At 40.0% G+C, this 143,844-nt stretch overlaps 9 protein-coding genes and 1 long non-coding RNA gene across 15 annotated transcripts in view; 7 read left to right on the top strand and 3 right to left on the bottom strand.

Moving 5' to 3' along the window:
* The window catches only part of LOC132986831 (uncharacterized), a 6,007-nt gene extending 3,137 nt beyond the window's left edge, over positions 1 to 2,870 (top strand). For both annotated transcript variants that reach the window (XM_061053483.1, XM_061053484.1), the window contains exons 4-5: positions 2,068 to 2,158; positions 2,247 to 2,870. In XM_061053483.1, the coding sequence (XP_060909466.1) occupies positions 2,068 to 2,158; positions 2,247 to 2,300 (145 nt within the window). In that variant the 3' untranslated portion in view covers positions 2,301 to 2,870. The remainder of the gene's footprint in view (positions 1 to 2,067; positions 2,159 to 2,246) is intronic.
* A 336-nt stretch (positions 2,871 to 3,206) lies between these two features.
* si:ch211-214p13.3 (nectin-4) lies at positions 3,207 to 17,941 on the top strand. The gene is made up of 8 exons (XM_061053468.1): positions 3,207 to 3,355; positions 6,476 to 6,814; positions 7,559 to 7,861; positions 9,894 to 9,987; positions 13,785 to 13,939; positions 16,201 to 16,297; positions 16,423 to 16,534; positions 16,715 to 17,941. Exons 1-8 carry the CDS (start codon positions 3,232 to 3,234, stop codon positions 16,724 to 16,726), a joined length of 1,236 nt encoding a protein of 411 aa, XP_060909451.1. The 5' UTR covers positions 3,207 to 3,231; the 3' UTR covers positions 16,727 to 17,941.
* A 7,156-nt stretch (positions 17,942 to 25,097) lies between these two features.
* On the top strand, positions 25,098 to 47,977 carry LOC132986824 (nectin-4-like). The gene is made up of 8 exons (XM_061053474.1): positions 25,098 to 26,552; positions 38,225 to 38,566; positions 38,671 to 38,973; positions 41,006 to 41,099; positions 44,897 to 45,051; positions 47,301 to 47,397; positions 47,523 to 47,634; positions 47,815 to 47,977. Exons 1-8 carry the CDS (start codon positions 26,507 to 26,509, stop codon positions 47,824 to 47,826), a joined length of 1,161 nt encoding a protein of 386 aa, XP_060909457.1. The 5' UTR covers positions 25,098 to 26,506; the 3' UTR covers positions 47,827 to 47,977.
* A 3,280-nt stretch (positions 47,978 to 51,257) lies between these two features.
* LOC132986830 (nectin-1-like) lies at positions 51,258 to 56,230 on the top strand. The gene is made up of 3 exons (XM_061053481.1): positions 51,258 to 51,846; positions 55,430 to 55,771; positions 55,876 to 56,230. Exons 1-3 carry the CDS (start codon positions 51,801 to 51,803, stop codon positions 56,136 to 56,138), a joined length of 651 nt encoding a protein of 216 aa, XP_060909464.1. The 5' UTR covers positions 51,258 to 51,800; the 3' UTR covers positions 56,139 to 56,230.
* Positions 56,231 to 56,274: 44 nt separating this feature from the next.
* On the top strand, positions 56,275 to 72,305 carry LOC132986822 (nectin-4-like). Of its 3 annotated transcripts, XM_061053470.1 has the most exons (8): positions 56,275 to 57,638; positions 58,112 to 58,450; positions 59,195 to 59,497; positions 61,947 to 62,040; positions 65,716 to 65,870; positions 68,115 to 68,211; positions 68,340 to 68,396; positions 70,500 to 72,305. In XM_061053470.1, exons 1-8 carry the CDS (start codon positions 57,593 to 57,595, stop codon positions 70,561 to 70,563), a joined length of 1,155 nt encoding a protein of 384 aa, XP_060909453.1. In that variant the 5' UTR covers positions 56,275 to 57,592; the 3' UTR covers positions 70,564 to 72,305. The 3 variants fall into 3 exon arrangements, with proteins under 3 accessions (XP_060909453.1, XP_060909452.1, XP_060909455.1); XM_061053469.1 differs by lacking the exon at positions 70,500 to 72,305 and having other exon boundaries at positions 68,340 to 68,562; XM_061053472.1 differs by lacking the exons at positions 58,112 to 58,450; positions 70,500 to 72,305 and having other exon boundaries at positions 68,340 to 68,562.
* A 1,291-nt stretch (positions 72,306 to 73,596) lies between these two features.
* Positions 73,597 to 89,056, bottom strand: LOC132986833 (gap junction alpha-8 protein-like). The gene is given in 9 exon segments (XM_061053486.1): positions 73,597 to 73,866; positions 73,998 to 74,028; positions 74,147 to 74,273; positions 76,194 to 76,502; positions 77,392 to 77,516; positions 79,401 to 79,442; positions 84,235 to 84,237; positions 87,089 to 88,350; positions 88,926 to 89,056. Coding segments are annotated over 8 exon segments (1,950 nt in total). The 5' UTR covers positions 88,336 to 88,350; positions 88,926 to 89,056; the 3' UTR covers positions 73,597 to 73,800.
* LOC132986834 (uncharacterized) lies at positions 74,389 to 75,239 on the bottom strand. Its single transcript, XR_009675552.1, has 2 exons — positions 75,140 to 75,239; positions 74,389 to 74,572 (listed from the first exon to the last, which is right to left on the bottom strand). It is a non-coding gene; the product is annotated as an uncharacterized LOC132986834 (long non-coding RNA).
* Positions 89,057 to 108,185: 19,129 nt separating the features above from the next.
* Positions 108,186 to 119,805, top strand: gja5a (gap junction protein, alpha 5a). Its single transcript, XM_061053475.1, has 2 exons — positions 108,186 to 108,491; positions 116,978 to 119,805. The coding sequence occupies exon 2, from the start codon at positions 117,078 to 117,080 to the stop codon at positions 118,218 to 118,220; it is 1,143 nt and encodes a 380-aa protein (XP_060909458.1). The 5' UTR covers positions 108,186 to 108,491; positions 116,978 to 117,077; the 3' UTR covers positions 118,221 to 119,805.
* A 2,818-nt stretch (positions 119,806 to 122,623) lies between these two features.
* On the top strand, positions 122,624 to 131,561 carry acp6 (acid phosphatase 6, lysophosphatidic). 2 transcript variants are annotated; one of them, XM_061053463.1, is made up of 12 exons: positions 122,624 to 122,773; positions 123,209 to 123,291; positions 125,505 to 125,732; positions 125,827 to 125,955; positions 127,762 to 127,892; positions 128,008 to 128,087; positions 128,163 to 128,253; positions 128,407 to 128,539; positions 129,387 to 129,487; positions 130,052 to 130,144; positions 130,231 to 130,396; positions 130,482 to 131,561. In XM_061053463.1, exons 3-12 carry the CDS (start codon positions 125,514 to 125,516, stop codon positions 130,614 to 130,616), a joined length of 1,278 nt encoding a protein of 425 aa, XP_060909446.1. In that variant the 5' UTR covers positions 122,624 to 122,773; positions 123,209 to 123,291; positions 125,505 to 125,513; the 3' UTR covers positions 130,617 to 131,561. The 2 variants fall into 2 exon arrangements, with proteins under 2 accessions (XP_060909446.1, XP_060909445.1); XM_061053462.1 differs by having other exon boundaries at positions 123,209 to 123,288; positions 125,507 to 125,732.
* A 645-nt stretch (positions 131,562 to 132,206) lies between these two features.
* Positions 132,207 to 143,844, bottom strand: part of bcl9 (BCL9 transcription coactivator) — a 36,675-nt gene continuing 25,037 nt past the window's right edge. For both annotated transcript variants that reach the window (XM_061053455.1, XM_061053456.1), the window contains exons 4-10: positions 142,898 to 143,211; positions 140,800 to 140,907; positions 140,462 to 140,648; positions 137,919 to 138,015; positions 135,635 to 137,831; positions 134,891 to 135,163; positions 132,207 to 134,589 (exon numbers count right to left, since the gene is read on the bottom strand). In XM_061053455.1, coding sequence (XP_060909438.1) covers positions 133,550 to 134,589; positions 134,891 to 135,163; positions 135,635 to 137,831; positions 137,919 to 138,015; positions 140,462 to 140,648; positions 140,800 to 140,907; positions 142,898 to 143,211 — 4,216 coding nt within the window. In that variant the 3' untranslated portion in view covers positions 132,207 to 133,549. The remainder of the gene's footprint in view (positions 134,590 to 134,890; positions 135,164 to 135,634; positions 137,832 to 137,918; positions 138,016 to 140,461; positions 140,649 to 140,799; positions 140,908 to 142,897; positions 143,212 to 143,844) is intronic.

Below are 143,844 nucleotides of genomic sequence, written 5' to 3' on the forward strand. Positions count from 1 at the left end.
ACTCATATTCTGAAAGTTAAAAATAATTTCTGTTAATGCATTTGAATTTTCAAATTAGCTTTATCATTTGAATTCTGATCACTAATCGCTTCCATAGTAGGCAGGTGAATTCAATTTAATTAATTAGTGACAGAGTGCAAACAACAACCAATCAAGGGAGAGAGGAGAGAGTGAGAAACCAGGAAGTGTACTAAAGGAGGTGCAGTAGGAAAAGAGAGGAAGTGAAAGGAAACAGGGTGCGTTGGAGTTGTCCCTCCTATCTCCTTTCACTATCCACTTCACCTTAACCCCGGGGAAAACGTCATGAGGTCAAGGAAAGGTGTTAGGAGAATTCATAAAGGATTTAGGGAAAGGCGATCTCGTTGCTCTGACAATCCGACCACATTTTCCACTAGGTGACGTCATTCAATGCGACGGGCCGGCGGAGGTTAATGACGTGGTTCTGCAGTGTTGAAACTACAATGTTCTGAAAATGGACTACAAAAAACGCATCTAAAAAACTTTCCCGTGTGCCTTCTTACCGGTGAAATAATCCTGATTACCACAAGGTTGGGATTGAAATAAAATAAATATGGACTACCAGACTACAAGTAACAAAAGTGAAACCATCAGCTTCTTGTCCACTCATAAATCAACATCAACATAAATATGAAATTAATTGTTACATTTATGCAAGACAAGAATGTACAACTGAAGAAATGCACAAAACATTCTGGATTAAATGAAATATGTTGAATAAAACATCATCTGGCTCAAAATGTCTCTGATCCCTTTTCACCTGAAAGACAGGGTGGTGTTTGTTTATGGTGATTATAATCTGATTATATGGCTTTGCATAATATCTCAAGAACCTTAATCAAGGCAAGGGTTTCAGCATCTGTGACTGAAGGAAAGTTTAATGTTATTTATGATTTTGCTGCCAAAACACTCAAAGTGGATAAATAACGAATGCAAACTGACCACAGGCTGCAATAAAAGTTCAACTCACTTTGATCGTTTTACAACATCAGCATAACGTTCATAGTTCACCTACGGGTTAAAGATTGTTGAAAGTTGTTCAAGACATATTACTGTAATGGTAACTTACATGATCTCCCTTTTCTGTCATCGTTAATGTTCGTCAACGGTCGGATGTTGCGATGATGTCCGGATGATGTCGGACTTGTTGGAGGTTATAAAGGAAGCACTGACCCACCTTTCCTTAACTTTTAGAGAATTCGAACGACTCGAAGGAGATAGGAGGGACAATTCGAACGCACCCAAATAGTGATCTTTACTACAGTGTCACTTCATTTCAGCTACAGTGATCACTCTGAGTCCCCCCCCCCCCCCCCCCCCCCCCCCCCCCCTCTTGCCATTTTGTAAATCTTAGTTTAAAACATGCAAGTTCTTGCAGATAAAAAGCAGTTTTACTTTATGCGGAGATCAAGTCGTCATACATACTCACAGCTGGGATTGGATTCCTTCTATGTGGCATCCCTCCAGCTGTTTATCTACAATATAACTTATTATTATATGTTATAACTTGACTGTGTGACAATTTTTACCAAATAAACAAGCTTCAGTTCATCTTGGCTCACAATGACCATCTCACACCTGCACCATGTGTTGCTATAGTCTGAGCTCGTTGCAATTCTTTAGACATTTCTGTTTTATTTTGCTTCTTTTTTTATATATATGTACACGTCATGCAATTAACACAACAGGATATTTGAATGTGTCAACTTGAGGGTTCTTAAGTTGATGTTTTTCTGGGTATTTGCTAAAATCTCATTTTCTCTAAAGGGCTATCAATGCATCAAAAAAAAAAAAAGCAGATCAATCAATGATAAATATAATTTACCCTATACCCATTCTGTTTTACATAATAGCCTAGATGTTTCTTACATTTGGCAGATAATCTCTCTTTTACATTTGCTCAAGAAGTGTTTGAAATGTAGTTCTTGTATTTTCACATTGTTACATTTATGAGGTAGTTCAGTAAAGATTCTAAGACTTTCCTAACAATGTATTGAAAACTGTTGAATTGTGCCATGGAGTAATATTATTGGTTATAAATCCCTACAGGGAAAGCAAGAGCTGGGCCTCAAACCAGGATTTAACCTGCAGCAGAACCCTGATCTATGCCGTGGTTCAAGTCCCGTTTGGAGGAGGAGCGGTCAGAAGAACTTTACTCAAACTAGTGTGCTCTAAAATCTCTCAAACATTTTGTCCTGTGAGTTTATTTCCACATTTTTCCGCTGCAGGTGCCTCTGAATCTGCCCCAAAGCTGCGTGGAATACAAGATGATGAACACTTGAAGGGACTCGACTTCAATATTTTGCATTGAGTTCAGATTAAAACTGAGTAAAAACCAGAGAGCTGCTCGAATGGAATAATGACAGAACACATTTTTATGATATGCATATATATATATAATTTATATTTAAAAAAAAAACATTTCAGCAGGAAAATTGATGCCTTCAGTTTTCACCTCTTAAAGGGAACACATTTGCAACCCTACTTCTTTGAAATCAGAGCATTTTTTTGGTATGCCTTTGTCTTTTATTAGAGGGCCCTGTAGCAGGAATGTAATTTCTAAATCCCGTCATATCATTTTATTATCTAATTAGATTTTTTTTTTACATCGCTGTACTCTATTTTTTCAGAATTATGAACTCTTTTTAAATGTTTTCTTCTATTTTATTGTGGTTCTTGTGGCTAACACTTTTGCACCAATACACCAAGACAAATTCCTTGTATGTGTAAATATACTTGGAAATAAAAAACAGATTCTGATTCTATTGCCCTTTAAATTTGATAAAAAGAACTTTTGATCGACTTGTTTTTTAAATGTATGTATTGGTATGACAATAATAATAATAATAATAGCTAGGCAAATTGTTTTTGAAACCCAAATATTTATTAAGTTTTAAAAATGAAATGCTTTTATAAATTATTATTATTTTATTATTAATAATTAATTATATTGGAGCAAAAAGTTGTATTTCATGATGAAACACCAAGTCAGCAGACATTATGGAGCAATGGAAACTTGGCTTTCAAGGAGAAAAAAAAGAAAAGATAATTGCTGTTGCACACCTGACCACAAGAGGGACTACGTGAAATAATTCATGGAACCTGGATTTTTCCTATCCCCCCTGGAAGCAGCAAAATCCCTTTTTGTCGCGTGCTCCACTTGTATTGTCTCGCGGAGCAGACGAAAGACGCTGGTGTAAAGAAGCTGCGCACATGGATGGATGGATATTATTTGAATCATCTCGACGTAAACTATGGATAGGCCTGTGTTTGGGTTTCAGGAGCACCACTATGCTTTTACTGGTGTTAACGTTGATGGTTACCACAGTTACAAACGGTATGTTGGCTCAGTCCCTTTGAAAAAATAGCCTCCATGTCACAGTGTTACCGTGTTCTAGGCTATTTAAGGTTAAAACATTAGAAAAATAACAGAAATGTATACAGAACAATTCAAAAGTATTAACAGCCTCGAAAGAGTTGACTAAAATATTTTCTTTAAAAATAAATCTTGGCAGACATTTCTATTATACGTTAACATCCTTCACCCTTTCAGACAGCACTTTATACATTACGACACAAATATTTCCTTCATATTAACCCTCAAAATGTTTTTATCTGTAATATTGATGGGCAGCGCTACAATTTAAAGGCGGGTATCTATCTTGGGGGGGATTGAAAATGCAGACCTAAATAAACTATAGGCCAACCAAAAGGTTTGTGGGGCAGGGACGTGACGGTCATTTTTTTTGTATGTCCATAAGGTTAAGTTTGATTTAAAAGGCTTAACATTTAAAAATAAATGTACAAATGACTTGCATTCATTCTTTCTTTTTTTTTGTTGTTGCAAGGGCCTAGTCTAACATTTCGGTATTTACTTAATTTTGACAGAATATTTGGGGTATGTAGGCCTATGCAAACATGTCAATACGGTGTAACTGTAAAAACTTTGTAGCCTCAAAAAAAACTAACTCAAAGACACTTTACAATAGTTAAAAACAGAAAAAACAGCACAGTAAGGACAGACTAACAGACATTGAAACATTACTCACAAATCATAAAGACAACAACAATAAAGGTAAACAACAGAAAACAGGAAATACATCACAATCATACGTTAAAAGCTTGTTTGAAGAGGTGAGTTTTGATCAGTGATTTGAAAGTAGGAGGGCCGAAAAGGATGCTATTGCAATAGTCGAGTCTGGATGTGATGAATGCATGGATTAGGGTTTCAGCAGCAGAAAATGAGAGTAGGGGGCTATGTTTTTGAGGTGAAAGAAGGTTCTTGTGAGCTGGGTGACGTGGTGATCAAAGGAGAGCTGGCTGTCAAAGATGACTCCAAGATTGCGGATATGAGGGGAGGGGGAGAGAGTGGAGTTGTCTATTGTGAAGGAGAAGTTGTGAATGGAATTGGTGAGGGATTTAGGGATGATTATTATGTCCGATTTTGCATAGTTTGAGAGAGAGGAAGTTGGTGTGCATCCATGTTTATCAAAGCTTATCCTTATTAGGTCACAAGTATCTTGTATTTATTCCAAATACCGAAGAAATTAATCAACCCTGAAGATTTTAGTCAGATGTTTTTTGTTTTTTTTTACTGAAGACATGATTTCATTAGGGATGCACTGATCCGATCCTTGTATTGGATATCAGTCCCACCCTGACTCAAATAGCTAGATCGGGTATCAGTGAGTATTGTCCGATCTATGAGGATGATCCACAAGACCGATCTATTCACTTAATTTCTATGCTATTCTGTGTTTATGGCAAACATGCATGTGTGCTACATTACTGTCATCAGTCGCAGGCCGTGCATTTTGCTAGGCAACATGGCATGGACAAGGCAAACAACAGGCTCAACAGTTTGGACAGTATTTCACGCTTGTTAGGTCAATAACTTCTACAATTTCAAGCAATATCTGCAGAGATCATGTTGAAAGGAAGACAGAAAGGTAGAGGGAAGAGGGAGAGCAGTTACTTCACAGTGATGGTTTTTTTTTTCTGAATTCGTTCTGCAGCTCGATGAGTTCTCACTGATCAGATGCTGAGTGATGCTATTGCAAGTGGTACACAGATTGTGGGGCAGAGGGCGATACCAATTAAAGTTTGTATTTATTTAAAGTTGTTTTACAAAGATGGGAGAACCTGATGCTCCAACTGATTCCCATTCTCATCCTCATTAATAATTTAACACTGGTATTGGATCGGGATCAGTATGGACAGGTACCCATAGCCCAGCTATCGGACCTGTATCATTTTTTCCTTAACTAAAGACATGAGTTCTCTCTGATGATTTGTCAGATGCTTTTTCTTCTTGACTGAAATCACAATAGAATTTTTATTAATAACAGGTCAGATGACCTTGTTGACCGTCATTCTTGATTTTTAGTGTCAATTTCTTCAAGAAACAATGGCCTGGCTTTTGACTGTAGAAGCAGCATGGTCAGTTGGTGTAACGGCTTTACGTCAACTGGTGTAACCGGTATTTCTCATATAATATAATAATATACAGGTAAATTCATGTGGAATAAATATAGTCCTCTATCGCATGTTTTTTTTAAAACTATTTTTACATCATTTGTCAAAAGTTATTTAGAAAACAGAGGTGTTTTCAGCTTTGTGTCCTGCTCTGTATTGCAAAAGCGCATCAAATTTAAATTGAGGGATGATCCCAATAAAATCTATTGTCATGTGATATTTTCAAATTAAAGTCCTTATATGTGATTTTTCACACTTAAATGTAGAAATCAAGTATATCCTCTGAAAATAACTCTGTGAGTCATGACTGTCTACAATGGGTGACAACACCCGAGTCCCACTGTCTGTGATGTTTTCAGAGTTTTCAGAGTCCTATCTTCAGTTTGTTTACATCGCCGGGACGGCCGGCTGACTCCTCCCCTCACGTATAAAAGTTGTTTAATTGAGGGACTAGAGAAAAGAAGAATAACATACTGTACTCACTGCTTAACTGTGTTTCTAGATCACGCTCATTTCAGGTAAATTTACATGCAGTGTGAAGATACGAGCATAATAAAGATCGCTAGCATTAGCATGCTAACACAACAATGCAGCGCGAGTTGTTTTGGTTTCATGCTGGTGCTCAAGGGCGACATCTGCTGGATCAAAAAATCACATAAAAGCCTTTAAGTAATTACTTTATATGTATATTCAATATTCAATAAATGTCAATATTGACATTTTCAGGTTCATTCAGTCTTATCTTTTGTAAAAAAATGGCAAATATCATTTCAAATTACATGATACAAATGTTACATTTTAACAAACCTGATGCATGCTTGTTTTAAAAGATATTTGAATTTGTCATTGACCAATTCTTATTTGTCACTGGACCTCGCACCTTGTACGCTACTTTTCCTCATATGGACACACAGTAAATGCATGTTTTGGCATTTTAGAATTTGTAGCTTTCCAGTGAACGTTATCTTGTGCATCTTTACAGCTCTGGAGGTCATTGGAGGAAGAACGACAACGGTGCAGGGAGGAGCAGCTGTCCTCCCCTGTAAACTCATTGATACCACAGAGACCCTCACACAGATTTCATGGCAGAGATTGACCAGAGGAAAACCTCGGACGGACAATTTCTATACAATCTCGTCCGGCGGACCGAACTATATCAATGGCCATGATTATCGGTTTGAGTATATTGGGAGTTTTACAGACAAAAATGGTACTCTCCTGTTATCGAATGTCACACTGATGGATGAAGGCACCTACACATGTATGTTCACTTTGTTCCCCAGCGGGATCCACGAGACAGCGATACCTCTTAAAGTTCATGGTATGATACATTCAAAATGCTACTCATGTTGTGTTTGTATGTGTGAGTTATGAACATCTTAAAGGGATACTTCACCATGAAACATGAATCTGTATTGACATCGGGTCATATATGTAGAAATGTGAAATACATTTTGAAGTTGGTGCCTTCTTGGCCGAGAAAAGACAGAAAGTGTCTTTTTGGCTTATGTGGATGAAAGACACCAAATCCCAGAATGCACAGCACCACAGGCCACTCCCACTAAGGTCCTCTAGTTCAGAATCAGAAATACTTTATTAATCCCAGAGGGAAATTCTATTGTTACAGTTTCTCCAAAATATACAATATAGCAGGAGAAATATAGTAATAAAAACATTTACAGACATATTTACTTCATAAGACCGTTTCCTCAACTGATTCAGAGATTTCTTCCAGAATTGATCTTGTAAATTCCTGTCAGAAAACAGACTCTATGTCTGTGTCCATAGACAAACAGTGAGAGCACCGACACTACCAGTCCGCCCCAGCTCGAGCCGGCCCCGGCTCCTCGTCCTCACCTCAAAAATTGTCATTTTGCGTCACTGGAAGCTCCTTTTCAGACTCAGAAATACAAAGATTTCACATCTCAGGGGAAAATGAGGGCGGGATGCACGACCATTCAAAAATACTACCAGGTTTCTAATGATACAAAGATTAATGTAAATGGGTGAAGTATCCCTTTAAGAGTCTGTGTTTTAACTTTGTTGTTGACTGTCGCTCTCTTAGTGCCTCCGGTCACAAGCCTGAAGGATGCTCATCCTGCTTTGGGTAACGACGAGGTGCCTCTTATTACCTGCACGGCTGCTGGTTCCAAACCTCCTGCAGAGGTGAGGTGGCTCACTGGTACTCTGGGAGAGAAAGTGAGGCCGTCAACCAACTCCAACCTTCATGCTAATGGTACGACTACCACAGTCAGCTGGCTGTTTGGAGCGCCTACCAGAGAACTCGACGATCGTTCAGTCCAGTGTGTCATCACCAGTCCTGCTCTAGAGAGAGAAGAAACCCTGACCTCCACCATACATATCCACTGTGGGTATACAAACACTGTCCTACATCAGTTGTTTTATCTGTGGTTAATGAACTGTGTTTTTCAGACCATTTTTGAAGCTTCTGTGAGTGAATGGACACTGGTCATGTTTTATTCCTCCTCATCATCCTCTTCTTTTTTTGGTTCTCATCGTTGTATAAGACAAGCCTTCACCACTGACCAATGGCTTAGCTAACTTTTTGTTTTTGTTTTTCAAATAGCCTGACATGTGATGCTCATAAGATTCACTTCTTTAAATTTTGCAGGATGGTCTTTTATTGAGCTGGTCTTTTTTATTCTATAAAGAGAGATTTTTACTAAAAAAAAAAGGGAACATGCCATGTTAATATTCCTGCTTCTTTAGGATTATTTTAAAAGTTGTGGATTTCATTTTCCAGTGGGATTGTGACATTTACTCTGCCACTATTCCCTCTCCCTCTGTTCATTGTTGTTTCTCTAATGGGCCTTGAAAAAAGCACATTCATCACAATCAAGTAAAAGTGCATGGCCATGCCAGAAAGGCAGTGTATCAGAAGCATGATTGGGCTAGTTAGCTCTAAAGCCAGCCAGCTGTACAGTAGCACAATCTTTTAGTATTGCAGCAGCAGATCATGTTGCTTCAACATTGGACCCCTGCCTTTTATTCCCTGCGGTTGAGCAAGACGCTATTTTTTCTTTTTTTTCCATAAAGTTGTTTCTTTGGTTTTGCACAACTGCAGGGTTGATTTTATTTTTTTTCACAAAAGAGAATCTTTGATGTGGATATATTTCATATCATTCACTAAATCTCTCTCTGCCCCTGCTAAATTTCAATGATATGAAAATAATTCAATTGCAGCACTTTTCTTCTTCCTTTCATGAATGGGACCCTTTTTTGTTTTTTTTTACTTTTTTTGCTCAGGATTTTGATTTGAGTTATTTTACACAACTAACATGCACTTCCTTTGTTTAAATTGTGCACCTTCACTTTTTACAATACATTGTCTGTAAGCGAACTTCAACAAGTCTGTGAAATGTGCAGGCAGGCCATCCCATATTTTCACTCAGACACGCCTCTGATAACGGTGTATATGTTTTTCCACATACTCACATCAATCAGCTGAAATAATAAAAGTTGATTTGCTTTAACTTGCTCTTAACTGGGAAACGATGACATCAGGGCACATTTGAGGAACACATAAACATAAACAAATACGTTTTTTGGGAGTTGTATCCTGATCATTTTGGGTCTTTTAGCCGCTCTTTTTAAAGTGTCTTGGTGCTATACAAATAAAGATTGATTTTACTAAATTAAACTCATATGTATTGAGTTTATATTAAATCATGGGAGTCCTCTCCTGGTCTTTGGAAACAGTAATAAAGGTTGCAGATACATTAGGAGGGTCACCCACTTACCCACTTGTTGTTGCTTTTGGCTATTAACTGCATCACGGGAGCCTGAATCAGCTGACCTAAGACATCATTTCATAACCAAAGCATATAAGTCACAGACAGCCAGTCTCATATCATGTGAACGTATCATCAGGCCTGTTTCTTAATCCATTGGCCAGATTGAGGGGATTTATTTTCACAGTGGGCTTCTCTCCAGAAATGTTTAGAAATCAAGTACGATGAAATTTATTTTTAATTTATTTTGATGAAATCTGTCATATCATGCAGGAACAGTTACGTCTCTTGTTTCTGATGGAATTCCCCCAGAAGCCCTCATGTGACACATACTGAAATGCTCCACCTAACTAATAACAAAAAGTCACAGCATTATCTGCAGGTTCTGGTTACACTTTCATTTATCTGTTTTCAGGCTTTATTTAACATTCCAGTGGGAATGTTGGACCTTAAGTTCTCATAGTCCTGACAAACAACAGCCTCTATCTGAACAACAGCATTTTTTTTACTTACTGCTGATAAAGAGTGTGGTGTCCTGCTCTCACAAGTTTTAATTATGGAGGCCATTCTGAGTTTAAATGTGTATATATAATTGACTTTTTAGAGAGAATAATAACACACCTCATTCTGTCTTCCTGTTTGTCGCAGCTCCTCCTCTGGAAGTGAAGATCACTGAAAGGCCGGCACACTCCTTTGAATGTCTCACAGAGGCCTATCCAGCTGCAAGCTTTACTTGGACAAGGTACAGACGTTTAAATAATCAGATTCCAGAGCAAAACATTTTTAAAATAACATTATTATTTCTGTTTTTTAACCTTGGAAGCATTTCAGACGCTTACAGAATTTGTTTAACAGTGAATCACTCGTGCTCAGTACCCAAATCAATTGGAGTGGTTTGTATTGTTTCTTTGTGGAGCATAAATAAGACTGTAGTGGCTATTTGTCCAAAAAACAAAAAAAATCTAAATAAACTAATATCAAACATAATCAAATGACCACTGATGCACCATGGGAATGTGATGTACGCAGGTAAAAGAAATCCAATGTCCATGCAAGAGATCTGCAGTTTATTTGGTTCAAAAGAAAACAAACAAAAGAACAAAGATAATCATGTCTCCTGCTGCCTCTCATAGGCCCACCCAGGTGCATGCTGGTCCTTTACCTGCCTCTTACTTAAATAACCTCTAGTGCCCACAGTGTTACCCAAATACCTAACAAAAATGCTAATGCAAAACTAAATTTACTAAACAAACAACTAGCAAAAAGAAAATATTACCCAAAATCTATTAACGTGTAGAATAATTAAATAAACAACAACACCCAAATATTAATAAACTAAATACCAAAACTAATTCTAACAACAATTAAGTAGCTCCAACAAAGACCAAAAATGTGTTTTAATGGAGTTGAAAGTAAATTTGAAGAAAAAAGAAAACGTATTAATTGATAATCAACACTGAGAATTAGAGGCAGCAAACTAAGTGTCTACTTAACCAACACTGTAACAACACAGAGAACTGTAGAGAAAAATAAGATAGAACTTTATCAGAACCAGATAGAGACAGGGACTCAAAAGCAGACTCACACGTGGCTGAGTTCAGGAACAGGCAGAGTTTAATTACAGTCCAGGTCAGTACACAGGAAGGCAAATCTTCAAGGCAAACAAATCCAAAGGGAGCAGGCAAAAGGCAAAACGGTAAGACAGGCACGGTCAAAAATCACTATAAGTCTACAAGGAAAAATCTTGGAACAAGGTGACACACAGGAACACACTACAAACTGGCAACATGAGGGGGGAAACACGGGGATGTATACACACAGACAATCAGGGCAGGAAAACATGAGGAGCAGGATCTGAAAGACAGAGGCAAGGGTAAGTACAAAATAAAACAGGAACAGACAAAAATACTAAATAAATGAGTAAAAAACAAAACATGACACTAGGTAACTTTATGGATCCTGTCAAACTTAAGAATTCATATAATTCCATAAAATGAATTAGCCTGGAACCAATCAGTTGATTTTGCAGGTCTGAAGTTGTTTAAAGGTCCCATATTCTTCTTTTTCTGGTTTTATATGCTCTTTAGTGTGTTTTCATGTCCTGTGCATGTTTAGGCACATCTCCTACGTCCTCCTGTTAGCTGTAGCATTAGCCGCATGTAACGCTTGGTTCTAGCCCCCCTCGATAAAAATTTGTCAGTGCGGCGCTCATGTTGAAATTTCCGAGAAGCGTGCTGAGCAACTGACCAATAACGACAGAGCGGATCTGCAGACCAATCAGAGCAGACTTGGCCCACGTGGGGTCTAACAGTGGGGGCACAGCAGAGCGTAGCTGACGGACTCAGAGCGTAGAGGGAGCAAGGAGGAGCAGTACATGAAAACAGACACTTTTTTTAGAACTTTATCTATTGTGAACATACAAAAGTAGGAACATAGATTAAATATATACGAACCCCAAAAAGGACATAATATGACCTCTTTAAGAGATTTATGCAGAAAAAAATATCAATCTGTTCTATTTTTATAGCAGTTTTTTGGAAGTGGACATTTTTGTCCTTAGTGACTTAAGAGGGTCGTGAATTAATCTGATGCCTGAGGGTTAAGGGAGCTATCATCAAGTTCATATGACACTTTCATGATTCAGAAGGTTCTTCATCAGTAACAGCCATTGTTTGCTCTTAATGAAAAGTCTCATCAGTGTCCGTATGGAAGGGATCAAATGCATCTACTGGAGCATGTAAAGCGTTTGTTGAGTTTGCATAGTGGTGAGCTCCCAGCCAACTGTAACCAGGCACCATGTCTCCTAGCAACCAAAGGTCATTGGTCCTCCTTCATAAGGTTTTAATGACACAGTGCAGATGTTGCAAACAAAAAAAGATGCACACGTTAAATATGATGCGAAGCAACGACTGCAACCACGCCTTTACTGTTGAACATTAAGAACGCTCCAATGATCCCTTAAACTGTGTCAAAGTCTATTCATGCTGTTTATTTCAGTGTAAAAAACAGACCAAGACTGTTAAAGCCCACTGACAGCAGAGGAGCAAGGTGTTTCTATATATAACTGAGGACATGATGATGGGATTGTTTGATGTATGGTTTGTTGAGGGAACTGTCAATAGTAATAGTGAAAAGTGATTGCTCCAATAATAATTAAATAAAATGTCTAATTTAAGAAATGTCAAAGGAAAAGTTCCTTGTAATTTAAAGAAGTGTTATAGTCATAATGATGCAGAAAGAAATGTGAATTTATTGGTATCTAAAGCTCAGTCTAAAAGGCACATACTGTGCAAAATACACTCACCCAAATTAGTCCATCTTCTCTTTCTTCTGCCTGCTCCACTTTCAGAAAACGTGTGCTCAAACAGGCCGTTTGGAGATTTTCCCTTTGTGACATCACAGAAGGAAATAACTCTTCCAAATGGGTGGGTGACACTCCCACAGTCCGCCTTCTCAGCCTAAGTAGTTGGGCATGGTGCAAGAATCGGGCGGCAGTAGCTCAGTCTGTAGGGACTTGGGCTTCCTGACCACTACCGAGGTGCCCTTGAGCAAGGCACCGAACCCCAAAACTGCTCTGGAGCACTCGCTGTGAGACCTCTCTATTAATGCATGTCCACAGGATCCTGTTTGTGCATGTGTGTGTAGCATGTTCATTAAACAGAGTGTAAAAACTGAATTTCCCCTCGCGGGATTAATAAAGGATAAATTATAAATTAAGAAGGCCCAAGCTCTTCTAGAGGGACGGGTGGAAAAACACCGCTCATTTACATATTTAAAGGTACAGACACAGAAACAACCTGTTCTGAGCAGGGCTGAACTAGAGGGGTTTATAAAATACAGGATCAGAGTAAACTAAACTAAACTGAAAACAACAACTTTGGGATATTGTTCAGATTAAACAGACGATATCTTTGGTTATCAGGTGAGACAGACTAAGAAACCCCCCCACCCAACAAGACGGGAATACAATGTGCAATAATTAACTAACCGCTGCTAACTGTTCAATATTACTTGTGCAATAACTTTGTAATTCACTGCTTTATAATTGTTTATTTCTTTACTCAGTCACTGCACAATAACAACTCTATATACTCTTTCACTGCACTATAACTTCACTTATCTGCACTATATCTCTATATATATATATTTGTTTAACTAATCAGTCACTGCACAATAATAACTGTATATATTCTTTCAGTCACCACAACTGTCTATTTATTTATTATTATTATTATTATTATTCATTCACTGAACTGCAATTGGCCACTCTGGCCACTTTTCACAAACATATTTGTCTTCATATAACCACAAATATATTTTTGTTTTTGTAAACACTGCTGTATAGGATTTCTGCTAACAAAGTTTAGTTGTGTCCTTGTATACAATGATAATAAAGATTCTATCTTTCTATATTTTTAGAAAGGATTACAGAATTTGTATTTGATTTCATGTCTTTGTAAAACTTTCGACAGATGGTGACCCTTTTTTGTTTTTGGGGCTGGAAGTCTTTGTTAAGCTCAGCATTGTTCTAACTTTCAGATCTGAGCAGTCGTGGCCTCAGTCCGGGGTCCGAGTTGACGGTTCAACGCTGCAGTTTCTGAGCATCACCTCCGAGCTGAACGGCCTCTACCAGTGCGAGGCGTCGAACCTTTACGGGAGTAAACGTGCTTACCTCCGTGTGCATTTCACCTCAGGTGAGATCCCTTTTGACTCGCCTCCAGTTATTTAAGCAGCCAAATGAGTTTATTATAGCACGTTGTTCCCATGGAATCCTTAAGGACATGGTGAGAGTTGAAATGTTGGATATACTTGATTAGGATTCCTCTGAGACTCCTCCATGCTGAGAATATTGAGATTTTTAAACGCAGTCTTAAAACTCATTTATTCAGTCTGGCTTTTATATAGTGCTTTATATTAATTCAAATCTTAACATTATTGTTTTGTCTTTTTTTTATCCTACTACAATTTTAAATATTCCTCTCCTATGTATTAATTTTAATATCTTGCTTTTATGTATATTTTTTTAATTCTTATGGGTGTGCATTCTCTCAATTATTTTATAAACTACTTTTTTGTCAATACCTTTTCTGCACTCTTGTAAAGCACTTTGAACTGCAATTTAATTTGTCTGAAAGGTGCTATATAAATAAAGTTTGATTGATGTGTGTAGATATTTCAGCTGTGTCCAACTGTAAGAAGACGGTCCAGGACCAGCTCAGGCTACCCACATGGCACAGGAATGCCTTTAAAGTTGCTTTAGCCTCCCTCTCTGAGCCTCCCTCTCTGCACTTTCAGAAACAAACCACAAAAGTTTCAAGTTCTCAGACTCTAAAACTGCAGCTACTTAAAACCTAAAGCAGGACCAGTCTTTTGAAATATTGTATATCCTCGTCATAGTCATTTTTATTTTTTTAGTTTCAGGACTGGCCAGAAAAGAGAGGATAAAAAACATTTAGCAGGGTTTTAGTTGCATTGCATTATTTTTTTAACCCGAAAATGCTTTAAACACCGACAGTGAACACCAGCTCATGTTTGCAAAACAATTGACCTATTATGGTCTGTCGACCACAGCTGTTCTCTCTCAGTTTTGCAGCAGCTGTGTGATTCAAAATATAACTGTTACTGTAGATCTGTTGTCTTTTAGGGCATCTGTACTGAAGATACTGTCGAACCTGAAACCAACAGGGATCGTTATCATTTAAAAATACTTTGTTAAAGTATCAGAGTGATAAAAACGCTGACATCCTTAGCCACAATAAAGATAACTTGTTATGTTTAGTATGTTATTCACAGAATTCTATTTAATCGTTAACCATTAGCAGCTGATTAAATGCCTGGCTGGATGGCAGCTGTCAGCAAATTGTTAACTTAACTGAGCTGTGTAGTTTGTTTGTTTTTCCGCCTGAAGCTCCCAGTGTTACCTGATCTGTCTGGATCTGATCTTACTGCTGAAGGAAAAGGAGCTGAGACGTTTAATAAGCTTCAAAGTGTGATTCACTGCAGGCCAGTTGTACTAATTCAGATTCAAACAACTTTATTAATCCCAGAAGGGCAATTCAGTTTTACAGCCTACTGAGTCTTGTAAAGAAAAAACAAAGACGATAAACAAAATGAGAAGCCAGAGCTAGCAAATCTAGAAATTCCAGATATGTATCTAATAAACAGATACATTCTACAATTCACTTAGCAGACGCTTTTATCCAAAGCGACGTACATCAGAGAGTAAGAACAACACAAGCAAGGATCTAGAAAAAAGGGAACAATGTCAGTAAGAGCAAACGATCAGCTTTGAGTCTGATTGGACACACAGGTGCTGACAGGAAGTGACCAGAGGCAAAGCACAACATTGAGGGCAGTTCTTGAGAGCTCTAATCAGTATAGAAACCAACTTATAAGTCGTCGTTATCAAACAGAAACCATCGTCATTACCATCATCATCATCAATAATATGGAGACCATCATCATTAAGTTAGTAGGTATTCATGAAAGAGCTGGGTCTTTAGCTTTTTCTTAAAGGTGCACAGGGACTCTGCAGATCACATGGAGTTTGGAAGTTCATTCCACCACCGGGGGGCGACAGAGGAGAAGAGTCTAGTCAGCGTCTTAGGACCCTGTTGTGAAGGTTGGATCAGACGCCTTTCATTGGCAGAGCGTAGTGGGGGGGGGGGGGGGGGGGTGTAGACCTGGATCAGAGAGTTAAAGTAAGGAGGAGACGTTTGTTTGTCGCTGTTTTGTAAGCGAGCAGCAGAGTTTTAAATTTGATGCGAGCAGTAACTGGGAACCAGTGTAAGGAGATGAACAGCTCTTTTACATAAATGAATGGACCTCACAGGTCACCTAAGGGTGCAGTAACAGTCCATTCAGTATTGGGCTGCATTGGATTAAACAAACTGGTCGTGCAAATCTGTACTTCCTGTTACTTCTTCATGTTCTCCTCTGTCCTGTCTCTCTACAGGATCCAGCGCTGCCAGTTGGACCCTCTTTGTTCTTCTGCTCGTCCTCGTTGTTGCTGCTGTCTTCTGTTGCTTTTATAAACGTATGGAAATTGCAAGGTACAACATATGAAAGTATCTCAAACACTACAGTGAACTATTCAATTTTACTATTAAATATAAAAGCTTATACGGTTACATACTGTGACTACTAACTTTTAGTTTTTTTTTTTATTACCTTGTAGATTTATACTACGGGAAGAAGGCGGCACACGAGGCAAGATGCAAAAGGTTCCAACGACTTCCAGCTCACCTGACGGCCATGACAGAGTAGAAGAAGAGGGAGGGGAAACAGAGGTAAGATATTTGTTACATGGTATGTATTCCAACGTAGTGACTTAACAACCTAAGAACTCCCAATGGGTTTTCTTTTTCAAGTTATTCCAAGATTTATATAAAAAAAAAAAAAATACTATTTGCAGACTGAGTGGAAATAAATCAAGTTTTAATGAAATGTTTTTGCCTTCTCTTCCTCAGGGACCACTTTGAAATCAGCAACAAAAGAGGATCACAGCTGGACTGCAGGTGATTTGCAGACTTCCAACACTTTTCATTCCTGACGCAGCCGGCTAGTGAAAATAGGCAGCATTCCTGGTGCTTTACATTTTGTTGATGTCATTGGGTTTTAAAAATACCCAATTTCTCAATTCAGATACATTTATTATTATTTACTTACTTACTTATTATAGTATTTAAAGTTATTGTTGTCAAATATTACAACTTAACAGCTAGTAGCATTATCAAAAAAAATAATGTCAAAAATAAACCTGAAGGTTAAGAGCTTTTCTGAAGAGTCACCAAAATATGAAAGTCAGCTACAATGTTGATGTAGAACTAACAAGGCAAAATTGGAAAAAAGAAAGGAAACCGTTTAACTGTCACCAGAAATGCAAAGCAGTTTTTAAACATGGAGGACTGTGGCTTTAACCGTCAGCCTGCCTTAACTGCCATCAGGTACTCTGTTTTCCCACCAACAGTATAAACTGCTGGTCACAGCAAATGAGTATGAAGCATGTGTACATGCACACAGAACAGAACAGGTTTTGTTTTTGTGTCTTTTTGCCAATCTAAGTAGTGCCTATAAACGAGGTGATCCTTACAGGAAAAGTTGAAGCACTAACAAGCCTTACCCAGCATTTTGTAGTCAGGCTATCAGTCTGCTGCTGTGACTTTTCATAGAGTTAAACAACTGAAATACAAATTCAAGCAGCTAAATGATGTTGTTTACAGGTCATTAGCACTTCAGTTACAAAGCTGCTAAGAGGAGCTTTCATTTTGTGTTCAATTTGACTACTATCCCCTGGTGGCTAAAATGGGAACAGATTTGTGTGAGATGTTTTTTATCTTTCCATGGCTATTTAAGATTGTAACTGTGATAACAAAATGCAGTTATTCATTATGTTATGTTATGTTATGTTATCATCAATGTATGCAATTGCTTAGGAAGGTCAACCAGAATTTGATGTTACATGTTATGGTATAGGACTCTGAAAACTCTGAAAACATCACAGACAGTGGGACTCGGGTGTTACACCCACTGTAGACAGTCATGACTCACAGAGTTATTTTCAGAGGATATACTTGATTTATATATTTAAGTGAAGAATGTTTTTTTAGTAACATGGTGCTAAACAGTAGAGTGTTCTTTTAGACTGATAGCTGCAGTGTGTTTTTTTTTACTAAAGTCCTGTAAAGCCTTGCTTATCTGTATTTTTATAGTCTGTACTACTAGTCATCAGTAAAATGTTTTTTGATGATGTTTCCCTTCATGCACTAAGCCTTATTTATCTTACTTTGTTCTGCTGTGCATTTCATTGTTATTCTTTTTGGAAAGTTAAACCTAGCTAACCACTTAGCTTTAAGTAAAGATTATTTTCTTTGTTACATATAGTAGATTAATTGAGTGAGCAGTGGAGAATTATGTAAAAAAAAAAAATATATCTATACATATATATCTATACATATATATCTATATATATGTAGCAGCCCTCGACCAAGACAACATATGAGGAAGCGTGGAGTTCGACTGATGCGATTTATTTATTTCTTTTCGAGCACCGTGAAACTCGCTCCGCTTGCCAAGGGTGCAAACTTTCATCTTTGGACACAGCGATCTCCATAAACCTTTGAACCTTCATGCGTAACTCTGCTCAAGCCCCCCTGCCTGCTCGCCGTGAGTGACGAGCCGAGTGTGACGCGTGCGCTAAAACGTGTAATTCATGTTCCGGGGTGGAGCAACAACGAACAACCCAAATAGGCTCCTTTGGCCACTTACAATATATATATAGAGAGAGAGAAAATATAAAATAAAGTCCAAAGTAATAATCTTAAATAAAAGCAATGCAAACAAGGACTTGGATTTTGTTTTTGCTGCACACCAGAAATAACCATGATTGAGGTCAGGGTGTGTATTTCCACTTTAGTGCACGGTTTCACACGTCTTTCTATCACTTCTCGTTTTACATTCCTCTTGTCCTTTACATTTCCGGGCAGTGCTTTGAATTAATGAGCCCTGGGTTTGCTACGGCTCTCGAAGCAATTTTCATAGATATCATCTGTTTGCTCATGCTGAAAAACAAACAAACAAATAGAACAAAGAATCAGATATTTGCATACTGCAGCTCAGTCGGATGTCAGTGTGTCCACAAAGCCTTCTGAATCTACAGACTGTATAAAAAGATCACAAACATGTTTTATATTTACCATGTCTGCAGGGAGAGAGTGAACGCAAGTGCTGTGAAAGACAGAGACATGGTGTTAATACTTTTGTGGCATTAGCATTAGCATGGTATTAGCATTAAAGATGTATATGAGCATATAGTCACATGTTCAAAAGGACAGAGGCGACTTACTCTGAACCCTTTCTGCAGACTTTCAGCATAATGATCAACCCTATTATAAAGATCAGGCCACACACACAAGGCACAGTGGCAGCCAAAGCGATCGCAAGCTTATTCCAGTGTTTAACTTCCACAGGGTCTGTGGAGAAAAGAAGCGTTTAATAATCACTTTAAGTCTAACATGGATAAATTGTTCTTTAACTCATGTTTGACTTTTGTGTATAAAATCTAAGCAGCATTAAATGCAAAAAAAATGTTTTAAGTAAAGCTCAAAGTTATGCATTAATGAGGGCATTGCAACTTTGAGTGCTGGGTGGGCGCGGGCTAACTCGTCAACATTAGCTAATTTGCTTTAGTTTTATTAACGACCGGCTTATTTTATTTTGAAATGTTATGAGAATCAGTGTCTGTGCTCACTGTATAGTAGAACAACTACGGCATAGTTGTTCTTGCCAAATATTACAACTTAACAGCTAGTAGCATTATCAAAAAAAATAATGTCAAAAATAAACCTGAAGGTCAAGAGCTTTTCTGAAGAGTCACCAAAATATGAAAGTCAGCTACAATGTTGATGTAGAACTAACAAGGCAAAATTGTAACAAGTAAAAAAGGAAGGAAACCGTTTAACTGTCACCAGAAATGCAAAGCGGTTTTTAAACATGGAGGACTGTGGCTTTAACCGTCAGCCTGCCTTATCTGCCACCAGGAAGGTACTCTGTTTTCCCACCAACAGTATTAACTGCTGGTCACAGCAAATGAGTATGAAGCATGTGTACATGCACACAGAACAGAACAGGTTTTGAAAGGAAAGTAGGAAAGAAGATTTTGAGATTTGTTTTGTTTTTGTGTCTTTTTGCCAATCTAAGTAGTGCCTATAAACGAGGTGATCCTTACAGGAAAAGTTGAAGCACTAACAAGCCTTACCCAGCATTTTGTAGTCAGGCTATCAGTCTGCTGCTGTGACTTTCCATAGAGTTAAACAACTGAAATACACATTCAAGCAGCTAAATGATGTTGTTTACAGGTCATTAGCATCTTTTGAACATCACACATCACTAGCAGGATCCCGTTTTGTCATCGGATTACATTCAAAAATAAGTTTGAGATAAGTCATAGATATTTTATTTGTGTGAGCTTTATTATCGGACTAAGGTTTGAATCACATTGTGAACTGATATTTTATGTGAAACAAAAACTCATATTTTCTATTCAACTTCAGAGCAAATGTTTTGCTTTATTAAGCCATGAAGACACAGGCTACAGGGATCTTGGCTTCTTTCTTGTGTGCATTTAATATGCCTACTGAGTAGCAATTAAACCCTTTGTTTTTATAAAGAATTATATCGTAAATGTTAGGCTGGTTATTATAGCGATACTCACATCAAACAGTGATATTAAGTCATTCACTTGTTTTTAATCAACAACCCAAAAAAGGGACTGAAAGATGACTAGGATACTGTAAATTCCGAGTCCTCGTAAACGCATCCAATGAAAGTGTTTTCGTCTCCACCGTCTGTTTCGTCTCGGAGCAGAGGAAAGATGCCGGTGTAAAGAAGCTGCGCACATGGATGGATGGATATGAATAATTTGGACGTAAACTATGGATAGGCCTGTGTTTGGGTTTCAGGAGCACCACTATGCTTTTACTGGTGTTAACGTTGATGGTTCCCACAGTCACAAACGGTATGTTGGCTCAGTCCTTCTGAAAAAATAGCCTCCATATTTTCTAGGCCATTTCATGGTAAGTAGATAAATTATTAGGCCACTAACAGAAATGTATACAGAACTGAATTATTAAAAACCTCGAAAGAGTTGACTGTGTGTTAAACCTTTTCTTTAAAAAGAGATCTTGGAAAACATATTTCCGGTAGGTTACGTTATTTACGTTCAGCATCATCCTTCAACCTTTCAGACGGCAAATTATACATTCAGATACAAGACTAGCCTATAAAACAAAGACTTGTATCTGAAACCGGGGTGAAGATAGTTTCATATTTAACATTCGCCTGTTTTCACGTCGATTACCTTCAATAGCTCTGAGTCAAAGCATCGATTTCTCAGTTTGGGGATATGTTGGAGAGCAGATTAAGACAGACGTTTCACAGTTTTGATAAACTTCTAATAACCAAAGATGAGTGATGTGTGATGTAGTGATGCAAAATGACGTTTTTTGCATCACAAGACCGGCCTGTCGGCAGCAACCGTCTCGCGGCTATATTGCTGGACGCCGCCGGCCGAGAGCAGCCGAGACATAAGGCCTGCCTGTCGGCGGCGGTGAGGACGAGGAGCTGGGGCCGGCTCAGGCTGGGGTGGACTGGTAGTGTCGGTGCTCTCACTGTTTGTCTATGGACACAGACATAGAGTCTGTTTTCTGACAGGAATTTACAAGATCAATTCTGGAAGAAATCTCTGAATCAGTTGAGGAAACGGTCTTATGAAGTAAATATGTCTGTAAATGTTTTTATTTATATATTTCTACTGCTATACTGTATATTTTGGAGAAACTGTAACGATAGAATTTCCCTCTGGGATTAATAAAGTATTTCTGATTCTGAACTAGAGGACCTTAGTGGGAGTGGCCTGTGGTGCTGTGCATTCTGGGATTTGGTGTCTTTCATCCACATAAGCCAAAAAGACACTTTCTGTCTTTTCTCGGCCAAGAAGGCACCAACTTCAAAATGTATTTCACATTTCTACATATATGACCCGATGTCAATACAGAGTCATGTTTCAACGGGTGAAGTATCCCTTTAACAACTAAGTGGCTAAATTTGAGCCTTAAATGACATAGATACAGCTTTTTACCACATCTCATATCTCATCTTGAGATTGCATGCACATGCCTCCTCAACAAGTTGCCAGGTTTTCATTGTACCTCTATCGTTGTGTACACTTCGTCTGAGTGAGCCTAATTCAGACTCTTCACAATCAGAATCTGGTGCAGTCACCAAACTTTTGTGTTGGGTCGAAAAGTACAGAGTTAATGTTTGTTTTTTTCTACAATATGTAGCAATGCATTATCTCTGGAGCATTATCTCTATACTTAAAAATAAATTAAATAAAACATATTTTCTTAATACTTATTTCTGCATTATTTATTTAAAGTTAATGATTGATAATATTGTAATTCTCTGAAAAATATACTTTTACTTTTTGTATTGGTTCAATTGACAAACTTATAACCAATAATGCATCTAAGGAAAAAAGTAATGCAACTAAACATTGGTAAAGCTCTGAGAACTACTGGATGAAAGTAGATACAAGATTGAAAAGATAAGGGTTTTTTTGAAAGTGGGTTAAGGTGGTTTGAAACATTTAAGGTCTTTATTTAAGGAGAAACCAACAGCTGTGAAAGTTGTGAGAGGATGTTTGGGACACATGAGAGGTGATTTGATGTCAATAAAATAAAAAATGAGAAAGCTATTGAGATTATAACCTTGAAATGTGCTTATTTAAGGCAATATGTCATTGATAATGATGATTTACAGAGTTATTTTTATTTTGTATTCATTGGTGTGAAATGTTAAGGGCTGTCACCTATAATAGCAGTGGATTGAGATGTCTATGTTGAAAAACAAAGAAGTTACTGAATATTGAAATGAACCGTATTGCACTTTTCCGACGGCCCCCAACTCCGCCTACAGTCATATGTTCGACAGATATTCAGTTCTTTGCGCTCCTAGCTGCATCGTCATCTTTGGTTATTTGAAGTTTATCAAAACTGTGAAACGTCTGTCTTAATCTGCTCTCCAACATATCCCAAACTGTGAGAAATCGATGCTTTGACTCAGAGCTATTGAAGGTAATCGACGTGAAAACAGGCGAATGTCAAATATGAAACTATCTTCACCTGGTCGATCGCTCTGTGACAGAAGAGAAGTCTGTTAACAGATTCTTCACATTCATTCACTAACGTATTAACAACGTTTCAACTGTCACATCATAAATATGTTGGTGAAAATGTCTCCAAACGAAGGAACACTACACCAAATCCTCTAACTGAAAAATAAATGTCAAAATAAAAAGTTCTCTATCTCGATATAACACCTCGTCTCGCCCCACTCATCATTATTTACACTCACAAATACAAAAGGTTTTAATATCATCCAGGTGACTTTACATGTGTTATTCTAAATCAGCTGATAACTCAAAGTTTATGTAAACGTCTGTAACCGCTCCATTACAGCTATGAACACTGATAGAAACTATTACAAATAAATATTCTTTAAAAATAAAGATCCCTCTCAGGTGTGGTAGAACTGAGCCTGCAAGAAATCAGCAGAAAGAGAAAACCCTCCGGACCACGGCACGAGAGTGAACAAAAAGGAGTAAACCAAAAACTGTTGAGTTGCTAAGTCACACAGTTTATTACTTGCAGCAAGGAGAGAAGTTCAACGATGCATACAGGATACACAAAGTAAGTTCTCTGCCCGCTCTTGGGGCGTACAATCTTTATATTCTTGAACGTACAGTGCGTTCTAAGTTCACAGAGTAGGAACAGAGAAAAGGATGTAGTTTTATCTATGCCAGCACCTTGTGGCCTGTGGTACCAATATGTGGAACTTGTCCTTGAGTGACTGAAGAAGTATTCCTTATAGAGGAGCTGTTGTTGAATCTGTGTGTGTAAGATAAGAAAATCTGAGGTGAGGTGAGTATCGGGTAATGTTCGTGTGCTGCAGTGGTCATATAAGGTCATGTTGCATGTATATGTGAGGCTATGTCTAATGCATTGGATCAGTTAATAAGCAAACATAAAAGTATAAAGAATATAAGATTCCACACAGGTAACACGGTTAATAATGACTCATCAGGTGTTTAAAGTCAGTTTCCTCTGATGTCTCGTTTGAGCAGTTTGACAGAAGAGACTGAACAGACACTCACATACATGGTTAATTTTATACCGTTATGTCGATCTCTGTTCAGAAATGTCATATTTTAAATGTTTACATCACTGCTCATCAGATTTAGGCTCATACTTTCTGTTTTAAAGTACGGTTTTCATTTTTTAAGACTTTAAATCGGTAAAGACCCCAACTAGTCCATTAACCGCCATTCATTCAGATGGAATGATTTCACCCAGAAAGGGGCGGGGCCGGCATCGTTTGGGCAAAGTACCCGGATGGGTTGCTCTCATGAGTAAGGTTTTTAGGCTACGTTGTAATTTTCTCATATGGACACAAAGGGAATGCAAGTTTTTTTTTCGTTTTTTTTTCTTTAAGTAGACCTATTTGTATTCCAGTGAACGTTATCTTGTGCATCTTTACAGCTCTGGAGGTTATTGGAGGAAGAACGACAACGGTGCAGGGAGGAGCAGCTGTCCTCCCCTGTAAACTCATTGATACCACAGAGACCCTCACACAGATTTCATGGCAGAGAGTGACCAGAGGAAAACCTTGGACGGAAAATTTCTATACAATCTCGTCTCATTATGGACCGAACTATATCAATGGCCGTGATGATCGGTTTAGGTTCATTGGGAGTTTAACAGACAAAGAGGGTACTCTCCAGTTATCGAATGTCAAACTGATGGATGAAGGCACCTACACATGTATGTTCACTTTGTTCCCCAGCGGGATCCACGAGACAGCGATACCTCTTAAAGTTCATGGTATGATACATTCAAAATGCTACTCATGTTGTGTTTGTATGTGTGAGTTATAAACATCTTAAGAGTCTGTGTTTTAACTTTGTTGTTGACTGTCGCTCTCTTAGTGCCTCCGGTCACAAGCCTGAAGGATGCTCATCCTGCTTTGGGTAACGACGAGGTGCCTCTTATTACCTGCACGGCTGCTGGTTCCAAACCTCCTGCAGAGGTGAGGTGGCTCACTGGTACTCTGGGAGAGAAAGTGAGGCCGTCAACCAACTCCAGCCTTCATGCTAATGGTACGACTACCACAGTCAGCTGGCTGTTTGGAGCGCATAAAGAGAACTCAACGATCGTTCAGTCCAGTGTGTCATCACCAGTCCTGCTCTAGAGAGAGAAGAAACCCTGACCTCCACCATACATATCCACTCTGTAGCAGGCTGTGCACAATACTACCAGGCCGACACAGCCGCTTTCATTTTGTTTATGTGGGTTTTCTTTATTTCCTGTTCTTATTTGAACTAGATCATTGAGCTGAAACAAACCCTCCCTTAAAGCCTCAGGACCCTTGGAACACAAGGATAATATAAGACATGACATAATAAAACAGAACAATAAATCTAAAACTCTGAAATACACAAAATACAAAACTAATCAACTCCAGATCATGAACACTTGCAAACATTGTTAATGATTTTACACCGACTAATTTGTCATTATTAAAAACAAGTTACTGTATAGACATTTGAAAAAAAAAATGTGTGTTGTCCCAAATAAGTGCTTTATAATGAAATCAACTGGTTGGGACGGCCTCACTACGGGAATACTAAAACATGTAGCCTAACTGTATAGTTTAATACAAAAACAACAGATACAGATGCAAATAGCCCAGAGAGAATATAATGCAGTAAGAGGTCACTAAAATACTTACTAAAGGAAATGTAGCTCTTTGGATAGTGAACATCTCTTCTATGTAACAACAGCACTTTCAAAGTCAGTCACAAGAGCTCTAAAAGACCTTTGTTTTATTCACAGTATTTGTAGATCATGTAGAAAAGTTTTTCTGTGAATGTATTGAATGTATGGTTCTTCCTGGGATTTTAGCAGCTTCTGCACTCTGAATTGTTTTTTATTATTAAGTGCAATAAAAATCATTTGTATTGATCTAAATGTAATTCATATGTATGAACTGATCACTGAAAAAAGCTACATCAAATGTTTAGTAACAGTAATTGAATATATTGATTACTTCATTGGTATAGCTCTAAGAAACAACATCATGGTATGGGATTACATTCAAAAATAAGTTTGAGATAAGTCATAGATATTTTATTTGTGTGAGCTTTATTATCGGACTAAGGTTTGAATCACATTGTGAACTGATATTTTATGTGAAACAAAAACTCATATTTTCTATTCAATTTAAGAGCAAATGTTTTGCTTTATTAAGCCATGAAGACACAGGCTACAGGGATCTTGGCTTCTTTCTTGTGTGCATTTAATATGCCTACTGAGTAGCAATTAAACCCTTTGTTTTTATAAAGAATTATATCGTAAATGTTAGGCTGGTTATTATAGCGATACTCACATCAAACAGTGATATTAAGTCATTCACTTGTTTTTAATCAACAACCCAAAAAAGGGACTGAAAGATGACTAGGATACTGTAAATTCCGAGTCCTCGTAAACGCATCCAATGAAAGTGTTTTCGTCTCCACCGTCTGTTTCGTCTCGGAGCAGAGGAAAGATGCCGGTGTAAAGAAGCTGCGCACATGGATGGATGGATATGAATAATTTGGACGTAAACTATGGATAGGCCTGTGTTTGGGTTTCAGGAGCACCACTATGCTTTTACTGGTGTTAACGTTGATGGTTCCCACAGTCACAAACGGTATGTTGGCTCAGTCCTTCTGAAAAAATAGCCTCCATATTTTCTAGGCCATTTCATGGTAAGTAGATAAATTATTAGGCCACTAACAGAAATGTATACAGAACTGAATTATTAAAAACCTCGAAAGAGTTGACTGTGTGTTAAACCTTTTCTTTAAAAAGAGATCTTGGAAAACATATTTCCGGTAGGGTACGTTATTTACGTTCAGCATCATCCTTCAACCTTTCAGACGGCAAATTATACATTCAGATACAAGACTAGCCTATAAAACAAAGACTTGTATCTGAAACCGGGGTGAAGATAGTTTCATATTTAACATTCGCCTGTTTTCACGTCGATTACCTTCAATAGCTCTGAGTCAAAGCATCGATTTCTCAGTTTGGGGATATGTTGGAGAGCAGATTAAGACAGACGTTTCACAGTTTTGATAAACTTCTAATAACCAAAAATGACGATGCAGCTGGGAGCGCAAAGAACTGAATGTCTGTCCAACGCGCTGGTGACTGTAGGCGGAGTTAGGGACCGTCGGAAAAGTGCAATATGGTTCGTTTCAATATTCAATAACTTATTTGTTTTTCAACATAGACATCTCAATCCACTGCTATTATAGAAGGTGACAGCCCTTAACATTTCACACCAATGAATACAAAATAAAAATTAAAAATAACTCTGTAAATCATCATTATCAATGACATATTGCCTTAAATAAGCACATTTCAAGGTTATAATCTCAATAGCTTTCTCATTGTTTATTTTATTGACATCAAATCACCTCTCGTGTCCCAAACATCCTCTCACAACTTTCACAGCTCTTAGTTTGTGAAGAAGACTATTAACAAATGCCTTAATACCATTATCAAGGGCCTGTCGCTTTAAATGTGCAATTTTCAATGTTGGAATGGAAAATTAAAATGCACCATCAATATTCAATTAATGTGTACTGGTTCCCTGTTGATACACACCCCTTGAAGAAATGTTGTGTCTGTCTGTGTGACCTAGATGATTGTACCCCAGGCTATGAGACTATGAGTGCTCTGTTGGATTGAGATCTTGTGACTGACAGTAACAGTATGTGGTTTATGGATTCATACTTAAAGGGATACTTCACCCATTAGCATTAATCTTTGTATCATTAGAAACCTGGTAGTATTTTTGAATGGTTGTGCATCCCGCCCTCATTTTTCCTTGAGATGGGAAATCTTTGTATTTCTAAGTCTGAAAAGGAGCTTCCAGTGATGCAAAATGACGTTTTTTGCATCACAAGACCGGCCTGTCGGCAGCAACCGTCTCGCGGCTATATTGCTGGACGCCGCCGGCCGAGAGCAGCCGAGACATAAGGCCTGCCTGTCGGCGGCGGTGAGGACGAGGAGCTGGGGCCGGCTCAGGCTGGGGTGGACTGGTAGTGTCGGTGCTCTCACTGTTTGTCTATGGACACAGACATAGAGTCTGTTTTCTGACAGGAATTTACAAGATCAATTCTGGAAGAAATCTCTGAATCAGTTGAGGAAACGGTCTTATGAAGTAAATATGTCTGTAAATGTTTTTATTTATATATTTCTACTGCTATACTGTATATTTTGGAGAAACTGTAACGATAGAATTTCCCTCTGGGATTAATAAAGTATTTCTGATTCTGAACTAGAGGACCTTAGTGGGAGTGGCCTGTGGTGCTGTGCATTCTGGGATTTGGTGTCTTTCATCCACATAAGCCAAAAAGACACTTTCTGTCTTTTCTCGGCCAAGAAGGCACCAACTTCAAAATGTATTTCACATTTCTACATATATGACCCGATGTCAATACAGAGTCATGTTTCAACGGGTGAAGTATCCCTTTAACAACTAAGTGGCTAAATTTGAGCCTTAAATGACATAGATACAGCTTTTTACCACATCTCATATCTCATCTTGAGATTGCATGCACATGCCTCCTCAACAAGTTGCCAGGTTTTCATTGTACCTCTATCGTTGTGTACACTTCGTCTGAGTGAGCCTAATTCAGACTCTTCACAATCAGAATCTGGTGCAGTCACCAAACTTTTGTGTTGGGTCGAAAAGTACAGAGCTAATGTTTGTTTTTTTCTACAATATGTAGCAATGCATTATCTCTGGAGCATTATCTCTATACTTAAAAATAAATTAAATAAAACATATTTTCTTAATACTTATTTCTGCATTATTTATTTAAAGTTAATGATTGATAATATTGTAATTCTCTGAAAAATATACTTTTACTTTTTGTATTGGTTCAATTGACAAACTTATAACCAATAATGCATCTAAGGAAAAAAGTAATGCAACTAAACATTGGTAAAGCTCTGAGAACTACTGGATGAAAGTAGATACAAGATTGAAAAGATAAGGGTTTTTTTGAAAGTGGGTTAAGGTGGTTTGAAACATTTAAGGTCTTTATTTAAGGAGAAACCAACAGCTGTGAAAGTTGTGAGAGGATGTTTGGGACACATGAGAGGTGATTTGATGTCAATAAAATAAAAAATGAGAAAGCTATTGAGATTATAACCTTGAAATGTGCTTATTTAAGGCAATATGTCATTGATAATGATGATTTACAGAGTTATTTTTATTTTGTATTCATTGGTGTGAAATGTTAAGGGCTGTCACCTATAATAGCAGTGGATTGAGATGTCTATGTTGAAAAACAAAGAAGTTACTGAATATTGAAATGAACCATATTGCACTTTTCCGACGGCCCCCAACTCCGCCTACAGTCATATGTTCGACAGATATTCAGTTCTTTGCGCTCCTAGCTGCATCGTCATCTTTGGTTATTTGAAGTTTATCAAAACTGTGAAACGTCTGTCTTAATCTGCTCTCCAACATACCCCAAACTGTGAGAAATCGATGCTTTGACTCAGAGCTATTGAAGGTAATCGACGTGAAAACAGGCGAATGTCAAATATGAAACTATCTTCACCTGGTCGATCGCTCTGTGACAGAAGAGAAGTCTGTTAACAGATTCTTCACATTCATTCACTAACGTATTAACAACGTTTCAACTGTCACATCATAAATATGTTGGTGAAAATGTCTCCAAACGAAGGAACACTACACCAAATCCTCTAACTGAAAAATAAATGTCAAAATAAAAAGTTCTCTATCTCGATATAACACCTCGTCTCGCCCCACTCATCATTATTTACACTCACAAATACAAAAGGTTTTAATATCATCCAGGTGACTTTACATGTGTTATTCTAAATCAGCTGATAACTCAAAGTTTATGTAAACGTCTGTAACCGCTCCATTACAGCTATGAACACTGTTAGAAACTATTACAAATAAATATTCTTTAAAAATAAAGATCCCTCTCAGGTGTGGTAGAACTGAGCCTGCAAGAAATCAGCAGAAAGAGAAAACCCTCCGGACCACGGCACGAGAGTGAACAAAAAGGAGTAAACCAAAAACTGTTGAGTTGCTAAGTCACACAGTTTATTACTTGCAGCAAGGAGAGAAGTTCAACGATGCATACAGGATACACAAAGTAAGTTCTCTGCCCGCTCTTGGGGCGTACAATCTTTATATTCTTGAACATACAGTGCGTTCTAAGTTCACAGAGTAGGAACAGAGAAAAGGATGTAGTTTTATCTATGCCAGCACCTTGTGGCCTGTGGTACCAATATGTGGAACTTGTCCTTGAGTGACTGAAGAAGTATTCCTTATAGAGGAGCTGTTGTTGAATCTGTGTGTGTAAGATAAGAAAATCTGAGGTGAGGTGAGTATCAGGTAATGTTCGTGTGCTGCAGTGGTCATATAAGGTCATGTTGCATGTATATGTGAGGCTATGTCTAATGCATTGGATCAGTTAATAAGCAAACATAAAAGTATAAAGAATATAAGATTCCACATTCCCCCCTTTTGTTCTTTAGAACAAACTACAATAAAACAAAATAAAACATAAAACATCCTTCACACATCACTCATCAAAGGGGAAGAAGCTGGTATCGGGGTAGCCTTCATTTTCATCATCAGTGCCATCACCTTTAATCGCTAGCAGCGGGAAATTTTGCACAGCATCTTCAGGATGTGGGGGTGAAATAGCACGGTCAATCAAGCGAGTCATAAGAGCTCTAATACATGGGATACAGCAACAACCACAGAGAATGAGAATCGCAGCCATGACTGAGTTTTCAGCCATTTCTTCACTGAGGGAGTGGTTACAGATTTAGTTTTAGCTTCTTTCAGCTGATACCATAACCAAGGTGCTAGCACAATGCTAGCAAAAATTAGGAGGACGCATGTCGTGCCTCGGAGGCCACACAGGCCTTTATGATTTCTAAAAGGATGCCATGGTCTGGGCCTGTCTCTCTTCTGACCGCGTGGCTGCCTCTCAGTCAATGGCAGGAGGGTTGGAGTTGGAGCCATGTTGCCTGCTGTAGGAGCAGAGCACGTCGTACACTCCTGTCGACTAATTCCTCAACGCTCTAATGCTGTCTTGTCAGCCGTTGCAGCAGGTGGTGTTACCTTCTTACAGTGGGATGCGTGGATCCAGGTGGGTCGACCTTCGACCTTTACTGCGGTGTTTGTGACGAGTAGAACCTGACAAGGTTTGGTCCACCGGGGCTGCAGTGCAGTCTTCCTTTGGTGGATCTTTATAGCCACGTAGTCACCTGGTTGCAGTGAATGTCCTGGCTCGTTCAGGGGTTGTGGTTGTCCTTCACGAACCTGTTTGTGAATGGATGAGAAGACATAGTGCAACGCTTTGCAATAGTTTAGTACACTATCATGTCTCAGGGCCATTTCTTGAGGCACTATCATAGTGCCCAGAGATCCTGGGGTGCTCATGGCACGTCCTGTAATCACCTCATATGGAGATAAATGATTACGTCTGCTAGTAGTAGCTCTGATACTCATCAGAGCCAGAGGAAGAGCCTCCGGCCAGCTAAGTTGTGTCTGTGCACATATTTTAGCTAGTTTAAGTTTCAGAGTCTGGTTCAACCTTTCAACTTTCCCTGCACTTTGTGGGTGGTAAGGTGTGTGCAGGTGGTGTTTGATTCCTAGTGCTGTAACAACATCTTGCACTATTTGTCCAGTAAAGTGAGTCCCTCTGTCACTATTAATGGATACTGGGATGCCAAACCTTGGAATGAACTCTTTGAGTAAGGCTTTTGATACTGCTGTTGTGTCTGCTTTTGCAGTAGGAAAAGCTTCGGGCCATCCTGAGAATGTGTCCACCATGACCAGGACGTATTGAAACCGTCCGTGTTTTGGCATTTGGATAAAATCAATCTGTAAATTTGAAAATGGTCCTGGTGGAGCAGGATGAGCACCTTGTTTCACTTTTGTTGTCTTTCCAACGTTGTGTTGTTGGCAAATGGCACATCTTTGTACAAAATCAGCACATGCCTGGGATACATTATTTGCATACCATACACGTCTAATTATGGCTTCCATCCCCCCTTTGTTCACGTGAGCCACACCGTGAACAGTCTGTAAGAGGTAGGGGAGGAGCGACTGAGGGCAACACGGGCGCCCATCGACAGAGTAATATACATTATTTATATATAAGAACACAGTTTGTCTGCCAGTGAGATCGTTCCAAGGGTTCGGCAGCTAACTGTAAGGCAGCTACGTCATGGACGGAGGGATCTGGGCTGGGAGAAACCAGTGTTGAGGTCGCCAACACAGGAGCAAGGGCTCCTGACACAGCAGCGGCTTTTGCTGCAGTATCAGCTCTTGCGTTACCGAGGCTCACAGGGTCTTTGGAAGATGTATGGGCGTCACATTTGAGAATAGCAACTGTAGAAGGAAGAAGGAGAGCTTTTAGGAGAGCCTCTACTAGGGAAGCATTTTTAATAGGGGTGCCTGCAGATGTTAAGAAATCGCGATGTCTCCAGATTCCACCAAAATCAAGGCAGACACCTAGAGCATACCGAGAGTCAGTGTAGATGTTAACAGATTTATTCTTTGCATAGGTACATGCCTGAGTGAGAGCCACTAGCTCCGCCTGTTGAGCAGAGAAGTGGTCTGGAAGTTTACCTGAAAGAAGGGTGTCAGTGGGAGAAACTACAGCCCAACCTGAATCAAGGGTGCCCTGCAGGTTTCTTGAAGAGCTGCCGTCAGTGAACAGGGTAAGGTCAGGGTTAGACAAAGGGGTGTCAAAAAGATCTTCACGAATGGTGTAGGTCATTGTTACCGTCGCCTGGCAGTCATGGGGCTCACCGTCAGCAGCAGTAGGAAGGAGAGAAGAGGGATCGAGAGTTGGAGATCTGTGAATAGTAAGATTGGGCATAGACAGCAGCAACAATTCATAATGACTCTGTCTGGCTGCGGAAAGGTGTTGTGTGCTGGCTCTGGTAAGCAGAGCACTCACTGCATGAGGAACATAAAGTTCACATTGAGAGTCCAGCACCAGATCAGACACGGTTCTTACCATGAAAGCAGCAGCCGCCACAGCTCGGAGACACGGGGGCAAACCCAGCTCAGTGTTGTCAAGGCGAGTGGAATAGTAACCTACTGGGCGTTTGTTAGAGCCATGTTGTTGAGTGAGAACACCAGAGGCAAACCCATTGCGTTCGTGAACGTACAACTGGAAAGGTTTGCTGTAATCAGGGAGACCCAGCGCCGGGGCCTGTGAAAGTGCTTGTTTTAAGTCAGTGAACGCTGTCTCTGCATCCTCCGTCCATTGGAGGTGCTCAGGAGCTGCCTGCAGGAGCATGTCTTGAAGGGGCCTGGCTCGAGGGGCAAAATCCATGATCCATGGTCTGGAGTACCCGAGGATGCCTAGGAACGACTTCAGCTGCTTCTTGGTGTGGGGTTTTGGAATGTTCAAAACAGCAGAAACACGTTTACTACTGATATGGCGGGTGTTACCTTTGAGAACATGGCCCAGGTAGGTCACTTCTTGTAGCACCAGCTGGGCTTTCGTGGCGCTGGCCTTGTGTCCCTTCTCAGCCAATGACAACAAGAGAGCTCTTGTGTCCGTTTCGCATGCCTCTTTGGTGGGGCTGGCTACCAACAGGTCGTCCACGTACTGGATCAAGGCACTGCCTCCAGGGAGTTGAACGTCAGCTAGATCTGTAAGAAGGGCTCGGGCAAAAAGAGTGGGGCTGTGAATAAAACCTTGTGGGAGGCGAGTCCACGTGTACTGATGCCCACCGTAGGTGAAAGCAAACAGGTACTGGGACTCTGGGGAGACAGGGATGCTGAAAAAAGCAGAACAGAGGTCAACAACAGAGTACCACTGAGTAGAGGGAGGAATAGAGGTTAGGATGGTGGTGGGGCTGGGTACTACAGGAGTCATGGGAGCCACATAGTCATTGATCAGGCGGAGATCTTGAACAAACCGCCAATCAGGGGAGTTAGGTTTCTTAACAGGTAAAATAGGGGTGTTACAGGGGCTCTGACACGGCACCAAAATTCCTTGGTTTAAAAGGGTAGTGATGACAGGCTTAATGCCTTCCAGAGAGGCCTGTGAGAGGGGGTACTGTTGTTTTCTGGGAGCAGGACCTAGTTTTACAGGAATTGACACAGGAGGGTGAGACAACATTAGGCCACACTCATTAGAGTACTGAGACCACAATGTGTCTGGGACTCCCGCTGTGGCAGGGGACTGAGGAGGAACAGAAACTGAGAACAGAGAAAGAGGGTGAGACATGTCAGTGGTCTTAAAAGGTGAAATGGTGCATACAGGATCTTCGTCATCAGCTAACCATGAGTCATCTACTGTCACTGTCCATGCCACGCCCTCATAGTGGGAGTACACCATTCCTTGGTACAAATGTGAGATGGTTGGAGTCAGAGTCTGTAAGGTCTTTGCTATGGGACCTAAGTCTTTAGGCTCGTAACCTTCACAGGTGTAGAGAGTCAGGTGTGGGGCGGAGTCAGGTTGCTGGAACAAGCTGGAGGCTACTGGGCCCAATTGATGTGTCAATAGGGCACCCCCCTGCTTACACAGCAAAATGGTGCACGCAAACGCACTACAGGCCTGTCCTAAAAAGGGAGAAAAGTGATGGAAATACTCAAGGTCTCATCCTGTAGGGTCAACGTGCAAAGTCCAGTGCATGCGGTATGGAGGGATACAAGCTGAGGAAACATCAGGGAGGTCTGGGCTGTCTGAGAGAAACTCCTGCAATAGATCAAAGGTAAAAGGCACCATGCTTCCTATAATAATATCTGACTGAAAGTCATTATACATTAGGCTGTAGAAAAGTCCAGGCTGGCTAACTGTCAAGGACATCTGGGAAGTTGGAGGGAGCTGTAATTCAACAAAATTAGCATGGCATACCAAAGTGGCTTTTAACTTACCTAATAAATCTCTTCCCATTAAACTTACTGGTGAGTTGTCGCCCATAAGTAGAAAAGAGTGCTCCAGAGTTTGGCCCTGAAAGGACACTGCAGCAGGTTTTGAGACATAATTTTGTTGCGTAATTCCAGCCACTCCTATGGTACTTAGGGTTTCTGTGGTGGGTACAACCTTAGCAGCAGCTGCATCAGAGGGAGTTAGGGTAGAAACAGTAGCCCCAGTGTCAACTAGCATCTCAGTTGAGGTCCTGTTTATTTCCATCACTGCCTTCGGATCTGGAGAAACAGAAAGAGGAACTAATAAAAGGGAAATTGGTGTTTGTGTAAGTGTGGGTGGCTTACTTCCCTGTGAGCCTAGGTGTGGAGCCTCGCTGGCCTATTGTGGGTGCAGGAATGGTCCACCAGGGGGACCTATTTGCTGCCTATTCATGCCTCTGCCACCGCCCCCTCCTCTAGGAGGAGTCCAGTTACTTCTGTAGGCGGGTTTGTTTAAACCTGGGGTTCCTCCTTTCTCTTGTGCAGTCCTGACAGTTTGCCCCAATCTGGGTTAGTTTTAAACACATCCTGTAACTCCTTTATTATCTCTTCCAACATCACTTTGCCTTTTTCTACTGCCTGGTCTTTTGCGTCTGGATCCAGAGCCTCGTGGAGAGCTTTCCACCGGTCTTCTAGTTTAGGCCAACGAGCCATACAAAAACAGAACCAGTCAGTCTGACAGGGCTGGAAACATCCAGACAGTCTTTTTAAGTATGTTATAGTCTGGGTCACGTCTTTTTCAGGATTTGGGGTGTCGTCGGTCAGTTGTTTTAGTTCCATTTTAGTCCATGGGCGGTACGCAGTTAAAGGCTCTCCATTGCTATTTGTCCCTGGGAATATTCTTAAAGGAGCTTCTAGCAAGCTTGTACCTCCCTGTCCTGATCCGTTAGCTCCTTTCTGATCCTGCTTCTTTTTCTCTTGCTCTTTTTTAATAATTTTTTTTTTTTTGCTGTTTAACTCTTTCAGACTTTCTGGGCTGGTCTTCCTCTGATTCGCCTGAACTGCCCTCACTACTATCTGTTTTCATTTGGAGTTCATCTCCCCCTCCTTCTGCTTGCTCACGCTGCTGCTGCTGTGCAGCTGCAGCCTGTCTGCTTCTGCCTCCTCTGAGTGCGGGTGCTCGTTGTGTAAACAAAAACAGCTCATCATCAGAGCTATAGTCAGGGGGAGAGTCTCCCTCTGTTAACAGGCTGGGGTATATTTTAACAGCTGTGTCCTTTTTACCGAATGGGTTATTTGGAGATCAAGCTGAAACTTTGGCTTTATTTTTCTTTAGGGGTTTGCTCGGCTCTCCTGGTTGATTAACTGAATGTAACATTAATCTAAGCTTCTCATTAGCTTTCCCTTCCTGCTGTGCCTTTTCTGACATTTCAGCCGCTGTTTTCAGCGCTGTTTTCTCCCTACTTACTGCTGCTTTTTTTTTTTTTTTTCAACATGTCCCTTCACGAGCCCCCAATGGAGGTCTTCACTCTTTTTCGGTCCTATTTTGCTTTTACCATCTTTTCTTTTCTTTTTTTTTTTTTTTTTTTTAACCATTTTTCTTTCAACATTTTATCCACTATTGCGCATTTCTTTGGGTCGCAAGTGCCCAGTACAGGCCATTTTTTTTTTGTTTCCTTGTTCCAACGTTTGAATATTTTGAACCAATTTATGTCAGGGTACCCTGTTTTCATTTGCATTAAGATTGATCTGTCTGGTGTATTACTTTCGCCATTAGGCTTTAGTTTACTTGTTGATTTTCCCATTGTCCTTTTTATTTATCTATTTTATTTTAACACATTTAGTATTTTCTTTAGCATTCAACACATGTACATTATTTAGCATACCTTTTTTACTTTTACCTTTATTTTGCACTTCTGTGCTTAATTTTCTGTCTTCACTGTACTCCCTCAGACGTCTCTGAGGTTTCCCATGAAACCCAGAATCCTAATTAATTTCTGTCTTCACTGTACTCCCTCAGACGCCTCTGAGGTTTCCCATGAAACCCAGAAATTTTAGTTCAATAAATTCGTTCCCACTATTTTACTCGAAAATTTAGGTACTAGATTTTATAACTTTTCTTTTTTTTTACCTTTATCTAAACTACTTTTACATTTCTTTTAATACTCCGTCACAGTCGTTCAATGGTCAGAGAGAATCTCGCACAGTTCTGGTTCTTTTACCCAAACATAAATTCAACAGGGATTCCGTTACCGTACCAGAAGTCTCCTTCTCACAACTCTATCCTCTCCACCCCTAAACTGTCAAACTTTAGAAAAGGTGTTTGACTTACCTATTCCTCAGTTGATTTGGGTGGAGAAGTTGTTTTGGAGGAAACTACCCGGCCGATGTCAGGAATCCCATCCTCGTCGCCATGTAATTGTGGTAGAACTGAGCCTGCAAGAAATCAGCAGAAAGAGAAAACCCTCCGGACCACGGCACGAGAGTGAACAAAAAGGAGTAAACCAAAAACTGTTGAGTTGCTAAGTCACACAGTTTATTACTTGCAGCAAGGAGAGAAGTTCAACGATGCATACAGGATACACAAAGTAAGTTCTCTGCCCGCTCTTGGGGCGTACAATCTTTATATTCTTGAACGTACAGTGCGTTCTAAGTTCACAGAGTAGGAACAGAGAAAAGGATGTAGTTTTATCTATGCCAGCACCTTGTGGCCTGTGGTACCAATATGTGGAACTTGTCCTTGAGTGACTGAAGAAGTATTCCTTATAGAGGAGCTGTTGTTGAATCTGTGTGTGTAAGATAAGAAAATCTGAGGTGAGGTGAGTATCGGGTAATGTTCGTGTGCTGCAGTGGTCATATAAGGTCATGTTGCATGTATATGTGAGGCTATGTCTAATGCATTGGATCAGTTAATAAGCAAACATAAAAGTATAAAGAATATAAGATTCCACACAGGTAACACGGTTAATAATGACTCATCAGGTGTTTAAAGTCAGTTTCCTCTGATGTCTCGTTTGAGCAGTTTGACAGAAGAGACTGAACAGACACTCACATACATGGTTAATTTTATACCGTTATGTCGATCTCTGTTCAGAAATGTCATATTTTAAATGTTTACATCACTGCTCATCAGATTTAGGCTCATACTTTCTGTTTTAAAGTACGGTTTTCATTTTTTAAGACTTTAAATCGGTAAAGACCCCAACTAGTCCATTAACCGCCATTCATTCAGATGGAATGATTTCACCCAGAAAGGGGCGGGGCCGGCATCGTTTGGGCAAAGTACCCGGATGGGTTGCTCTCATGAGTAAGGTTTTTAGGCTACGTTGTAATTTTCTCATATGGACACAAAGGGAATGCAAGTTTTTTTTTCGTTTTTTTTTCTTTAAGTAGACCTATTTGTATTCCAGTGAACGTTATCTTGTGCATCTTTACAGCTCTGGAGGTTATTGGAGGAAGAACGACAACGGTGCAGGGAGGAGCAGCTGTCCTCCCCTGTAAACTCATTGATACCACAGAGACCCTCACACAGATTTCATGGCAGAGAGTGACCAGAGGAAAACCTTGGACGGAAAATTTCTATACAATCTCGTCTCATTATGGACCGAACTATATCAATGGCCGTGATGATCGGTTTAGGTTCATTGGGAGTTTAACAGACAAAGAGGGTACTCTCCAGTTATCGAATGTCAAACTGATGGATGAAGGCACCTACACATGTATGTTCACTTTGTTCCCCAGCGGGATCCACGAGACAGCGATACCTCTTAAAGTTCATGGTATGATACATTCAAAATGCTACTCATGTTGTGTTTGTATGTGTGAGTTATAAACATCTTAAGAGTCTGTGTTTTAACTTTGTTGTTGACTGTCGCTCTCTTAGTGCCTCCGGTCACAAGCCTGAAGGATGCTCATCCTGCTTTGGGTAACGACGAGGTGCCTCTTATTACCTGCACGGCTGCTGGTTCCAAACCTCCTGCAGAGGTGAGGTGGCTCACTGGTACTCTGGGAGAGAAAGTGAGGCCGTCAACCAACTCCAGCCTTCATGCTAATGGTACGACTACCACAGTCAGCTGGCTGTTTGGAGCGCCTACCAGAGAACTCGACGATCGTTCAGTCCAGTGTGTCATCACCAGTCCTGCTCTAGAGAGAGAAGAAACCCTGACCTCCACCATACATATCCACTGTGGGTATACAAACACTGTCCTACATCAGTTGTTTTATCTGTGGTTAATGAACTGTGTTTTTCAGACCATTTTTGAAGCTTCTGTGAGTGAATGGACACTGGTCATGTTTTATTCCTCCTCATCATCCTCTTCTTTTTTTGGTTCTCATCGTTGTATAAGACAAGCCTTCACCACTGACCAATGGCTTAGCTAACTTTTTGTTTTTGTTTTTCAAATAGCCTGACATGTGATGCTCATAAGATTCACTTCTTTAAATTTTGCAGGATGGTCTTTTATTGAGCTGGTCTTTTTTATTCTATAAAGAGAGATTTTTACTAAAAAAAAAAGGGAACATGCCATGTTAATATTCCTGCTTCTTTAGGATTATTTTAAAAGTTGTGGATTTCATTTTCCAGTGGGATTGTGACATTTACTCTGCCACTATTCCCTCTCCCTCTGTTCATTGTTGTTTCTCTAATGGGCCTTGAAAAAAGCACATTCATCACAATCAAGTAAAAGTGCATGGCCATGCCAGAAAGGCAGTGTATCAGAAGCATGATTAGGCTAGTTAGCTCTAAAGCCAGCCAGCTGTACAGTAGCACAATCTTTTAGTATTGCAGCAGCAGATCATGTTGCTTCAACATTGGACCCCTGCCTTTTATTCCCTGCGGTTGAGCAAGACGCTATTTTTTCTTTTTTTTCCATAAAGTTGTTTCTTTGGTTTTGCACAACTGCAGGGTTGATTTTATTTTTTTTCACAAAAGTGAATCTTTGATGTGGATATATTTCATATCATTCACTAAATCTCTCTCTGCCCCTGCTAAATTTCAATGATATGAAAATAATTCAATTGCAGCACTTTTCTTCTTCCTTTCATGAATGGGACCCTTTTTTGTTTTTTTTTACTTTTTTTGCTCAGGATTTTGATTTGAGTTATTTTACACAACTAACATGCACTTCCTTTGTTTAAATTGTGCACCTTCACTTTTTACAATACATTGTCTGTAAGCGAACTTCAACAAGTCTGTGAAATGTGCAGGCAGGCCATCCCATATTTTCACTCAGACACGCCTCTGATAACGGTGTATATGTTTTTCCACATACTCACATCAATCAGCTGCAATAATAAAAGTTGATTTGCTTTAACTTGCTCTTAACTGGGAAACGATGACATCAGGGCACATTTGAGGAACACATAAACATAAACAAATACGTTTTTTGGGAGTTGTATCCTGATCATTTTGGGTCTTTTAGCCGCTCTTTTTAAAGTGTCTTGGTGCTATACAAATAAAGATTGATTTTACTAAATTAAACTCATATGTATTGAGTTTATATTAAATCATGGGAGTCCTCTCCTGGTCTTTGGAAACAGTAATAAAGGTTGCAGATACATTAGGAGGGTCACCCACTTACCCACTTGTTGTTGCTTTTGGCTATTAACTGCATCACGGGAGCCTGAATCAGCTGACCTAAGACATCATTTCATAACCAAAGCATATAAGTCACAGACAGCCAGTCTCATATCATGTGAACGTATCATCAGGCCTGTTTCTTAATCCATTGGCCAGATTGAGGGGATTTATTTTCACAGTGGGCTTCTCTCCAGAAATGTTTAGAAATCAAGTACGATGAAATTTATTTTTAATTTATTTTGATGAAATCTGTCATATCATGCAGGAACAGTTACGTCTCTTGTTTCTGATGGAATTCCCCCAGAAGCCCTCATGTGACACATACTGAAATGCTCCACCTAACTAATAACAAAAAGTCACAGCATTATCTGCAGGTTCTGGTTACACTTTCATTTATCTGTTTTCAGGCTTTATTTAACATTCCAGTGGGAATGTTGGACCTTAAGTTCTCATAGTCCTGACAAACAACAGCCTCTATCTGAACAACAGCATTTTTTTTACTTACTGCTGATAAAGAGTGTGGTGTCCTGCTCTCACAAGTTTTAATTATGGAGGCCATTCTGAGTTTAAATGTGTATATATAATTGACTTTTTAGAGAGAATAATAACACACCTCATTCTGTCTTCCTGTTTGTCGCAGCTCCTCCTCTGGAAGTGAATATTACTGAAAGGTCGGCACACTCCTTTGAATGTCTCACAGAGGCATATCCAGCTGCGAGCTTTACTTGGACAAGGTACAGACGTTTAAATAATCAGATTCCAGAGCAAAACATTTTTAAAATAACATTATTATTTCTGTTTTTTAACCTTGGAAGCATTTCAGACGCTTACAGAATTTGTTTAACAGTGAATCACTCGTGCTCAGTACCCAAATCAATTGGAGTGGTTTGTATTGTTTCTTTGTGGAGCATAAATAAGACTGTAGTGGCTATTTGTCCAAAAAACAAAAAAAATCTAAATAAACTAATATCAAACATAATCAAATGACCACTGATGCACCATGGGAATGTGATGTACGCAGGTAAAAGAAATCCAATGTCCATGCAAGAGATCTGCAGTTTATTTGGTTCAAAAGAAAACAAACAAAAGAACAAAGATAATCATGTCTCCTGCTGCCTCTCATAGGCCCACCCAGGTGCATGCTGGTCCTTTACCTGCCTCTTACTTAAATAACCTCTAGTGCCCACAGTGTTACCCAAATACCTAACAAAAATGCTAATGCAAAACTAAATTTACTAAACAAACAACTAGCAAAAAGAAAATATTACCCAAAATCTATTAACGTGTAGAATAATTAAATAAACAACAACACCCAAATATTAATAAACTAAATACCAAAACTAATTCTAACAACAATTAAGTAGCTCCAACAAAGACCAAAAATGTGTTTTAATGGAGTTGAAAGTAAATTTGAAGAAAAAAGAAAACGTATTAATTGATAATCAACACTGAGAATTAGAGGCAGCAAACTAAGTGTCTACTTAACCAACACTGTAACAACACAGAGAACTGTAGAGAAAAATAAGATAGAACTTTATCAGAACCAGATAGAGACAGGGACTCAAAAGCAGACTCACACGTGGCTGAGTTCAGGAACAGGCAGAGTTTAATTACAGTCCAGGTCAGTACACAGGAAGGCAAATCTTCAAGGCAAACAAATCCAAAGGGAGCAGGCAAAAGGCAAAACGGTAAGACAGGCACGGTCAAAAATCACTATAAGTCTACAAGGAAAAATCTTGGAACAAGGTGACACACAGGAACACACTACAAACTGGCAACATGAGGGGGGAAACACGGGGATGTATACACACAGACAATCAGGGCAGGAAAACATGAGGAGCAGGATCTGAAAGACAGAGGCAAGGGTAAGTACAAAATAAAACAGGAACAGACAAAAATACTAAATAAATGAGTAAAAAACAAAACATGACACTAGGTAACTTTATGGATCCTGTCAAACTTAAGAATTCATATAATTCCATAAAATGAATTAGCCTGGAACCAATCAGTTGATTTTGCAGGTCTGAAGTTGTTTAAAGGTCCCATATTCTTCTTTTTCTGGTTTTATATGCTCTTTAGTGTGTTTTCATGTCCTGTGCATGTTTAGGCACATCTCCTACGTCCTCCTGTTAGCTGTAGCATTAGCCGCATGTAACGCTTGGTTCTAGCCCCCCTCGATAAAAATTTGTCAGTGCGGCGCTCATGTTGAAATTTCCGAGAAGCGTGCTGAGCAACTGACCAATAACGACAGAGCGGATCTGCAGACCAATCAGAGCAGACTTGGCCCACGTGGGGTCTAACAGTGGGGGCACAGCAGAGCGTAGCTGACGGACTCAGAGCGTAGAGGGAGCAAGGAGGAGCAGTACATGAAAACAGACACTTTTTTTAGAACTTTATCTATTGTGAACATACAAAAGTAGGAACATAGATTAAATATATACGAACCCCAAAAAGGACATAATATGACCTCTTTAAGAGATTTATGCAGAAAAAAATATCAATCTGTTCTATTTTTATAGCAGTTTTTTGGAAGTGGACATTTTTGTCCTTAGTGACTTAAGAGGGTCGTGAATTAATCTGATGCCTGAGGGTTAAGGGAGCTATCATCAAGTTCATATGACACTTTCATGATTCAGAAGGTTCTTCATCAGTAACAGCCATTGTTTGCTCTTAATGAAAAGTCTCATCAGTGTCCGTATGGAAGGGATCAAATGCATCTACTGGAGCATGTAAAGCGTTTGTTGAGTTTGCATAGTGGTGAGCTCCCAGCCAACTGTAACCAGGCACCATGTCTCCTAGCAACCAAAGGTCATTGGTCCTCCTTCATAAGGTTTTAATGACACAGTGCAGATGTTGCAAACAAAAAAAGATGCACACGTTAAATATGATGCGAAGCAACGACTGCAACCACGCCTTTACTGTTGAACATTAAGAACGCTCCAATGATCCCTTAAACTGTGTCAAAGTCTATTCATGCTGTTTATTTCAGTGTAAAAAACAGACCAAGACTGTTAAAGCCCACTGACAGCAGAGGAGCAAGGTGTTTCTATATATAACTGAGGACATGATGATGGGATTGTTTGATGTATGGTTTGTTGAGGGAACTGTCAATAGTAATAGTGAAAAGTGATTGCTCCAATAATAATTAAATAAAATGTCTAATTTAAGAAATGTCAAAGGAAAAGTTCCTTGTAATTTAAAGAAGTGTTATAGTCATAATGATGCAGAAAGAAATGTGAATTTATTGGTATCTAAAGCTCAGTCTAAAAGGCACATACTGTGCAAAATACACTCACCCAAATTAGTCCATCTTCTCTTTCTTCTGCCTGCTCCACTTTCAGAAAACGTGTGCTCAAACAGGCCGTTTGGAGATTTTCCCTTTGTGACATCACAGAAGGAAATAACTCTTCCAAATGGGTGGGTGACACTCCCACAGTCCGCCTTCTCAGCCTAAGTAGTTGGGCATGGTGCAAGAATCGGGCGGCAGTAGCTCAGTCTGTAGGGACTTGGGCTTCCTGACCACTGCCGAGGTGCCCTTGAGCAAGGCACCGAACCCCAAAACTGCTCTGGAGCACTCGCTGTGAGACCTCTCTATTAATGCATGTCCACAGGATCCTGTTTGTGCATGTGTGTGTAGCATGTTCATTAAACAGAGTGTAAAAACTGAATTTCCCCTCGCGGGATTAATAAAGGATAAATTATAAATTAAGAAGGCCCAAGCTCTTCTAGAGGGACGGGTGGAAAAACACCGCTCATTTACATATTTAAAGGTACAGACACAGAAACAACCTGTTCTGAGCAGGGCTGAACTAGAGGGGTTTATAAAATACAGGATCAGAGTAAACTAAACTAAACTGAAAACAACAACTTTGGGATATTGTTCAGATTAAACAGACGATATCTTTGGTTATCAGGTGAGACAGACTAAGAAACCCCCCCACCCAACAAGACGGGAATACAATGTGCAATAATTAACTAACCGCTGCTAACTGTTCAATATTACTTGTGCAATAACTTTGTAATTCACTGCTTTATAATTGTTTATTTCTTTACTCAGTCACTGCACAATAACAACTCTATATACTCTTTCACTGCACTATAACTTCACTTATCTGCACTATATCTCTATATATATATATTTGTTTAACTAATCAGTCACTGCACAATAATAACTGTATATATTCTTTCAGTCACCACAACTGTCTATTTATTTATTATTATTATTATTATTATTCATTCACTGAACTGCAATTGGCCACTCTGGCCACTTTTCACAAACATATTTGTCTTCATATAACCACAAATATATTTTTGTTTTTGTAAACACTGCTGTATAGGATTTCTGCTAACAAAGTTTAGTTGTGTCCTTGTATACAATGATAATAAAGATTCTATCTTTCTATATTTTTAGAAAGGATTACAGAATTTGTATTTGATTTCATGTCTTTGTAAAACTTTCGACAGATGGTGACCCTTTTTTGTTTTTGGGGCTGGAAGTCTTTGTTAAGCTCAGCATTGTTCTAACTTTCAGATCTGAGCAGTCGTGGCCTCAGTCCGGGGTCCGAGTTGACGGTTCAACGCTGCAGTTTCTGAGCATCACCTCCGAGCTGAACGGCCTCTACCAGTGCGAGGCGTCGAACCTTTACGGGAGTAAACGTGCTTACCTCCGTGTGCATTTCACCTCAGGTGAGATCCCTTTTGACTCGCCTCCAGTTATTTAAGCAGCCAAATGAGTTTATTATAGCACGTTGTTCCCATGGAATCCTTAAGGACATGGTGAGAGTTGAAATGTTGGATATACTTGATTAGGATTCCTCTGAGACTCCTCCATGCTGAGAATATTGAGATTTTTAAACGCAGTCTTAAAACTCATTTATTCAGTCTGGCTTTTATATAGTGCTTTATATTAATTCAAATCTTAACATTATTGTTTTGTCTTTTTTTTATCCTACTACAATTTTAAATATTCCTCTCCTATGTATTAATTTTAATATCTTGCTTTTATGTATATTTTTTTAATTCTTATGGGTGTGCATTCTCTCAATTATTTTATAAACTACTTTTTTGTCAATACCTTTTCTGCACTCTTGTAAAGCACTTTGAACTGCAATTTAATTTGTCTGAAAGGTGCTATATAAATAAAGTTTGATTGATGTGTGTAGATATTTCAGCTGTGTCCAACTGTAAGAAGACGGTCCAGGACCAGCTCAGGCTACCCACATGGCACAGGAATGCCTTTAAAGTTGCTTTAGCCTCCCTCTCTGAGCCTCCCTCTCTGCACTTTCAGAAACAAACCACAAAAGTTTCAAGTTCTCAGACTCTAAAACTGCAGCTACTTAAAACCTAAAGCAGGACCAGTCTTTTGAAATATTGTATATCCTCGTCATAGTCATTTTTATTTTTTTAGTTTCAGGACTGGCCAGAAAAGAGAGGATAAAAAACATTTAGCAGGGTTTTAGTTGCATTGCATTATTTTTTTAACCCGAAAATGCTTTAAACACCGACAGTGAACACCAGCTCATGTTTGCAAAACAATTGACCTATTATGGTCTGTCGACCACAGCTGTTCTCTCTCAGTTTTGCAGCAGCTGTGTGATTCAAAATATAACTGTTACTGTAGATCTGTTGTCTTTTAGGGCATCTGTACTGAAGATACTGTCGAACCTGAAACCAACAGGGATCGTTATCATTTAAAAATACTTTGTTAAAGTATCAGAGTGATAAAAACGCTGACATCCTTAGCCACAATAAAGATAACTTGTTATGTTTAGTATGTTATTCACAGAATTCTATTTAATCGTTAACCATTAGCAGCTGATTAAATGCCTGGCTGGATGGCAGCTGTCAGCAAATTGTTAACTTAACTGAGCTGTGTAGTTTGTTTGTTTTTCCGCCTGAAGCTCCCAGTGTTACCTGATCTGTCTGGATCTGATCTTACTGCTGAAGGAAAAGGAGCTGAGACGTTTAATAAGCTTCAAAGTGTGATTCACTGCAGGCCAGTTGTACTAATTCAGATTCAAACAACTTTATTAATCCCAGAAGGGCAATTCAGTTTTACAGCCTACTGAGTCTTGTAAAGAAAAAACAAAGACGATAAACAAAATGAGAAGCCAGAGCTAGCAAATCTAGAAATTCCAGATATGTATCTAATAAACAGATACATTCTACAATTCAGTTAGCAGACGCTTTTATCCAAAGCGACGTACATCAGAGAGTAAGAACAACACAAGCAAGGATCTAGAAAAAAGGGAACAATGTCAGTAAGAGCAAACGATCAGCTTTAAGTCTGATTGGACACACAGGTGCTGACAGGAAGTGACCAGAGGCAAAGCACAACATTGAGGGCAGTTCTTGAGAGCTCTAATCAGTATAGAAACCAACTTATAAGTCGTCGTTATCAAACAGAAACCATCGTCATTACCATCATCATCATCAATAATATGGAGACCATCATCATTAAGTTAGTAGGTATTCATGAAAGAGCTGGGTCTTTAGCTTTTTCTTAAAGGTGCAGAGGGACTCTGCAGATCCAATGGAGTTTGGAAGTTCATTCCACCACCGGGGGGCGACAGAGGAGAAGAGTCTAGTCAGCGTCTTAGGACCCTGTTGTGAAGGTTGGATCAGACGCCTTTCATTGGCAGAGCGTAGTGGGGGGGTGTAGACCTGGATCAGAGAGTTAAAGTAAGGAGGAGACGTTTGTTTGTCGCTGTTTTGTAAGCGAGCAGCAGAGTTTTAAATTTGATGCGAGCAGTAACTGGGAACCAGTGTAAGGAGATGAACAGCTCTTTTACATAAATGAATGGACCTCACAGGTCACCTAAGGGTGCAGTAACAGTCCATTCAGTATTGGGCTGCATTGGATTAAACAAACTGGTCGTGCAAATCTGTACTTCCTGTTACTTCTTCATGTTCTCCTCTGTCCTGTCTCTCTACAGGATCCAGCGCTGCCAGTTGGACCCTCTTTGTTCTTCTGCTCGTCCTCGTTGTTGCTGCTGTCTTCTGTTGCTTTTATAAACGTATGGAAATTGCAAGGTACAACATATGAAAGTATCTCAAACACTACAGTGAACTATTCAATTTTACTATTAAATATAAAAGCTTATACGGTTACATACTGTGACTACTAACTTTTAGTTTTTTTTTTTATTACCTTGTAGATTCATACTACGGGAAGAAGGCGGCACACGAGGCAAGATGCAAAAGGTTCCAACGACTTCCAGCTCACCTGACGGCCATGACAGAGTAGAAGAAGAGGGAGGGGAAACAGAGGTAAGATATTTGTTACATGGTATGTATTCCAACGTAGTGACTTAACAACCTAAGAACTCCCAATGGGTTTTCTTTTTCAAGTTATTCCAAGATTTATATAAAAAAAAAATAAATACTATTTGCAGACTGAGTGGAAATAAATCAAGTTTTAATGAAATGTTTTTGCCTTCTCTTCCTCAGGGACCACTTTGAAATCAGCAACAAAAGAGGATCACAGCTGGACTGCAGGTGATTTGCAGACTTCCAACACTTTTCATTCCTGACGCAGCCGGCTAGTGAAAATAGGCAGCATTCCTGGTGCTTTACATTTTGTTGATGTCATTGGGTTTTAAAAATACCCAATTTCTCAATTCAGATACATTTATTATTATTTACTTACTTACTTATTATAGTATTTAAAGTTATTGTTGTCAAATATTACAACTTAACAGCTAGTAGCATTATCAAAAAAAATAATGTCAAAAATAAACCTGAAGGTTAAGAGCTTTTCTGAAGAGTCACCAAAATATGAAAGTCAGCTACAATGTTGATGTAGAACTAACAAGGCAAAATTGGAAAAAAGAAAGGAAACCGTTTAACTGTCACCAGAAATGCAAAGCAGTTTTTAAACATGGAGGACTGTGGCTTTAACCGTCAGCCTGCCTTAACTGCCATCAGGTACTCTGTTTTCCCACCAACAGTATAAACTGCTGGTCACAGCAAATGAGTATGAAGCATGTGTACATGCACACAGAACAGAACAGGTTTTGTTTTTGTGTCTTTTTGCCAATCTAAGTAGTGCCTATAAACGAGGTGATCCTTACAGGAAAAGTTGAAGCACTAACAAGCCTTACCCAGCATTTTGTAGTCAGGCTATCAGTCTGCTGCTGTGACTTTTCATAGAGTTAAACAACTGAAATACAAATTCAAGCAGCTAAATGATGTTGTTTACAGGTCATTAGCACTTCAGTTACAAAGCTGCTAAGAGGAGCTTTCATTTTGTGTTCAATTTGACTACTATCCCCTGGTGGCTAAAATGGGAACAGATTTGTGTGAGATGTTTTTTATCTTTCCATGGCTATTTAAGATTGTAACTGTGATAACAAAATGCAGTTATTCATTATGTTATGTTATGTTATGTTATCATCAATGTATGCAATTGCTTAGGAAGGTCAACCAGAATTTGATGTTACATGTTATGGTATAGGACTCTGAAAACTCTGAAAACATCACAGACAGTGGGACTCGGGTGTTACACCCACTGTAGACAGTCATGACTCACAGAGTTATTTTCAGAGGATATACTTGATTTATATATTTAAGTGAAGAATGTTTTTTTAGTAACATGGTGCTAAACAGTAGAGTGTTCTTTTAGACTGATAGCTGCAGTGTGTTTTTTTTTACTAAAGTCCTGTAAAGCCTTGCTTATCTGTATTTTTATAGTCTGTACTACTAGTCATCAGTAAAATGTTTTTTGATGATGTTTCCCTTCATGCACTAAGCCTTATTTATCTTACTTTGTTCTGCTGTGCATTTCATTGTTATTCTTTTTGGAAAGTTAAACCTAGCTAACCACTTAGCTTTAAGTAAAGATTATTTTCTTTGTTACATATAGTAGATTAATTGAGTGAGCAGTGGAGAATTATGTAAAAAAAAAATATATATCTATACATATATATCTATATATATGTAGCAGCCCTCGACCAAGACAACATATGAGGAAGCGTGGAGTTCGACTGATGCGATTTATTTATTTCTTTTCGAGCACCGTGAAACTCGCTCCGCTTGCCAAGGGTGCAAACTTTCATCTTTGGACACAGCGATCTCCATAAACCTTTGAACCTTCATGCGTAACTCTGCTCAAGCCCCCCTGCCTGCTCGCCGTGAGTGACGAGCCGAGTGTGACGCGTGCGCTAAAACGTGTAATTCATGTTCCGGGGTGGAGCAACAACAAACAACCCAAATAGGCTCCTTTGGCCACTTACAATATATATATATAGAGAGAGAAAATATAAAATAAAGTCCAAAGTAATAATCTTAAATAAAAGCAATGCAAACAAGGACTTGGATTTTGTTTTTGCTACACACCAGAAATAACCATGATTGAGGTCTGGGTGTGTATTTCCACTTTAGTGCACGGTTTCACACGTCTTTCTATCACTTCTCGTTTTACATTCCTCTTGTCCTTTACATTTCCGGGCAGTGCTTTGAATTAATGAGCCCTGGGTTTGCTACGGCTCTCGAAGCAATTTTCATAGATATCATCTGTTTGCTCATGCTGAAAAACAAACAAACAAATAGAACAAAGAATCAGATATTTGCATACTGCAGCTCAGTCGGATGTCAGTGTGTCCACAAAGCCTTCTGAATCTACAGACTGTATAAAAAGATCACAAACATGTTTTATATTTACCATGTCTGCAGGGAGAGAGTGAACGCAAGTGCTGTGAAAGACAGAGACATGGTGTTAATACTTTTGTGGCATTAGCATTAGCATGGTATTAGCATTAAAGATGTATATGAGCATATAGTCACATGTTCAAAAGGACAGAGGCGACTTACTCTGAACCCTTTCTGCAGACTTTCAGCATAATGATCAACCCTATTATAAAGATCAGGCCACACACACAAGGCACAGTGGCAGCCAAAGCGATCGCAAGCTTATTCCAGTGTTTAACTTCCACAGGGTCTGTGGAGAAAAGAAGCGTTTAATAATCACTTTAAGTCTAACATGGATAAATTGTTCTTTAACTCATGTTTGACTTTTGTGTATAAAATCTAAGCAGCATTAAATGCAAAAAAAATGTTTTAAGTAAAGCTCAAAGTTATGCATTAATGAGGGCATTGCAACTTTGAGTGCTGGGTGGGCGCGGGCTAACTCGTCAACATTAGCTAATTTGCTTTAGTTTTATTAACGACCGGCTTATTTTATTTTGAAATGTTATGAGAATCAGTGTCTGTGCTCACTGTATAGTAGAACAACTACGGCATAGTTGTTCTTGCCAAATATTACAACTTAACAGCTAGTAGCATTATCAAAAAAAATAATGTCAAAAATAAACCTGAAGGTCAAGAGCTTTTCTGAAGAGTCACCAAAATATGAAAGTCAGCTACAATGTTGATGTAGAACTAACAAGGCAAAATTGTAACAAGTAAAAAAGGAAGGAAACCGTTTAACTGTCACCAGAAATGCAAAGCGGTTTTTAAACATGGAGGACTGTGGCTTTAACCGTCAGCCTGCCTTATCTGCCACCAGGAAGGTACTCTGTTTTCCCACCAACAGTATTAACTGCTGGTCACAGCAAATGAGTATGAAGCATGTGTACATGCACACAGAACAGAACAGGTTTTGAAAGGAAAGTAGGAAAGAAGATTTTGAGATTTGTTTTGTTTTTGTGTCTTTTTGCCAATCTAAGTAGTGCCTATAAACGAGGTGATCCTTACAGGAAAAGTTGAAGCACTAACAAGCCTTACCCAGCATTTTGTAGTCAGGCTATCAGTCTGCTGCTGTGACTTTCCATAGAGTTAAACAACTGAAATACACATTCAAGCAGCTAAATTATGTTGTTTACAGGTCATTAGCATCTTTTGAACATCACACATCACTAGCAGGATCCCGTTTTGTCATCGGATTACATTCAAAAATAAGTTTGAGATAAGTCATAGATATTTTATTTGTGTGAGCTTTATTATCGGACTAAGGTTTGAATCACATTGTGAACTGATATTTTATGTGAAACAAAAACTCATATTTTCTATTCAACTTCAGAGCAAATGTTTTGCTTTATTAAGCCATGAAGACACAGGCTACAGGGATCTTGGCTTCTTTCTTGTGTGCATTTAATATGCCTACTGAGTAGCAATTAAACCCTTTGTTTTTATAAAGAATTATATCGTAAATGTTAGGCTGGTTATTATAGCGATACTCACATCAAACAGTGATATTAAGTCATTCACTTGTTTTTAATCAACAACCCAAAAAAGGGACTGAAAGATGACTAGGATACTGTAAATTCCGAGTCCTCGTAAACGCATCCAATGAAAGTGTTTTCGTCTCCACCGTCTGTTTCGTCTCGGAGCAGAGGAAAGATGCCGGTGTAAAGAAGCTGCGCACATGGATGGATGGATATGAATAATTTGGACGTAAACTATGGATAGGCCTGTGTTTGGGTTTCAGGAGCACCACTATGCTTTTACTGGTGTTAACGTTGATGGTTCCCACAGTCACAAACGGTATGTTGGCTCAGTCCTTCTGAAAAAATAGCCTCCATATTTTCTAGGCCATTTCATGGTAAGTAGATAAATTATTAGGCCACTAACAGAAATGTATACAGAACTGAATTATTAAAAACCTCGAAAGAGTTGACTGTGTGTTAAACCTTTTCTTTAAAAAGAGATCTTGGAAAACATATTTCCGGTAGGTTACGTTATTTACGTTCAGCATCATCCTTCAACCTTTCAGACGGCAAATTATACATTCAGATACAAGACTAGCCTATAAAACAAAGACTTGTATCTGAAACCGGGGTGAAGATAGTTTCATATTTAACATTCGCCTGTTTTCACGTCGATTACCTTCAATAGCTCTGAGTCAAAGCATCGATTTCTCAGTTTGGGGATATGTTGGAGAGCAGATTAAGACAGACGTTTCACAGTTTTGATAAACTTCTAATAACCAAAGATGAGTGATGTGTGATGTAGTGATGCAAAATGACGTTTTTTGCATCACAAGACCGGCCTGTCGGCAGCAACCGTCTCGCGGCTATATTGCTGGACGCCGCCGGCCGAGAGCAGCCGAGACATAAGGCCTGCCTGTCGGCGGCGGTGAGGACGAGGAGCTGGGGCCGGCTCAGGCTGGGGCGGACTGGTAGTGTCGGTGCTCTCACTGTTTGTCTATGGACACAGACATAGAGTCTGTTTTCTGACAGGAATTTACAAGATCAATTCTGGAAGAAATCTCTGAATCAGTTGAGGAAACGGTCTTATGAAGTAAATATGTCTGTAAATGTTTTTATTTATATATTTCTACTGCTATACTGTATATTTTGGAGAAACTGTAACGATAGAATTTCCCTCTGGGATTAATAAAGTATTTCTGATTCTGAACTAGAGGACCTTAGTGGGAGTGGCCTGTGGTGCTGTGCATTCTGGGATTTGGTGTCTTTCATCCACATAAGCCAAAAAGACACTTTCTGTCTTTTCTCGGCCAAGAAGGCACCAACTTCAAAATGTATTTCACATTTCTACATATATGACCCGATGTCAATACAGAGTCATGTTTCAACGGGTGAAGTATCCCTTTAACAACTAAGTGGCTAAATTTGAGCCTTAAATGACATAGATACAGCTTTTTACCACATCTCATATCTCATCTTGAGATTGCATGCACATGCCTCCTCAACAAGTTGCCAGGTTTTCATTGTACCTCTATCGTTGTGTACACTTCGTCTGAGTGAGCCTAATTCAGACTCTTCACAATCAGAATCTGGTGCAGTCACCAAACTTTTGTGTTGGGTCGAAAAGTACAGAGTTAATGTTTGTTTTTTTCTACAATATGTAGCAATGCATTATCTCTGGAGCATTATCTCTATACTTAAAAATAAATTAAATAAAACATATTTTCTTAATACTTATTTCTGCATTATTTATTTAAAGTTAATGATTGATAATATTGTAATTCTCTGAAAAATATACTTTTACTTTTTGTATTGGTTCAATTGACAAACTTATAACCAATAATGCATCTAAGGAAAAAAGTAATGCAACTAAACATTGGTAAAGCTCTGAGAACTACTGGATGAAAGTAGATACAAGATTGAAAAGATAAGGGTTTTTTTGAAAGTGGGTTAAGGTGGTTTGAAACATTTAAGGTCTTTATTTAAGGAGAAACCAACAGCTGTGAAAGTTGTGAGAGGATGTTTGGGACACATGAGAGGTGATTTGATGTCAATAAAATAAAAAATGAGAAAGCTATTGAGATTATAACCTTGAAATGTGCTTATTTAAGGCAATATGTCATTGATAATGATGATTTACAGAGTTATTTTTATTTTGTATTCATTGGTGTGAAATGTTAAGGGCTGTCACCTATAATAGCAGTGGATTGAGATGTCTATGTTGAAAAACAAAGAAGTTACTGAATATTGAAATGAACCGTATTGCACTTTTCCGACGGCCCCCAACTCCGCCTACAGTCATATGTTCGACAGATATTCAGTTCTTTGCGCTCCTAGCTGCATCGTCATCTTTGGTTATTTGAAGTTTATCAAAACTGTGAAACGTCTGTCTTAATCTGCTCTCCAACATATCCCAAACTGTGAGAAATCGATGCTTTGACTCAGAGCTATTGAAGGTAATCGACGTGAAAACAGGCGAATGTCAAATATGAAACTATCTTCACCTGGTCGATCGCTCTGTGACAGAAGAGAAGTCTGTTAACAGATTCTTCACATTCATTCACTAACGTATTAACAACGTTTCAACTGTCACATCATAAATATGTTGGTGAAAATGTCTCCAAACGAAGGAACACTACACCAAATCCTCTAACTGAAAAATAAATGTCAAAATAAAAAGTTCTCTATCTCGATATAACACCTCGTCTCGCCCCACTCATCATTATTTACACTCACAAATACAAAAGGTTTTAATATCATCCAGGTGACTTTACATGTGTTATTCTAAATCAGCTGATAACTCAAAGTTTATGTAAACGTCTGTAACCGCTCCATTACAGCTATGAACACTGATAGAAACTATTACAAATAAATATTCTTTAAAAATAAAGATCCCTCTCAGGTGTGGTAGAACTGAGCCTGCAAGAAATCAGCAGAAAGAGAAAACCCTCCGGACCACGGCACGAGAGTGAACAAAAAGGAGTAAACCAAAAACTGTTGAGTTGCTAAGTCACACAGTTTATTACTTGCAGCAAGGAGAGAAGTTCAACGATGCATACAGGATACACAAAGTAAGTTCTCTGCCCGCTCTTGGGGCGTACAATCTTTATATTCTTGAACGTACAGTGCGTTCTAAGTTCACAGAGTAGGAACAGAGAAAAGGATGTAGTTTTATCTATGCCAGCACCTTGTGGCCTGTGGTACCAATATGTGGAACTTGTCCTTGAGTGACTGAAGAAGTATTCCTTATAGAGGAGCTGTTGTTGAATCTGTGTGTGTAAGATAAGAAAATCTGAGGTGAGGTGAGTATCGGGTAATGTTCGTGTGCTGCAGTGGTCATATAAGGTCATGTTGCATGTATATGTGAGGCTATGTCTAATGCATTGGATCAGTTAATAAGCAAACATAAAAGTATAAAGAATATAAGATTCCACACAGGTAACACGGTTAATAATGACTCATCAGGTGTTTAAAGTCAGTTTCCTCTGATGTCTCGTTTGAGCAGTTTGACAGAAGAGACTGAACAGACACTCACATACATGGTTAATTTTATACCGTTATGTCGATCTCTGTTCAGAAATGTCATATTTTAAATGTTTACATCACTGCTCATCAGATTTAGGCTCATACTTTCTGTTTTAAAGTACGGTTTTCATTTTTTAAGACTTTAAATCGGTAAAGACCCCAACTAGTCCATTAACCGCCATTCATTCAGATGGAATGATTTCACCCAGAAAGGGGCGGGGCCGGCATCGTTTGGGCAAAGTACCCGGATGGGTTGCTCTCATGAGTAAGGTTTTTAGGCTACGTTGTAATTTTCTCATATGGACACAAAGGGAATGCAAGTTTTTTTTTCGTTTTTTTTTCTTTAAGTAGACCTATTTGTATTCCAGTGAACGTTATCTTGTGCATCTTTACAGCTCTGGAGGTTATTGGAGGAAGAACGACAACGGTGCAGGGAGGAGCAGCTGTCCTCCCCTGTAAACTCATTGATACCACAGAGACCCTCACACAGATTTCATGGCAGAGAGTGACCAGAGGAAAACCTTGGACGGAAAATTTCTATACAATCTCGTCTCATTATGGACCGAACTATATCAATGGCCGTGATGATCGGTTTAGGTTCATTGGGAGTTTAACAGACAAAGAGGGTACTCTCCAGTTATCGAATGTCAAACTGATGGATGAAGGCACCTACACATGTATGTTCACTTTGTTCCCCAGCGGGATCCACGAGACAGCGATACCTCTTAAAGTTCATGGTATGATACATTCAAAATGCTACTCATGTTGTGTTTGTATGTGTGAGTTATAAACATCTTAAGAGTCTGTGTTTTAACTTTGTTGTTGACTGTCGCTCTCTTAGTGCCTCCGGTCACAAGCCTGAAGGATGCTCATCCTGCTTTGGGTAACGACGAGGTGCCTCTTATTACCTGCACGGCTGCTGGTTCCAAACCTCCTGCAGAGGTGAGGTGGCTCACTGGTACTCTGGGAGAGAAAGTGAGGCCGTCAACCAACTCCAGCCTTCATGCTAATGGTACGACTACCACAGTCAGCTGGCTGTTTGGAGCGCATAAAGAGAACTCAACGATCGTTCAGTCCAGTGTGTCATCACCAGTCCTGCTCTAGAGAGAGAAGAAACCCTGACCTCCACCATACATATCCACTCTGTAGCAGGCTGTGCACAATACTACCAGGCCGACACAGCCGCTTTCATTTTGTTTATGTGGGTTTTCTTTATTTCCTGTTCTTATTTGAACTAGATCATTGAGCTGAAACAAACCCTCCCTTAAAGCCTCAGGACCCTTGGAACACAAGGATAATATAAGACATGACATAATAAAACAGAACAATAAATCTAAAACTCTGAAATACACAAAATACAAAACTAATCAACTCCAGATCATGAACACTTGCAAACATTGTTAATGATTTTACACCGACTAATTTGTCATTATTAAAAACAAGTTACTGTATAGACATTTGAAAAAAAAAATGTGTGTTGTCCCAAATAAGTGCTTTATAATGAAATCAACTGGTTGGGACGGCCTCACTACGGGAATACTAAAACATGTAGCCTAACTGTATAGTTTAATACAAAAACAACAGATACAGATGCAAATAGCCCAGAGAGAATATAATGCAGTAAGAGGTCACTAAAATACTTACTAAAGGAAATGTAGCTCTTTGGATAGTGAACATCTCTTCTATGTAACAACAGCACTTTCAAAGTCAGTCACAAGAGCTCTAAAAGACCTTTGTTTTATTCACAGTATTTGTAGATCATGTAGAAAAGTTTTTCTGTGAATGTATTGAATGTATGGTTCTTCCTGGGATTTTAGCAGCTTCTGCACTCTGAATTGTTTTTTATTATTAAGTGCAATAAAAATCATTTGTATTGATCTAAATGTAATTCATATGTATGAACTGATCACTGAAAAAAGCTACATCAAATGTTTAGTAACAGTAATTGAATATATTGATTACTTCATTGGTATAGCTCTAAGAAACAACATCATGGTATGGGATTACATTCAAAAATAAGTTTGAGATAAGTCATAGATATTTTATTTGTGTGAGCTTTATTATCGGACTAAGGTTTGAATCACATTGTGAACTGATATTTTATGTGAAACAAAAACTCATATTTTCTATTCAACTTCAGAGCAAATGTTTTGCTTTATTAAGCCATGAAGACACAGGCTACAGGGATCTTGGCTTCTTTCTTGTGTGCATTTAATATGCCTACTGAGTAGCAATTAAACCCTTTGTTTTTATAAAGAATTATATCGTAAATGTTAGGCTGGTTATTATAGCGATACTCACATCAAACAGTGATATTAAGTCATTCACTTGTTTTTAATCAACAACCCAAAAAAGGGACTGAAAGATGACTAGGATACTGTAAATTCCGAGTCCTCGTAAACGCATCCAATGAAAGTGTTTTCGTCTCCACCGTCTGTTTCGTCTCGGAGCAGAGGAAAGATGCCGGTGTAAAGAAGCTGCGCACATGGATGGATGGATATGAATAATTTGGACGTAAACTATGGATAGGCCTGTGTTTGGGTTTCAGGAGCACCACTATGCTTTTACTGGTGTTAACGTTGATGGTTCCCACAGTCACAAACGGTATGTTGGCTCAGTCCTTCTGAAAAAATAGCCTCCATATTTTCTAGGCCATTTCATGGTAAGTAGATAAATTATTAGGCCACTAACAGAAATGTATACAGAACTGAATTATTAAAAACCTCGAAAGAGTTGACTGTGTGTTAAACCTTTTCTTTAAAAAGAGATCTTGGAAAACATATTTCCGGTAGGGTACGTTATTTACGTTCAGCATCATCCTTCAACCTTTCAGACGGCAAATTATACATTCAGATACAAGACTAGCCTATAAAACAAAGACTTGTATCTGAAACCGGGGTGAAGATAGTTTCATATTTAACATTCGCCTGTTTTCACGTCGATTACCTTCAATAGCTCTGAGTCAAAGCATCGATTTCTCACAGTTTGGGGATATGTTGGAGAGCAGATTAAGACAGACGTTTCACAGTTTTGATAAACTTCTGTTCCAGTGAACGTTATCTTGTGCATCTTTACAGCTCTGGAGGTCATTGGAGGAAGAACGACAACGGTGCAGGGAGGAGCAGCTGTCCTCCCCTGTAAACTCATTGATACCACAGAGACCCTCACACAGATTTCATGGCAGAGATTGACCAGAGGAAAACCTCGGACGGACAATTTCTATACAATCTCGTCCGGCGGACCGAACTATATCAATGGCCATGATTATCGGTTTGAGTATATTGGGAGTTTTACAGACAAAAATGGTACTCTCCTGTTATCGAATGTCACACTGATGGATGAAGGCACCTACACATGTATGTTCACTTTGTTCCCCAGCGGGATCCACGAGACAGCGATACCTCTTAAAGTTCATGGTATGATACATTCAAAATGCTACTCATGTTGTGTTTGTATGTGTGAGTTATGAACATCTTAAAGGGATACTTCACCATGAAACATGAATCTGTATTGACATCGGGTCATATATGTAGAAATGTGAAATACATTTTGAAGTTGGTGCCTTCTTGGCCGAGAAAAGACAGAAAGTGTCTTTTTGGCTTATGTGGATGAAAGACACCAAATCCCAGAATGCACAGCACCACAGGCCACTCCCACTAAGGTCCTCTAGTTCAGAATCAGAAATACTTTATTAATCCCAGAGGGAAATTCTATTGTTACAGTTTCTCCAAAATATACAATATAGCAGGAGAAATATAGTAATAAAAACATTTACAGACATATTTACTTCATAAGACCGTTTCCTCAACTGATTCAGAGATTTCTTCCAGAATTGATCTTGTAAATTCCTGTCAGAAAACAGACTCTATGTCTGTGTCCATAGACAAACAGTGAGAGCACCGGCACTACCAGTCCGCCCCAGCTCGAGCCGGCCCCGGCTCCTCGTCCTCACCTCAAAAATTGTCATTTTGCGTCACTGGAAGCTCCTTTTCAGACTCAGAAATACAAAGATTTCACATCTCAGGGGAAAATGAGGGCGGGATGCACGACCATTCAAAAATACTACCAGGTTTCTAATGATACAAAGATTAATGTAAATGGGTGAAGTATCCCTTTAAGAGTCTGTGTTTTAACTTTGTTGTTGACTGTCGCTCTCTTAGTGCCTCCGGTCACAAGCCTGAAGGATGCTCATCCTGCTTTGGGTAACGACGAGGTGCCTCTTATTACCTGCACGGCTGCTGGTTCCAAACCTCCTGCAGAGGTGAGGTGGCTCACTGGTACTCTGGGAGAGAAAGTGAGGCCGTCAACCAACTCCAACCTTCATGCTAATGGTACGACTACCACAGTCAGCTGGCTGTTTGGAGCGCCTACCAGAGAACTCGACGATCGTTCAGTCCAGTGTGTCATCACCAGTCCTGCTCTAGAGAGAGAAGAAACCCTGACCTCCACCATACATATCCACTGTGGGTATACAAACACTGTCCTACATCAGTTGTTTTATCTGTGGTTAATGAACTGTGTTTTTCAGACCATTTTTGAAGCTTCTGTGAGTGAATGGACACTGGTCATGTTTTATTCCTCCTCATCATCCTCTTCTTTTTTTGGTTCTCATCGTTGTATAAGACAAGCCTTCACCACTGACCAATGGCTTAGCTAACTTTTTGTTTTTGTTTTTCAAATAGCCTGACATGTGATGCTCATAAGATTCACTTCTTTAAATTTTGCAGGATGGTCTTTTATTGAGCTGGTCTTTTTTATTCTATAAAGAGAGATTTTTACTAAAAAAAAAAGGGAACATGCCATGTTAATATTCCTGCTTCTTTAGGATTATTTTAAAAGTTGTGGATTTCATTTTCCAGTGGGATTGTGACATTTACTCTGCCACTATTCCCTCTCCCTCTGTTCATTGTTGTTTCTCTAATGGGCCTTGAAAAAAGCACATTCATCACAATCAAGTAAAAGTGCATGGCCATGCCAGAAAGGCAGTGTATCAGAAGCATGATTGGGCTAGTTAGCTCTAAAGCCAGCCAGCTGTACAGTAGCACAATCTTTTAGTATTGCAGCAGCAGATCATGTTGCTTCAACATTGGACCCCTGCCTTTTATTCCCTGCGGTTGAGCAAGACGCTATTTTTTCTTTTTTTTCCATAAAGTTGTTTCTTTGGTTTTGCACAACTGCAGGGTTGATTTTATTTTTTTTCACAAAAGAGAATCTTTGATGTGGATATATTTCATATCATTCACTAAATCTCTCTCTGCCCCTGCTAAATTTCAATGATATGAAAATAATTCAATTGCAGCACTTTTCTTCTTCCTTTCATGAATGGGACCCTTTTTTGTTTTTTTTTACTTTTTTTGCTCAGGATTTTGATTTGAGTTATTTTACACAACTAACATGCACTTCCTTTGTTTAAATTGTGCACCTTCACTTTTTACAATACATTGTCTGTAAGCGAACTTCAACAAGTCTGTGAAATGTGCAGGCAGGCCATCCCATATTTTCACTCAGACACGCCTCTGATAACGGTGTATATGTTTTTCCACATACTCACATCAATCAGCTGCAATAATAAAAGTTGATTTGCTTTAACTTGCTCTTAACTGGGAAACGATGACATCAGGGCACATTTGAGGAACACATAAACATAAACAAATACGTTTTTTGGGAGTTGTATCCTGATCATTTTGGGTCTTTTAGCCGCTCTTTTTAAAGTGTCTTGGTGCTATACAAATAAAGATTGATTTTACTAAATTAAACTCATATGTATTGAGTTTATATTAAATCATGGGAGTCCTCTCCTGGTCTTTGGAAACAGTGATAAAGGTTGCAGATACATTAGGAGGGTCACCCACTTACCCACTTGTTGTTGCTTTTGGCTATTAACTGCATCACGGGAGCCTGAATCAGCTGACCTAAGACATCATTTCATAACCAAAGCATATAAGTCACAGACAGCCAGTCTCATATCATGTGAACGTATCATCAGGCCTGTTTCTTAATCCATTGGCCAGATTGAGGGGATTTATTTTCACAGTGGGCTTCTCTCCAGAAATGTTTAGAAATCAAGTACGATTAAATTTATTTTTCATTTATTTTGATGAAATCTGTCATATCATTTTAAAAGGACTATTTATTTTTTTTTTTTTTTAAGGTTTATTTTTGGGCTTTTTGGGCCTTTATTTGAGAGATAGGACAGTGGATAGAGTCAGAAATTGGGGAGAGAGAGAGTAGGGAAGGGAGCCACAGTTGGGATTTGAACTTGGGCCACCCGCTTGGAGGACCACAGCCTCCATACATGGGACGTGCGCACTAACCACTGCGCCACCAGCGGCCCTTAAAAGGACTATTGAGTTAGATTATTTGTCAATAAGACCGATATAAACTGATAGTAATGGCTTTTTTGGATTTTTTTTTTTTTTTTTAATCGAGAAAAATAAATATTAGAAATGGGATTTCAGACAATTTGACATCATCTGAATAGTGTAGGTAACAAAACTTTCCTTTGTACGGATTTTGTTTCTTCCTCTCAGTCTGCAGGAACAGTTACGTCTCTTGTTTCTGATGGAATTCCCCCAGAAGCCCTCATGTGACACATACTGAAATGCTCCACCTAACTAATAACAAAAAGTCACAGCATTATCTGCAGGTTCTGGTTACACTTTCATTTATCTATTTTCAGGCTTTATTTAACATTCCAGTGGGAATGTTGGACCTTAAGTTCTCATAGTCCTGACAAACAACAGCCTCTATCTGAACAACAGAATTTTTTTTACTTACTGCTGATAAAGAGTGTGGTGTCCTGCTCTCACAAGTTTTAATTATGGAGGCCATTCTGAGTTTAAATGTGTATATATAATTGACTTTTTAGAGAGAATAATAACACACCTCATTCTGTCTTCCTGTTTGTCGCAGCTCCTCCTCTGGAAGTGAATATTACTGAAAGGTCGGCACACTCCTTTGAATGTCTCACAGAGGCCTATCCAGCTGCGAGCTTTACTTGGACAAGGTATAGACGTTTAAATAATCAGATTCCAGAGCAAAACATTTTTAAAATAACATTATTATTTCTGTTTTTTAACCTTGGAAGCATTTCAGACGCTTACAGAATTTGTTTAACAGTGAATCACTTGTGCTCAGTACCCAAATCAATTGGAGTGGTTTGTATTGTTTCTTTGTGGAGCATAAATAAGACTGTAGTGGCTATTTGTCCAAAAAACAAAAAAAATCTAAATAAACTAATATCAAACATAATCAAAGGACCACTGATGCACCATGGGAATGTGATGTACGCAGGTAAAAGAAATCCACGGTCCATGCAAGAGATCTGCAGTTTATTTGGTTCAAAAGAAAACAAACAAAAGAACAAAGATAATCATGTCTCCTGCTGCCTCTCATAGGCCCACCCAGGTGCATGCTGGTCCTCTACCTGCCTCTTACTTAAATAACCTCTAGTGCCCACAGTGTTACCCAAATACCTAACAAAAATGCTAATGCAAAACTAAATTTACTAAACAAACAACTAGCAAAAAGGAAATATTACCCAAAATCTATTAACGTGTAGAATAATTAAATAAACAACAACACCCAAATATTAATAAACTAAATACCAAAACTAATTCTAACAACAATTAAGTAGCTCCAACAAAGACCAAAAATGTGTTTTAATGGAGTTGAAAGTAAATTTGAAGAAAAAAGAAAACGTATTAATTGATAATCAACACTGAGAATTAGAGGCAGCAAACTAAGTGTCTACTTAACCAACACTGTAACAACACAGAGAACTGTAGAGAAAAATAAGATAGAACTTTATCAGAACCAGATAGAGACAGGGACTCAAAAGCAGACTCACACGTGGCTGAGTTCAGGAACAGGCAGAGTTTAATTACAGTCCAGGTCAGTACACAGGAAGGCAAATCTTCAAGGCAAACAAATCCAAAGGGAGCAGGCAAAAGGCAAAACGGTAAGACAGGCACGGTCAAAAATCACTATAAGTCTACAAGGAAAAATCTTGGAACAAGGTGACACACAGGAACACACTACAAACTGGCAACATGAGGGGGGAAACACGGGGATGTATACACACAGACAATCAGGGCAGGAAAACATGAGGAGCAGGATCTGAAAGACAGAGGCAAGGGTAAGTACAAAATAAAACAGGAACAGACAAAAATACTAAATAAATGAGTAAAAAACAAAACATGACACTAGGTAACTTTATGGATCCTGTCAAACTTAAGAATTCATATAATTCCATAAAATGAATTAGCCTGGAACCAATCAGTTGATTTTGCAGGTCTGAAGTTGTTTAAAGGTCCCATATTCTTCTTTTTCTGGTTTTATATGCTCTTTAGTGTGTTTTCATGTCCTGTGCATGTTTAGGCACATCTCCTACGTCCTCCTGTTAGCTGTAGCATTAGCCGCATGTAACGCTTGGTTCTAGCCCCCCTCGATAAAAATTTGTCAGTGCGGCGCTCATGTTGAAATTTCCGAGAAGCGTGCTGAGCAACTGACCAATAACGACAGAGCGGATCTGCAGACCAATCAGAGCAGACTTGGCCCACGTGGGGTCTAACAGTGGGGGCACAGCAGAGCGTAGCTGACGGACTCAGAGCGTAGAGGGAGCAAGGAGGAGCAGTACATGAAAACAGACACTTTTTTTAGAACTTTATCTATTGTGAACATACAAAAGTAGGAACATAGATTAAATATATACGAACCCCAAAAAGGACATAATATGACCTCTTTAAGAGATTTATGCAGAAAAAAATATCAATCTGTTCTATTTTTATAGCAGTTTTTTGGAAGTGGACATTTTTGTCCTTAGTGACTTAAGAGGGTCGTGAATTAATCTGATGCCTGAGGGTTAAGGGAGCTATCATCAAGTTCATATGACACTTTCATGATTCAGAAGGTTCTTCATCAGTAACAGCCATTGTTTGCTCTTAATGAAAAGTCTCATCAGTGTCCGTATGGAAGGGATCAAATGCATCTACTGGAGCATGTAAAGCGTTTGTTGAGTTTGCATAGTGGTGAGCTCCCAGCCAACTGTAACCAGGCACCATGTCTCCTAGCAACCAAAGGTCATTGGTCCTCCTTCATAAGGTTTTAATGACACAGTGCAGATGTTGCAAACAAAAAAAGATGCACACGTTAAATATGATGCGAAGCAACGACTGCAACCACGCCTTTACTGTTGAACATTAAGAACGCTCCAATGATCCCTTAAACTGTGTCAAAGTCTATTCATGCTGTTTATTTCAGTGTAAAAAACAGACCAAGACTGTTAAAGCCCACTGAAATGTCTAATTTAAGAAATGTCAAAGGAAAAGTTCCTTGTAATTTAAAGAAGTGTTATAGTCATAATGATGCAGAAAGAAATGTGAATTTATTGGTATCTAAAGCTCAGTCTAAAAGGCACATACTGTGCAAAATACACTCACCCAAATTAGTCCATCTTCTCTTTCTTCTGCCTGCTCCACTTTCAGAAAACGTGTGCTCAAACAGGCCGTTTGGAGATTTTCCCTTTGTGACATCACAGAAGGAAATAACTCTTCCAAATGGGTGGGTGACACTCCCACAGTCCGCCTTCTCAGCCTAAGTAGTTGGGCATGGTGCAAGAATCGGGCGGCAGTAGCTCAGTCTGTAGGGACTTGGGCTTCCTGACCACTGCCGAGGTGCCCTTGAGCAAGGCACCGAACCCCAAAACTGCTCTGGAGCACTCGCTGTGAGACCTCTCTATTAATGCATGTCCACAGGATCCTGTTTGTGCATGTGTGTGTAGCATGTTCATTAAACAGAGTGTAAAAACTGAATTTCCCCTCGCGGGATTAATAAAGGATAAATTATAAATTAAGAAGGCCCAAGCTCTTCTAGAGGGACGGGTGGAAAAACACCGCTCATTTACATATTTAAAGGTACAGACACAGAAACAACCTGTTCTGAGCAGGGCTGAACTAGAGGGGTTTATAAAATACAGGATCAGAGTAAACTAAACTAAACTGAAAACAACAACTTTGGGATATTGTTCAGATTAAACAGACGATATCTTTGGTTATCAGGTGAGACAGACTAAGAAACCCCCCCACCCAACAAGACGGGAATACAATGTGCAATAATTAACTAACCGCTGCTAACTGTTCAATATTACTTGTGCAATAACTTTGTAATTCACTGCTTTATAATTGTTTATTTCTTTACTCAGTCACTGCACAATAACAACTCTATATACTCTTTCACTGCACTATAACTTCACTTATCTGCACTATATCTCTATATATATATATTTGTTTAACTAATCAGTCACTGCACAATAATAACTGTATATATTCTTTCAGTCACCACAACTGTCTATTTATTTATTATTATTATTATTATTATTATTATTCATTCACTGAACTGCAATTGGCCACTCTGGCCACTTTTCACAAACATATTTGTCTTCATATAACCACAAATATATTTTTGTTTTTGTAAACACTGCTGTATAGGATTTCTGCTAACAAAGTTTAGTTGTGTCCTTGTATACAATGATAATAAAGATTCTATCTTTCTATATTTTTAGAAAGGATTACAGAATTTGTATTTGATTTCATGTCTTTGTAAAACTTTCGACAGATGGTGACCCTTTTTTGTTTTTGGGGCTGGAAGTCTTTGTTAAGCTCAGCATTGTTCTAACTTTCAGATCTGAGCAGTCGTGGCCTCAGTCCGGGGTCCGAGTTGACGGTTCAACGCTGCAGTTTCTGAGCATCACCTCCGAGCTGAACGGCCTCTACCAGTGCGAGGCGTCGAACCTGTACGGGAGTAAACGTGCTTACCTCCGTGTGCATTTCACCTCAGGTGAGATCCCTTTTGACTCGCCTCCAGTTATTTAAGCAGCCAAATGAGTTTATTATAGCACGTTGTTCCCATGGAATCCTTAAGGACATGGTGAGAGTTGAAATGTTGGATATACTTGATTAGGATTCCTCTGAGACTCCTCCATGCCGAGAATATTGAGATTTTTAAACGCAGTCTTAAAACTCATTTATTCAGTCTGGCTTTTATATAGTGCTTTATATTAATTCAAATCTTAACATTATTGTTTTGTCTTTTTTTTATCCTACTACAATTTTAAATATTCCTCACCTATGTATTAATTTTAATATCTTGCTTTTATGTATATTTTTTTAATTCTTATGGGTGTGCATTCTCTCAATTATTTTATAAACTACTTTTTTGTCAATACCTTTTCTGCACTCTTGTAAAGCACTTTGAACTGCAATTTAATTTGTCTGAAAGGTGCTATATAAATAAAGTTTGATTGATGTGTGTAGATATTTCAGCTGTGTCCAACTGTAAGAAGACGGTCCAGGACCAGCTCAGGCTACCCACATGGCACAGGAATGCCTTTAAAGTTGCTTTAGCCTCCCTCTCTGAGCCTCCCTCTCTGCACTTTCAGAAACAAACCACAAAAGTTTCAAGTTCTCAGACTCTAAAACTGCAGCTACTTAAAACCTAAAGCAGGACCAGTCTTTTGAAATATTGTATATCCTCGTCATAGTCATTTTTATTTTTTTAGTTTCAGGACTGGCCAGAAAAGAGAGGATAAAAAACATTTAGCAGGGTTTTAGTTGCATTGCATTATTTTTTTAACCCGAAAATGCTTTAAACACCGACAGTGAACACCAGCTCATGTTTGCAAAACAATTGACCTATTATGGTCTGTCGACCACAGCTGTTCTCTCTCAGTTTTGCAGCAGCTGTGTGATTCAAAATATAACTGTTACTGTAGATCTGTTGTCTTTTAGGGCATCTGTACTGAAGATACTGTCGAACCTGAAACCAACAGGGATCGTTATCATTTAAAAATACTTTGTTAAAGTATCAGAGTGATAAAAACGCTGACATCCTTAGCCACAATAAAGATAACTTGTTATGTTTAGTATGTTATTCACAGAATTCTATTTAATCGTTAACCATTAGCAGCTGATTTAATGCCTGGCTGGATGGCAGCTGTCAGCAAATTGTTAACTTAACTGAGCTGTGTAGTTTGTTTTTTTTTCCGCCTGAAGCTCCCAGTGTTACCTGATCTGTCTGGATCTGATCTTACTGCTGAAGGAAAAGGAGCTGAGAGGTTTAATAAGCTTCAAAGTGTGATTCACTGCAGGCCAGTTGTACTAATTCAGATTCAAACAACTTTATTAATCCCAGAAGGGCAATTCAGTTTTACAGCCTACTGAGTCTTGTAAAGAAAAAACAAAGACGATAAACAAAATGAGAAGCCAGAGCTAGCAAATCTAGAAATTCCAGATATGTATCTAATAAACAGATACATTCTACAATTCAGTTAGCAGACGCTTTTATCCAAAGCGACGTACATCAGAGAGTAAGAACAACACAAGCAAGGATCTAGAAAAAAGGGAACAATGTCAGTAAGAGCAAACGATCAGCTTTGAGTCTGATTGGACACACAGGTGCTGACAGGAAGTGACCAGAGGCAAAGCACAACATTGAGGGCAGTTCTTGAGAGCTCTAATCAGTATAGAAACCATCTTATAAGTCGTCGTTATCAAACAGAAACCATCGTCATTACCATCATCATCATCAATAATATGGAGACCATCATCATTAAGTTAGTAGGTATTCATGAAAGAACTGGGTCTTTAGCTTTTTCTTAAAGGTGCAGAGGGACTCTGCAGATCCAATGGAGTTTGGAAGTTCATTCCACCACCGGGGGGCGACAGAGGAGAAGAGTCTAGTCAGCGTCTTAGGACCCTGTTGTGAAGGTTGGATCAGACGCCTTTCATTGGCAGAGCGTAGTGGGGGGTGTAGACCTGGATCAGAGAGTTAAAGTAAGGAGGAGACGTTTGTCGCTGTTTTGTAAGCGAGCAGCAGAGTTTTAAATTTGATGCGAGCAGTAACTGGGAACCAGTGTAAGGAGATGAACAGCTCTTTTACATAAATGAATGGACCTCACAGGTCACCTAAGGGTGCAGTAACAGTCCATTCAGTATTGGGCTGCATTGGATTAAACAAACTGGTCGTGCAAATCTGTACTTCCTGTTACTTCTTCATGTTCTCCTCTGTCCTGTCTCTCTACAGGATCCAGCGCTGCCAGTTGGACCCTCTTTGTTCTTCTGCTCGTCCTCGTTGTTGCTGCTGTCTTGTGTTGCTTTTATAAACGTATGGAAATTGCAAGGTACAACATATGAAAGTATCTCAAACACTACAGTGAACTATTCAATTCTACTATTAAATATAAAAGCTTATACGGTTACATACTGTGACTACTAACTTTTAGTTGTTTTTTTTTTAATTACCTTGTAGATTCATACTACGGGAAGAAGGCGGCACACGAGGCAAGATGCAAAAGGTTCCAACGACTTCCAGCTCACCTGACGGCCATGACAGAGTAGAAGAGGGAGGGGAAACAGAGGTAAGATATTTGTTACATGGTATGTATTCAGGGAAAGGTGAAATTCCATGGGTCATGTGACGATGACATCATCAGCTTCATGTTGCACTAACACCTCCAACACCTTCACCTGCAAATACAGTGGGTACGGAAAGTATTCAGACCCCTTTACATTTTTCACTCTTTGTTTCATTGCAGCCATTTGCTAAAATCAAAAAAGTTAATTTTATTTCTCATTAATTTACACTCAGCACCCCATCTTGACAGAAAAAAACCAGAAATGTAGAAATTTTTGCAAATTTATTAAAAAAGACAAACTGAAATATCACATGGTCATAAGTATTCAGACCCTTTGCTGTGACACTCATATTTAACTCACATGCTGTCCATTTCTTCTGATCCTCCTTGAGATGGTTCTGCTCCTTCATTGGAGTCCAGCTGTGTTTAATTAAACTGATTGGACTTGATTAGGAAAGGCACACACCTGTCTATATAAGACCTTACAGCTCACAGTGCATGTCAGAGCAAATGAGAATCATGAGGTCGAAGGAACTGCCCAAGGAGCTCAGAGACAGAATTGTGGCAAGGCACAGATCTGGCCAAGGTTACAAAATAATTTCTGCAGCACTCAAGGTTCCTAAGAGCACAGTGGCCTCCATAATCCTTAAATGGAAGAAGTTTGGGACGACCAGAACTCTTCCTAGACCTGGCCGTCCAGCCAAACTGAGCAATCGTGGGAGAAGAGCCTTGGTGAGAGAGGTAAAGAAGAACCCAAAGATCACTGTGGCTGAGCTCCAGAGATGCAGTAGGGAGATGGGAGAAAGTTCCACAAAGTCAACTATCACTGCAGCCCTCCACCAGTCGGGGCTTTATGGCAGAGTGGCCCGACGGAAGCCTCTCCTCAGTGCAAGACATATGAAAGCCTGCATAGAGTTTGCCAAAAAACACATGAAGGACTCCCAGACTATGAGAAAGAAGAGTCTCTGGTCTGGTGAGACCAAGATTGAACTTTTTGGCTTTAATTCTAAGCGGTATGTGTGGAGAAAACCAGGCACTGCTCATCACCTGCCCAATACAATCCCAACAGTGAAACATGGTGGTGGCAGCATCATGCTATGTGGGTGTTTTTCAGCTGCAGGGACAGGACGACTGGTTGCAATTGAAGGAAAGATGAATGCGGCCAAGTACAGAGATATCCTGGAAGAAAACCTCTTCCAGAGTGTTCAGGACCTCAGACTGGGCCGAAGGTTCACCTTCCAACAAGACAATGACCCTAAGCACACAGCTAAAATAACAAAGGAGTGGCTTCGGAACAACTCTGTGACCATTCTTGACTGGACCAGCCAGAGCCCTGACCTAAACCCAATTGAGCATCTCTGGAGAGACCTGAAAATGGCTGTCCACCAACGTTCATCATCCAACCTGACAGAACTGGCGAGGATCTGCAAGGAAGAATGGCAGAGGATCCCCAAATCCAGGTGTGAAAAACTTGTTGCATCATTCCCAAGAAGACTCATGGCTGTACTAGCTCAAAAGGATGCTTCTACTCAATACTGAGCAAAGGGTCTGAATACTTATGACCATGTGATATTTCAGTTTTTCTTTTTTAATAAATTTGCAAAAATTTCTACATTTCTGTTTTTTTTCTGTCAAGATGGGGTGCTGAGTGTACATTAATGAGAATAAAATGAACTTTTTTGATTTTAGCAAATGGCTGCAATGAAACAGAGTGAAAAATGTAAAGGGGTCTGAATACTTTCCGTACCCACTGTACCTGCTGCTGTCTGTTTTCAACCAGTGTTCTTTGACCTGAGAGACAGAAGCTCCTGAATGCATCACAAAAAGGCCTTTTCCAATGTAGTGACTTAACAACCTAAGAACTCCCAATGGGTTTTCTTTTTCAAGTTATTCCAAGATTTATATAAAAAAAAAATACTATTTGCAGACTGAGTGGAAATAAATCAAGTTTTAATGAAATGTTTTTGCCTTCTCTTCCTCAGGGACCGCTTTGAAATCAGCAACAAAAGAGGATCACAGCTGGACTGCAGGTGATTTGCAGACTTCCAACACTTTTCATTCCTGACGCAGCCGGCTAGTGAAAATAGGCAGCATTCCTGGTGCTTTACATTTTGTTGATGTCATTGACATTGGGTTTTAAAAATACCCAATTTCTCAATTCAGATATTTAAAGTTATTGTTGTCAAATATTACAACTTAACAGCTAGTAGCATTATCAAAAAAAATAATGTCAAAAATAAACCTGAAGGTTAAGAGCTTTTCTGAAGAGTCACCAAAATATGAAAGTCAGCTACAATGTTGATGTAGAACTAACAAGGCAAAATTGGAAAAAAGAAAGGAAACCGTTTAACTGTCACCAGAAATGCAAAGCAGTTTTTAAACATGGAGGACTGTGGCTTTAACCGTCAGCCTGCCTTATCTGCCACCAGGAAGGTACTCTGTTTTCCCACCAACAGTATTAACTGCTGGTCACAGCAAATGAGTATGAAGCATGTGTACATGCACACAGAACAGAACAGGTTTTGAAAGGAAAGTAGGAAAGAAGATTTTGAGATTTGTTTTGTTTTTGTGTCTTTTTGCCAATCTAAGTAGTGCCTATAAACGAGGTGATCCTTACAGGAAAAGTTGAAGCACTAACAAGCCTTACCCAGCATTTTGTAGTCAGGCTATCAGTCTGCTGCTGTGACTTTTCATAGAGTTAAACAACTGAAATACAAATTCAAGCAGCTAAATGATGTTGTTTACAGGTCATTAGCACTTCAGTTACAAAGCTGCTAAGAGGAGCTTTCATTTTGTGTTCAATTTGACTACTACCCCCTGGTGGCTAAAATGGGAACAGATTTGTGAGATGTTTTTTATCTTTCCATGGCTATTTAAGATTGTAACTGTGATAACAAAATGCAGTTATTCATTGTGTTGTGTTGTGTTGTGTTGTGGGGGAGGCTGTGGCTCAGTTGGTAGAGTCGTCACTTCTCAACCAGAAGGTCAAGGGTTCAATCCCCAGCTGTGCAACATCTCTCTCTCATCTCTGATGTACATCTTGTGTCTGCTAAGTAAATTGTAACATCTTTGGTGACAATAAGCTATCATCAATGTATGCAATTGCTTAGGAAGGTCAACCAGAATTTGATGTTACATGTTATGTAACATTCCCCTTATCATTTATTTGAGTATGTAGAATCCTCTAAGTAAAACATAATGTTCCTTCCTTTTAACTTAAAGGCTTTATATGTGATTTTTTGATCCAGTAGAGGTCACCCTTGAGCACCAGCATGAAACCAAAACAACTCGAGCTGCATTGTTGTGTTAGCATGCTAATGCTAGCGATCTTTATTATGCTGGTATCTTCACACTGCATGTAAATTTACCTGAAATGAGCGTGATCTAGAAACACAGTTAAGCAGTGAGTACAGTATGTTATTCTTCTTTTCTCTAGTCCCTCAATTAAACAACTTTTATACGTGAGGGGAGGAGTCAGCCGGCCGTCCTGGCGATGTAAACAAACTGAAGATAGGACTCTGAAAACATCACAGACAGTGGGACTCGGGTGTTACACCCATTGTAGACAGTCATGACTCACAGAGTTATTTTCAGAGGATATACTTGATTTCTACATTTAAGTGTGAAAAATCACATATAAAGACTTTAACACTAAATGCCAAATTTTTCCTGTGACAAAAAAACAACCTCTAAATTACATCTCAACTCTTTGGCTGACGTGTTTGCTGTTGAAGGGAATGCAGCATGTTGAGGCTGAGAATGTTTTTTTTAGTAACATGGTGCTAAACAGTAGAGTGTTCTTTTAGACTGATAGCTGCAGTGTGTTTTTTTTTTTTTTTTACTAAAGTCCTGTAAAGCCTTGCTTATCTGTATTTTTATAGTCTGTACTACTAGTCATCAGTAAAATGTTTTTTCATGATGTTTCCCTTCATGCATTAAGCCTTATTTATCTTACTTTGTTCTGCTGTGCATTTTATTGTTATTATTTTTGCAAAGTTAAACCTGGATAACCAATGATGCTGTAACCACATTTTTGGTTTTTTTCTTTTTTAGCGGTAAAACATTTCACTTCCTGCTTTATGGTTATCTCTTTACTTCATTTAGCATTTTATTTAAACTGTTAATTTATTAATGCTTGTAGAAAAGCATCACAAATTCTTCAATCCCATGTCGTTCATTTGTGTGTCCTCCTCACATACCATCCCTTATGTGTAACCTGTGGTTAGCTAGGGATCGTTTTTCTTCATGGGTTGGACTATGACACCTTATTTTTTTTACCACAAAACAAATGCCCACAGTGAGGGCAAAGAAAGAGACCAAAGCTTGTCTTCATGACTGAATGAATGGAAACAGCACCTGACAGGAAGTTGGGCTGAAGGAAACAAAACTGCCTTCTTTGTTGTGAGACAGCAATGAATGACTTGTTAAATGGGCTGTATTTCTGGAATCAGATAAGTACTTCTTTTGTCAAGACTTGCACGACTAAAGTGAAAAACACTTTTATATCTTTACAGTTTTATTATTCATTTTTGATCACTACACTTTTTTTTTTATCTGCCACATCGTTTAGCTCGATTTAAAAATAAGTTTCTTTAATACTGAAAAAGTTGTCTGGTAAACACATCAACAGTAACACTGACTGGACAACTTCCCCCTATCCTTTAAAGCTGCACTTTTTCTTAGTACAGTTATAGGCTGTTTGAACAGGCTGTTTTTTTTCTGGCCTGGCAGTCACTGTCCTTTAAATAATCTGTTTGAGGGGAAGTAGGTATCAAAAAAGAAACACAGATCTAAAAAAAAAACCAGCTGAGAAACAAATTCCAGAAAGACTGAGTTAGTAACTTGGAGGTCGACACAGTGGAACATTTGTAGCACATTAAAGGAGTAGAAAATATCAACAAGAGGAAGAAGAGTCACCCCAACCAAAAAAAAATCTTTAATTGGTTATACTGGGCAGAAAATGTTTCTATGCAGCTTTAAGTAAAGATTATTTTCTTTGTTACATATAGTAGATTAATTGAGTGAGCAGTGGAGAATTATGTAAAAAATATATATCTATACATATATATCTATATACATATATCTATACATATATCTATATATATATATGTATAGATATATATGTATATAGCTATACATACAGAGAGAGAAAATATAAAATAAAGTCCAAAGTAATAATCTTAAATAAAAGCAATGCAAACAAGGACTTGGATTTTGTTTTTGCTGCACACCAGAAATAACCATGATTGAGGTCTGGGTGTGTATTTCCACTTTAGTGCACGGTTTCACACGTCTTTCTATCACTTCTCGTCTTACATTCCTCTTGTCCTTTACATTTCCGGGCAGTGCTTTGAATTAATGAGCCCTGGGTTTGCTACGGCTCTCGAAGCAATTTTCATAGATATCCTCTGTTTGCTCATGCTGAAAAACAAACAAATAGAACAAAGAATCAGATATTTGCATACTGCAGCTCAGTCGGATGTCAGTGTGTCCACAAAGCCTTCTGAATCTACAGACTGTATAAAAAGATCACAAACATGTTTTATATTTACCATGTCTGCAGGGAGAGAGTGAACGCAAGTGCTGTGAAAGACAGAGACATGGTGTTAATACTTTTGTGGCATTAGCATTAGCATGGTATTAGCATTAAAGATGTATATGAGCATATAGTCACATGTTCAAAAGGACAGAGGCGACTTACTCTGAACCCTTTCTGCAGACTTTCAGCATAATGATCAACCCTATTATAAAGATCAGGCCACACACACAAGGCACAGTGGCAGCCAAAGCGATCGCAAGCTTATTCCAGTGTTTAACTTCCACAGGGTCTGTGGAGAAAAGAAGTGTTTAATAATCACTTTAAGTCTAACATGGATAAATTGTTCTTTAACTCATGTTTGACTTTTGTGTATAAAATCTAAGCAGCATTAAATGCAAAAAAAATTTGAAGTAAAGCTCAAAGTTATGCATTAATGAGGGCATTGCAACTTTGAGTGCTGGGTGGGCGCGGGCTAACTCGTCAACATTAGCTAATTTGCTTTAGTTTTATTAACGACCGGCTTATTTTATTTTGAAATGTTGAGAATCAGTGTCTGTGCTCACTGTACCCAGCTTGTTTGCTTGTCAACTTAAAGAGCCCATATTCTGCCCTTTTTGGGGTTCGTATATTTAATCTATGTTCCTACTTTTGTACGTTCACAATAGATAAAGTTCTAAAAAAGTGTCTGTTTTCATGTACTGCTCCTCCTTGCTCCCTCTACGCTCTGAGTCCGTCAGCTACACTCTGTTGAGCCCACACTGTTAGACCCCACGTGGGCCAAGTCTGCTCTGAATGGTCTGCCGATCCGCTCTGTCGTTATTGGTCAGTTGCTCAGCACGTGGGCGATAAACATATCGTGGGCGTGCTACAGAAGTTAACGGGCGTGCAACATGAGCTGCAGGGCTTGCCACAACGAGCCAATGGGCTTAGCTCAGTGATCTCACACTGACAAGACGTCACACTGACAAATTTTTATCGAGGGGGGCTAGAACCGAGCGTTACATGCAGCTAATGCTACAGCTAACAGGAGGACGTAAGAGAAGCCGCATTTCCGCGGACTTTGAATTTTTGCACATAGATGTGCCTAAACATGCACAGGACACTTGGAAAACACATTAAAGGGCATATAAAACCAGAAAAAGAAGAATATGGGACCTTTAAAATGGCATAGCGTCCAATTTTTAAAATTTTTTTATGAATTATACTTTCCACTGTTTGTGATTATTATTTATTTTCTGTCTGGTTTTTTTATGTTACATGTTCAGAATAAACAAATCAAATCAAACTTGCCAACTAATTCCAAATCTGCTCCCTTCTAGCTCCAAAGAAGAAAAAAATAACATTAGCGCAGTACTTCCCAAAGTGTGGGCCGCGGGCCCCCTGGTGGGCCGTGTGGGTACTGCAGGTGGGCCGCGAAAAGCCCTCCACCAAGTATAAAAATAACAGAAATTTCACAATAATGATGATTTACCATGAGTCAACCCTTTAAGTGATTAGTAAGGCGTGTCATGACTATTCATGGTTTATTGTTTAGTAAACGTTTTGTGTCTATCTTGTCATAATATCATGTTGTCATGTCCAATAATTTACTCTAACTGAAAGTGATAGTTGTAGTCAAAACTTTTATTTTATAACGAGCCCCGGAGTTATTTTGTATTTCAAAGTGGGCAATTTTAAGTTTGGGAAAGGCTGCACTAGAGATACCACTTAACCGTGGCTTTAATGTCAAATTACAGACTTTAAAACCGATGGTAGGAACGTCATCATGCAGGCTGTAATGCACTATTTTTATAAAATAGTGAGATCACTGTTTCATAAGGAAAGTCGTGTGGTCTCTTAAAGTTTGTCAGGCTTTAACACTTCGAGCCACTATAGAATAATAGAAGAGAATAATAAATCTGACAAAGTACCTCCATTGAGTATTGTTCATTTACTGAGGAGAATGAAGGAGTCAGAGCCCACACCTCCATGGCTGTTAAGCTCTTTTGTGTGCGTGTCTTTGAGGATTGATGAATGTGTGTGTTGTAGTCACACCTGTGTTTATTCTGCACTGTTCGTTAAGGTAGGCCTACTTATTAGCAAATGCCAGCTCTGTGATCTGTTCAGATCCAACTGTCGCTCTGTCTCCCTGCTCCTACTGTCCTGTTGAAACAGGTTTTCCCCTAATGTGTCTAATCTTATAATAAAAAAAAAGGATTGAATAGCACACCTGTAATGATCAGTTCCCACTTCTGTTCCCAAATTCCCATCGTTGTGGTGGTCTTGCAGGTGTAGTTTCCTGTGTGAGACTTCTGGGCTCTCTCTACGATCAGTCCGTACAGCTGGCTCTCTGAATCTGACATGTTCATGTTCATGATCTGAGCTTCAGGAGTCATGTGGAACGATTGCTTTGGGATGAAACTGAACAGGAGCTGAGTCTCGTTCATGTTCCATGTTAGCTGTGTGAGATGGCCGATTGACTTGTTGTTACACGGCAGGTTCACTGACCGGCCAGCCTCAGCAAAAACGGTCTTTCCTTCTGTAAAGGAAACAGGAATTTCAGTAGATTCTCTTTTAACTTTAAAGTCTTTATATGTGATTTTTCACACTTAAATGTAGAAATCAAGTATCTCCTCTGAAAATAACTCTGTGAGTCATGACTGTCTACAATGGGTGTAACACCCGAGTCCCACTGTCTGTGATGTTTTCAGAGTTTTCAGAGTCCTATCTTCACTTTGTTTACATCGCCGGGACGGCCGGCTGACTCCTCCCCTCACGTATAAAAGTTGTTTAATTGAGGGACTAGAGAAAAGAAGAATAACATACTGTACTCACTGCTTAACTGTGTTTCTAGATCACGCTCATTTCAGGTAAATTTACATGCAGTGTGAAGATACGAGCATAATAAAGATCGCTAGCATTAGCATGCTAACACAACAATGCAGCGCAAGTTGTTTTGGTTTCATGCTGGTGCTCAAGGGCGACATCTGCTGGATCAAAAAATAACATATTAAGCCTTTAAACACATTTCATCATTAAACTATACTCCAGTTAAAACAATACTTTAGAAATATTTCCTTGCAGAGAATGCAATGTGAGGATCAATGAGACTCTATCAGATTTGAAGCTTAAGCCAGCAAGCCGTTTAGCTTAGCTTAGCAATGGAAACAGTGGGAAACTGTTAGTCGTGGCTTTTCCGTGGGTTCAAAGAAATCCCCCTTACGATCTCTTTCTGAGCTCACTTCCTAACACCTTACATATTCCTTTTTTTAGTTCCATATAATAAAAAAGTATAAAACCATCATTTAACATTTTATGTTTGCATGAGAGTGTTGTATAGACTCTCTCGTTCATCTCTCCCCAAGAAGGATTATTTTTTCACAATGACCAGTACACACAGTCGTTGTCAAAGTAAAAGTGTTTTTTACCTGCTTGTGAGGAAATCCAGAACATGTAAAATATCAGGGAAAAGGTCTCCCTGATGCCTGTGTGTTTGTAGAAATTCTCCATCGCACCTTAAAAACACAAATGATATTGTAAAGCTTGTGTCTGTCTGGAAAACTGTGTATATGATTTGCTCAAATGAGAAATCGTTACCATGATTTTTGTTATGAAATCACAATATTGTACTGGAATGTGCGCATTTATAATTCATATTTAAACTTCAAAGAGAGCCTCACGGGGAAGTAATGCGTTGACTAACTATTCATCTGTCATGTTATTTAGAACTTCAGTTCAAATGAGAACACAAAAAATTCAGAACATCAAAATATTACTGATGTCGAGGATTTATATTTTTCAAACTGCTGTAAAATCAAACGAATGCTCACAATATTTATAAAGAAGATCGCAGCCTCTCCTAACCCAGATATATGATGCTCAAAATCACTACCTGTACTCGCCTGTAGAGAGAATCTGCATCTGCTGATTTGACCTGATCTTTAGCCCTAAAATACAGATTTGTTTGAATGTTTTTATAGGCAACAAATGTATAAGGTAAAGATAAATGAAAAGTGAAATACCTGTTATTGGATGAGTAGCTGACATGCATTTGAAGTCTGAAGAGGAAACCTGCCCGGACTGCCCACACAGTGTTTCCTCACAGGAAGTAGATGCTCTGATGGGTTTTGGTTAGCTGTAGCGTGCTCTGTATGTGTGTCTGTTCTCAGCCTTTACTCAGAACAATGTGTTGATGAGTTGTAGCTAAAACTCTTTTGCGGTGGGCTACTTTTCTGCACAAAATGCCCGGGCCCGTATATTTACAAACATCCTGAGAATCCTCTCAGAGAGTCTTAGCCTATAGGAGTGATTTAGGAACATTCACAGAGCGACTCTGGGCGAGGAGGGGACAGAAACTTTTATCTTAGTGAGGAGGCGTGGCGGACCCCCGTTGCTAGGTATGACACATTCGTTTTCAGAAGCTGTGATTGGTTAATCCCAAAAACTCGTTAAAGAGAGTCAAACATAGAAATTCAGACATTGTGTAATTATGAACACTTTGACATTAGTGTCTGTGTGATCATTTGTAAGACGTACTTTATAAGTATATAGCCTTTCTTTTTTTAACTTTTATTCACCAAAACGTGCATACACACACACTCACACAAAAGAGATACAAACAAGCGGGGAACTGTGGTACGAGACAGTTTTGCAAGCAGATTTAGACAAAAAACAAACAAACAAACAAAACAAAACAAAAGGAAAAGGGTCAGTAAATAAAATGAATGAATTAGAAAATAAAAAAGTAAATGAGCAAACAGGACAAAGAAAAACATGGGGACAGTATCGTAACACAATGATGTAAAATAAAACAGGTGGGATAGGTTGTACACATGGTGTTGTTTGTTTTTGTTTTGTTTTTCACTTTGTATGGGTGCTAACATGATGATTGCCAAATACTGACCGTTTGTAAATTATATTAAAATTGTTGCGCTAATGTCCTCTCTCTCTCCTCGTTTACCTGCATACAAGATGTTTTAAAATCAGACGCTCACTTGTGCAGCAGCTTCTTCACACGCTGATCGTTACATCAGCAGGTAAAGAGTCTTAATCAGTGATTGGATGCACCTGTGGAGGTGAACACATGTAGAAAAACTCAACATGCATGTCTCACTTTGTAATGAAAACAGTCATAGACGGATTGAAATGTCTGCACAAATCATTTTTGTCTGTTCGGCCCGACTCTGAGTCAAACATATTCTTCATGTCGTGTTTGGAGACGTTTCTCTGTTTCCTCCTCAGCTTGAGAAATGCTTCATCCTGTTAAAAGTCCTCCTCACTACTCCTCACAGTTTGACACCTCAGGATCTCTCTTAAGGGCTAAGACGCTTTGTGAATAACTTGCATCTTTACAAAGATCTAGTCTGAACTTTCAGGGGAAATTCTTAGAAAATGTCTTGATTCTAAGAATTTTGTCACTAGGAGAAACTTTTAGGACTTTAGGAGGCTTTGTGAATTCGGCCCCTGATGTGTAGGAGGCCTCGGATTACATAAATTGTTAAAGTCCTTCAGTGGGCTATCAAGTATGAAAGTGAAAGTGAATGAAAAATGAACCTTGCTTCTTTATTTTGGCAGACTCTGAAACCCCAAAAACGAAAATGCAAACTGAGCTCATATCAAATGAAGGAAGTTTGTATTATCACTTTAACAATGGCAGCTTTGTCTAGTGAGGTAAATGCATCAGCAGTGTAGAGCCTGAAGCTGAAATAACCTATTGCATTGCAACTTCAGGAATTCAAGCTGCTCTGACTTCGCCCACTTGTATGTGTGGCAAACCAGAGAGTCAGACACAGCTGCACTGTTCTCACCACACATGCAGACACACCGCATTCCACAAGATGCTTGGGTGTGGTTTTTAAATATCCAGTTGTAAACCCTCTGTTTACTTACAGACACTCAAAGACTGCAGCCTCCTCTACAAAACTCCTAAAGCCACTTGGAATTTAGCCTTTCATCTTAAAGACTGCTCAGTCATCTGTGTAACCTTAGGCTTTCCTATTTCCCCAGCCGGCATTGAAAGCATTATGAGCTAAAAAAAAAAAGGGAGGGAGGGACTTTACGGGTCTTTACAGTATGGGTAAGAGGGGCTGCATGCTACAACATGAGACCATCATGGCGTCTCGAGGTCCTCTCAGTCAGAGTACTAAGCTAGAGACACATTAGAGATCGTGTTGTTGTTGAGCTTCTAAGATGAGAAGTCTTAACATTATGAGAGTTAAGTCGTAATATTACAACATTAGAGTTGTAGTATTACAACATTAGAGTTGTAGTATTACAAGATTAAAGTTGTGCATTTATGAGATTAAAAGCAGTAAATTGACTTGATTAAAGTTGTAATTTTACAAGAATAAAGTTGTGATGAATGAGCTTTGAGTTTCATGGGCAATTTACAAAATCCTTTAATATATGGGGTTTATTCTGAATGTCAATTTTTACATGTTAAACAAGGTATTGTAATTCCGACAGATTACTTAAACTATCAATTTATTAAACTATTTTCAGAGGCTGTGATTGGTTAATCCAAAAAAAATGATAGAGAGTCAAACATAGAATCTATTTAGACATTGTGTGATTATGAACACTTTGACATTAGCGTCTGTGTGATCATTTGTAAGACGTACTTTATAAGTATATAGCCTACAAGATGTTTTAAAATCAGACGCTCACTTGTGCAGCAGCTTCTTCACACGCTGATCGTTACATCAGCAGGTAAAGAGTCTTAATCAGTGATTGGATGCACCTGTGGAGGTGAACGCATGTAGAAAAACTCAACATGCATGTCTCACTTTGTAATGAAAACAGTCATAGACGGATTGAAATGTCTGCACAAATCATTTTTGTCTGTTCGGCCCGAATCTGAGTCAAACATATTCTTCATGTCGTGTTTGGAGACGTTTCTCTGTTTCCTCCTCAGCTTGAGAAACTCTTTTTCCTGTTAAAAGTCCTCCTCACTACTCCTCACAGTTTGACACCTCAGGATCTCTCTTAAGGGCTAAGACGCTTTGTGAATAACTTTCATCTTTACAAGGATCTAGTCTGAACTTTGAGGGGAAATTCTTAGAAAATGTCTTGATTCTAAGAACTCAAAGCTCCTTGAAATGCTTTTTGAAAGTGGAAAGAATCCACCTGATTTAAAGTCCCCATGACATCTCGAGCATCATGTACTCAGTAACGTGTAAAACATTAGTGTCTTTGGAACCATTATGATTCTGGTCACACATGTTCATCCTGTGTGCACTTATTTGCACCAAAGCTCTAAATATTAAGCTGCCTTTGTGGTCATGGCAATGCATCAGTCTTCTTGCATAATCTTTTCCTGATACTTGTGAAAATGTGTTGCTGATGAGCCGAGAGATTAAGAACCTTGTGAAACCCATCTTTAGGTAGGCTATAACTTCACAAGATCTATGCTCTACTTTAAGCGCAGGAAGCGGACGTGGCATATGTCCCTTCAAAAATACAACTTTAATCTTGCACATTTTCAACACGAGGCTATGATCTCATTTAAAAGGAAACTTCAACATGGCTCTAATACTTGGTTGAACAAACATCTGACAATTTCCAGGAAATGTATTAGCTAATTATAAAAATGATGAAAGATGCACTCGCAAACATGAATGTGTTAGGCTGCGTTATCACTTGATGAATGATCTCGTGGTTATGTTGACCTTCCCTTTGATTACCAAGTGGGAGAAACCCGTCATGCATCATTATCATCAAATGTTTGCTCTTTATCTGTCCATCATTTTTTCTGTGTTAGTGCATGTGGCTTAATATTTTTTCTACTTTATTTTGCATAAATCTCTTAAACAACTCCAGCCCTGCTCAAAACTACCAAACATTCAATCATTTTTAGGAATTTAACCCTTTAAATGACAGTTTGATAACATGATTCTGGCATTTAAAGGGTTAAATTCCTGATAATTACTCAATATTTTACATTTTGGAGCAGGGCTGAAGTTGTTTAAGAAATTTATGCAAAAAAAGTAGAACAAAATATCAATCTGTTCTATTTTTATATCAGTTTTTGTAAATTGGACATTTTCGCCCTCCAGTGTCCAAACAGGGAACTACATTTTAAATCTGATGCTACACAAAAACTAACAATGCATCAAAGTCAATATTTTGGATAATCTTTGACATATCCAAGACTGATTTAAAAAAAATCACCCAGCCACCAAATATTTGTTATGTGGAAAATAAATTAAATTTTGTGTTTTTTTTTTCTTTTCATAAATAACAACAGTGACATCAAGTAATCAAACTGGCATTTAAAGGGTTAAATTCCTAAATATGATTGAATGTTTGTTAGTTTTGAGCAGGGCTGAAGTTGTTTAGGAGATTTATGCAGAAAAAGGTAGAAAACAATATCAATCTGTTCTATTTTTATAACAGTTTTTTTTTTGGAAGTGGACATTTTCGTCCTTAGTGACTTAAGAGGGTAGTGAATTAAACTGATGCCTGAGGGTCAAACTGTTTCTAGTTTAGTAGAGGCTACGTTATTTGTTTCTACATTTTAGTGTCAGAGTTTATTACTTGAGAGCAGCACTAGCAAAGATTAACACAAGGCTGATTCCAGCCAGTGTGCCCTCTAAAAAGAGATTCCAGCCAAAGAAATGCTAAGTGCTTATTTAGTGGAGGACATTGTGTCGCTATTATGGAGCTCAATGAGGACGTGAAGGAGAGCAGTGTAGAAGGACTGTCTGAAGGAGCTGCATGGTCAGGAGTCTGTGAGTTTACACCATAGGGTAGGAAAGTAAGTTTATTATGTGCTGTGTGCAAAGTCAAGCAGCCAGGGTCAACCCTATGTTTTTTGCTGCGCTTCATTCAACTGATCTGACCGGAAGCGAGTCAACGCGAGGCCTCTGTGCTACTTAGTTTAGTTTGTTTATTTGAAAGGACAATGTGCACTTACATTTGGTTTACTTAAGTATGACTTTGATTCTTTCATAATGAATCAAATGCTGTAGGCTACATTAATGAATTTGAATACTTTGGACAGAGCTGCTTCTCCTGTTAGCTGCAGGTTGATTAGATGTTTGGATGTCCACCACAAAGACTATGGGGGTCTACTTACGTTATACTGATAGTATAAGGGGAAGGCCCATCATGGAAAATAAATCGATTTTACAATACTGCCCTCTAGTGGTCTCGTAACTATACTACTCAACATCACCATCACACCCTCTGAATCTTTCATTAAAAACCCATTTAATCAAAATGTTTCATTAGTTTTAAACCAGTGAACTGCATGTTAGTCCCAGTGGAACATATCCACTGCAATAGTTCAACATTGTTTGCATTTCATCCCTGCGCTTTTTTTCTCACACAGTCCAAAGATGGTTTAATGTATAAAAAAGATTACTCTTGGATATGACTTTAATTGCTGGACATACACGTAATCACTGATTAAATTCCTATAATATAAAATCATACATTTCTTTGAGACGTGCCATCCTGCAGAATGAGTGTATTTTTTATTTATTAAGTATATCAGGATGTAAATTAGGCCTGCACAATATGAGAAATATAAATGAAATACATTATTCAAAATGTAGTAGTGCAAATAACTCACAGTTTTTATCTCTAACTGCCGTTCTTCAATAATAAGTATTAACACAATACTTGTGTTTGCAACATGTTTCTCCTGAGTCCAAATTATATCAAAGATCCAAACTGGCCCAAATGAATCTAAGGGAAGCTACTGTTTAACATCTGACTGCTTTAAATTAGTGTGAATGCATGGCCATTATACCCAGGCCCCCCATCCTGCGGACCCCAGGAAGAGTAGCTTCTCGCTGTGCTGAAGCTAACGGGGCTCCAAATAAACAAACAAACAAACATGAATGCATGCTGAGTGAAAAATTCAAGTTTTGCCTTTTTCTAAAAATACAAAAAAAAAATTTAAAAAAATGAATTTAAACTTTTATTATGTTTATTACAAATACTGAAAATCCTTAATGATGAATTGAGAATAATTGTGCAGCGCTAATGTTAATACTTTTGTTTATTTTTTCCTAACCACAGTTGATCTCCCCTTTGATTCTAAAAAATAAAAAAACTCAAAGCCAATTATTTCTGCCTGAAAGAGATTATAGCCAGAGGAGGAACAGCAGTGGAAAGTTTGGACTTTTGCAGACCCTTAGAGTTTTGGCCCATCCAGATAAATGTTAGGTTTCTGAATACACTTTGTGTCTTTTTGCATTTAAAATACAGATAGACTGCAATCACCAATACAACCGAGTTGGTAGGTTTTGGTAAGGGTTCCAGACCAACTTTTACAAGTTTAATGTGTTTGTAAAAAAAGAAAAAACATGTCTGTCTATTATTTATCAAAACATAAAATGTTGTGAACCTTGATTTTATTTAGTTTATCAGGTAATATTATTTTCATATTTTCATGTCCCTCAACACGTGTGTGTGTGTGTGTGTGTGTGTGCGTGTGTGTGTGTGCGTGCGTGTGTGTGTGTGTGCGTGTGTGTGTGTGTGTGTGTGTGTGTGTGTGTGTGTGCGTGTGTGTGTGTGCGTGTGTGTGTGTGTGTGCGTGTGTGTGTGGACTCTGCAATGAAACACCTACACAACACTTCTTGACCACGTGTGACTTTTTATTGCGTTGGTTCACATTTCAAAAAGAAGATACTGCCAAACATCTATCAGCAAAGAAGACTACAAGTTAGTAAAAAGAATCTTTTTTTTTTCTTTCAAAAAAATTAAGTAAGTCTTCTTACAAACAAACGGGCAATTTAACAGTCTTAAAAAACAAAAAAAAATCATACGTTATCCATTTACACAAGGACCAGCATTACGTTTGAATTGTGTCAAAACTGCTAAATGCAAAAAAAAAAAAAAAAACTGTGTTCAACAATTTAGATATTTGTTGAAGGCTCTCTTTGTCGGATTCCACAGCATTGGATTATGGGGGCCCGAGGGATGGCTGGGGGTCACAAAGGGGTCAAAGCTGCCTTCTCTCTCAGAGTTTCTCCAGAGCCGTTTGATCATACCCCCAAAACCAACACTGCAAGGTGTGTGTGTGTGTGTGTGTGTGTGTGTGTGTGTGTGTGTGTATGTTTGTGCACACAAAGGCACATATGAGCATAAACCTGCACAATGTGACTTCATGTCTGCAAACATGCAATATATTATTTTTTCAAACATTAATATATAACCATACTTCAAATTCTTTCTTGAGCTACATAACCAAAACATGTTGTGTTTGTGTTTGCTGGTGGGGGTGGGGGTGGCCAAAATGAGAAAGTCTTATTATTATTTTTTTTAAAGAGTTAATAAAACATCAAGTTCATGCAGGTCCCAGAGAAATATAAGCATTTGCTACAATCGTAAACATTTGAGAATTTACATTTTACAGATAAGGCACAGAAAATCACACAGAGGGTTTTCAATAAACAAAGCCAGAGAATGTGAGTAGAAGAAGATTTGTGATGAACCTAATTGCATACCTTCAGGCGTTATGCGCTTTATGTGAAAAAAAAAAAAAAAAATTGCAAAAGATTTGTAAGGAAAATGAATTTTATCCTCGGATAGATTCATCGTTTTGAATTTTCCTCTGTTGGGATTTTTTGGGGTTAAATCACAATTTGTATTTTATGTGATTTCCTATAGACAATGAAAAAAAAACTGCACATTATGTACATTATCAGACACGAGATTAGGGCGTTATGTACAGCGGGGGGGTCGCCCCTGGTTGTTTGTTACCCTCTGAATTCAAAAGGCTGTCATGAGTATTGTGTGTTTTTTTCTTGCCGGGTAAGTGACCCACTACGGTTACACAAATTCAAGTCGAAAGATTTTTTTTCACAGCTAGGTTCAAGGATGCTTGTTGTCATTGATGAGCGTTGGTTTTCTTTTATTGTCTCGCCTCAAACAATACTTTGTGCTGATGGTGCATGATCTTTATCGTCCCGGACGCCTGTTTGTACAGCGCGAAAAGAGAGGATTTGGCCTGAGGTCGGTCGGTCGGTCGCTGCTGTAGCTCATTCTCCATTCGGGACCAAAATGAGCCCTGCTCTCTCTCTTTTGCATGGACAACTAATATCACAGTACATAGTTCTACTTAAAGCGAATCTACGTCGAAGAAAACACATTGAAAAAGACATTCAACATGTGGTCTTTTTTTTTTTTTTTTTGTCTGTTTTTTCCTCACTATCTCAGCTCTGGCTCTGCTACATGGTATATAAACATGAAAAAGGAGAGAAATGCTCTGATAGTGATGCACATCTCTTGTTAACTTGAAAGAATCCTTTTTGCTAAATGGATGCACAGATGAGTGTGTGTCATGGGGGGTTTAAGGCCTTGCACATTCGGAGTCATTACCTCTTGAATGTGCGAAATAAAATGAAAGATAAGCTCTTCTCCTGAAACTGGACTTCTCCATTTTCAAAGAGCTCCTTACCTTTAAATGTAACGGCACTTAATCATGCAGTGAGTGTAAAGCGAGAGCCCTCCCTGCTCCGCTTTGTGCAGCTTTTTTTTTTTTTTACTGCACATGCAACCTGTCGCTGTCTGAATGGAAATGAAAGTCGGTGCCTAACTACAGTGAAATATCAGGTTTGTAGACACACAAGTATAATCTAACTCTCTCTTTCCCCTATCTACTCAAACCCCCATGTAAAAATGTCTAACCCCTCCATTGTGTATGATTAAAACTCTTTCAATAGAAAAAGGTGTTTTTAAAATTAAACATTGATTTTCATCAAGTAAAAACATTCCCCCCCCCGCCCCCCCGCCCTGCATGTGTCCCTTACACATTTTTAAATATAAGAACACGCTTAATAAAAAAACCTACTCCTCCTGTCTCTACTTTTTGGTATTTTGGTTCGTCACAAACACAAAGATTTTTTTTTTTTTCATCGATTCGAGTTGTCGCCTGTGTTTTTAAAGCTCTTAATCTCAGCCTGTTTTTACTTTGGTTTTTTTTTTTGACCTGCCTGTTCAACAATGTTGCATTGTCTTGAGCTAGGTGTGTGTGTGTGTGTGTGTGCGCGTGTGTGTGTGTGTGTGTGTGTGTGTGTGTGTGTGTGTGTGCTCTCTCTCTTATGTTGAACGATAGCTGAACGCAGGTGTTTGTGTTTCTCCCTCTCACAGGTTCATACGGTGAGATCGTCTGACCTGGCCCTGCTGCTGGCTTTGCTCAGTCGGCTCAGCGGTCTGGTGTCTTCTATTGTATCGGCGGCCTCCGTCCCCGCCTCCACCACGGTCACCCCATCGTCGATCGCCGCCTCCTCTACCTCCACATCCTCGTCCGCGACCTCCTCCACCCGCTCCGCTTCCTTCTCCGCAGGCTGCTGCACCTCCTCCTCGTGTAATATCACCCCCCCTGTCTCGGTGGTCTGAGCGTAGGAGGGCAGCGCCTCGTCGTACACCTTAGAGAAGTCCTCCATGGGCGACACCTTCTCCGACTTCTCCTCCAGCCCCCCCTGGAAGGGCGGGGTCCCCCTGCCCGCCTCCATGCCGACTTCAGCCAGCGGGTAGAGGTGAGTCATTTGGGGCACTTTCTCCTCCTCCAGCAGCCTGTAACCTTTGACCCGCTGCAGGGAGGGCACGGCCAGCGGGGGCAGGCTCTTCCCCTGCAGCGGCAGAGGAGGCGCCGAGCCCTCGCCCTGGGCCGGGGCCGGCGCCGGCTTGCGGAAGACAAAGCGGATCTTCTTCAGGCCCAGGTGGCTGATCTCCACAAAGTTGAGGAAGAGCGAGACGCAGGCCACGGCCAACATGAAGATGATGAAGACGGTTTTCTCGGTGGGTCGAGACACAAAACAGTCCACGGTGTTGGGGCAGGGCCAGCGGCTGCACTTGTACAGCGGCAGGATGCGGAAGCCGTACAGGAAGTACTGGCCCACCACGAAGCCCACCTCGAAAAGAGTCTTGAAGATGATGTGGCAGATGTAGGTCCTCAGCAGCGTCCCCTCCAGACGGAACTTCTTGCTCCCCTTTGTGCTCGTCTCCTTCGTGGTGCGGACGCTGCCCTGGTCGGGCGCCAGCGGGAGACGCTCCTCGCTCAGCTCCTGCTGCCGGCTCAGCTCCGCCTCCTCGCGCTCCTTGCGCTTCTCCTCCATGTGGACGTGGTGCACGGCGTGGCCCACGTACACCAGAGACGGCGTGGACACGAAGATGATCTGCAGCACCCACAGGCGGATGTGGGAGATGGGGAAGGCCTCGTCGTAGCACACGTTCTCGCAGCCGGGCTGCTGTGTGTTGCACACATAGTCGGACTGCTCGTCGCCCCACACGAACTCCGCCGCCGTGCCCAGGATGAGGATGCGGAAGATGAAGAGCACCGTGAGCCACACCCGGCCGATCACCGTAGAGTGCTCGTTGACTTCCTCTAAAATATTACCCAGAAAGCTCCAGTCACCCATGATCGGTCCGTAGCACTGAAAAAATGAAGGGTGGGGTGGAAGAGGGGACACAGAGGGTGCAGAGAGAGAGAGAGAGAGAGAGAGAGAGAGAGAGAGAGAGAGAGAGAGAGAGAGGGCGGGGTCGTAGGGATGGACAGGGAGGGGTGGGGAGGGGGAGGGGGAGGGGAGGGGAGAAAAGTAAGAAATATAGAAGAGGAAAACTTAAACATGTCAAAAATGAAGCCTAAGCCTTAATTTCATGCTAGCACATTTTATTTTAGTCGAAAATTGTAAGAAGGCCGATTTGAAACGTCAAACGAGGGGCGTTTAAATCAACTTTTCATTAAATAGAAAAAAAATATATATATATATCACATTAAAACTCTTAACTTTAGTTTTACCTTTTGACAGGCTGCTCGCTCTCATCCCTTTATCATGATTAACATTTACCTGTGTAGCAAACCAAATAAAAAGTGCCTCTAGCTCCACAGAATACCCCCCCCCCCCCCCCCCCTTCATAAAGATTCATAAACAAATCAATCATTAACAAATAGTTCCGTCTTCTTTTAGGGTTTCGATATCTGTTAAATGTTATCAAATGGGCAACTTGCCACAGCTGCGGCTCCGGCAGAAGTTGAGTCCTGTCCCGTTCTCTTGGCACCCGGCGGAGAAAAGTGAACTTTTTTCTGCCCTCTTTCCCGAACTAAAGCCCCGTCCTTGTCGCCCCACTGAGCAGATGTGAATGAATCGGCTCTGATGGTTGGTTTTTAGTTTGCTGCAATATTTAAGCTTGGAGCCAGACAGCCTTTATTTGCCGGGCGACGTGTGGTGACGCGGGAGACAATAGGATCAACAGGGCCAGAGCGGGGATGTATGGGAGCAGGCCTCGGGGCTCCCACACCAACATGGACAACTGTACTGCCGGGGCACCGAGTCCACAGCAGAGCAGCTACAGCTATGTGCATCCCAACTTCCCACTTCCCACACATATATATATATATATATATATACTGTATGTAGAAGCACTGATACAGTATGTGAAAAAAAAACCACAAACAGCAGCTGATTTATTTCCATCCTGCAGCCATGCCCCAGTGTTAGAGCAGAGAGGCAGGTCAGGGACGACCTATCGGCTCGAGAGCAGATAAAGGGGAAAATTGTCTCCTGATGCGTTAACACTGCACATCATTGTTTATACAATTATTCAGAACGGGCAGCAGCAGGTTCATCTCTGCTCTGGGTAAATATCAGATAAGTGCTCTCATGTTGGACTTTATTAAAAAGTGGTGTGGCCTTCTCATTTGATTTAAATATCTGAACAATTCGGTTGTTTTAGTGTGTCATACAAACAGCTGGCTTTAGTTGACACAACAGAATCATTTTAAGCCATGCATGCATTTACAAGAAAAATGATATTCCATTCAGATTTCCAGACCTCAATATCTGCAACAAAATCTATAAAACACTCACAAACTGAGCAACATCCAAATTTTTCATCAAGATTTTTGTCATCAGTGCCCCAAAAGAAGAAAAAAAAAAGGTATATTTACAATATTTCAAATCCTGTGGAAGTAAAAACAGCTCATGGTTATTCATTCGACGCTATAGCCAAAATCACACCGACCACATATTACCACATATTAAGTATTTCTCAATTTATGGACATGCTAAATATCAAAAACACCAAAACAAGTTTTTGTATTTTATTAATAGTTGTGATCTTTTGCTAATTAAAAAAAAAATACACATTTTATTTGTGGTGAAGTATTCTCAACAGTTTTTGCATTCAGTTAAGTGTTAACATAGTAGAGGACTAAACTCTGTTTATACGTGTGTGTGTGTGTGTGTGTGTGTTTGTGTATCATCATATCCGTGTCACTTAGCTGGAATTTGAAGAATGTGGGCCATTGAGTGAAAGGAACATAGTGAAATGTCTCTTAATAGGTTTGTTAGTCAAACTCTCCCGGCTCGGGGAACAAAAACAATAAGTAACAATCTTTGATGTGTGAGTTATTCCACAGATGTTTGAACAGATGAAAAGCTGCTGCAGAGCCCCCACAGAGGCGTGTTATCACTGTCTAAGTATCTCCAAATCCCTTCATGAAATAACCTCCAGGTTTGCACAAATACAATCAATCACCCCAAATAACCTCTCAAAAACGATGTATAATTCAGTCGTTCTTTCATTTGGGCAGAATGAATCCTTCATGATGGGTCACATTGATTGTTAGATTGTTATTGGTATAGATTGTTTAAATGTGTTTGTGAAGATGTGATGAACACAGAAGATCAGAAATAAAAGTCTGATGCACCTCCTGATTATATGTTTATCAGGAGGAGACTGTAGATTAAGTCATTTATATTTATAATCATCCTAATGCAGCAAAGATACAATTCAAGCTTCATATTTTTTTTTAAATGAACTAATTTAATCATTAATTTAATAAACTGTATGAAGTAGAAACTGCTGCAGTTTTAAGTGTGTGTCTTAAATGTTAACATATTTAAATTAATTGCTATTCCTTATGTGGCTTTGATCAAAAAACATTATCCATGATAACTTTATGAATATATATTTACATATATATTTGTAAATCAAATCAAATACTCACACTTTTTCTCAATACTTGAATATATTTGATAAGTATATTTTACAACAAAATATTATGTTTCTCATTGCTGAACAGAATCTTATACATAATAATCTCTTATATAAGTAGTGCACATATTAGATAAAAAAACATTGACATTTTATTTGAAGTACAGGAAGTTAAGACATCATTATTTGAACTAGCTCAGACACAATCTAACTTTTGGTTGTCGTGGCTTGTTTGCTTAAAAACAGGTCGTCATTGTGCTCTGTAACGTTTTCAGCTGGTTTCAAGATGAAGAATGAATATGTGTTTCCATGTGCCTGTATCAGCATGTCAGCAGCAGGATGTTGATGTTCTATACATTATAATGCTACACATTGTGTTGTAATGCAGAAACTCACAATTATGAAAAGCCATGATGTATATCAGCAAAACTATTTATTTGTGCTGGCGATTAATACATTCATTAAACAGTAAACTTGAACTTTGTCAAAGTTTATTTGCTTTTGTTTGTCTTTTTATCTAAACTGTTGAAACTTGTTCTGCCGGTAAACCACTGATGCACCAAATTAAAGGAAAGAACCAAATAAATACACAGCCGTCTGAAACAGACAGTTTGCTTACTCGTTTCCCTTTGCACAAGCTCATTTCCACAATTGTGCTATACTCCTTAGACCCAGTAAAGTTTCAACAAACACATTTTCTTTGAAGTCTGATGTGCATCACCGCTTGATATTTTAATTTTGACACTATTAAAAACGCATACATAATTTATTTATTTATCATAGATGTTGATGTTTTGTTTGTTTGTTTTTTTAAGTTAACTATTGATGAATTTATGTTGAAGCTTTTTATTTAAAAAAAATATATATATTATGCATTTAGTTGCTTAATGAATTTGTTCAATTTAACCAAATTCTGTGAAACTGCACTTAAAGACCATTCTTAGGTCAGTGCTGTTTAATCCAGAAAAATTAAAACGAAAATATTTTGGTGCTGCAAGATCCACTGGACTCGTTTCATTGGTGCATTCCATTGTGAGAAATATTTTCTTAGGAATGACTGACCTATAAAAAAAAGTATATTGACAATTACAAAAGAGAATTACAATGGAGAAAGAGAAATACAGCGTCTTCTCTTAATCCTGGTCTTAACGTATTTTCATTTACTTCTCATTTGGACAATGGATTTGACCTTATACGACAAGTCACATGTTAAAATGGTCAAAATGAAAAAAACTATCAATCATGAATGTATCTGCCCGTGTTATGGCGGCCAGCCCTAAACTCTCCTCCTGGCCAATAGTGTTTTTAGTTTCAGGTGACATCACTAGGCTGGTGACCTCCAGCCTTCACCTCCTGATGTCTGCTCTCTGACCTGTTGGGTTTGAGCCTCCACACTGAGCTTCACTGATCCCACCGCTTTTAGCAAACGGATGATGTAATCTAAGAGCAGAAACCGGTGTGCGGCACTATCCTGTCATGTTGAATCATTCGTCAAGTTTTTTTTTCTCTTAATGACACGGCATCCAAGAACTTCAATTTTGATTGTTAGCTGATTGGATAGCTTTAGCTTGTCCCCCATACTGAATATCCAGGAGCATAATGTCTCCACCAAAAATGTGTCCCTCAAAATGCGCTCTCCTCTCTAGGCCTTGAAATGCACATGGGCTTTATCCCGTTGTGTTGGAGGATGGAAGCCATGTTCTGAGCTCTGTGGAGGCATCAGGGTGTATCCACTGAGCTGCTGGACCACAGGACTCCCTTTAAAGACCTGTGTGTTGGTATAGTGGATGCTTGCACGCTAAGCCCCACGGTGGGCCCGTGAATGGCACCGGGATTTCACACAAAGACATGATGTCATGATGCAGGGTGCGGACTCTATTGAGCACGTGCAGTGAGGCATGAGGCCAGATTAGACCTCCGAAGCAGGGCACCAACTGGCCGTTAATCAGAATGCTAACACGCTAACAAACATATCGTGTGTCGATCTGCCTACGGCGCGGTGGTGCCACGCGCTTCCTGCACGCAGGGCCTTTGAAAAGCAGGAAGTGACTGAAATCATACATCGTACCTCGCCTTATCGATGCGATTTTTTCGATTTCGCACATGAATTTCATCTAACAATATGCATTATGTGATTCTGACAAATGTTGGCAGGGGGTTGGTTTGAGTTGGCCTTTTACATAATAAACATCTCCCGCCACTCCCTGAAGAAAACGCTTTGCAGGGGGGGTGTTTTTGTTTTTACTGATTTCCCATATAATAATCATCAGTCCTCATCTGACACATGTTTACTAGAAGAAAGGTCCATGGTAGTTTCTGACGGCTTTCTTGTTATAAATTCAATTCTCAGCAGGGGCCCAAGTTGCAACCCATTTTTTTATCTGTCTTGATCCAGTTTTTATTTTATTTTATTTATTTATTTATTAGCACACATATAAGAATACATCAAAATAGGATTAACAAAACATAGAAGGTGTGTCAGGAGAGGTCAAGAAGCCAACAGGCTTATACAAGGAACCTCACCTCTTAAGAGACAAATAAATCAACTGAGCAAATCAAATTACACAATTTCAAAATAAAATAAAATATAAACACATATACACGTATTCATACACACACACTTAGACACATACATACAATAGAAAGACTGAAAATGTAACTGTCTATCAGCTAAATGAAACAGACGTTCATCTATTAAAAAGGGAATGAAATGCGTTGCTGGAAAAAAAAGATTTGGTCTACATCCTCTAAGTTGCAATAACATTCTGTGTACAAGGCTCACTGTTAATACCTGTAACTTATTCTAAAGTGGGCTGCGTACTATAAACCAGTGCGACCAATACACCAATAGAAAATCAGGCTGCTGACATTAACCACTACACACGCCTTGATCTTCCTTTTTCCATTTGCACAGCTGTCCCAAGAGTCAGCCTCTAGTTGGACACTTTAATGATCACCTCAATTACTTAAATAGCACCTTTAATGTTTGCACTGCCTGTTATTTAATGTCTGTTTTTTGATAATTTTGCACTATCTGCCTTTTAAACATTGCTGTACATATATAAACAACACAACTTCAGAAGGTCTAATTACAGATTTTTTATTTTCCTCAACTGTTTTTAGGTTCTTGTTTAAATGTCACATATATTTTTATCCCTGCACGGGTTATGTACATTTCTTGTATAAGTCTATTTTTTTTAATTGCACAGTTTAAGTTTGATTCATCTAGGGGGTATTCTTTAAATCTTTTTTTCAGGTTAAGATATATATAGATATATCTATCTATCTCTATATCTATCTATTTATCTATCTATCTATCTATCTCTATATCTATCTATCTATCTATCTATCTATCTATCTCTATCTTGATGAATGTTATTTTTAGCCTGTAGCTTTACCATCGTTGGTTGACTCTCATTATTATCAGTTTTCTCAACTTGCCCTGCAGAGTTTTAATTTTATTTTTAACAAGCTTTAAATAAACACAAGTTATCTTGATTTTTTTTTCAGAATATGCTACCAGAACAAATGGGATTAAGTGCATCAGATGTGATAGTAAAATACTAAGAGGAATTCTGACAACATTTTTGGTTGTGGTCTTTCCGTTGACATTTCTTGGCAATAAGAGAAATGTCCGTCTTAATTTGATAAATGAAGTACAGCTTCAGTACTTAAAGCTCTACTTTTAGATGTTTTTCAGTGAACGTCTTACGGGTTTGGCTGTACGCTTAAAGTGCTGAGTTCATACAAAACTGTCAGCCTTCATGCATTACATACTCTCAGCTTGATATGTGTAATCTATTGAAGCTGATAGGGGGCATCATTTACTCAACAGAGGACTTAGAAGCAGCAGATTTGAGCCTGTCCACTAACACAAAGGAGAACAGACATTTTGAGCAAGAATGAGCAGAGAGTAAATTTAAACTTTAAAGCTTCAGATGACAAGACTAAAATTACTGAAGTCAAAATAATTCCTCGCCTTTCATTTAAGTTTGGATTCACTCCAGGGGCAAAAACACAGAGTGCACACTATCACCAGCAACTGACTTTTTCACAAATCAGTGCAAATGATTCATTTAAAGGCTTTATATGCGATTTTTTTGATCCAGTAGAGGTCACCCTTGATCACCAGTATGAAACCAAAACAACTCACGGTGTATTGTTGTGTTAGCATGCTAATGCTAGCGATCTTTATTACGCTCGTATCTTCACACTGCATGTAAATTTACCTGAAATGAGCGTGATCTAGAAACACAGTTAAGCAGTGAGTACAGTATGTTATTCTTCTTTTCTCTAGTCCCTCAATTAAACGACTTTTATACACAAGGGGAGGAGTCAGCCGGCCGTCCGGGCGATGTAAACAAACTGAAGATAGGACTCTGAAAACTCTGAAAACATCACAGACAGTGGGACTCGGGTGTTACACCCATTGTAGACAGTCATGACTCACAGAGTTATTTTCAGAGGATATACTTGATTTCTACATTTAAGTGTGAAAAATCACATATAAAGACTTTAATATCACTTGTTACTTTTCCCATATATCTACTGCTCTTACTGCATTATAACATTCAAAAATACATGTTTCTGATTTAACGGTTGGGTGGCAGTTACAAATTAAATTCAGTGGTTTTTTTTCCCCGATATTTAAATATATATTTTGATACATAAACACAAAGATATTTCATTTATTTCAACCCGTACTGTAAATGAAAAACATACTAAGTTTAGCAAATATTTAAAAAAAAATGTCTTTACAAATATGTGTAAATTCCAAGCTAACGTTGGTTCTGTTTCTTTTTCTTTACTCTCTATTTTAATCACATGAGCTTCAGATGAATTGTCTGTGTCATACGTGGGTTCACATACACAGACAGGAGACATTCACAGTGGCTTTAAAGAGATGGTATCAGCGATGCCCTTCACAGATACCACATGACCCGGGGGCAGCGCCGAGTCCCATGACATAGCACAACACTAAGACCTCAATGGCATCAGGCTTATGCTTAAAGACAGAGATTCACTTGTTTCTAAACTCTTGTTTGTTTAGCGTGCGACATAAGTCCATACATATTTTTCACCCATATGTGTGAGTCCCATCAAGTCTCTTTGTCTTCCTGGTGACCTACTGCCTCACTTACAAAGCCTTTTTCTTTTTCCTTTTTTGTTTTTTCATGAGTCATCTGTTCACAGACATTTCTTTTGTTTTTGAGTCGAGCTAATAGACGCCAAGATACTCACAATTTACCAGCAGGTTTGTTTGTTTTATGTAAACCCATGTCTTTGATTTTCAAGTGTGAACATTCTTCTCCGTCAATTTCTCATTTCCTCTGAGAACCGACAAATCGTTTCTTTCCTGTGGTGGTGAGAAAGTTTTAAACCAGTCACCAAGGCATCCAAAAATCGCTGAGTAAACATCTGTGACACAGCGACCATTCACTTCAGTATCAGTTAACGGAAACGTATGATGAAGGTTGATAAAAAGCTGCAGTTAAGGAGCTAGAACCTGTGATCTGAGGCAAAAAATGGATATTTGTCAGTTAGGATGAGTTATATATGCTTTAATGTACTCGCACAAAAAACACAGACTTGAGAGCATACACTTACACTCAGGTTAAAAAAAAAGGTGTCATATCTGGTCATAGGTCATAGGTCATTGTGTCAATGAGGGCAGAGTTCTTGTCGCCCATCAGCTGGACTTCGGTTCCACCATTGTTTTCAGATTTGTTGAATTTGGACCGGGCCAGTGTCTCACGATGAAGGGTCATTTAGAGCTGGGACGTGCAGAGCCAATTCAATTCAAAAAACTTTATTTGTCCCCGGGGGGGAATTCAGAGACACACAGAGCAGTAAATTAACAACAGTGCAGGTAGATGAAATATAAAGTGTCAATTTAAATACAACTTAAAGCTTAAAGTCTTTCTATGTGATTTTTCACAATTAAATGTAGAAATCAAGTATATCCTCTGAAAATAACTCTGTGAGTCATGACTGTCTACAATGGGTGTAACACCCGAGTCCCACTGTCTGTGATGTTTTCAGAGTTTTCAGAGTCCTATCTTCAGTTTGTTTACATCGCCAGGACAGCCGGCTGACTCCTCCCCTCGTGTATAAAAGTTGTTTAATTGAGGGACTAGAGAAAAGAAGAATAACATACTGTACTCACTGCTTAACTGTGTTTCTAGATCGCGCTCATTTCAGGTAAATTTACATGCAGTGTGAAGATACGAGCATAATAAAGATCGCTAGCATTAGCATGCTAACACAACAATGCAGCGTGCGTTGTTTTGGTTTCATGCTGGTGCTCAAGGGCGACATCTGCTGGATCAAAAAATCACATATAAAGCCTTTAAACTTAACTTAAAATACAAAATATAAAAAGAGTGGACAGTGATCGGACTAACAGATGTAAACACAGCTATGTTCAAGTAGGCAAATACTAAATGATAAGTCATAAGGTGCATGGTGAATAATGGAACAACAGAACTAATATATATAATATAACTATAAAAGGTAAATACTGAAATGAATAAAGTGACCGTAGTGCAATGATGGATAAGAAACAACAGGAACTGTTTGAATACTGATATAAAATGGATAGAATAAAGTGATTAAACACACTTTACTACAGGAACAGACACACAAAACAAACAGTCACAGACATGAACATTTAAGAAGTAAAATGCGTCATCATTACCAAGGAACGTGTTGGTTGAAATTTTAAAGTTTGACCCTCTGTAAATATTTTTGCCGGCTATTGTCGAACAGTTTGTTGGAGAGTTAGAAACAAAATGATTGTTGGTGAGATTACAAAAAAAAAGAGCAGTTTGTTTAAATGGTGAGAATATCGGACTGTTTGGACTCACTACCTGCATTTGTGCTTAAGGTTTCCCCTTCCCACGTCCTGTTACTGACCGCCCCACCACCCCCCATGTCTGTGAGGGGACTCAGCTGTTAAGAGGGGGGCACTATTGTCTCGTGTGACTGTTGTGTTGTGTGATGTTTCTCCTGGGATGTTGATGAACATTTGGTTCTCATTTGGTTCGTTCTTTCTTTCTGAGTCACTTTCCAGGAGCATGTGAGCAAAATTGGATCTTATGGCCAAAAAAACAGTAACATTGAATGATTGTGAATATGTAGTTAAACTTTAACAGTACCTGGTCTTTGTTTTGTTATAACACTTCCCACAAGCAGAATCCACCCACCATTGTTGTATTTTGTCACACAATTAAATGTACTTTTAAAACAAATATTTCTTAAATGCAAATTACTTTGATTTCTGATAACTTTTTCATTTAATCTATGACATAATAATAAAAGGTCAAAGCCAGTGTTATGTTTAACTTTTCTTCACTTTTGCCTTTGTGATCATTTTTCTGCATTTTTTTTTTTTTATTGCACAAAAAAACCAAAAACATAATAGGTCAATGGAAAAACAGACAGTACATAATGATTAGTTAATTAACAAAACGTACATTTTGAAATAAATGTGCTGGAGTAGCCAAATAAACCCAGAGGGGCTTGTCGAGTGGCCCTCCTAAAAATTATTTCATCCTCATTGACTAATCACTTTAATGATTGATTTGTGTACACTGTACACTGTGCACAGTACATCATATTGTTCCTAGGCGCCTTATTGATGCTAATACCGGTACAGCAGAACGAAAAGAGAAAAGAAAAGTCACTCACTGTGGATGCACATGGACATGCACATTATAGTTGAAGTTCCAACATGAACTGTAAGTAAAGACAAAGTAAACCTGAAGAGATTTGCTCTTTTCTGTGGCATTCACAAACTGGTAAAGGCTGAGTTTACTGGATAACAATAAATAACTCGCCCACTGGACTTTAAAAATGTATCTTCCTTACATGCACTCTGTGAGTAGTTACACACATTAAGGTTTTTTTTTTTTTCTCATAGTCCACTGCACAGCTCCTACATTACACCTTTTGTACATTTTGTGTTTTTTATATTTTACATTTTTAAATTCTATTTTATATATTGTAATATCTTCTTATACTGTATTATTTAAGTTGTTTCTAGTTCTGCTTTATTTCCTTGTTAATTGTTTAGCACCAGTACACCAAGTCAAATTCCTTGTATGTGTAAATGTACTTGGCAATAAACCCAGATTCTGATTCTGATTCTGATTCTGGTTTGACCAGCGATGACTAACTGAGACCATGAAACAGCATGCTTGAGATTTGAGAGAATTCCCTCTTTTGAAACTCTTTAGAACTGTCATTGAAAAAGTCTCGTCTTGTTTTGATAATTTCTTATATTTTATACCAGAAAGTAGTTTGAGAATCTCTGGAGCAGTCCTCCCGTAAATTATCTCGATATTATCCATATGAGTGCATGTGTGAAAATGACTCAAGAAACCTGGCAGCTTGAAGAAGTCTGGCTTCAGAGGAGAGAGACACGGGGTGAGAGACGAGGCATGAATTGTTCTCAGCGGCGTAAGGAAGTGGAAGGGCAGCTTCCTCTCTGTGTAACGCCGGCCGGGCACGATGGGAGGGGGCGGAGGAACGTCATGCACACAATGGAGAAGGGCTGGGTGGGGGGTGGGGGGGGGGGGGCAGACAGGAGGCATTAATGGAGGGAGGGTATGTGGTGTGTGTGTCTGTGTGTGTGTGTGTGTGTGTGTGTGTGTGTGTGTGTGTGTGTGTGTGTGTGTGTGTGTGTGTGTGTGTGTGTGTGTGTGTGCCTGGACATCAGAGGCTGGTTGAGAAGAACATAGAGTTAGGATGAATACATATAAAAGACTAACTCTCTTCTACTCCTGCATCAGCATCGTATTGTTTGTTGTTTCCACTTTCCCACAGCTCGCCTGATAACAAAGTGAATACCTTAGGTGTTACCCAGCATGACACATGACCTTTCATTGAATGCAACCCAACAGAGACTGCATTGACACCACACAGACCATAAAAAAGCTGTAACCATGACGATTTGATATTTTGCCGGCTTCTGAATTGATACAAAAATCTGACATCAAGGCTTTGCTGGAAGGGAGGTTTGAATTTCTCTAAAGCCTGGCTCACGCGATTTTCCCCCGATTGTATAAAAGTCGGGCACGGCCGGAGATCTCACACTGTACGAGTGAAATCGTGACGGAGCGTTGACAATTGTTAATAAAGTTTCATTTGAAAAAAACAAAGGACGACGGTTGGTGAAAGAGAAGGAAGTGGAAGTTGTTGTAGGATATAGAAAAGTTGATCCAATCGTAGATATATGGAGACAAGTTTCAGAAAAGTGCTGCACTGATGATCTGTACAGAAACCTAACCTGCCGCTGGTCGCCATGACTACAGTCCTCCCTTGTCTCTTGTTGTTATATTGTAGTCACACACAACTTCTGCCGGACCCTTTCATGACGTAATCGTCAAGATTTTAAATTCTAAATATCAAACATGTTTGAAATAAATCGGGGCGTCCCCCGACGATCGCCGGCCAGATCGGGGACGTTAAGATTGGATCTTTGTACCGCTCACACTACAAGATAATCTGAGCAGAGAATCGGGTCCGAGCAGCCTCGAATCGGGAGAGACCCTGAGATTGTCGGGAAGGAAGAACCGGAGCTCAACTCGGCCCGATTATCCTGCAGTGTGAGCCGGGGACTCTGCAGATCACATGGAGTTTGGAAGTTCATTCCACCACCGGGGGGCGACAGAGGAGAAGAGTCTAGTCAGCGACTTAGGACCCTGTTGTGAAGGTTGGATCAGACGCCTTTCATTGGGGGGGGAGTGTAGACCTGGATCAGAGAGTAAGGAGGAGACGTTTTTGTCGCTGTTTATTGGTCCTGGATGTGCTTGTGTGTTTTTTTGGTCTTTGTGTGTCTAGCATGTATCACAGTTATAAACTGAAAGTTGAATATCGCTTGGGGCTTAATTTAGTACATCAAATAAATATATTACAGGTTTTTGGGAATTTTCTCAGAATTTTTTGTTATTTTCTCTAATATTTTTAGGAGTTTTGTTTGGGAATTTTCATACCAGAAATTTCAGGAAAGGTATGGAACATTTTAGGAATATCTTTCGGATTCATCAAAAATGTTCCTGAAAAATATTGGGGTACTTTAGTCTGAAGATTTTTTCCCAAAAAAAATCTGTCTTGAACCTTTTTCAGAAGGTTAATGGAATTTTCTCTGGGCATAAAAAATCTCATGGCTATTCAGATTTCATACATTTCAGGGAGTTTCATCAGGACACAAAATCATCCAGATTTCCCCCCCAAAATTTTCTGGAATTATCCTGGAAAATGGAATGTTTGTGGGAATTTTCTGTGATGTTCACCTAAATTTTTGTCAGAATTTAGGGGCAATTATCCCAGAAACTAGTTTTCTACTGGAATTTTTAAATTCAGGAGTTTAGTCGGGCATTTTCAGAAACTTTTTAGAATTTCCTGTAAAATTGAGTGACATTTTAGGAAATCATAACTGAATTGTGAAGGACTTTAGGAAAGTTAATGGTACTTTGCTAAAAAAAAAAAATTTGAAGATTTTTGTAAGCTCATGGAAATCTTCAGAGAGTTTTCCACTAGAAAAGCTGTGGGTGTAAACAATTACCCAGTGCAGGAAGAGCTGCCTGCAAGGTTGGAGGTAGATTTCATATTAGAGTTACACCCTCCCTGTCTCTTTCAGGGGAACACTTGGCCCGACACCGGATGATTTCATGCTCCCGGGTCCTTCAGTCAGCCAGTTGCCCAACACAATGTTATCTACGGATAGAAGGGAGCGCACACACGGTCAACCATCCACTGCCAAAGACCAACAAGAGTTTCTCACACATTTTCAGAGGCTAGGAGAAATGATTTATAATTTAATGTTTCCTCAAATGAAGTTAAGTCACTTTAACAATGACCAAGACAAACAGGAAGACGTAAAACATTGCCAATGTAAGACAGAGAAAGTGCTAAACACCCACATAAAATGTAAATCCACCATTCACGATTGAATTGAATTTAATGAGCTTTTAAACTGAACCTTTTATTTTTCTGATGAATTGATTTTACATGGTTTTTTTCAGTTAAAGTTCAGCAGCCAGGAACAGCCTGTATTAAAAACAGAGTGATGTTTTTCCTTGCCCTTGGCAGGAGACTGCAGGTCGAATCTCTACTAGACCTGATGAACAATACAGACCTTTCATACATTGTTTGTTTTCAGGGATGTATGGTGGGCACATAAACACACATACACCCCTCGTCTGTCTTCAGTCATCATAAACAGTGAAAACATATACGCTGGACAAAGTCGATCTGTTCACACAGCTCCCGTCTGTCCTCATGTCTCAGTTACTTGGTTGTCTTTGGTAAGGGTTCTTGTAGATATCCCTCTTCCTGTATTTGTTTAAAAGCTGCCTCTTTACAGCTGCACACTGGGGTACTGTAACTCCACCTTGGTGAAGGGGGCAAAATATATGACATTAAGAAACCATGTTTAGCTCTGGCTCTCTCTACATCGTAATAACCTTGTCCTTGGTACGGAGGTGGAGTGGTTGGGACAATGTAAAATACATTTTGAAGTTGGTGCCTTCTTGGCCGTGAAAAGGCAGAAAGTGGCCGTTTCCTCAACTGATTCAGAGATTTCTTCCAGAATTGATCTTGTAAATTCCTGTCAGAAAACAGACTCTATGTCTGTGTCCATAGACAAACAGTGAGAGCACCGACACTACCAGTCCACCCCAGCTCGAGCCGGCCCCGGCTCCTCGTCCTCACCGCGGCCAGCAATATAGCTGCGAGACGGCTGCTGCCAACAGGCCGGTCTTCGGTCGCGGCGGCCTGTCGGCAGCAGCCGTCTCGCAGCTATATTTATATTTTTTCTCCATTATCAGCTTTCTCCATAGAGCCTGTTAGCGTAGCTTCCAGGCAATATGGCGGACGTTAAGTTTCGATTCTGGGAGTGAGTTCCCACCCACTGATCTGTGATTGGTCTGTAGCTTCAGTGGTCGAAAATATGAGGAACTAGAGTTGTAGTTTCACCCCGCTAACCGCAACAGTGTTATTTATAACACCAACACAGAAGTTTGGGTGGCTTAAAAAAAACAAAGTACCGTCTTTGAAAGTTAACCACACAATTAATGCACATTATGAATTCAGAATGTAGGTGGGCAAGTTTAATTTTGAAAAATCTAATGAGATGTGGCTTTTTTTTTTAAATGTCTAACTTGGCGGCTTTATTTTCAAGTTCTTCTCCTCTCAGTCTCAAAACATAGAAAATGAAGGACACTTTGATGGTTATTTTCATTTTCTGGCTTTGATGTTTTTGTTGTTAGCAGTCACATACATTTGGATGACGGAAAAAGAAATATATACAAAAAGCACAGACATGGAAACAGCCGACCTTGACACACATAATAACACATGCGTGACCCATATGCATCCATCACCAGTGCTTCCAATCTGGGGCAGTATGAGTCAAAGTTCAAATGGTAAGAATAGCATCGGTCTAAATATCTAAACTTAAACAGTGTTGGAAACAGAAGGAGTATAAAGTGACAGCAGTCTAAAATACACAATGAAAACCTGACCGTCGATCATGTCGGCTTCTCAGAATCCCCTCACCTGTTGCCTCAGAGCTTTGTCGCCCTATAACGAGCAAACAGTGTGAGTAATCATTTGCTGCTCGTCACCATGTGCTCGTCTCTGGGTCGACTTTTCAGCAGAGCAGCACTGGTTTAATAATAACTAAGTTCCTTGTTCCAATGCCAGAGATGCTGATGAGATGAGGATTGATAATTTTATTTCACATATAAATGAAAGGAACACACTCATGCTGCTTGAGTCAGACGGGGATGTACTGCTCTGAACTAAGAGATCATAGAAAATCTGTTGAATTTCAATCACACATTTTGATAATTTATGAAGAGTTTATAAATGATAGGGGGCGGCAGTAGTCTGTAGGGACTTGGGTTGGGAATCGAAGGGTCACCGGTTCATGTCCCGGCACGGACCAACTCCGGAAATTGGTCTGGTAACTGGAGAGGTGCCTGAGCACTGCCGAGGTGCCATTGAGCCAGACTGTTGCCATGGGAAACATGCACTACCATTACCATGAACATGAGCACTAGTCAGTCCGCGATCTATTGTCCAGCAAACATGAGTACTTAATACCAAAAACAAATGTGTAAATATGCTGGCCCAGTGTTGAAGAACATTCATTGACTTGTTTATTTATGAGGTTTAATGGCAAAAGAGAAATGTAGACTACAGCCAGCGCTATTCATATTGTTTTTCATATTTCACTACATTTCAGATGATCTGCAGCTTTACAAATGTACATGAAATCTAGGTAACAAACAAAGCAAAGGAAAACATCAAGAAAGTTTTACGTCCCTGAAAACAGCAGATGACAACCAAAGAACCGACAAAGCCAAAGAGTTGTTGTTATCAATGAGAAAAGGTTTATTTTTTTACAACAAAAGAAAACTGAATTTGATGAACAAGGTGGGGGGTGAGGATTGGACAAAGTGGATGTGCCAAAGAAATAAACTCAACAAAACAAAACCAGACCTAACTAGTCTGTAATATCTTAAAATAAATCCAAAAACAAACCTAACTAACTTATCTACAAAATACTGGAAGAGTGAAAGAGTACACGGGTGGCACAAACCATACTTACCTAGTGTTTCTAACAAAGTCAACTAAGTAAGTGTAGAAAATGTAGAGGAACCCCAACTTACCTAGTCCAACCTCACCACAAACCTTTCAGAACAACGATCCAAAAAACAAAAACTGACAGAGAATGATGATCCAACATGAGTGGCAGAGAGCTGCAGAGTTGGTGTGTGTGTGTGTTTTTATGGAGCCTCTCAGGTGCTGATCATTCAGTTGCTGGGTAAAACAGGTGAGGTTGAATAGGTGATTACCTAGAGGAGCAAATAAAAAAGGAGTGAGGTCTCATGCTGTCAGCCATGTAACAAAAGCAAAGAAAAAAGGGTCAAAAATAAATGAGTACAACTGAAAAGAAGATGTGCAGAAGACAAAGAATGACACTTATATGACTGAGCGCAAGTCACCAGTCGATGCTATGTACAGACACAGATGAATGTGTCTGAGTGACAGCAACAGGCCAGTGCTGTGGATCATTACAATACAAATATACGACCAAGTGACAGTATGTATCTGTATGTGTCCGCTCAGCTAAAACAACCTTCATTTTCTCTTCTCAACCTTTCCTATAGAGGAGTTTAATGCAGCATTATATCGTCATGGCAGTCACTGGTGCACCACAGAAATGAGCTGCAGGGTTATATACGAGGCTGTGACGGCTGCTCGGTAAGCACGTGTCCATCGAGCCTGGCCTCCCTCGGACGCGGGCGAGGCAGGGCTCGTTGGAAATCATGAACAGAAAAAAGCAGGCAGGGGTCAGGCTGGTGGGTCGGCCTGGGTGGGTTACCCTAATGCATCCTGCGGCATTGCGAGCAATTTTCCATCAAACGCTGAAGAACACACACACACACACAATAAAAAACACAAACACACAGATGCAGTCATGGCATCCCGTCTCCTGCTCTTGATCCTTCTGTCACACATTCAGACCTCATCCTTGTAACTGCTGAGAGGCTGTAAACGCTGAGATTAAGGGGAAGTCGAGGAACATCACTTCTTTGTTAAAAAATCACTTCATGCTGATATTTTGTGTGCATGCTGTTCCAATGCTAAATCCAGCCCGATGAGGAGTACCATTGAAATGTCAGATTCACTTTAAAACCGAGAAACGCTGCCTAATTAGGAATTAACACCAGCTTTTCCATCATTCAAACAGTCCATTGAACAGAGCCACAGACTGAGGCCTGAGGAGATAGGATTTCAGCTCTATGGGCTGTTTTGTCTGAGGGAAAGTTATAAATCACAGGCAAACTTTTCAAGCTTGCAAAACAATAATGATGTTTTTGTCTCAACATGAACCCCTAGATGTGGTGTTCACAAACAGTCTTGAAATGTGAAAAACGTTTGATTTTATCTTGTCAGACTGGAAGGGAACAGTTTAATACAAGATCAACAAACAACCGGAGGAATTGTTTTTTGTAGGGATACAGCAGAGACGACGACTTCGCGGGTCATAGCTCCTGGCTCCAGGTCTTCCAGGGTTCGTCATGTGATCCTTTTTTACTGGTTTCTTCTACTATTTATACACATAAACCACTCTCTCTCTACTCTCTGGTCTAAGGCACAGTCGTTTAAAGGGAATGAATTGGCCTTTCACACCACTGGTTAGGCCATAATATTGCCAAGAATGAAGAAGAAATTTGCGCAAACCATCACAAGAGCATGATGAGTGTCTTTGATTTCACTTCAAAACAGTTTACTGAAGTTACAGACTTTAAAGACTTTGATAAGATTTGAATTGGTTCAGTTCATTTACACCAACAACAGCACTCTTGTTCAGTTTTAAATATAGATCTATGACCAGGACCAAATAGCATAGCTTAGCATGGCTCAAATAGCGCCCCATGTTCTTATTTCGAGGCATTTTTTTGGCGCAGGAACTTTTTCATAATTCTAGGAACTGTTGGAATGTCGGCACCGGGACAGGAACTATGAGCTATTTTAGTTCCTGTCCCTAGAAACCCTTTCAGAGGAACCTTTTATTGGTATAATACAACGCGATTTTGACTTGTCAAAGCGGAATGTAAAAAATCTGCCAACTGGCTAACTTAAGGTAAGTGACGTTGCTCTATGCTGATGACCTGCTTTTGTCCATGTCACTGCAGACAGAAAGAAGTCTACATGGTGTTTAGTTCTTAGGGAACTCCCTATAGAGCGCCACAGGAATGAGTCCTAAAACCAGGAAGTAAGTTAGCATTTGAGCGCCATGGGGTCTAACGTCTAAAAGTCAACGGGGATTTTGAATGGGTTTGTGGTTAGACGCCTGAAATAAGGTCTGTGGTTAACACAAGCTGAAGAGATGTTGGTGTTTTGTTAGACCACATAAACTACGTTAGGTAATACCCCCACTTGTGAAGTTTGAAGTTTTTACAAAATATATTTAAAATAAAGACTACAACAAAAACATCAGAATTATTTTAGGGTCATGCATCTACTGTATAACTATTCCTTTTTTGCCACCATGGATGGATGGATGGCTGGATGGATGGTCAGATGGATGGTTGGATGGCTGGATGGATGGATGATGGATAATGGATGGATGGATGGATGGATAATGGATGGATGGATGGATGATGGATGGATGGATGGATGGATGATGGATGGATGGATGGATGGATGGTTGGATAGATGGATGATGGATGATGGATAATGGATGGATGGATGGATGATGGATGGATGATGGATGGATGGATGGATGGATGGATGGATGGATGGTTGGATAGATGGATGATGGATGATGGATAATGGATGGATGGATGAATGATGGATGGATGGATGGATGGATGATGGATGGATGGATGGATGGATGGATGGATGGATAAGATGCACCCTAATAAAAAGAAAGATGTGATGATTGAAAATTATGCAGGATTTTAGTCGCAGTTGAAAATACAATTCTGTATTGATTTGTTCACCCATGAATATTATGTGCCCAGACAACATGACCTGCATTTATTTGAATATCTTCAAATAAGCACTGACCCTTCAGCAAAGAGGAATCAAAGCTCAAAGATTCCCAGTACATAAAGAGGCCAGTCCTGCAGCAGGTGTGTGCAGTATCGAGATCGTCCTGGTTCTGCATTCATAGAACAAAAAACGGTGAAGAAAAGGAAGGAAGACAAAGAGGGGAATAACTTATCTGAATTTTGTCTGTGACTCTTTGTTCACATCCCGAACCCGTAGCAAAAGCTCCAAGAGGAGGAGAAACGCCAGCAAGTCGGAGAGATGAATAAAGTATGTACTGTATCACCACCAAGGCCTTTAAGGTATCATGTGACTTTATGACTGTTTCTTCTGTGTCTGTCGGTCTATTTTTTATGTGTCTCTAAAATAAAGATGAAATCTCATTTGTCTTCGATGTATCGCTTAATTTATTATGATGCACATGCTTCAACCAAAACATATCTCAAAAACAAAAGCTGACTTATTTCAAGGTTTGAACGTTTAAAAAAAAAAAAAATTTAAAAGTTGCATTTAGGATGGACCGGTCTGAACGACAACAAAAGCTGAACAGGACCTCAAGAGCACTGTGGAAGTTGACTGTGAGCGGAATTGCCATTGATCCCAGAAAACAATTCCACTTCCCCTCCTGTTGCCGGAGTAAGCTTCCCAGCAAAAAATAGAGCACCAGGGATGTAAGAAGAAAGGGGGGGGGGGGGGGGGGGGGGGTTGTGGGGGAGTAAGAGGAGGAGAGACAGAAGGGAGGGCCACTCGTGATGCCTTTCCCTTTCTTCTCATGCCCCCCCCTCTGTGGACTAACAGCTTGGTGTTTTAGTCAGACGAAGTCCTCGAGAGTCAGATCCTGCTGAGACTCAACAAGAGAAGAAGGTCATCCCGTCATCGCACTGTGACTGTCTGCTCATCTCCGCATCATCACCTGTAGCTTCTCCACTGAATCAAAGGAAGACTAATCCCCTTTAGGAGGAAGATACAGAGCCCCTACTTGATCCTCCAGACAAGAGAAGAGCAGGTAAGCCACTATATGATGATCAAATTTAACAGTTAATTCAAAACTACAACTTTTACTCAAGTCAAAGTCTGGGAGGATGCAGACATTTAGGAACACTCTCCAAGTATCCTTCCAATGCAGGTTATGATAGAGATGATTTCTTGTCGGGCGCTGTAAGGACTAGGAGGTCAGGTATGTGTAAGAGTGCCTGTCCTCCCCCTGCACAGGTTCTGTTGTCACTCTATCCACTATGTTATCTTTGACTGTGCTCATAACTCATAAGAGAGACGTACATGTGAACAAAGTGCTGCACTGGAGAGGTTAAAAAACATCGACGACAGGAAGCCAGCTGTGTGAACAAACTGAATGAAGAGTTTGAGGTCTCTTGAGACAGAAATAACACAATACATGAGAGCAAGAGGTCTAGTTTTTTTTTTAAAAAAAAGGTTTACTGATGTTCAGAATGTGTGAAGTAAAATGTATATATATGTATATATGTATAAAAAAAAAAAAGTTTTTTAAAATGTAAATAAAAACTGATATTTCAACTAATGTCAACAATGACAAAAAGAGAGAAAGAAGAAGCCTGTTTCGTTTTTTCAACTTAAAATGTTAATGTCACAGAGCGAAAATAACACATTATAAACAAATCAAAACAGTGAAATCAAAATGTGGCTCCAGTAAAAGTACAGCAGCATTCACGGTAACAATTTGTAGCTCAAGTTTAAAACAAAAAATACTTAATATGGAGGGGTTAAGGCTTTTCTCATTGTTAAGTTTTTATACCTTTCTCTTTTTTAATCTTTTTAGCTACTGTAGTGGGGCTGAATCCTCCTATTTTATTCTGTGTTCTGAGGTTGCATAGCATTAATTATATGCTCAAAATAGATTCCAATATCTTCATCATAAAAGATAACATAGAAAACAGCAGATTTGAACAATACCAATAAGGAAATAAATTGACAAAAGAGGCGTCAGTGTTACTAACATTCAGGGACACCTTAGTCTGTGTTTGTGTGTTTGAAACTGGACGGATTGGATTGTGTGTATCCAAACTTTCAGGACAGTCATAAAGAAGAGTTAAAGTGGAATTATGATTTACTGAAATCAAAACTTTACAAGCTAATCTCCCGGTGAGATTTGTGAGAGGACGTCACATTAAAAGAAAAAATATTACAGGCTCACGTGTGAAGTGATACTGCCCCTGTTTTAAAGGATCAATTAACTTTACTGACCAAATTAAAAATAACAGCTCAAAAACAAGCCGATACACTTAATCCATCATCCCACCCAGAAATAGCAGCTGTCCAGGAATCTGAATCAGGAGCATGTTAGTCAGAATCTGCCTCCATGAAGCACCTTGCAGCTGTCCTCTCTGACGGCTCCAGTTTTAATGCAGCTAAACAATAGATCATAACATAGCTGTGGGTCTGTGTACAACAGTGGGGCAGATGAAGAGCCATGTAAGGTAGCAGGCAGCAACATCGGCCCGCCCGCCTTCTGTTGGTGTGACTGATATATGGCAGCCCGAGGTCCATGCTGGACTAGTTGGTGGTGGCAACAGGTGACTCACATGAGTGGGGAAATATTCTCCCTCTCATCCCCGCATCAGATCCACTCTGCAGGTTTCTCTCTCCCTACCTCCACCCCTCCACTGGACCACTACTGCTAAACTTAAACACGCTCATCCTTGATCGTAATCCCGGCCCTCTTGGGAACGGTGCACAAACGCCACCACCCCCCGCAGTCCTGCACATAAACAGCTGCTGCAATGCAAACTGTGATGGACCCTTAACGTGTCAGATTTATATTCAACACACTTCTAATCAGCAGATATATCTGTTAGTCGCTCTGATCAGATAATTAAGACTTTTTTTTTGTGTTTATAAATCACCCCATGAAACAGCTTCATCACCCGGAGAGTAAATATAACAATGGCTGAGCTGAATAACTGCACACTGGGTATGTTTGGCATCCTGTGTGCAGCTCTGTTGATGTAAACTGAGACTGATGACAATTTTTGTTTCGGTAGAGCTGTTGTCTGGTTGGTCTGACATTTTCCCTAATGCTCCGCTGTGGCCGTTCCACTGAGATGCTGCTGAGCCATCACAAAAAAAAGAAAAAGAAAAAGAGAGATTATATTTTTATTAATGGAGATCCTTGTAAAGGCTTTTTTTGGGTGATGTGGTTGATATGCGCTTTAATGCCAGATTTAATCTACATTTGTCATCTTTACTCAAGCAGGGGATCAAAACTATTTGCAATTTAAATTTGGCAGTTCATTTAATGCTTAAAGGTTTTATATGTGATTTTTCACAGTTAAATGTAGAAATCAAGTATATCCTCTGAAAATAACTCTGTGAGTCGTGACTTTTCTACAATGGGTGTAACACCCGAGTCCCACTGTCTGTGATGTTTTCAGAGTTTTCAGAGATGTCTACAGGCATTTGCTGACAAAACCCACATTTAAAAAAATGTATCAGATGCTGTGAGGATAAATGAGATCAGCTAGTGAAGTCATACATGCAGTGATAAAGAAAGATGTCCTCTACAGGCTCCCAAAAACATTTTTGGACATCAACACCGGGCCCCCTCGAGTGTGAGCCTGTGTGGCCAAATGTGTCCCTCTAGAATGTGTCACATATTGAAGACTTTTTTTTATTTTTTTATAAATTAATTTCTTGAGTTTGAGTTTGTCCTGGATTTGGGAATTTTATTTTATTTTATTTTTTATCCTTGTGTTGAGATCCTTGCTGAAAAATGTACCTCATTCCCATCAGTACTCTGACAACACAATGATGACTGCAGACATAACCACATATATACTTTACCTCCACATAGTCTAAACATGCCCTGATCGAGAGAAGCAGGCCAAGAAAATGTACATCCCGGCAGCTGTTTGTCCCGTGTGTTTATGAGGACAGGGCAGAGCATGCAGTGAATCCTGGTCCTCTATGAGGGTCCAGAGTCCAGAGTCCAACACGGCTCAGTGCTGCTGAAAGGTGCAGATCACTGATGGTGAGTTTAAATCAACCCTGCCCCCTGCTGTTCCTGACCTGGGGATACACTGCAGAGGGGGAGACCAGGGTGGTGTTAGGAGATCATGGAAAAAAAAAACAGGGAAGAGTTTTGTATCTAGAATCAATGACACGACCGCAGAGGAGAGATCAATTTAATCTTTATATTTTAAACCTTTTATATATTCTGAAAATCTGTTTTTCTGAGAGTTTAAATGAAGAAAGACTGCAACAAAAACATAAGAATTATTTTAGGGTCATGCATCTATAACTATCACTTTTTTTCCACCATGGCTGGATGGATGATGGATGGTTGGAGGGATGGATGGATGGATGGATGGATGGATTAATGATGGATGGTCAGATGGATGGATGGATGTTGGATGGTCAAATGGATGGATTGGAGGGATGGATGATGGATGGATGGATGGCTGGAGGGATGGATGGATGATCAGATGGATGGATGGCTGGAGGGATGGATGGATGATGGATGATGGATGGATGGATGGATGGATGGATAGATGGATGGATGGATGGATGGATGGATGGATGGATGGTCAGATGGATGGATGGATGGAGATGAATAGATGGATGATGGATGGTCGGATGGATGGCTGGAGGGATGGATGGATGGTCAGATGGATGATGGATAGATGGATGGATGGATGGATGGATGGATGGATGGTCAGATGGATGGATGGATGGATGGATGGATGGTCAGATGGATGGATGGATGGATGGATAGATGGATGGATGATGGATGGATGGATGGATGGATAGATGGATGGATAGATGGTCAGATGGATGGATGGATGGATGGTCAGATGGATGGATGGTCAGATGGATGGATGGATGGTCGGCTGGATAGTTGGATGGCTGGAGGGATGGATGGATGGATGATGGATGGTCGGATGGATGGCTGGATGGATGGATGGATAGATGGATGGAAGGATAGATGGACGGATGATGGATGGTCGGATGGATGGCTGGAGGGATGGATGGATGGTCGGATGGATGGCTGGATGGATGGATGGATGGATGGATGGTCAGATGGATGGATGGATGGATGGTCAGATGGATGGATGGATGGATGGATGGTCAGATGGATGGATGGTCGGCTGGATGGCTGGATGGATGATGGATGGTCAGATGGATGGATGGATGGATGGATGGATGGATGATAGATGGATGGTCAGATGGATGGATGGTCAGATGGATGGATGGATAGATGGGCAGATGAATGGATGGATGGATGATAGATGGATGGATGGATGGATGGATGGTCAGATGGATGGATGGTCGGCTGGATGGATGGATGGAAGGATGGTCAGATGGATGGATGGATGGATGATAGATGGATGGATGGATGGATGGATGGTCAGATGGATGGATGGTCGGCTGGATGGATGGATGGCTGGAGGGATGATGGATGATGGATGGATGGATGGATGGATGGATGGATGGATGGATGGATGGATGGATGGTCAGATGGATGGATGGATGGATGGATGGATAGATGGATGGTCAGATGGATGGATGATGGATGGTCAGATGGATGGCTGGAGGGATGGATGGATGGTCAGATGGATGGTTGGAGGGATGGATGGATGGATTATGGATGGATGGATGGATGATAGATGGATGGTCAGATGGATGGATGGATGGATGGATGGATGGATGGATAGATGGATGTTGGAGGGATGGATGGATTATGGGTGGATGGATGGATGGATAGATGATAGATGGATGGATGGATGGATTATGGATGATGGATGATGGATGGATGGATGGATGGTCAGATGGATGGATGGATGGATGGATGGTCAGATGGATGTTGGAGGGATGGATGGATTATGGGTGGATGGATGGATGGATAGATGATAGATGGATGGATGGATAGATAGATGGATGGTCAGATGGATGGATGGATGGATGGATGGTAAAATGAATGGATGGAGGGATGGATGGATGGATGATGGATGGAGGGATGGATAGATAGATAGATGGATGGATGGTAAGATGGATGGATGGTCAGATGGATGGAGGGATGGAGGGATGGATGATGGATGGATGGATGGATGGATGGAGGGATGGAGGGATGGATGATGGAGGGATGGAGGGATGGATGATGGAGGGATGGAGGGATGGATGATGGATGGATGGAGGGATGGATAGATAGATAGATTTCTCCAGCCTGACATTTTACCTCGGTCCTGAAAGATATTTAAATCGGACTTGTTGCCCTCTAAGGCGACTCTGAGGCCAGTCCAGCCCGGTCCAGCAGACTGGAGGATTCATTGTTGTGTTGCAGCATTTTATTCTTGTTGATCTGCAGCAGCCGTCACTGCACACTGATTTCCCTGCTCTCCTCTGAGCTCTGTGGCTGTGGTCCAGAACAACTCAGTGTCAATGCATGAAAGTCAGACTGTAAAGTATAATAGAGCCACATTTGGTTCGTCCAGCAGCTTTTGTTGACACTAATGTGAATTAACTGTTGTTTTACCCCCCCCCCCCCCCCCCCCCCCCCCCCCTCTCCTTTTAATATCTTGTTCCTTTTGTCCTTCGGAAATCATATTGTTTGAGATTACTTCCTCTGAGAACAGGAAGAGGAAGTCAAGGGAAGGAGACAAAGAATGAGAAGGTTACTTTTCCACAGCTTAGAGAAGGAAAGCTTCCAGTCCCACCACCATACTGGTTTTTGTACTGTATCTATTATTTAATGACCCAGTCAGACCCCAATTCTACACATTTAGTGCAAAGTAGCACCAAGAGAGAATTTCTAGTTTGCTACTTTGTATGTCAACCACTTTACTTTTAAAGTACCTTGATAGCATTTGGACAGGACAGCAGGAATGTTTCTTGGATATTTATGGTACACAGAGGATGAATCCTACTGGCTTTGGTTATCACCAAAATGTACATCTACTGCTCCAACACCAACTGAATGTATAAGCCCTAAACATTTATGTTCCACATAATGTTCTAATACTGAAGTTCTTGATCAAATAGCAATAACACCTCAGCTAGCTCGGACTGTACTGTTAAGTAATAATTGGCTGGTCAGCATGCTAACATGCTAAAATAAGATGGGAAACATGGTAAACAACCAGTTGAACATTAGCATACTGTCTTTGTTATTCTGAGCATTTTAGCGTGCTAGCTAAGGCACAGCACTGCTCTGTGAATATATATATAATATTTAATTGAAGCAGCTTCTAAATGATCTAAATATCACTGTGCTTCATCAGGAGTTGACCACCTTCCAACAGGACTCTGTTGACTTCAATGACTGTCATGTATGATGATGTTAAACACCTGGATGCATTTAATTAGATTACATTAGAAAACTTTATTGATCCGCAGCGGGGAAACTCATCTGTCACCTGGTCAGTTCATACACACAACAAACAATATCTACAGTACATCACAGTACACAACAAGTACATAAATAACAAACACCACTGAAACCATTTGAATAATCGTGTACAGCCATGAGTCAGAAACTAAAAATGTTCATTAAAATATCTGACTGCTGCAGGAACAGAGGAGCTCCTGAGCCGTTCAGTGGAACATTAAGGCATCACTAGTCGCTCACTGAAGGAGCTTCAGAGTCCGTTAAAAACACCATGTAGAGGATCGCCTTCAAAGATCAAAACAGTTTTCAGTTTGTTCCTCATTCTCTTATCAACAGTGATCTCAAGTGAGTCTGGGGTAATGCCGATCACAGAGCCAGCTTTTTGAGACTAATGAGACTAATTCAAAATGATTATAAATAAGACCTTCTTTGGTAACTTTAGTTGACTTTGACTAAAGTCTGTGAGGAAAAGTCTGTTTTCAGGATCATCTGATAAGAACATGGCCGTTGTTAAATGTACCTCCTGCTATTGTGCTGGCTGGACTTTTCACTCCCTTCCTCGTCCAGCTCTCTGCCTGTTTGTGATTCTGAAAAGATCATCAACTTTACTTGATGACTGCTGCTTTTGGCGAGCTCCTTGAGTGGGACAAGGACCCTTTTTTTTTTTACAAATTCATGATCCACACTGTGAATAGCTGGACATCAGCAGGTACCTTGGAAACCAAGTGTCGGACTACAAACTCCCACATGTTGTCAAGAGGTTTTTTGTTCTCATCTCTCTCTGCTTTACAGATAAAGAACACAACATCCTGATTTTCCCTTTTATTGCCTTATATATACTTAACAGAAGCACTAAGGGAGGGGGAGAGAGACGGACCGAGGGACAAACGGTCATGGTCATTTAGACTCTCTCTCTCTCTCTCTCTCTCTCTTTCTCTCTCTCTCTCTCGCTCTCGCACATAACCCGTGTCAGTGTCAGTAAAGGCGTTCAAACCCCTGCACAGTGACCTACACAATGGGAGTAACTTATTATGGAAGCGACTGCTCATGGATCACACTCAGAGCAACATGATGGATGGTGAGTCGGAGTTTTAACTCCTTGTTTGGCTTTTTTTTTAACATACAGTGATTGTAGAGATTATACTGTATATCCTACCTGGCTCGCCATTGAAATAACAGTTTGTGTTATAAGGCACAGCATAGGAGGAATGTATACTTTTTTCTGAAAGGGGAAGCAGCTTCAGATGTGTCAAACTGTTACTTTCAGCTGGTTTTTGAATGCTATAACTCATCTGGCTTTGATGTCTAATTGCATAGTAAAAGCTTGCAGTAGGCATACTTAGGTACATATATACATATAGAAGTCAGAGATCACCCCCGGATGGAGTTTGTTGGGTTTTCATAACCCCCTCAGTGACAGGGGTCATTTATTGCACCCATAAAGCTGCCCGCTGAACGGCCTTATAGGGGGCTTTCTCAGCTGAGACTTGCCGGCCTTTCACTGCCTTGTTTGGGTCTCACTAGAGGTGAAGAGATGGAGAGATGTGATTGACAGATAGGTTCCAGATCTGCAGCGTGTATAGGAGTTTTTTCTTTTTTTTTTGTTGCACAGAGGACATGAAAGCAGCTGTTGTGTCATTTGGAGTGAAGAGTGCTGGTGATGGTCCAGAGGCGAGACGAGGTCCAGGTCACACCAGCATTCAGAGGACAGAGTCTCCTGGCGTTGACTTTGCCCCGTGGTTGGCCTGTTAGCCTTTTCTCTTGTCCGTTTGGTCATACAGAAGTTGGAGCCGGACATTGGGGGAATGTAAACACACATAACAAAATGTTCAATGATTTTTTTTTTTCTGAAAAAGACCTCTCTGTATTTACTTTGACATGACTCCTGAACTTCCTCTCTGAGCGTCTCTCTCCCTCTGGTGGGAAAATTGTTGTTCTCATGCCAGCGTCCAGCGTCCAGTCCTGAAGCGATTCACAGACAGAGAAGCTATTTTTATGCAATACACACACACAAACACACACACACACAAAAACACACACAAACACACACAGGTCATTTCATCATCAGAGGACTTTAAGCTGTCTGTGACTGATAGTGTTTTTTTCCCCCCTCCTCTCTTTTGTCTCCTTCTCAGTGACCTCATCCTCTCACTCCTAGTTCCCCTCTCTTCATCTCCTCCGTCTCCAGTCCTCGTGTCTCAGGTGTGTGTGTTCGTCCCCGTGTGAGCAGCAGCGATGGGGGACTGGAGTCTCCTGGGGAACTTCCTCGAGGAGGTCCAGGAACACTCCACCTCCGTCGGGAAGGTCTGGCTCACCGTCCTCTTCATCTTCCGCATCCTGGTGCTCGGCACGGCGGCCGAGTCGTCCTGGGGCGACGAGCAGAGCGACTTCCTGTGCGACACCCAACAGCCCGGCTGCACCAACGTGTGCTACGACAGCGCCTTCCCCATCGCCCACATCCGCTACTGGGTGCTGCAGATCGTGTTCGTCTCCACGCCGTCGCTCATCTACATGGGCCACGCCATGCACACGGTGCGCCGGGAGGAGAAGGAGCGCAGGAGGGAGCAGGAGGAGAGGGAGGCGAGAGGGGAGGGCGGAGGAGACCTGGAGGGGGAGAAGGAGTACCTGCAGCAGAAGGTGAGCGTCAGAGAGGCCAATGTGGACGCGGGCGGGCGCGTCCGCCTGAGAGGAGCGCTGCTGCAGACGTACATGCTGAGCATCGTGATCCGCACGGTCATGGAGGTGACGTTTGTCGTCGTGCAGTATCTGATTTATGGAATCTTTCTCAAAGCTCTGTACCTCTGCAAGTCCTGGCCTTGTCCAAACCCGGTGAACTGCTACATGTCGCGGCCCACAGAGAAGAACGTCTTCATCATCTTCATGCTGGTGGTCGCCGGCGTGTCTCTCGTCCTCTCGGTGCTGGAGCTCTACCACCTCAGCTGGAAGAGCATGAGGAGGTGTGTGCGCGACAGGGTGATAAAGAGGAACAGCCAAAGAGCCGTGGCAGTGGCCGTGTCTGCAGCCTTAGAGCCCAACAGCCCCCCTAGGCCCTTGTCCTCCTGCACGCCACCCCCGGATTTCAGCCAGTGCCTGGCAGCGCCGAGCCCGATGACCCCCATGACCTCTCACCCCTTCAGCAACAGGATGGCGCTGCAGCAGAACTCGGTCAACTTAGCCACCGAGCGGCACCGCAGCTGCGACAACCTGGAGGACGAGGAGGACTTCCTGAGGATGAGGTACGACCAGGGGCCCGCGGAGCTGCCCAACGCGTGCTCGCCGTCGCCTCTGCCGCACTCCGGCTTCGTGAGGGAGAAACGCCGAATGAGCAAGAACAGCGGGAGCAGTAGCCGTGCTCGCCAAGACGACCTGGCAGTATAGACTCAGAACCAGGAAGTGAGGCTGTCGAAGGAAGGAGAAGGGACAAAGAGATCGGTTTATGTGTCTTAACATGACTGGCTGAAGATGCAAACCACCGCTGAAGTCAGGCACTTGAATACAGAAAGGGGAAGAAGTCCATTCTAAGTGGAAACACTGTGATCTGTGTGTGTGGACATGGCAAACTTGACATCCGTTAAATCTTTGATAGATAATGTGTTTGAACCATTCAGTCTTGAAAACCAAAATGCAAAAGAGAAAAAAAATAATATTTTGAACTGAGAACAGGGTAACAGGTGTGATACCTGAATATTGTACATTTGATGTTTTAGTTAACAGTAAGCCAAAGAATAAGATGTGATTTGTTGAGATTAGTGGTGCAGAGACTCTTTCCTCATAAGCAAAAATACGACACAAATCTTAACTATGTCGATCCAGTAACAGTTACAAAGTTATAAAAGATAGATTTTACAAATCAGGGATTTACCGCTCATATGAAGTAGATGTGAAGAATCCTTTTATGCAGTAAATGTTTTTTAAGTGAATCGAGGTAAAGTGCCTTAAAAAGGAAGACCTTTTTTTACATTTTACATTTTTTAAAAGCTGTTGCTATTGCAAAAAAGAAAATGCAACTTTAAACAAAAAGCCATATTTTGCTTCTTTTTAGACTGTTGAATCGGGTCAACGGCCATAAAATGTAACACAACAATAATCTTGTCACACCTGTGTGTTACCTTATTCAGAAGTTGTATAATTCACAGGATGATTTGTGTGCAGCACTGATGAGAGAATGTAGGCCGTTTCAGGATTTTCCTTTTTGAAGGAGATTCAATGAAAAAGAAAAAGAAAAAAGAAAAAGAAGAGCTTCTGCTTGGATGCAGCTATGAAGAGATCCAGCCACTGGGTGGCAGCATTGCACTTAAATGTTTTTAGTTTCTTTCCTGGAGCCATTGTGTAAATATTCAGTTTGTCCCTATGCAATGTATGATTCTGATGATATCTTTGAATGTATTTTATTCCGTTTCTGGTGTTCTGACTCTTTGCAGAGTAATACTACATGTTAATATGACAGCAGTTTTAAAATAAACATCCGCTGCAGCCGTACAGCAAACATTGATTTAAAAACAGAACTCTTGTCCTTCCATACATGCACTGTAGTTTTTTTGTTGTTGTTTATTTCACACAAACCTTTATGCAATAATTGTCAACACTTTCCAGTCAAGTCATTAAATCAACCGTACAATCTGATCTGTTGGTGTGTTATTCATTCAAGTACTCCCTAGATCGTTCTGCTTGATTCAGATATTAAGATTTACTCATACTACTGAAGTGTTATGGTGAATGTGGTGGAATTTACATCCGACAAAATCGGAACTGAAGGCACAACAATGTTATTTACAGCTTTGAGACCTGCACACACCTCAATTCATCAGGGCAGCCTGGCTTCGGGTTTGGCAAGATGGGAGTGTTATATGGGCTGATAGTTTCAACCATCAAACCTTTATCAAAAGGGATGGAACTACAGCATTAAATTGTTGAGGAAATTATTAAGACTTGACTCCATACAATAAGACTCAGTTGACTCAGATGGCTTACGTTGATGAAAGTTTATACATCAGATGAATACTCATGAGGAGACATGATTCAACATCACACTTCTGTACTCGCGTCTTGCTCGATCACATCTGCCGAACTTCTCGAAAGGCATCGCATATATCCTAAAAGACATTATCATTATCAGGGTCACATTGACCCACCTAGACTAAACTGTGACGTCTATAACACTGAAGCAGACAATAAGTCTACCAAACATCCAGCAGATATCAGAACAGCTGACACTCTCTAAGCTGTACTTGGTGTTTTAATAACAGCTGAACTCTGTGAGGTCTGACTGACATTAGAGAACAGTGAATAAACATAATGACATCTGTACATGATAATCTAAATAACTACAGAAATTCCACCACAGTGAGTGTAGATGTTTACTCACTGAAGCTAACCCTGGGTTAAGAAAATCAGACTCTATGAGAAGTAAATAAAAATGCTCCAGTGGGCTAGATTTTATAACATGATGAGAAACATGTAGGCCTATAAGTGAAGGCTTTCCTGCATGTTTTTAGATCAGTGTCATCTCACCATTTGCATATTTTCCAGTCTGTTCTCAGAAAAAAAAAAAGGACCTGCCGGAGACAGACTGGGGAGATGAACAGTAGTATTTACACAAACACAGACTGTCACAACATCTCTGCCAGGAAGCTGAGCGGCTAACATCCAACAATTTGGTTTGTCTCAAGCTGAGGAGCTGAAAACAGTTGGTGCTGCCATTTTGTTTGTTTGTTACAGATCTGATTCGACTGAAAAGATGCACCAAAAATGTTTCATCAACACATAGGATGTTTCTATATTGGCGTAATGATTTTAGAGTATTTAGAATGCATGATGATGGCTCCACTATTTTAATAAAACATGTTGTCTGTTAACCTCCACATGGGAGAAGCTGAGGTGACGAGTCTGCACGGGTAGACGTACTCGTCTTCTGTTCGAATATATTTCAAATGCAGAAAACGTCCTAGATTGAATATTTGTCAGACGATAATTTGAAGTCTCTTAAGCTCTCTTGTTATAAGACTGCAAAGAGTAATGCTAAAGATCGACACCACGGGGAAGTATTTGATTTATTCAACATTAGGAGGTAGTGTTATGTGGGGGGTGGGGGGGCTGTTTAAGTTCAATAAAGTTTAAATCTGTGTTGTGTCCTTTTATTTTTTCAGACTCCATGTTTTGAGCCTTGATTTAATTTTTTTTGGTAAAGGTGGCCTTAATGTATTTCCTACTTTTGCATAATATTGAATCAGTTGATGTAGTTTTGAGTTGAAATATAAATGAGTCCAAAATTTCACTCTGGAATTTTATGGATAAATAAATAAAAAGGAGATGATGTAAAGTTCACAAAGACCCTTAGCAAATTAATATTAAGATTTATTTTGGGGCTTTTTGTGCCTCTATTAGAGAGACAGGACAGTGGATAGAGGTGGAAATCAGGGAGAGAGAGAGTGGGGGATGACATGCGGGAAAGGAGCCACAGGTTGGATTTGAGCCTGGGCTGCCTGCTTGGAAGACTATAGCCTCCGTACATGGGACGCGCACACTACCCACTGCGCCACCAGCGCCCCAAATAAATGTTGTTTTTATCTTAATTTCCCAAAAATTTAAGAAAAAGATTGTGACAACTTTATATGATTCCATTTACCTCATTAAATAAGTAAATTAGCATAAACATTTTGCATTTTCAGATTATTGTTTTATTGTAAAAATATATAATTTGCTTTCAATTTAATTCTGTGATTGTCCAGATAAGAAAACATTGCTCTTCTTTACTTCAGAAAGCTGTAGTATACAGAGAAGTTGTAGTGTTTCTGAACATATTAACACCAACGATACTGGACCGCTTTCATGCTGATTTATTACACCTGCTTCCGGTAACATATAGGCTACGCATTTCTCAACGTCATCATGTAGAACGCCACACGTGACATACACTACAGAAGTATAGTTTTATTATAATTATTATTAAACTGCGTTTATAATTATGAGGGACAAAAAATGACTAAAGTATAAATAAATAAATGTTGGGAGAAATGCATACAATAATGTATAAATAAATATATATATATATAAATAAATGCAACAATTCATCTAAAAATTAATATATAAATAAATATATTCATATATTTATTTATGTATTTCTGTGTCCATGTTGTACAAGGAAAAGTAAATATGTAAATTAAGTGGGCCGTCCTAACATTACTGAAGTAGGATTGGTCAATTTTGAAAAGCAGACAGAAGCAAATTTACATATATACTTTTCCTCTTACAACCTGGACACAGAAATAAATAGATGTGTAAATGTAAAAATACAGAAATAAATTAATAACTCAATTAATGTGGAAATGTATGCATTGATACATGTATAACTGTAGAAATACGCTAATAAATGAATAAATACATGTAAAAATATATAAATAGCCTTTTTCATTAACAAAGTATATTTATTATTTATTCATTGATGTATTGTTTTCAGCATTTATATATTTATTTATATATTTATTGATGCATTTATTTATTTATACATTATTGTATGCATTTCTCCCAACATTTATTTATTTATTTATACTTTAGTCATTTTTTGTCCCTCATATATAATTGTGAGGACATTTTAATCTTCATTTGTTCGGGATGTCAAATAACAGCAGCTACACTTTGACGAGCACACACACTTACATCCGGCAGAGGGCAGGAGCGCACTTTGTGCCTTTGTTCTCCACCGCACAGCGTTATGACGAAGAAGAAAGTCTGGCTCTAATCATGAATGCTGGGAAATGTAGTCAGTTTTGGTAGCGTTCACCTTTACTTACATTGTAAAGTGGCCTCTATTGCCCTACAGTTCCCAACATGTCTGCGACAGTAGGAAGAGTTGCCGAATGACAAGTGAATTTATCACTTATTTAACGCGCTGTGTTTTCTACTGAAGGTACCAAAGAACTTCGTTTCGGAAAGTAAGCGGTTTGTTTGTAGTTTTTAAAGCCGTTGCTAACAGTTAGCTTCGTTTACATGGTACAGTTAGCTTCCGCCGGCTAATAGCTACACATAGTCTCGAAAGAGTTAACGTTAGTCGTGTGTTTAAAAGTGTTTTTCTAACGTGTTGAAGTTATCGACAGGTTGATGTTGAAGGAGTTGAGTAATGTCTGTCGGGTAACTCGGGTTAATAGAAGTGTGAATAGTCTTTATCTTTGAGTCGTGAGGAGTTAAACACAGTGAAGTAGATTGAATAGAGAAACCTTCATTACATTATGAGGACGCTTTGAATGGGAACTCTGATAAGGTGACGTCACGCACCCTGAAGGTCTCTGTGCAGCAGCGAGCCTCCTCTGTTTACCTTCATCTGACTCAATGTATCACCAAATATTTGATCTCCTGTCTACCTTTTGCAGGTGTTAACTCTGCCTCACCTGTAATACTGAAGCTGCTGCATCACTGCAACAGGAAGTTAAATTGTCTCCGTTAAAGGAAGGTAAGTAAAGTTTAGATTTTCAGTCTTAATATTTATTATGTATTTGTTAAATCTGAATTCTTTCCTGATTGAGTCAGAATTTTTTTTTACTTTCTTATCACAACTTCAGAAGGGCAACACTTTTTTTTTTATATTCAGGTTTAATTACAGATTTTTTTTTTCCTCAACTGTTTTTAGGTTCTTGTTTAAATTACACATTATTTTTTTTATCCCTGCACGGGTTATGTACATTTCTTGTATAAGTCTATTTTTTTTAAGTGCACAGTTTAAGTTTGATTCATCTAGGGGGTATTCTTTAAATCTTTTTTTCAGGTTAATATATATGTATGGGAGGGCGGGGCGTCGGTTTTGTGGTTTAATTTGTAACAAATGTTTCAAGTAGAAGTAGAAGTAGAATTTCTGGTTTGATCAACTCAGCCACCGCCTTCTGCAGGAACATTTATCAAATTGTATCTACAGTAATACCTGGTGCATGTTTTTAAAAAATTGTCAAAATTGCAATACCATGTCTTTGATGGCTATAGAAGCTCGCAAAAAGGTCACTGTCACAACCCGGAAGTCACATACACACCAATTTAAAAAAAATCTGTTTTTACATCAGAAGTTAACATGTTTACAGCCTGGTCAAAAAAAAACCGAAAAAAGTCTGTTTATGATTAGCTCATGTCTCGATCAGCACACAGTGTAGCTGATCTGATTGACAGGTGGGCGCGGTGTAACTGTTTGTGGAGAGGCTTAAAACCCGCCTCCGCTCAAACTCTCTGCCTGTCGTCGTAGTTAGGTTGACTGAAAGTTGAGGCAGCATTGGTGAAGACATTTCTTGTTAATGAATTAATTCCCCCTGTCTCCATTGACATCATAAAAACGCTAATGTTTTTGTTGATGGTGGTAATAATGACGATGAATCCTGTATGAATATTGTTATAATTTCTATAATTACTTATTTATTCATCTGTTTTTAAAATTGTTTTTTTTTTTTTCGTAGTGACTTTGTATTTGTTTTCCTCCTTTTTCTCACTCTGACTTTCCATCCACACACACACACACACACACACACACACACACACACACACTCAAGTAAAACATGAATACCCCTTTTCTGGCCTGTGCTCACTGTAATTGTCTCTTGTGTTGTATCGTAAGTGTATTGTCTCTTGTGTTGTATCGTAAGTGTATTGTCTCTTGTGTTGTATCGTAAGTGTATTGTCTCTTGTCTTGCAATAAAAAAAAATAAAAAAATTGAATTAATTCCCAGATTTTCCAAATGTCTGATAAAATTCCCTGATTAAATTAGGAATGTTCTCACCAAACAAGATATAACCTCAAGGCTCTGAGAAACATTTCATTGATAAAACAATGATTCATTAAAACAAGAAAGAAACTCTTAAGAAACATAACAAAAGTAAAAATGCTAACTATCGGTCGATCAATTGTTTGCTAGGTTTAGAAAAAGAGAAAAGTGCTGATCAATTTTCCTCTAAAGACGACATCTTTAAATGTTTTATTTTGTTGACAACCCTTTTTTTCAACTGACTCATCATCTACTTCTACTTTCTCTGTAGTAAATTAGTATGTTATAATTAACTGAATTTGTTTGTTTTCATCATAAATGTTGGACTGCCCAATCAAAGTGTTTTTGGACGTGCATCCGTCTGACCCCTCCAGGCCACCGTACTAACAAGCTGTATGAATGTGTCAAACTGCTCATCAGAAATCTGAGATTGTTTTTTTTTTTTTACTGGACATTTAACAGACCGAACAATGAACGACTTTTATAAATGAAAAAAAAAATATATATATTTTTTTTAATTTAATTTAATTTAATTTTTTACTTTTATTCACCAAAACGTACACACACACACACACTCACAATAATAATAAAAAAAGAGATACAAACAAGAGGGGAACTGTGGTATGATACAGTTTTGCAAGCAGATTTAGACAAAAACAAACAAACAAAACAAAAGGAAAAGGGTCAGTAAATAAAATGAATGAATTAGAAAGAGGGACAAAATAAGTAAATGAGCAAACAGGACAAAGAGAAACATGGGGACAGTATAGTAACACAATTATGTAAAATAATAGGTTGGTATAGATTGTACACATGTTGACGATTTTTGGTGTTATTTGTTTGTTTTTGTTTTGTAATAATAAATCTTCTTGACCATAATGCACTTATTATGTCTTCTTACACACTTTGTCTTGTTTTTGTTTACAGCTCCATCATGAGGCATCTTTGGCCCAAAGTTTGTGTTTTAGGTTCAATGTCAGCGGCTTTCGGTTCGGTCCTGTTGTCAGAGGAGAATACTCAATCGGACCGCGCTACACTGAGCAGCTGCTCCGCTGACACAGAGACCAGCTCTCCTTATGAACTTAAACTGGTCCAAGTCCTGTTCCGTCATGGTGCTCGGACGCCACTGAAGTCGATACCTGATGTAATGGAGGTAAAAAAAACTATTTTTAGTTCTGAATTCATTTGGTGCTCATTTGTTTTCGTCAGAAGATGTGAGAAACATAATGCATACGTCTCTTCAAAAGGTCCAGTGGGTTCCAACACTATTAGAACCTCCTGCACACTGCCACATCAACTATGTGGTGACAGATCTTACTGGTGGTCCCAAGCCCCCGGCTCCTATAGAAGACAACTATCGGAAGAACATACTGAGTGTGAGTAGGTGTGTTTTGTGTCGTTGAGTGCATTCAGGTGTGGAAACTTACATCTCTTACCTCCAGCAAGTATTTTTACATTCAGTTGACAAGCCTGAATAAATGTTGTGTTTAATTTTTCATTTTTTTTAAACCAGTAAGAATGTTAAGTCCTTGATGTATAAATCTCTTCTTATTCTTATTTTTTATATTTTAAGTGCTTATTTATGTCTCTATTCTTATATTGTTTTATTTGCTTTGATAACATGCTGCTGTAACACCACAATTTACCAGTTTGGGATCAATAAAGTAATTCTATTCTATTCTATATGGGTGTGATAATAACTACAGGAAAACGTTTGAGGCAGTAATTTAGAAATGTAGTAGCTGGAAAGTACGAGAGTAAACAGTAACAGAATGATATCATTCTATTTTGGGTGTACCTTTGCCAGAGTTTGGATATTGTGCAACCGGACATTTTTTACTGCATCAAGAGTCATCAATGATGTCAGTTACACCAGTGGTTTTTCTGCTTTGACGTTTATGTCTGCTGTGTACGACGGAGGATTAGGGCCATGTTAAAAAAATATTTTTTTAATTTCGAGATTAAACTCCTAAATTTACAAGAATAAACTCGTAAATTTACGAGTTTAATCTCGTAAATTAACGAGTTTGAGGCCAGCCTGCGTGAAAATGATGAAAGTAGAACTCTTAAAGTCTTATCAAGTCAATAAACATGGAGCATCTTGTCCTACAGGTTTCACTAATAAGGAAATAGACTACTTCCTTGTGTAGTCGGTAAAAACAGTTCAAGAGAAGTTTTCACTTCAACTTGTAAGAACTTGTTTATCTGTAAAATGATGAACAGGACACAAACTGTCTCTGCACATGAGACACTTTAACAAGGCAGACCGATAACAGACACAAATAGTTTGTTGGGGCTTTACTTATGCAGATATGAAACTACACATGCCTTTGGCACATCATCATCTTCACATTGTCTTTAAATATCAGCACCCTGAAAAGATACTGCAAGAAACAGAAGAAAGAACCACACTGACTGGGAGGAAGTTGTCTGCAGAGGAAAATACTTTAAGAGTTCTACTTTAATCATTTTTCGCAGGCTGGTCTCCCAACTCGTAAATTTACGAGTTTAATCTTGTAAATTTACGACTTTATTCTCGTAAATTTACAACTTTAATCTTGTAAATTTACGACTTTGTTCTCGTAAATCTATGACTTTATTCTCGTAAATTTACGACTTTAATCTTGAAAAAAAATATATATATATATATATTTGACATGGCCCTAATCCTCCGTCGTAGCTGTGGTTAAATGTCTGTTGTTTAAATGTTGTTAACTGTGTATAAACAATGTAAAAAGTAATTTTTGGATAACATAATTTAAGTATGTTAGGATATTCTTTCTTGTGTTTCAGATGTGAAACACATTGAGGATTTGGAAGTAACTTTCGCCCATGTTTGTTCAGTTTGATCGTCTCCCTCTAGTGGTCACTTGGATTAATTACAAAGCTGCACAGATGACACTGAAGCTGTTCCTCTCAGTCACCTTCTCTCTGTCATGTGGTTGACACTGTGTGCAGGGCTTTGTCCTGTTTGGCATCCATGGGTGTCCATGGAGATGAAAGTTTCCTGTGCAGAGTTAGCTGCTTTGAGGAAGAGGTTTACTGCACCAGATTTAGCTCAGAAAAACCAAAATCCCACAATCTGGGCTACTGCCATCCTTGTACTCTGACTTTGGCAAGTGTGCGTCTTTTTTTAGGCACATCTGTGAGTTCAACTTGATCCTGTTTGTCACACTTGACAGGGTGGCACGTTCCCCGGTCAGCTGACCACAGTGGGCATGCAGCAGCTGTACGAGCTGGGCAAGAGGCTGAGGAGGAGATACATCGAGGAGACTCATTTCCTCAGCTCCACATTCAGCCCAGCCGAGGTCTAGTAAGCAGTGCACTTCATGACAGAAATACTTGAGTTGATATACGTTGAGTTAAAGAGTGAAACACTAAGGATATCAGACTTTCTGCCTTCTATGACCTATTTCTTCCATTTTTAGTGTGCGCTCCACTAACATTGTGAGGACCATTGAATCTGCCAAATGCCTGATAGCAGGGCTCTTCCAGCAAAAGCAGAAAGGTAGGGTAAACATCCTTATATGTGTGTTAGATATTCCATTCTGGGTCGTGTCTAATCTTTTTTCTGCTCTACTAGAAGACCCTGTGCCAATATTTACAACAGAGGCTGAATCTGAAATCCTGTATCCTAACTACCATGGATGCAAACTGCTCAAAATCCTTGGCAGGTATGTAGAGGAAGTGTGCCTCAAACATCCTGCGCGCTTGCTTCCCCAAAAACTGGAGAATTTAATCATGTGCTGTGCAAAATTATAAGCCGGGCTGAGCCGACTCTGACAGGTTGTCATTGTGTGTTTTTGTGTTTGTTTTTTTCTGCACAGCCACCGCTGGGCAGAGTCATCCACTCTGCCAGACATTGCAGCAGACCTGCAGAGCATCCAGAGCGCGCTGGGCATCGCTGCTCACCAGCACGTAGACTTCATCCTCATTAGGGACGACATGGTTGCCAGAGAGGTGACAGTGCTGCATCATGATTCATGAGACTTTTTGTCGGGTCTCACCACAAAGCTATCAGAAAACACATACCACTATCATCAACAGTGAGCCTGACCCCGAGGCGACAGCTAGCTGTTTGCTAGCTCCATAATATAGCATCACCTCGTCAAGTCACCAGGGATTAAGGAGTTTAACAAGCAGAAGATTGTGATTTCAAAGTGTCAGTGTTTACTCATTGCAGTAATTGAAGATGTTTTTATTCCCATTTCATTGATGTTAACTCTAAAGACTTATTATTGTGTATGATGGAAATTCCTTGTTGGAGAGACTGAAATCATTTTTGTGCTTAGTTGAATCAGGAGGGTTAAATTCCACTTCAGAGGGGCATTTTTTTTCTTCCCTGTAGACGTTCAATTGACTTATCTTTTAAATGTGTGCCCTGAGGCCGTTACAGGATCTGACTCTGAAACAAGACAGCAGGGTTTTTTTTGTTTTTCCCACATCAGCCAAATTCAGAAGCACTACTTAACATTTCATAATTTAGCTTTGGTTAGATCAACCTGCTTCTAGTTACAACTCATTATAACTCTCAGAGAAATGAAAGCAACACATGTTTGAGTGAGAACAGCTGTTATCCAATTAAAAACAGTAGAAAGCTGCAAGAAGATTTCTCTAGCATGGCTTAAAAATTGACTCTCTCTTCTCTGTCAGTTGCAAAAAAAATAAGACCACCTTTAGAAAACAACTCTGATCAAAGGAGAACCAGCGTTTTTTTCCAAATATAAAAGACAGCTCTGAAAAAAAATAACAAACCTGAGGTCAAGTGTAATATTTGATCCTGTGTTAAATCTCTGCACATTGACAGACGCATGGCCTGCCCTGCCCACCAGAGCTCGACACCTGGAGGAACAAAGTGGAGCAGAGAGCTGTGGACATGATCTGTTATGTGTATCAACCAAACAAAAGGTTAGAAGAAACAAATCTCCAGTTAAAAAGACAACCCTATATCAGTCACAGTTTGGAAACATTACCTCAATCTTAAAGTCTTTCTATGTGATTTTTCACCCTTAAATGTAGAACTCAAGTTTATCCTCTGAAAATAACTCTGTGAGTCATGACTGTCTACAATGGGTGTAACACCCGAGTCCCACTGTCTGTGATGTTTTCAGAGTTTTCAGAGTCCTATCTTCAGTTTGTTTACATCGCCTGGACGGCCGGCTGACTCCTCCCCTCGTGTATAAAAGTTGTTTAATTGAGGGACTAGAGAAAAGAAGAATAACATACTGTACTCACTGCTTAACTGTGTTTCTAGATCACACTCATTTCAGGTAAATTTACATGCAGTGTGAAGATACGAGCATAATAAAGATCGCTAGCATTAGCATGCTAACACAACAATGCAGCGCAAGTTGTTTTGGTTTCATGCTGGTGCTCAAGGGCGACATCTGCTGGATCAAAACATCACATATAAAGCCTTTAACGTTTGAGTTCAACTTGTATTCTTTTGCTTGTGGGTTCTTTTTTTGTCAGGGAGAGCTTGCAGATGTGTGTGGGACCCCTCCTGCACACATTGTTATCCAACATAGACGAGAAACTACAGGGCGCCTCATCAGAGCTAAACAGGTAGGACACTTTGCGCAGCATTGTTATCTGCACATACTTGTTTGAGTTGGTTTCATTTTTTTTTTTTAATTCTTCTCCTTCAACAGAAAGTTGTTCTTGTACTCTGCACACGACACCACTTTGATTCCCTGTCTGATGGCTCTGGGGGTTTTTGACATGCAATGGCCACCATACGCTGCTGATATCACACTGGAGCTTTACCAACACCGTCAGACCAGCCAGGCCTTCGTTAAAGTGTCATACACCGGCAAGGTAGGGGCCACACTGTTTATAAATCAATGTTAAATAATGGTCTTATTTCCTGGTGTTTCACTCTGCATTGCTCGTCTTTCTGTAGGATCTTCTTATACCCGGCTGTAGTGGACTCTACTGCCCCCTGGAGGAGTTCAAACAGGTCCTCTCATCATACTCGCTGAGCTCTGAACTCTATAAGTCACTCTGTAACAAAACTGAGGGCCTGATCAAACCATGAACCTCACAACACCACACTGACAGTTTCTAACATTCATCATGTTTTTTTCCATCCTCACCGCTCACTCCATCCAGCCACCAGCGGTCATCATACCTCACAGTCAGACTTTTAGCAGGGGGGAAACTGTTTTACGCACACGTCCTGGATTACAGCCTCTTAGCTAGTATTGCTATCACTCTTTTGGTTTATGATTCAACATGTGTTACCATGGCAACAAATTGTTTCATATAGGTAATTAATTGCAGTTTGATGTGAATTATTTTTTCTGCACAGTAACATGCTTTTATATCAAATGCTGCTTGGATAGAGATAAATGACTTAATGATGAAAAGGCCAGAGATGTTAAATGTTTCTCTTACGGTCAACAAATTAAAAAAACATGTAAAAGTATGAGCCTCTTGATGAAGACGTAATTTCATTTTTCGTTTTCTAAAATGGCTAAACCAAGAACTCGAACTGGAGTAAAATCAAGTCATTTGTCTGGGACTATTTTTAGCAGTGCATTTATAAGAATTTTGCTTTTCCTTTGTTATTTAAGATTTTTTTTGGGGCTTTATTTGACAGGAGAGATGCCGTGGGGAGAGAGTGAGTGGGGGGGGGGGGGGGTGACATGCATCAAACAGCTTCAGGATCGGAAGTTGAACCTGCAACTAGTGCGAGGAGGAGGAGTGTAGCCTTGGCTTGGTGACATCAATTTCTGCATCTTAACGCTTATGCAAATCTAATATTCAACCATTTCGTTCCTCAGGGGAGAACTCTTCAATTCATGTACTGTATTAAATGTTCATGACCAACTGAGTACAGGATGTGGATTGTACTTAAGTAAAAAGTTGAATGTTCCATAACCATGTGCACAAAGGGATCAATCTGCTGTGGCACTTTTTAAAAGTGAAATATTAGGGTTGGCTTATTGTGGGGATAAGACTACAGTGACTATAAACTGAGGGATACAATAAAACATTTGATCTCCTCAGGAGTAACTTGCTGCTGAAAACTTTATGGTTTAAATCAGTGAAGAATAAAAAGATGTTATTCAAATTTTGTCTCGGCTGGTTTTTACTGAGATCTGTACTCATCAGCTAAACCTTAAAATATTTAACATTAAAACACATAAGGAAAGCAAAGCTGGTGAAGAGTTCAAATGCATTTAGTAGCTTGGACATATTTCTGAAATACTGTGTCTCTCAGTAAGTACCTGATGAAGTGCTTCTTGTTTTGCCTTTCTCTCTTTGTTCAAGGTAAATGTAGCTAAAGCTGGTATGACGCATACAATGACAAAGACACCACCTGTCCCCCATAAGGGACTAGATGTGAATAGTCTAGAGCAGGGGTGACGGTGCACACAGCAGCACGCACTAATGGGCCTATCCAAACACTGACATTAGAATAACAATTTAAAAAAAAAAATACGGCAGCCTTAAACTAATTGAACAACATTTTTGTATGTAATTTCACAATAAGAGGTAAAATATGTCATTTCTAGTTCGCATTTGTTTTTGGAAGGCAACTCGCGACCCCCACTTTGGGAACCACTGGTCCAGAGCCATGTGGACACACACATGCACGCACACACACGCCATAGACAACATGTATATACCAAAACAATATCTTTTTATTTGTAGTCCATCACCACAGCCCTGGCAGGCTATTTTTGCACCAAAGCCAATGGAGAAACACATGACAAGCTTATACAATAGAGAAAGAGAGGAAGTCAACTGGATGGTAAGCAGTACGTGTTTACATTTTACGTGTCTCTCTTTGGACACCACACCTGTCTTACTAAAAATTTTTACCCGATCTACCTAGCTCTAGTTCTATAATACCTGGCATACCTGCTGTGCCACTCCTGTCGCATTTTGCTGACCTTTTTGGGGGGATTATTGCTGTGGGAATGATTATTACCCAGAGTCAACAAGAGTCAAAACAAAACAGGGTACACAACAGGAACAAGAAGAACACACATAGCACATCTGGGTATTAGCAGTATTAATCACGCTGGGCCAAAGTCGAGTCCTGAAAGAAGGATCCTCACAATGTGTTGCTCTCAAATGGTAAAAATAGAGAAAGAAGACGCTCTCTGCAGACGGTCCATGTTTGTGCTTTTTTTAATAATACTATTATCTTAATGAGGTCATAGTTTGGTTTGTTATACACTGGAGTTACAAAGGAAATTAAAATAGACTAAAATTCGAATAGCCCACCAATGGTAAACAGTACAGTATTTTTAGGGGGCGTTCCTCCCCCAATGAAAGTTGGGTACGAGGAGTTGAGAGGTCACTGATAGAATGCCTATACAGACAGACACATACATACATACCACACAAACATACGGTCTGTCGAGCACACACACGCACTCTCACACGTATATACTGTACAGAAACAGTCAAAAACAATGGAGCGAGAGACAAAATGGAGTTCCACTAAAGTCTTCACAAAGCACGAATTCTTCTTATTCCTTTCTCTTGTTCCACACCACTTTTGTGACAAATTTTGTTTTTTTGATTTTTTTGTTTTAATTTGAAAAAAGTAGACATATACTGAAGCATCTCCACGCTGACTTGTTAGGTTGTATTCCTCTTTGATGTTGAAGTCGTCTTTATAGTCAAGATAATCAAAAAAAACACAAGAACAGTTTTTTTTTGCGAAAAATGATGCACAACAATCTCATACATTCTGAAGTTCATGAGTCAAAAATTCAATGTTCTTGTGGCAAAAGTACTCCAATCTGGGCTTGTCCGAGTCTCCACTGGAAGAGTTCCCACAGGACATGACTATTTGTGACTGGTATGCTCCATTTTGTTCATATCTGGGTAAATCCTCCTCTACTATTATACTTCCTTTGTTTAAGTCCGTCAGAGTTCTCCACAAAATGGGACCTTTGCTCCATCCTATGTACTGTCCAATGACATTCTAGATACAAGGTTTCTGTTGAATCAGAACATTCCAGGGCCTGGACTGAACCCCATGTCCATGTCACGCGGCCTCATCTGACCCCCCATCATCATTGTCTGCTGAGGGGGGCCACCCATGCCTTGAAGTGACATCATCATGTTAGGTGAGCCACCAGGTCCTGGGTGGGCCATTTGTCTCCCCTGCATCATACCTCCTGGTCCCCCAGGGGACATCATCCGGTGCTGGGGTCCCATCATGCCTTGGCCCATAAATCCCGGTGGCCGCATAGAGTTGTGACCAGGGTTGCCCATTGGCATGTCTTGGGGACCCATTATCCCACCAGGACCCCCTGGCATCCCCCCCATCCCCTGCATGGACATTCCCATCCTTGGCGGACCGTCTCCCATCATGCCCTGCATGGGGAAGCCAGAGGGGTGTGGTGGTTTCCCCCCAGGGTTGTCTCCTCCACCTCGAGGGAAATACGACAGAGTCTGGCTGGGCTTCTCTGACGGGATTATCCTGGACAGATCAAACTCAGGAATGCCCGACGCTCCCGGTCGCATCACCTCGTGAAGGTCTGCATCGCTGAATCCACCTTGCATGTTGTTGAACTCCGGCCCTCCAGGAGTGTTGGGCTTGCACATACCACCATCACCCCCACCCCCGTGAGGCATGTTCCCCATCCTTCCACCCAAAGGCCCTCCCTCTCCCTGGAAGCCCATCGGATGTCCGGGGAAGCCTTGGGGACCGGGACCATTGTGCGGGGAGAAAGGTCCTTGCTGGGAGGGGGACTGGGTGAGGGGGTATGCTTGGCCTCGATGAGGATAACCCATGCGTCCCTGGGGCATCATTTGTGGGTTTCCCATAACGGGGTCTTGGGGATTTGGTGGTATCATCATGCCATGAGGCATCATGCCTGGGCCCATATTTGGGGCATTTGGAGAGGGCATCTGAGGGGGCATACCGTGAGAGAGGGGCTGGGATCCCATTGGATTCATCCCCAGGGGGCTGAGTGCAGACATGGGTCCGGGGTTTCCAGGTCCCATCATACGAGGATTGCCTTGGTGGTTCATTGCCATACCTGTATGTGCAAAATAAACACAAGTGATTATGCATTCAATTTCAATATATATCTTGTGATGCATATTAAATGTAGTAGGGATGTCCCGATCCCGATCTCAAGTATCGGATCGGAGCCGATTTGGGCATTTATTAACTGATCGGTGATCGGGAATTTGAGGCAGATCAGCTTTTAAGGTACCCGACCCCCGATCGGGGTGAGCTGATCGGGACATCCCTAAAATGAAGTGTTAAAATAGGTATGGCTGAGAGCCGGTGGATCATAAATAACAAACAGATTATAGTTATCTCAGATTTCATACCATTGTTGTTCACCGATGGCAAGTTTGGGGAGCGGGCCGGGGGCGAGTCATCATCAGAGCTGGCGACAGTCTTTATGGCATCATGGTAAAGTGGGGTGGAGCTGGGCATTGCAAATTTGGACATGCGTGACATCATGATGGAGAGAGGATTCTGAGAAAGAGTCGGCTCGGGGGGGATGGTGTACGGACTGCCAGACGGGACATTGCCTGGGTGGGACATGGAGCCAGATGGAGCCCCTGATGAAGGAGGGACCGAGGGAGGACCATTACCACCTGGGAGGACAACATGATGAGGAACAGATGACACAAAACTGAGATGATAAAACTCAACTTAAAGTCTGGTAAATTGTTTTTAACTGGGATCATATAAGGAACAGTGTATGGTACCCTATGATTATTAGGATCCCAAACATGTAGCCACAAGAGGGAGCCACTGGACCATAACCAATTCAACCCCACCCCTTATACAGATGTGTTGACTTGAATGAGTGTTGGATTTAACAGATTGGATATTAAAGATTTATCTAACTTGGATATTAAAGGACTGAAAGGGACAAAGTCAATGGATATTTTCATGGGATCAGTAATTTAAAATGCAATACAAAAGATAAACACCACCATATAGAAAAAGAAAAAAATCCAAGTAAAAGGGATATAGGAAGGAATATAATAACTATTAAATTAACAAAGATAAATACTAAAAGAAGAATCAGTTCTGCTTAACACAGAAAAAAATTGGTATACCTTGCTCCATGCCCCCCATCATGTTTGGTGAAGTGATACTGAGGGGTGGCTTGCCACCCTGAGGGGGAACTCCAGGACTCTGCATTGGTGGTTTTGGAGAGGAAGCCCATCCCGGAGAGGGGTTAGGAAGAGAAGGAGACCTCATGTGAACCGGAGAAGCACCAGCTGAACCCATCATGGAGTGGGGGGACTTCATGGGTGCAGAAGATGGAGGAGCCGGAGGGGCATTGGGACCTGTGGGACCAGTGAGCATGCCAGCCAGCTGGGACGGTGTCTGAGGGGATTTCAGGTTTCCAGACGGGGAACCCATCATGGGGGACTGCACTTGCCTCAGAGGAGGTGATTTGAGCGGGTTGACACTGGGGGAGTTCCCCCCTCCTGCTTGGACATTCAAATCTGCTGGTTTTCGGCCTCTCTGACCTTGTGGAGGTCCACCAGCAGAGGGAAGATGGTTCATACGGCCATTACCGCCTGTTGGTGTAGATCTGTGCTCTGGACCAAAGGATGGGTCTGCATGTGGACCCCTCATTCCTCCAGGACCCCCTGGAAAGGGCCGCCCAGGCCCCATTGGAAAGTCTCCAGGCTGTGTCTGCTCAGGGAAGGGAGGACCCTGCATGGGTCTTCCCTGAGGACCCATGTTCTCCATCGGTGGTCCTCCACCTCCTCGCATTCTCATCATCTCATCGGGACTCATGTTCATGGGGACATCGCGTAGTTTGGAAGGGTGCATATGAGGGCCAGGTCCAGGCCCCATGCCAAACTCAGGTCCCATTTCCCTGCCCCCAATTCCCTGGAGCCTAGAGGAAGGACTCATAGGACCATCTCCGGGCATTCTGGGAAACATGCCCATGCCATTGCCAGGTTCCATTCCTCCTCTTTGGTGACCCATCATCCTCTGCATGTCCATCATCATCCCTGGAGGGAGGCCCTTCTCTCCTCCCATACCTTGGTGAAACATTGCTTCTTGCACAGATTGAGGATTTGGGAAACGCTCACCTCGCCCACCAGGACCAGCAAACATGCCCCCAGGTCCTCCTGGGAAGCCTCGTGCATCGCCCATCCTGGGTGGCATATCCTCAGGCCAGCCCATGCCGGGCCTCGGAGGTCCCTCCATTTCAGGATTCATCATACCAGAGAAGCCGGGCATCCGCTGCATATGTGGGGGCATTCCCCTGGGGCCGGGGCCGGGGCCAGGACCCGGGCCAGGGCCCATGCCCATGCGCTCCTGGTAGGGCTCTGGTGGGCCACCTGGCCCTCCCCACATCTCCCCTGGACCCATCTGGTATGGAGGAGGGGGGCCTCGCATCATACCACGTGGACCATGGGGGTGCATCATCATGTCCGGGGGAAGAGGCCGGTGTTGTAATTCTTGTTTCTTCCTCTTCTCTTCATAAAACTCCTGCTGCAGCTTCAACCAGGCTACCTGCTCTGGGGTCATTTGATCTCCATCTCCACAGCCTCCTGGACCCCCCATGTGTGCGCCCATTTCATCTTGTGGAAAGGGGGGCATGTCCCTTGGACCATGGGGTGGGCCGAATGGTGGACCTTGTGGACGTGGTCCTGGCCCACCTGGTGGTCCGAGGCTCTGAGACTGCGCCATCATAGCTTGTAAAGGGCCCTGCTCTGATCTTCGGGGTGCACCATCAGGGCCTCCGTCATGGGGTCCACCATGAGACTGGGGGGGTCCAGGTTGTGGGGCATCACGATCATCAGGAAAGAGCATGCGCTGAATATCTCGCAAGGTCTGCAGAGAGCGCTGGCGATGCTCCAACTGTTCTTGGGAAAGACCCTCTGTGTTTGCCTCCATGTTCAGCAGCTCCTGGGCCAGCTGCTGCTGCTGTTGCTGCTGCTGTGGTGTCAGACCTGCTCCACCAGAACCTCCTCCCTGCCCTCCTTCAGCTGCTGTTGGAGGGTTGAGGCCTGCCTCGGGTTGGGTAACAGGGGCCTGGTCAACCGGGGCATTATTGTTACTGGGGCTACTGCCAGGAAGACTTTTTGACTCCATGCCTGCAGAGGACGGCCCCTCCTGTGGAAGAACACCAGACTGGCCACCCTGGTTTGAAGACTGGGATGGAGCCGCCTCTGCCATGCCAGGTAAGGACTGCTTGGATCCAGGCTGGTGGCTCGGGTCTTGGGCATGGGATGGGGTCTGCTGGGGAGGCTTGGAGTCATTTCGGAGGGCGTTAGCTGCATTGTTCTTAAACAGAGAGAAATAGAAAAAGGATTTATAAATGACACTTTCACAAAATATTTTTGGTACATGATAGCATGTGTTTGTATTTACCAGGAGGAGGTGAGCTTTGTCCTTGCTGTTGGAGATGTTTTTCATGTGGAAGGCGATGATGTTTTCTGTATGGCCAGTTAAAACCGCATCAGCTGCCCTGAGGACAAGAAGGCAGACAGTCAGATATCAGTCATCAGACACAATAAATGTGTTTGTGTGTGAGCGTGGGTGTGTGTGTACTTGAGAGACCATGGGCTGGATGAATGAGTACTAGATGGGACCATGAAGGTAAATCCAAGGTCAACAGTCTGAGTAAACTCCTGCACACACACCTACTGAGTATCCACCATCTTTGATCTCTAATCTCTAAAAAAAAAAAGAGTGTTAATCTAAGTTGAGTTTGTGCTCCCACTGAGAAACACACTTGTGTGTAGATACTCACAATGGATTTAGGCCACAGCCGGGAAAAGTTTTGAAAAGAAACAGAAGGGGCTGGGAAGCAAGTATCTCAGCTCAATACACACAAACAGCTTCAACAAACATCAAAGACAATAACAACCACTAATGAGGCAATTGACATTGTTAGTAATTTAATTAAAATTTTAAACGTAACTCAACAAAGGGTTTCTCTGTGGCTGTTTCACTTCTGTGGAACAGAGTCTAAATATTGAGATTGTTAAATAAGCCCGTCTACAGACACTGATATTTAAAATAATAAGCAGAGATAAGCCAGCAACCTAAAAGTGAAAACATATTTACATGTACCCTGCATGTACTCAAATCTAAAGTTTAGATTTTACATCCGGGTAATATCAATCAATCAATCTTTTTTTTTTATAGAGCCAATTCATAACAAGTGTTATCTCGAGACACTTTACAAAAAGCAGGTAAAAGACCATACTCGGGGTTCCCACTCTTTTCCAGAGATTATTTTCCAGGACTTTTCCAGGACATTTTCAGCGATGATCGAGCTGGTATGACAGTCCGTGATCGTGCGATACCAATATTAAGTGTCTTTAACAAGGCTAATCACACCCACTGTGAGCTACCGCTTCAAATGTTAAACATTTAATATCATGTTAAGGTCCATTTTTTTACCCTTAACAACGCAGTTTTGCATTTGAAGAGACAATGCTAGCGAAGTTAAAGGTAGCCAGTATTCGGCCCGTGTTTGACTCACACAGTTGGGTAACTATTTATTGTGCAAATGAACCTTTTTTTCCCGATCTGCAGTTTATAAACATTGCCAATTGGCGTTTATCAAACGTATTAAATAATTGTATTTCACTCTCACTTTTGTCAGGCACAAAGTCATAGCAGAACACAGCCCTAGTAAGAAAGACTGACTAGAGAGAGCGATTCAGTGCAGGTTAGCACGCCATCAATAACGTTTACTAACTACTGTTGATGTGCTGACCTCAAACTGAGGAGGAAACACAAGTCTACTTAATAGTTTTTAATAATTCACTCTCATGGTGTTTTTTCTCTTTTTGTGAAGGATCTTTTCTCTCCATCCTCTCATCTAAATGGTAAATAAATATCGGCTTTTGACATGAGGGGGAGGCAGAGCCATTACATTACCTATAGACTTCCATTCAATCTGCGTTGTGGATTATGTAACAAATAGATACTTTTATTAACGTGTGGTGGTGAAAATATACAACCCTGTAGGAGAGTGTTGGAATCATTTTCCAGGACATTTGACTTTTTCTGTCATTTTCCAGGTGTTTTCCAGTACTGGAAAATTAGTCAACTGTTTTCCAGGTTTTCCAGGACGAGTGGGAACCCTGCATTCTCTGTGAATTAATATTACAAAAGAGCAGGTAAAAAGATTCTCATGAGCCGTTTTCACATCTGCTCTCCGGATAATATCTAGATATTTACAGGAGGACTTCTCCGGAGATTCTCCCGACCTAGTCGTTCACATATGCTCCTCACAGTGGGGGACTATCCCTGTCAGAGGGAGGGGGGGGTGTCAGGGGATTTCCTGAGGTAAGACGTGACGTAAATAAACAACGCGGAAGTAGCGGCTGTAGCAACAGAGTCCGCTACACGACGTTATAATGAGAATATTTGTCTTTATATCAATGCTATGTGTAATCCAATGGAATGACAACATCCACAAAAGAGAGGAGAACAACATACTGACGAACAGAAAACAGAATGCAGACGTTTAATTAGAGCACGGAGATCGTAGTGGTCGCGTGCAGACACTTTAGACAGTCACTGTATAAACGTCATTCTCTTTCTATTGGCTCGAGCTGAAATCTCCGGAGTATATGCTGCCGCTTTCAGACATCAGCTCACTCAGATATTCTGCTGATAAAATACTAGAGGTCTGGAGGAGAAACTCCGGGTAAAGTCAGTGTGAAAAATGCGTCTGTTTGCGTTCACACACAGCCTACAGAACCTCCAGGGAGACAAATCTCCAGAGTTTTTCAGGAGATTTCCGTATGTGTGAAAAGGCTTATTGTTAAATTACAAAGACCCAGCGTAACTGCATCATGAGCGTAGGACTGTAGCAACATTTTATCAAAAGTGAAATATCTAGGTATCATAAAGAACAGAACAACAGAAACACATGAACTTTTCCGCTTCCTTACTTGTTAGCCATTTCAGTTGTGAAGACATAAACGAGTTTTGTGCCCGGTTTCTGACCACCGGCGGGTTCTGTGGTGGAGCCCTGGCCTCCCAGTGCATTATGGGAGGGTGTTGAGGAGCGGCTGAGTCCGGTGTTGGAGGTAGAATGTGTGACAGAGTCCTGGGGCTTTAGGTCACTGGAGTTACAGTCTATAGTAACACAAGAAGAAAAAAAACATGTTTTTGTAGGACCAGCACACGCTCATGGGAAATGTAGTTCGACTAAATCTGTCGTAAGTCAAGTTGATCAACGGAGGGAATGCTACTCATGCTCGGATGCACGTTGTGTTAAAACACTTACTGAAGAATCCTTTGTCATCTTCATCACTCTCTCCCCCGGAGCACCAGTCAGCTCCACTGTACGGCTGCCTCTTCTCTGCCACGCACATCCTCTTCACCCTGCTGCTGTCTGCACACACACACACATACACAAAGACACAAATGAGTGACAACAAGGGTCTGAAAAAAAGTATTTCTTCAAGTCCCTTCTTAAAACATTATGCTTTATTTGAACTTTTATCTCTAATTTAGTTTTCTTAATTGTGCTTCTCTCCTCCATCCTTATCTTTTAAAATATGTATTTCCTAATTGCCACCTTACTTGAATTGATATCTAATTTGATTTGAATACCTTTGTGAAGCATGTGATGACTTGGATTTTTAAAGAGAAGAATTTATAAGAATATCATATTTTTCAGAATTGCTTCACTGAACAGATTTTTTTTGGTATACTAACGAGTAAATTAATAATTATACTACACTACTAACTACTATACAGAACACGGCTAAACTAAGTAATTTGTTGCACAGTTGTACAGTAGTATTAGTACTTTATATATTTTAATCCACTACATCTCAGAGGTAAGTACTTTACTTTTTAGGGTTAAGCTGTTTTTAAAACCTTTGAAAAATCCTAAACATTAAAGTCTTTATATGTGATTTTTTGATCCAGCAGATGTCGCCCTTGAGCACCAGCATGAAACCAAAACAACTTGCGCTGCATTGTTGTGTTAGCATGCTAATGCTAGCGATCTTTATTATGCTCGTATCTTCACACTGCATGCAAATTTACCTGAAATGAGCGTGATCTAGAAACACAGTTAAGCAGTGAGTACAGTATGTTATTCTTCTTTTCTCTAGTCCCTCAATTAAACAACTTTTATACACGAGGGGAGGAGTCAGCTGGCCGTCTGGGCGATGTAAACAAAGTGAAGATAGGACTCTGAAAACTCTGAAAACATCACAGACAGTGGGACTCGGGTGTTACACCCATTGTAGACAGTCATGACTCACAGAGTTATTTTCAGAGGATATACTTGATTTCTACATTTAAGTGTGTAAAATCACATAGAAAGACTTTAAGAGCAAAAATATGCATTACACCTCTTCATGCAGCTTTGATAGAAGTCTAGTACTCACAGAAACATTTTTTTTTACTTAAATTTCATAAAAGGTGATAATACTAACTACGGTTTGAATGCAGAACTTTTCATGTAATGGAGACAACCATCCCTTACATGCATCGCAAGAAGAGCAACAAATTTGACCTCTAACACATCCTCTTTTACACATCTTTAAACAGAGAACGTTCAGCCTTATAATGTTTATTATTTTCGATTCTCTACAAACCTAACTTACTCAATCGTTAGCTTGTTAATGCTTGTCGTCGCTATGGCCTCACTCACCCGTCACACACCTTTCCTCCACCAGTACTTCATGACAGTCTGCTACGCCGGTCTTTACAAATTTTAGGCATCTCAGTTTAAAGTCTTTTGTATTTTGCGCATAATTGCATAACCAAGGGATTGTTTTTGACACAAAAATCAGAGATAAACCATACCATGCCTCAAAGTCTGTCGGCCCACCGGGGAAAAAATGCCCGGTTTGCCAGATTACCAGTCCAGCCCTGATGTGCATAGGAATACAAAACGCAAGCACAACAGCAGACACTGCAATACCAACAACAAACAGAACCACTGCGGGAACTCTATAAACAATCGATAACGCAAAAAGCATTTAATTATAAATAGATTAAACTATGGTATAAAGTACAGGAGGTCATAATCCTCCTAGTGAGCTGCTTGTGTTTAAAGTCCGATCTGGGGCTCCTTTCTCATATGTCATTCCCAGATTTCCTGCTCTATCCACTGTCCCCTGAAAAGCCCCCGCCCCCCAAATCTTTAAAAACAAACACATAGTGATGTTTTTAGTGACAAATTATTAGGCTCTAACTCAGGTATCTTTTAACTCAGGTAACTCAGGTAAACTATTTTGATAAATTATAACAACAGACACTTAGGTTGTTATTGTCACACTTCAAGATCGACAGACAGTTTCTTCCTGCTAAGATCTGGACATAGATGGTTTGAAAAAGTGATTACCATCCCTGGTGGTTCTTACCTTTTTCCTCACCAGTGGGTGTGCCGCCCTCTGGCTGTTCAAACGACTCCACCGAGGTGCTTCTCTCCCTCTTAACTTTAACCTTGGAGCTTTGGCCAGAGGTCAGGCCCTGCCCGTTCTTCAGCCCCATGCCCCCCGCCACATTTTGAGTCCCTTTGGCACCCAGGGTCTTGGCGTCGCAGGGTGAGGGCTGTGATTGGCTGCCAGTGCTCCCTGGTTTACTCTGATTGGGCATTTTAGAGTCCATCTGTGTGGCAGTGGAGGGGGACATAACGGGAGGTGAGCGTACCATGGCCTCCGTCTTGGGTTTAGGGCTGACGGAGAGAAGGAAGACAAAAAGATCAGAGACACATTTCATTACATCACATCAGAACAAAAGACATGTCTGTTATTCAAAACACTGCAGAACGGCTCAAATATCATTTAAAAAATGTCTATTTATGTGAATCTAAGACGTCACAACACATTCAGCGAACTTCCAAAATGCTATATTTTGTCTTCCAAAATGTATTTGTGAACTTGTTTGACTTATAAAAACACACCAATAACTGAGAGGAAATGGGGCATATCGGGAAAAAAAAAGCCTGGGGCTTGAAGTTGGGTTACCAAGCAGTCATAGTCTGGATTTAGGCACAAACCAGAAGAGGGAGGGGCTTGTCTGATATCCACATGCTCCCCACTATCACATGTACCCATGATGATATCATCTGGTTTACCCATGACAACAATTAAGAGGAAAGACAGAAAATCAAATGTGATTATTCTTCCCCCCCCCCTGTTTCTTCCTTTGCAAATCACCCAGCACAATTTGATTAAGGCATCCAGCAGTTGGCATGGATGTCTATGAATACAAGATAAGGTTACTGGTATTGGGAAATTCCTTGCAGCTAAACAGTAAAAACCTTAAAGAACAGACAGTGGAGAGGTGGGCCATCTACAAATGACTG

Source organism: Labrus mixtus, chromosome 13 (genome assembly GCF_963584025.1).
Source record: "Labrus mixtus chromosome 13, fLabMix1.1, whole genome shotgun sequence".
In the NCBI taxonomy this organism is placed as follows: Eukaryota; Metazoa; Chordata; class Actinopteri; order Labriformes; family Labridae; genus Labrus; species Labrus mixtus.

Excerpts from the sequence above, each read along its gene's own strand:
- gja5a (XM_061053475.1), top strand. The coding sequence starts at position 117,078 with ATGGGGGACTGGAGTCTCCTGGGGAACTTCCTCGAGGAGGTCCAGGAA.
- LOC132986822 (XM_061053469.1), top strand. The coding sequence starts at position 57,593 with ATGCTTTTACTGGTGTTAACGTTGATGGTTCCCACAGTCACAAACG. Across the intron at positions 62,041-65,715 it reads GCGAGCTTTACTTGGACAAG|ATCTGAGCAGTCGTGGCCTC; the intron begins GTATAGACGTTT and ends TCTAACTTTCAG. Across the intron at positions 65,871-68,114 it reads CCGTGTGCATTTCACCTCAG|GATCCAGCGCTGCCAGTTGG; the intron begins GTGAGATCCCTT and ends GTCTCTCTACAG.
- acp6 (XM_061053463.1), top strand. The coding sequence starts at position 125,514 with ATGAGGCATCTTTGGCCCAAAGTTTGTGTTTTAGGTTCAATGTCAGCG. Across the intron at positions 125,733-125,826 it reads CGATACCTGATGTAATGGAG|GTCCAGTGGGTTCCAACACT; the intron begins GTAAAAAAAACT and ends TCTCTTCAAAAG. Across the intron at positions 130,397-130,481 it reads AAGTGTCATACACCGGCAAG|GATCTTCTTATACCCGGCTG; the intron begins GTAGGGGCCACA and ends GTCTTTCTGTAG.
- LOC132986830 (XM_061053481.1), top strand. The coding sequence starts at position 51,801 with ATGCTTTTACTGGTGTTAACGTTGATGGTTCCCACAGTCACAAACG. Across the intron at positions 51,847-55,429 it reads GGTTCCCACAGTCACAAACG|CTCTGGAGGTTATTGGAGGA; the intron begins GTATGTTGGCTC and ends GCATCTTTACAG. Across the intron at positions 55,772-55,875 it reads GATACCTCTTAAAGTTCATG|TGCCTCCGGTCACAAGCCTG; the intron begins GTATGATACATT and ends TCGCTCTCTTAG.
- si:ch211-214p13.3 (XM_061053468.1), top strand. The coding sequence starts at position 3,232 with ATGGATGGATGGATATTATTTGAATCATCTCGACGTAAACTATGGATA. Across the intron at positions 6,815-7,558 it reads GATACCTCTTAAAGTTCATG|TGCCTCCGGTCACAAGCCTG; the intron begins GTATGATACATT and ends TCGCTCTCTTAG. Across the intron at positions 16,298-16,422 it reads AAACGTATGGAAATTGCAAG|ATTTATACTACGGGAAGAAG; the intron begins GTACAACATATG and ends ATTACCTTGTAG.
- LOC132986824 (XM_061053474.1), top strand. The coding sequence starts at position 26,507 with ATGCTTTTACTGGTGTTAACGTTGATGGTTCCCACAGTCACAAACG. Across the intron at positions 38,974-41,005 it reads CTCCACCATACATATCCACT|CTCCTCCTCTGGAAGTGAAT; the intron begins GTGGGTATACAA and ends TGTTTGTCGCAG. Across the intron at positions 45,052-47,300 it reads CCGTGTGCATTTCACCTCAG|GATCCAGCGCTGCCAGTTGG; the intron begins GTGAGATCCCTT and ends GTCTCTCTACAG.